At 43.4% G+C, this 144,179-nt stretch overlaps 2 protein-coding genes and 1 long non-coding RNA gene across 4 annotated transcripts; 2 read left to right on the plus strand and 1 right to left on the minus strand.

Moving 5' to 3' along the window:
- Positions 1–348: 348 nt before the first annotated feature.
- ubxn11 (UBX domain protein 11) lies at positions 349–83,664 on the minus strand. 2 transcript variants are annotated; one of them, XM_063033588.1, is made up of 14 exons: positions 83,428–83,664; positions 79,177–79,214; positions 67,315–67,416; positions 65,099–65,199; positions 64,902–64,956; positions 63,465–63,541; positions 60,190–60,316; positions 38,225–38,442; positions 36,895–36,972; positions 35,200–35,347; positions 16,098–16,201; positions 8,380–8,450; positions 5,670–5,816; positions 349–3,516 (listed from the first exon to the last, which is right to left on the minus strand). In XM_063033588.1, exons 1-14 carry the CDS (start codon positions 83,499–83,501, stop codon positions 3,339–3,341), a joined length of 1,518 nt encoding a protein of 505 aa, XP_062889658.1. In that variant the 5' UTR covers positions 83,502–83,664; the 3' UTR covers positions 349–3,338. The 2 variants fall into 2 exon arrangements, with proteins under 2 accessions (XP_062889658.1, XP_062889659.1); XM_063033589.1 differs by lacking the exon at positions 5,670–5,816.
- A 12,581-nt stretch (positions 83,665–96,245) lies between these two features.
- LOC134338171 (uncharacterized) lies at positions 96,246–110,228 on the plus strand. The gene is made up of 2 exons (XR_010016157.1): positions 96,246–96,471; positions 109,709–110,228. It is a non-coding gene; the product is annotated as an uncharacterized LOC134338171 (long non-coding RNA).
- Positions 110,229–126,281: 16,053 nt separating this feature from the next.
- Positions 126,282–131,313, plus strand: LOC134338157 (uncharacterized). Its single transcript, XM_063033751.1, has 2 exons — positions 126,282–126,417; positions 130,178–131,313. The coding sequence occupies exons 1-2, from the start codon at positions 126,361–126,363 to the stop codon at positions 130,508–130,510; spliced, it is 390 nt and encodes a 129-aa protein (XP_062889821.1). The 5' UTR covers positions 126,282–126,360; the 3' UTR covers positions 130,511–131,313.
- The last annotated feature ends 12,866 nt before the right edge of the window (positions 131,314–144,179 follow it).

Below are 144,179 nucleotides of genomic sequence, written 5' to 3' on the forward strand. Positions count from 1 at the left end.
AACTCAAAGAAATCTTTATGGGATAATATATAGCGGGTAATGGACTATATGTTACTGGCATTCAGAGGTGGTAAGTATGAGATAATATATTTTTGTTAAAATGTGGAAAAGAGTGATTTTACCATGAAGGGAAGCAGACTTGGTGCTATAGCATGTAGAGGTTTGAGAAGTGGATTCCCAGGCTGACCAGGCAGAAAAAAAATGTCCCTGAAAATTAGATTTTATTACATTAAATCCCAAATATAGAGGGCCCATAAAAAGTATTCACCCCTCCCTCCCTCCCTAGGAAGTTTTCATGTTTTATTGTTTTACAGCATTGATTCCTCCTACAAGACAGACTATCCTCTCCACATCCAGATTGTCTGTATTCCAGATGTTATGTTGCAATCAAAGGCTCTTTTGCTCTTCTAAATTCAAACAGATACATGCCCTGCTTGTCCAGAATCATCACAAATGCTGGCTCTATATACAAATCCATTGAGTAAAAATACACCGTAAAAAATGTAAGCAGGTTTACTAGACTATATCACTTCAAGCCCAACTGCAACATTGCGCCTCATTCTCCACGTCACAGTTTAGGGGGAGAAAGACATGGGAGGTGAGAATGGTTCACTCAGATAGTTCAGGGGACAGAACACAGAATGTTGTACAGGAACAGGTGAGAATGGTTCACTCAGATAGTTCAGGGGACAGAACACAGAATGTTGTACAGGAACAGGTGAGAATGGTTCACTCAGATAGTTCAGGGGACAGAACACAGAATGTTGTACAGGAACAGGTGAGAATGGTTCACTCAGATAGTTCAGGGGACAGAACACAGAATGTTGCAGGGGAACAGGTGAGAATGGTTCATTCAGATAGTTCAGGGGACAGAACACAGAATGTTGTACAGGAACAGGTGAGAATGGTTCACTCAGATAGTTCAGGGGACAGAACACAGAATGTTGTACAGGAACAGGTGAGAATGGTTCATTCAGATAGTTCAGGGGACAGAACACAGAATGTTGTACAGGATCAGGCCCTTCGGTCCACAATGTCCGAACCAGCTAAAAACTCCCCAAAACTAATCCCTCCTACCAACACAATGTCCATATCGCTCCATCTTCCTCATATTCATGTGCCTATCTAAATGCCTCATAAAAGACTCTAATGTGTTTGCCTCTACCACCATCCCAGGCAACGCATTCTCTCTGAATAAAAGACTTTCCCCTCACATCCCCTTTGAACCTACCCCCCTCACCTTCAATGCATGCCCTCTGGTATCAGACATTTCTACCTGGGAAGAATACTCCCTATCTACTCTATCGATGCCTCTCATAAGTCATATAAACCTGTATCGGATCTCCCCTCAGCCTCCAGTTCTCCAGAGAAAACAACCCCGGTTTGTCCAGCCTCTCAAGGGCTGAAGGATATCCCTGGATATACTGAAATTGTTTCTGAAATTTGCTGTTTTTACATCGATACCGCTTCCAATTCTCCTTCAGAAAGAGTTACAAACGCACCCAGCTCTCAAAGAAAAATATCTTTCCTGTTTCCTAACTTATCAAATAGATAGATCCATCAACTATTTATTGCCATGGCAATTGTGGCCCATCCTTCACAACTATTCCCTTCATCATATCACTCCTTCCTTCATCCTCTCTGCAACTTAAAACTAACTTGTTTTCCTCAACCAGAAATCTTAACTGTTTTCTTCTTGTTGACGCTACTCGACTTGCTGAGCATTTTGTTGACATTTTGATTGCCAGCACCTGCAGATTATTTTATTTCAATGCAAAATCTCAATGTAATCGGTGGTTGGGATTTCGAATGCATTGCCTAGTAGGTTGGTGAGTACAGGTCAAAAAATAGCTTTAGAGACCTGGATTAACAACTTTAAAATATCGTAGAGATGAGGAGTTTAAAAAAAAGCTGAATGAGACTAATTGGATTGCTCTCCAAAGGAAGAAGCTATGATTCAATGGATGGAGCATGCAGCTTTCAGCTGAGTTGTGTTGTGAGCCTAGTATCTGAGATGAGTGCCTACCACCGAGATCTCATCACTAGGACAGCGAGCTGCTTACTGTTTACCTGCACTTTGAAACATATTCTATTAACTTACTTATAGTACAATATTTTGGTTTATGTGCTGTATGTGATATATGTTGTATGATCTGGAGGAACTTTGTTTTGTTTAGTTGTATACACGTACAGTCAGGTGACATGAAACTTAAAGTTGAATATGCAGATGCTGCAAAGCTGAGTTAAAAACAGAAGATCCAGGCAATGCTCAACAAGTCAGGCAGCAAAAAAGAAAAATCTTTCAAGTCAAAGATCCTTCATTAAAATTTGGTTCTGCAGAATCCTGGCATCTCCTATTCTTATTCAAACATGTGTATTTTTCCTCTGGATTTGTCCCTTTAAGTGGGATCTCTGACCTGCCATATTGGATTGAACTCTGTTATTTCTTTATTGAGATGTAGTGTGGAATAGGCACTCTGACCCTTCGAGCCACGGCACCAGCAAATCCAGATTTAACCCTCGCCTAATCACAGGACAATTTACAAATGACTGATTAACCTACCAATCGGTACGTCTTTGGACTGCGAGAGGAAACCAGAGCACCTGGAGGAAACCAACACAGTCACGGAGAGAATGTACAAACTCCTTACAGAAAGCACCGGGATAAAATGAGAAGTTTTTCGAGAACTCAATGAGTGAACTTTCCCAGCTGTTACTAAACATTTCCTCAATCATCATTTCCTTTTTGGTTATTTATCGCTTTTACAAAATAGGACAGTATCCATTGTATGTGTTTTAGTCACAGTTAAATGCCATACAAAATTTATTTCAGCATTTGCTGTCTGACAACTCCTGAATTTAAAGAGGAACTGCAGGTAGTCAGTGAGGGATGAGTCCATTGCTGGGTTTAAAGTGAGGATCAGAGCATTCAAACTGCCTGGAGGTGGACTGCTTCCCACCAGGCTAGGCAGGTTGAGGATTTTGGTAAGTTAGAGATCTGTATTCTGTACATTTTTGATGGGGAAATAGGGGATCTTCACATGGGCCAATGCCCGGTAGTATCATCAGGGAACTACCAATGCAGATAATCAAGTGATTGGCTAGTTTGGATATCTAACATTGCTCCTGATGGCTGGTAAATCTCTGCACTGGGAAATAATAATGTATCTATCATTTACAGCTGACTTCTGATAACATACTTTGGAGATTCTCCTTAGCCACACACACTGGATTTAGTTGCTATGATCTCCACTCAGTATTTGTGGGTAGAGTGCTGGCTTCTTCTACCAGCTTGTTAAATCATCCTTGTCTGGACAAGAGGACTTCATTCCAGAAAGTTATTCCTTGCAAGGAGTGACTGCTTCTTGCTGTTGGATGAGGATCTGGAACCTTTGTGGTCGCAGGATGAGTGTGGCATTTGGTACCAGTCCGTACTCCATCAGCGTCTTGCTCTGGTCACTGTAGACTTTCTGGGGGAAGGTACTGATGATGTCATAAGCAGACTGCTGCTCTCCCCTGCAAAATATCAATCGCCAGGTAGAATCTTCAAACTCTAGCACACAGAATAGAAACTTCTCAGCATTCAAACCCATTGAGCACGCAAAAGCACCAGCGAGGAGCAGGGAAGATTCATCGAGTGTTTTTGGGATGGAACTTTTCAATTCTAAGGAGAGACTAGATGGGATGGTTTGTTCTCCTTGGAGCAGTGGAGATTGCCTAGACCTGACTGAAGTAGACAAAATAACACAGTCAGGCTATATAACAGGAATCTTTATCTCATGTCAGAGATGTCAAATATTAGAAGGCAAGGGGGTAAAAGGTGAAAGGAAGATCTGGGGAACCATCGTTTCTTCGAGAGGATGGTTGTAGTCTGGAATACACAATCTGATGGGTAGTGGAGGCACCACATTTAGGACGGTTATGGGTAAGTACTTGAATAACCAGGACACAGAAGGCTATGGACTAGAAGTTACTACATGGGATTAGAGTAGATGGTTGGTTTTCACGAGATGGGCTGAATGGCCTATTTCTGTGCTCTATATCTCTATAGCTATAAAAATAGTCAAGTAGCTCTACCCATCCAATTGATTCTAGGTTTAAAAGTCTCGAGCACCTGCACTCCATCCGCCAAAAGTAAAACTTCCCCAGCAGCCAAATATTTTAATTCCAATTCACCATGTCAGTTCATAGCCTCCTCTTGTGCCACGATAAAGCCCCCCTCAAGTTGAAGGAGCAACACCTTATGTTCCGTCTCGGTAGCCTGCAACCTGATGGCATGAATATCAATTTCTCCTTTGGGTAGAAAAAAATCCCTCCCCTTCCCCTCCTCTTCTATTCCCTACTCTGACCTCTTACTTCTTTTCAACTGCCTACCACCTCCCCCTGGGTCCCCTCCTCCTTCTTTTTCCCCTAATGTTCACTCTCCTGTCCTATCAGCTTCCTTCCTCTCCAATCCTTTACCTTTCCTACTCACCTGACTTCACCTATCACCTTCTAACTATCCTCCTTCCTCTCCCTCCCCCACCTTCTTATTCTGGCATCTTCCCCCTTCCTTTCCAGTCTCGAAGAAGGGTCTCGGCCTGAAACATCAAATGTTTATTCATTTCCATAGATACTGTCTGAATTGCAGAATTCCTCCAGTATTTTTTGTGTGTGTTGCTTTAAAAGTCTCTCGATTGTCAGGAAAGTGAGAGATGGACTGATGGAGGGAAAGGAGAAGTTCCACTAGTTCCACTGGAAACGAATGGGACATGGTGCATGGATTTGTGGTTTCATCAGTTGGATGCACTCTCAGGAACTTGGAGTGGGGAGGGGGATCCTGTGGTCATGTTTCAAGTAAGTACCAACAACGTAGGAAAGGTTCTGCTGAGAAACTTTGGTCAGTCAGGGTCTAAACTGGTTGCGTGGATTATCATTTCCTACAGACGGAAAGGCAGTAAATGTAACCCCATGGTTTCGAAAAGAAGGGAGTGAGAAATCAGGCAAGTACAGACCAGTTAGCTTTACATTGTTAAGGGAAAATACTAAGAGGTATTACAAAATAATGAGAAAAGGGACACTGAGAAAATATCAGCAGGATTAGACAATGGCAAAATGGATTCCTGAAACTGAGATAGTGGAGGATTTTTGAAGAAGCAGCTGGTAAAATGAACCAGTAGATGTGTACTTGGATTTTCAGAGAAACTTTTGATAAAGTCTTACAGAAAAGGATGATGTGCAAAATTATTGGGAGTAATGTATTAGCAATAGATTGACTGACACAAAATAAAGGGTGCTTTTCCGGGTGCAGGCACTAGCTAGTGGGGAGATGAGAGCATGGGCCCCAGCAACTCACAGTACATATCATCAGTTTGGATGGGGGAACTGAATGTAATATTTTGAAATTTGTGGATGCAGCATGGATTGCCAAAGAGATGTAGGGAGGCTCCAGGGTGAGATTGATTGAGAAAGTGGGCATGAGCTTCCCAGATGCTGCAAAGGGTAACCACATGTAAATTATCCACCTCAGTAGGGTAAGAAGAAGGGTGCACATGACTAAACTGATGTTTGACTGGGAACTGATGAACTACAAAGAGATTTGGGTGTTCTTATATAATAGTCACTAAAGGCAACCAGGTAGATGAGAAAGGAAGCAGAGACTCCAAGGTTCCACATTGCCGAACTGTTACCTGCTCTGGTCTAGGTGAGCACGAAGGTCTCCAATTGTCTCAGAGAAAAACATTTTAATGATGTATGTCTTCTCTCCATTCTCTGACTTGATCCTGAGGGTGGAGACATTCCTTGGCATTGGGAGAGTTCCCGCCCTGAACTCCAGCCTGTGACGACCAGAAAATTGCTTTGTGATTCTGACAGGATTAGGAAATAACACAAGGTTTTACCCAAAATGATAGGTGCATGGAATGTGCTGTCAGGGAGGTGTTAGAGGCAGTTACCTTAGGGGCATTTAAGAAACTCTTAGCTAGGCATGTGGATGGTAGAAAAATGGAGGGATATGTAGGAGTGAAGGGTTAGATTGGTCTTGAGAATAACATTGTGGGCTGAAGGGCCTGTACTATGCTCTAACGATATGTGTGTATGAAATGGATACTGGCCAAGGTGCAGGAATAGTTCTGATAGGATTAAGAGAAACAGCTTCCAGTGAAACATTTTTACTGGGCTGCTGGGAAAGGGAACGCAATGGCAAGGGCACTGGGATCTACAATAATATTTTGTTTCGGGCTAAGATCTATGTGAGTCGATCTACTTGAATATCTTTTGGACCATGAATGTAAAATGTAACTGATTACATTTGTAACCAGATACAATGTAAATTTTTCCGATTAAGCCTCACTATATTAGTTAAATACATAATATATTAACAAGCTGAGAAATTTAATTACAGTTTATGTGCAAATAGCACTCAAGACACAGTTTGAAACGTTTGTGCCCATTTCCTTTTGAAGGTTTGCCCTCCAGGTAATTTTAAAAAGCGCTTCCTGTCTTAGTTCCCCCTGATACGGAGTTAATTTACCTGCTGTACTTTATGCAGTTAAAGAGAACATTGGCATGGGTAGATCATGTTAATTAGTTAATAGCAATTTGGTCAAAATCTTGTGATACAGTATGCAGTACTGTGCGAAAGCCTTAGACACATATATATAGTTAGGGTGCCTAGGGTGCACAGTACTGTATCCCTCAACTGAATCTATTAAATATTTACCAATATTAACAAAAACTTAAAACTCACAGATATTGCTGTTTCACGGACAAATGGAGATGGTGGTCTTTTCACCATGTGCTTCAAATCAAATTAAAATTAACCCACACAGGGAATGATATAAAATACAGCTTACCGTACTGTGCAAAACTCTTAGCCTTAGCCTTGTATACATGCCTAAGACTTTTGCACAGTAATGTACAAACTCCAAAATTAACTGTTGATTCAACAAGGAGAACAGAACCATGTCCCATAATTTTAAAGTTTCCACAGGGCAGCAATGTCATTTGTTAAAAATGATCCTCTGCACAAAACTTGATTGTCAGCGCCGTCTGAACAGAAACTGCAGTCACAAGGGCTCCAGCCCATGGTGCCCATGCCTCTGCCAATAGGTGTGCCTGTGAGCACCCTTGCCACTCTGTGCATCACTCTGCTCCACACTAGAGGATCTCTCTCTGATTACCAGTACACCAGTCACCAGCTACAACCTCCCACCTCTGTTTCTGGCAGCTCCCTTCCCACCCCACCCCACCCAACATTCGCACCTCAGCAGTGCAAATCTAATTGCTATGGGTCAGCACATGAACACCATCGCTGCTACTGGCCTGGTAAGGAGCAGTCAATGAAGCCCACAGGGTGTGTTTAAACACTTCCTAAAGGGAACCAATGACAGTAAGGATGCCATTTTCTTTTGCGTGACTTCCAATTTGGCATTTGCACTACGCCCTGGGCATGTTTAACACACCATCCTAGTTAATTGGGCCATTGGTTAATTGGGGCAGCCACTTATTTGGGGCAACTCTTCAAGAACAAAAACTGATTGAGAAAATAGCTGGTATTCCCTTTGTTTATTTGGGGACACTATGCTGCATAATTGGGGCAGGAGACTGTAGCCAAACAGGTTCTAATTTGTGTCAGTCACACACACTTGTGTGGCCATTAGATGCTACACCGTGCTTAAGATTGAACAGTTTTTAAATAGCATCAGTTGTTTGTGTACAAAAAGCAGTAATTTTTGTCACTGATAATCGGCAAGGAATAAGCACTAAGATGATTCCGAGCAGTTTTGCTTGCTGCGGTTTCAAGCATTCAGGCTTGGAAATGCCAGAGTAAAAATGAAGTGATTTCACTACTTCAAATTAGGAACTATGAAGAATTTGAAGGTATCAACAACAATCATCTTGAATGTTGCAGTGAAGGTAAAGACTTGGAGGATGAATTTATCGAAAGCATTGTATGAAGGCGGTCCATTATCTGCACTAGGTGTCTATGATGATTTTGTTCATCGTGTACACTTGATAAATTCCTCTGTTGATAACTATTAGGAACTAATATACAGTTTCATAGTACTGTGGTATTACTGTTAGTGTTTTAATTTGTTGTATTTCATTTAAATATATAATTTGTTACTCAGCTTGTCTTTTTATACTTTTTAGATTATTTCCATGAAATTTTAGCTAATTAGGGCAGCTGCTTATCTGGGCCAAAATGTACTGGTTCTGATATGTCCCAATTAACCAGAATCCATTGTACATGCCAACTTATACTTGCTGCGTGGCAATGTTGGTCAGTCCATAAATTCCAAATCTTTGCAGTCCGTAACTCCCTGATACAACTTACTCTTTGCCACCTCATTGAAACAGACTAACCTTTCCCTGACCCTTTATTAATGAGCCCTGTACCTGTCCTTCAGTGCCTGGAGACAGGGAGTTTCGATTAGCGTCATGGACTCATCTGCTGCTTTGGGAGGAACCTTCAAAGAAAACAAAAAGGAAAAAAATAAATAATTTAGATAAGAAACTGTTGTTGCTCAGAGCCTTGTGAATGACCGGAGAGATATTCTGTAAACCTTGGTAAACTGGGAGAGCTGTTGGGAATAACGTGTTGTCCACAGCAGGGGTTCCCAACCATTTTTATGCCCGGACCCCTACCACTAACCAAGGGCTCTGTGGACTCTGTGTTGGGAACCCCTGGACTACAGGGTGTTTCACTTCCCTGCATGAGTGTCAGCTCGACAGTACAGTGGCTGAAACCTGTTAAGACAATGTCATTCACATTTGGCCAAAAAAAAACTAAATGCTAGAGGAAACTGGTGGGTCAGACAGCATCTGCAGAGGCAGTGGAATAGTCACTATTTTGGAGCAAAACCCTGCACAGTCAATGTTTATGTTGACTCTCAACCAGAGACATGCCCTCTTCTCATCGTTACCATCAAGAAGGAGGCACATACTCAATAATTTAGGAACAGCTTCTTCCTCTCTTCCATTCAATTTCTGAATGGATAATGAACCCATGAACTTCACCACTTTTTTAAATTTCTGTTTTTGCACTACTTATTTCATTTAATTTAACTATTTTGTTTCTATACTGCAATTCACAGGTTTTTTACCATATTATCATGTATCGCATTGTATTGCTGCAGCAAAGTTGACAAATTTCACGACACATGCCGGTGATATTAAACCTGATTCTGGCTCTGAACGGTGATCGTCAACCTGTTTCCATGGATACTGTTTGGCCTGCTCAGTTCCTCCAGCAGACTGCGCTTTACTCTTGATTCTAGTATCTGTAATCTCCAAGTCATTCACACTCTGCAGATAGTATGGCACACAAACTCTGGGGCATACTGAAATGATTTTCAGCAGTAAATTATCAAAACCCGACTGTTTCAGATTACTGTAAGACACGAAATGGCTTCCAGATCCTGTCTGTGTTTAACCTGGTTACACACAGGGTGACCAAGTGTCTGATGATGCTTAATACATGTCTGGATATCAGACTTGAACTTCCCTCCCCTTGAAGCAGATTTTCATAACATATACTTGGTGACCCTCAGTGTAAACTAGAGAGGAGTTGGTTTGCCCAAACCATTGCTGTGGCATTTAACATCTCTTATAGGTAACTATAAAATTTTAATATATTCTTCAGATCTCCCCCCCCCCCCACCGTAGTTTGCTAGAGAATCCCCAACATTTGAACAACATTTTAACTCCTCACTGGGCCACAGTGGCCCACGTAGAGTATATCCACTCCCATCCCATGCTGCTCAATTTCCTGATCTTCAACCCAACCCATGATCCATGTTCTACAACATGCAGGACTTGCAGACTATCCAAGTTCTTAGAGTCATAGAAAAGTACATTACTGAAACAGGCCCTTCAGCCCATCTAGACCATGCTGAATTATTTAAACTGACTACTCCCATCAATCTGCACCAGGACTATAGCCCTCTACCCCTGCCATCCATGTGCCTATCGAAACTTCTTTTAAATGTTGAAATCAAGCTCGCATGCACCAGCTCATTCATCTGCAATCTTGCTAATCTATGTAGCTAACCACTTTATCATTCAGATTATATGCCAAACAACAACAAACCTTGCACTGACCTTGTAATACTCCACTAGTCACAGGCCTCCAGTCAGAGGGCAACTATCCACTACCACTCTCTGGCTTCTTCCACAAAGCCAATGTTAAATCCAATTTACTACCTCATCTCAAATGCCAAACAACTGAACCTTCTTGACCATGCAGGACCTTGTCAAATGCCTTGCTAAAGTCCATGTAGACAACATCCACTGCCTTACCTTCATCAACTTTCCTGGTACCTTCCTGGAAAAGATTGGTTAGATATAACTTTCCACGCACTAAGCCACACTGCGTATCACTAATCAGCCAACATCTATCCAAATACTCACATATCAAGTCCCTCAGAATAACTTGCAGAAATTTTCCTACTGCTGAGGTCAGGCTCACTGGCCTGTAATTTCCTGCTTTATTTTTAGACGTCCAAGAAGACCACAACCTTGTCGTATTTTGGAGGCTTGCGTGCCTTAATGATCCAGTGAGCTATGCTGGCTGGGGTCAGGGCTTTATGCTCTGGCTATTGGTAGGGTCACACACAGATCAAAGGGTAGAGGACAGTCTAAGAGTGGTCCACCAGTCCTCCAGGTTCAGGGGTTCAGCTCAGGGCTAACAACCCTGACTGGTCAAACAAAATAGTTATGGAAACAGCAGTGAGTGTGCATTCTACATCTGAGTGTGATCGTACTCCCCAGTCTCCACCATGAATTGCGTGACTGACAGTAGTGAAAACGGAGAGGAAGCTACTGACATGATGAACACCACCAGAGATGGAGGATCTTCGTTGCCCTGATGATGAGAGGCATTGATCGTGTGGATAGTTAGAGGCTTTTGCCCAGGGCTGAAATGGATCGCACGAGAGGGCACAGTTTTAAGGTGCTTGGAAGTAGGTACAGAGGAGATGTCAGGGGAAAGTTTTCTTATGCAGAGAGTGGTGAATGCGTGGAATGGGCTGCCGGCAGTGGTGGTGGGGCCGGAAACAATAGGGTCTTTTAAGAGACTCCTGGATGGGTACATGGAGCTTAGAAAAATAGAGTACTATGGGTAAAGCCTTGGTAGTTCTAAGGTAGGGACGTGTTCGGCACAGCTTTGTGGGCTGAAGGGCCTGTATTGTGCTGTATGTTTTCTATGTTTCTATGTTTAAAGGCCAGCGACGTAGTGGGCAGTAAGTAAGCAGTTTTCAGAGCCTTTCTTAAAAAGCAGAACAACATTAGCTATCCTCTAATTTTCTGGTACTCCACCTGTCACTAAGGATGATTTAAATATCTCTGCACAAGAGGAAAGTGGCTCTGCTCTTCCAGAAGAATGAATGAATTAACCCACATAAAAACAAAGTGTATGAGCCACAGGTTACTGCAAAAGTGGACAGGACAATAGAATATTGCAGAGGTCTGCAAGCACAAAACATATATTGGACCGTACGAATCACTGGTTTAACGTATCTTTAGAGGTACCAATACTCCCAGTCCTGTGTTGAATTAAAAAAAAACCCTTTTAACTGATTCCTATACCATACTTTGTTCCTAGTTTTTTTCTCTGTGCAATGTCCACACAGGGCAGTATCTTTGACATTGTTCCAGATCCCTCCACAGTGAATCCCCTTGGGAAACCACCAGCTTCCAACTTGGGATTTCTCTTCGGCAAATTTAAGCCAATTCCATTTCCAATTCAAATTACATTCAGTACCTGATCATGAACACCAGGTGGCAGTAACCACCAGTAATCATGACAACAAGAAGTTTTCAGGAAAACTGGATAATCTATTGCACTTTACTGGAATCTGATTAAGGGTTCTATGGTGAGGGGGATGACAGGTGGGTGAATGGGATTACAATGGTAGAAGGGATATTTCTACATAAATCATATGTCCTGGACTCCAGTATTTGATTGAGAGGAATGGAGGATTTAAATACTGTATAGAATAAATGCATGAAATCCCCCACCAATAATGGGAACCATGGGTGATATCGTTGGCGCTATGGGAGTGCGACGCTGTTATAGCTCAGGGTGGTGGAGATCAGAGCTCAGTCCTGGGGTCCTCTGTAAGAAGTTTGGACATTCTTTCCGTGAGCACGTGGGTTTCCTCTGGGTGCTCCAGTTTCCTCCCACATTTCAAACATACACCAGTTGGTAGGTTAATTAGTCATTGTAAATTGACCTGTGATTTAGCTGAGGATACATAGGCAGGTTGCTGACTGGTGTGGCTTGTTGGGCTGGAAGGACTTACTTTGTGCTGTAATTTAAAATAATATAAATGGTTCGATATAAATACACAGACGACTGATCAAATGAAAATACATTTATATACATCTTCAGGATGTTCCAGCAGGCTTCATAGTGAAAAAGTTACTTTTGACATGTAGTCATAGTAGAAGGTAGCAGTCAGTCAGCTACACGTGGTAGATATGTCTGCCTCGGTTTAATTCTGGTTATTGGTGAACTCACAGTCCCCTGGGAAAACAACATTGATGAAGCCCATGAGCGCAAGTTAACCAAATATGCAGAATTAAGATCAGAGTGCAGAGACAGAGGGTGGAAGGTCTCATGCTATCCATTCGAAGTAGGCTGCTGTGGGTTTATTGCGTTCACTTTCCAGAAGTGGCTGCGTGACCTTGGCTTCACTAGAAGACAGATCAAGTCATCCAGCAGGGCTGTAGCTGAGGCAGCAGAGAAAGGATCAGCATGGGTGTGGACCAAGTACGTCCAGAGGGGCAGATAGTCAGTCAGTGTATACATATCTTGCAAACCCTTCAGTAGTTGCATAGACACCTGAAGAGCAGACTGTCTGTTGGATGGAAGTGACAAACAACTCTGATAGAGGCAGATGCCGAGTTTTTAAGCTCATCAGTGGGAGGTGGTGCTTTAGCACTGCTGGCCCACCACCTCGAGGGAGTCTTGATCATAAGTGGGCCGAAACTCCTGAAGACAGGTGGCAGATCAATTGATGATCCCACTGGTGATAGCACAGGACAGTTAACATCTTAGTCCACGTGTATTTTTTTAAACTCTTTTAACTCAAATGAAAGTTCATGCTTTCATTAGTATCTGACTTTCTCAGTACCACACTGGCAGTGCCTGCCTGGATTTAGTTCTCGAGTGTGGAGTGGTGTTATAAAGCTGTGAACATATGAATTGGGGATGAAGTAAAGTACGTTTATTTTCAAAGTATGTATGCAGTACACAACCTGAGATTTGTCTTTCCACAGACAGCCACGAAATAAAGAAACACCATGGAACTCATTCAAAGGAAACATCAAACACCCAACACACACAAAAATAAGAACAAATTGCACAAAAAGCAAAAAACAAGTGAATAACATACAGAATATTAAACGTATTAAACAGAGTCCCTGGAGCAGACTAGGAATACCCAGTTCAGTCCACTTCAATTTAGGGCTGTGCTGCAGAGCTAGTCCGAGCCAATCACACGAAGTAGCAATATAAAAGGAGTAACCAGAAACCAGAAACACATATAACGTGAACTGCAGAGTCCTCTAAATGAGTCCAGTCCACACCTTCCTCTGGCAGCAGTGAGGGAGAGGGAGACTGATCAAACACAGGCAGATGAAACAGAGAAAACCTACAGCACAATACAGGCCCTTCAGCCCACAAAGCTGTGACGAACATGTCCTTAACTTAGAAACTACCTAAGAGTGTAATGATGAGAGTGTAATGTTAAAAAAAAACTAATGTTAAAATGAGAATGGAAAATACTGGAAACACTCAGCAGATCACCAATGGGAAGGTAAACTGAATTAACATCTCAGGTTGAAAACCCCTTGCCAGAACTAAAACGGAGAGACGAACGTACCATTCACTCAATTGTTGTCTGACAAAGAATTAGCCTGAAATATTATTCTTCCATCACAGAACAATGGAAGGTAAATGCAGACTGCTTTGTGATTGGTATAAATATAATAGTCAGAATCTTTATCCTAGGGGGAAATGTCAAATACTGATGAACATAGTGTTAAGGTGTGTGGGGGACGGGTGGGGGAAGAGTTTATAGGAGATCCATGAGACAAGTTCTTCTGGGTTGATGCTTTTGCTGTTGCTAGTGCAAAGGGTGGGGGGAGGGGGGCTTCAGTGTTCCTATCATTCATTCTATGGGATTTCTTGTTTTGTGGATGTCTGTGAAGAGTAAGAATTTCAGGTTGTGTACTGTATATATTCTCTGATATTAAGTTAACCTTTGACAGTAAAACAACCGTTGCCTGGAATGCACTGACAGTGGAGGGGATTGAAACAGATACAATAACTATGTTTAAGACTCATGTAGACAGGCATGTTTGGATTGTAGCCAAGGTCAGTATAAACATGGTGGGTCAACGAACCTTTCCTTGTCTGTGCAGATACAATAACTGTGGTTAAGACTCATTTAGATAGACGCGGGAAGAGGCAGGAAATAGAGGGTTATAGATCACGCAGATCATGTGCAGGCAGGTGGGATTAGTTTGGGTTGCAGTCACAGTCAGTATAAACATGAAGAGCCTGTTCCTGCACTAGGCTATGATGGTCTTTCTTTGATTCTATTATGTTTCTTGGGTTTTCTGAGTATGCCCACAAGAAAATGAATCTCAGTGTTGTATATGGTGACATATACTGTATATATCTAGAATATGAATTTACTTTGAACTTTGATCTGGTAGATGTACACCGACTTCAAAAAAAACCAAATGGGGAACTAGTTTCTCCACTCCTGAGAAATGTGCATAGCGTGAGAGAGACAGGAACAGGTTGCATGTCACTAAAACCAAAACTGCATCTAAAGCCAAAAAAAAAATCACTTATTACATTATTTGTAAGAGCTATGTATGTGCAAGTAAAGTTCAAAGTTTAAAGTAAAATTATTATCAAAGTACATACAATGGCACCATATACAGCCCTGAGATTTATTTTCCTGTGGTCATACTCAGCAAATCTACAGAATAATAACTATAACAGGATCAATGAAAGATCAACCAGAGTGCAAAATATAATAAATTGTGCAAATGCAAATATAAATAAAGAGTAATAAATACCGAGAACAAGAGATAATCAGATAAAGCGTCCTTAAGACAAGAGAATTGGTTGTGGGAACATCTCAATGGATGGGCAAGTGAGTATAGTTATTTTCTTTGTTCAAGAGCCTGATGGTTGAGAGGTAGTAACTGTTCTTGAACCTGGTGGTGCGAGTCCTGGGGCTCTTGTACCTTCTACCTGAAGGCTGCAGCAAGAAAAGAGCATATTCTGGGTGATGAGGACCGCTGGTGATGGACGCTGCTTTCCCTCGACAGTTTTTCATGTCGATATGCTCAGTGGTTGGGAGGGCTTTACCCATGGTGCACCGGGCCAGATTCAGTACCCAATAGCAGGCCGTGATGCAGCCAGTCAATACACTCTCCACTACATATCTATATAACCTACATTAAAATGACTATGCTTCAAAAGCAAGAAATAATTGGCCATAAAGAACTTTGGAACGTCCAGAGCCTACGACGGGGTAGTGTAACACAAAACTGTTGTAGACATACTGCAGGTGCGAGCTAAGACAGTGACTCTGTACAGAATATCCAAACAAGAAGGCATCACAGACTATAACTATCTGCACCTCACTGTATGGGCTCACGATCTCCAGAAAGAGAACGTAGTTCACAGATCGGGCTCAGGAATCCTGGTCTGAGTCTCATAAACTCAATGTCACCGTGGATTATGGAATCCTCTCCTTCATTGCTGCTGAGGGAGGGAATCAACCAAAGAAATATAGGCCATGATTTACCAAACCGCACTACGCTTATCATCTATCTCCTGGCAGCTTGTAATCCTTCCTGTCTCACAACCTTCTTATTCTGGCTTCTGCCCCACTCCTTTCCAGTCCACATGAAGGATCTTGGTCTGGAATGCTGACTGTTTATTCACCGATGCTGCCTAACTTGCTGAGTTCCTCCAACGTTCTGTGTCTGTTAAGTCTGTTTTACGATACTGCACCAATGTCTGCCACCATATTTTACACAAGCTTCCACAGAGCAGCCAAAATAGATTGTCCCCGCCACCCAGTTACCTGCAGCAGAGCTCTGATCTCTCCCTGGATGTCAAACACCTTCCCAGCCCGGATGACGGTTTTGGGTAGTTTATTCAGAAACTGCTCCACTGATAGCTTCTGGCCTACAAAACAAGAGAGACATTTTTTTAATCTGTTTCATAAGCGTACCACTTCACACCACACCTCCCTTTGGGAATTGTTGCAGCCGATGCTGTGTGTGAAACCAGATGTTTATGTATATTACTGTCTCTGGAACACAAGATTTTCACACTGCACGTTCAGTCCTCTGACCATCTCAAACACAAGACCCTCACACTGCACGTTCAGTCCTCTGACCATCCTGAACACAAGACCCTCACACTGCACGTTCAGCACTCTGACCATCTCGAACACAAGACCCTCACACTGCACGATCAGTCCTCTGACCATCTCGAACACAAGACCCTCACACTGCACATTCAGTCCTCAGACCATCCTGAACACAAGACCCTCACACTGCACGTTCAGTCCTCAGACCATCTCAAACACAAGACCCTCACACTGCACGTTCAGTCCTCTGACCATCCTGAACACAAGACCCTCACACTGCACGTTCAGTCCTCTGACCATCTGGAACACAAGACCCTCACACTGCACGTTCAGTCCTCTGACCATCTCAAACACAAGACCCTCACACTGCACATTCAGTCCTCTGACCATCCTGAACACAAGACCCTCACACTGCACGATCAGTCCTCTGACCACCCTGAACACAAGACCCTCACACTGCACGTTCAGTCCTCTATCCATCTCGAACACAAGACCCTCACACTGCACGTTCAGTCCTCAGACCATCCTGAACACAAGACCCTCACACTGCACGATCAGTCCTCTGACCACCCTGAACACAAGACCCTCACACTGCACGTTCAGTCCTCAGACCATCCTGAACACAAGACCCTCACACTGCACATTCAGTCCTCAGACCATCTTGAACACAAGACCCTCACACTGCACGTTCAGTCCTCTGACCATCCTGAACACAAGACCCTCACACTGCACGTTCAGCACTCTGACCATCTCGAACACAAGACCCTCACACTGCACGATCAGTCCTCTGACCATCTCGAACACAAGACCCTCACACTGCACATTCAGTCCTCAGACCATCCTGAACACAAGACCCTCACACTGCACGTTCAGTCCTCTGACCACCCTGAACACAAGACCCTCACACTGCACGTTCAGTCCTCTGACCATCTCGAACACAAGACCCTCACACTGCACGTTCAGTCCTCTATCCATCTCGAACACAAGACCCTCACACTGCACATTCAGTCCTCAGACCATCCTGAACACAAGACCCTCACACTGCACGATCAGTCCTCTGACCACCCTGAACACAAGACCCTCACACTGCACGTTCAGCACTCTGACCATCCTGAACACAAGACCCTCACACTGCACGTTCAGTCCTCTGACCATCTCAAACACAAGACCCTCACACTGCACGTTCAGTCCTCTGACCATCTCAAACACAAGACCCTCACACTGCACATTTAGTCCTCTGACCATCCTGAACACAAGACCCTCACACTGCATGTTCAGTCCTCTGCCCATCTCGAACGCAAGACCCTCATTCTGCAACACACAGCAAATACTGGAGGAACTCAGCAGGCCTGGCAGCATCTATGGAAAAGCATACAGTCAACATTTTGGGCTGAGACCCTTCATCGAGACAGAAAAAAAAAGATGATGTGGTCACAGTAAGAAAGTGGAGGGAGGGGAGGAAGAACCACAAGGTGATAGGTGAAATGGTGGGTTGGGGGTGAAATAACGAGCTGGGAAATTGATTGGTGAAAGAGATACAGAGCTGGAGGAGGGAGAATCCAATAGGAGAGGACAGAAGGCCATGGAAGAAAGGAAAGGGAGAGGAACAGCAGAGGGAGGCGATGGGCAGGTAAGGAGATCAGGTGAGAGTGGGAAATGGGAATGGGGAATGGTGAAGGAGGGTGGGCATTACTGGAGGTTCGAGAAATCGATGTTCATCTCATCAGGTTGGAGGCTACCCAGATGGAATATAAGGTGTTGCTCCTCTAACCTGAGTGTGGCCTCATCGCGACAGTAGAGGAGGCCGTGGACTGACATGTCAGAATGGGAATGGGAAGTGGAATTAAAATGGGGAAGCAGTCTCCAAATCTGTGTTGGGTCTCACCGATATACAGGAGACCACACTGGGAGCACCGGATGCAGTAGATGACCCCAACAGACTCACAGGGGAAGTGTCACCTCGCCTGGAAGAACTGTTTGGGGCCCTGAATGGTAGTGAGGGAGGAGGTATAAGGGCAGGTGTAGCAATTGTTCCAATTGCAAGGATAAGTGCCAGGAGGACGAAGGGAGAAGGGAGTTGCACACGGAGCGTTCAGGGCGGAAAGATGAAAGTGGGGGAGGGGAGCGGAGGGAAAGATGTGCTTGGCGGTGGGATCCTGCTGGAGGCGGTGGAAGTTACGGAGAATTAGGTGCCAGACATGGAGGGTGGTGGGGTGGTAGGTGAGGAACCCTATCCTCAGTGGGGTGGTGGAAGGATGGGGTGAGAGCAGATGTGCATGAAATGGAAGAGATGCAGTTGAGGGCAGAGTTGATGATGGAGGAGGGGAAGCCACTCTCTTTCAAGAAGGAGGACACTTCCTTAGTTCTCGAATGAAACACCTCATCCTGAGAGCAGATGCGGCAGAGACAGAGGAATTGAGAGAAGGAATTGTCCTGTTTTTAGGCAAGGGTTAAATGGGGGGGTTGCTGGGCAGTGCGGCTGGAATCTATTCCATGATTATCTCTAAATAAAATACAATTGAATACTTCCCTTCAGCCATTCTGTTCCTGAACCAACCAGCACAAAAGCCTAATCACTACCTCAGTATAGCAACATCACTTCATTTTTTGTTCTAGTTGCGCTTTTTGTAAAAATGTTGTATAATTTTGTTTAGTTTATATTTGTCTAGTAAATGCTGCTATTTGATGTTATGAGCCTGTGAGGCAGCTGCAAATTTTTCACTGCATCTGTGCACACATGAATCTTCATGTACGGCAGTGAACTGGACTATGACTAAAAATTCATATACAGTCCAGCTGCCTCTGACGGAAGTGTCTAACTCGGGATAGGCAACCTGAAGCACAAATGATTTTCTAGCATGCGTTATTCATTAATTTGAGGCAAAACATAACTAGATGTATTTAAATGGATAATTCCCATATTTCAAGTTTTTTATTGCATTTATCTGGCCCACTGTCCACTCATTAATACACGATCTGGCCCACAGAGGCAAAAAGGTTGCCGACCGCCGGTCTAAGACATGTGAGTGCACCATTCCAAGCCACAAAACATACATGATTTTCTTCCCAATCCAGCAAGCACCACAGCAGACTCAGTGTCTTCAGTTCCAAGTCTAGGACCTTTAATAGTCCCACCCTAACATCCTGGGAAAGACTTTCAATCCCGTTAATTGAGTCCAATTCTAGTTCAGCTACACCATGTCTCCAATGCTCTGGCTGGCTATGGCTGTTATTAGATTATTTCCTTCAGGGAAACTAGATTGAAAGTGACAGGAATTAATCCCATAATTAAACATTATTATAACTCTAATTTAGAGCGAAGTATAGTGAAAGTGGAGGTGACAGCTGTGTGTGAATGAGAGCGGAGTTATGCACAAGGTCGGACTATGTACTGCAGAGGCAGGTAGAATTATTATTATGCCAAGAGAGCAGATTACAAACATGCAGGTTGTGAGTACAGGATATGTATAATTAATTTATTTTATTTAGAGATACAGTGTGGAATAGGCCCTTCCAGCTCTTCAAGCTGCACTGCCCAGCAATCCCCAACAACCCCTGATTTAATCCTAACCCAACTAGGGGACAATTTACAATATTCAATTAATCAGAATCAGGTTTAATATCACCAGTATATGTTGTGAAATGTGTTAACTTTGCGGCAGCGGTACAATGAAATACACAATAGAGAAAAAACTACCTATAGCGAGGTAGTGTTCATGGGTTCAATGTCCATTCAGAAATTGGGTGGCAGAGGGGAAGAAGATGTTCTTGAATCACTGAGTGTGTGCCTTCAGGCTCCTGTGCTTCCTTCCTGATGGTAGCAATGAGCAGGGGACAAGTCCTGGGTGATGGGGGTCCTTAATGATGGACGCCACCTTTTTGATGCATTACTCCTTGAAGGTGTCCTGGATACTACAGAGTCTAGAGCCCATGATGGAGCTGACTAACTTTTCCACTTTCTGCAGCTTATTTTGATCCTGTGCTGTAGTTACCCATTCCACCACCACCCCCCCCCCCCATATCAGATGGCGATGCAGCCAGTTAGAATGCTCTCCATGGTATATCTGTAGAAATCTGCAAGTGTTTTAGGTGATATACCAAATATCCTCAAACCCCTAAAGAAATATAGCCCATTGTCATGGCTTTTTTGTAGCTGCATCGATATCTTGGGCCCAGGTTAGTTACTCAGAAATATTGACACCCAGGAAATTGATATTGCTCACTCTTTCCACTTCTGATCCCTCTACGAGGACTGATAAGTGTTCCCTTGTCTTACCCTTTCTGAAGTCCATAATCAGTTCATTGATTTTACCGACGTTCATTCCAGGCTTTTGCTGTGGCACCAAATGTGCTGGTATATCTCGCTCCTGTACGTCCTCTCATCACCATCTGAGATCCTGCCAACAATGGTTCTATCATCAGCAATTATAGAGATGGCAGTTGAGCCTTGCCCAACCACACAGTCATGGTTTAGAGAGAGTAGAGCAGAGGGCTAAGCACACATCCCTGAGGTGCACCAGTGTTGATTGTCAACAAGGTGGAGATTTTATTTCTAATCCGCACTGATTGTGGTCTTCCAATTAGGAAGTCGAAGATGCAGTTGCAGAAGGAGGTACAGAGGCTCAGTTTTTGTAGATTTTCGATCAGATCCGTAGGAATGATGGTGTTAAATGCTGAGCTGCAGTCAAGTAAGAGTATCCTGACATAAGCCAATGAGATTGCATCCACCATAGATCTAATTTGGCATTAGGTAAATTGCAGTGGGTCTGCGTCCTTGCTGAGGAAGGAGTTGATTCTAGCCATAACCAACCTCTCAAAGCACTTCATTCCCTAAGGTGTGAGTGCTATTGGACGATAGTCGTTGAGGCAGCTCAACTTACTCTTCATGGGCACTGATATAATTGTTGCACTTTTGAAGCGCTAGGAACTTCTGACTGTAGCAATGAGAGATTGAAAATGTCTTTGAACACCCCAGTCAGTTAGTTGGCACAGGTTTTCAGAGCCTTGCCAGGTACACCATCAGGGCCTGTTGAGTTACGAGGACTCACCCTATCGAAAGACAGTCTAACAGTCTGAGGTGGGAGGATGGCTGAAATGTCCCGCAGCAGATAAGATGGATGACACTTGATTGTGAGGTGTTCTGGGTCTGGTGAAAAGGACTGGGACAGCACCACTACATTTGTACGCCACGAGGAGTTGACCTTGCAGCATGGTCCACCTCCTCTGTCTTTGAAAGACTCAGCAGACCTATCTTAGTGGTGTACTGTCAACCCATCCATCTGAATGTCTGCGTTTGGTCAGTGGGAGTAAGCTGGAGGACCTGGAGAAAGTCCACGCATTCCACGGGGAGATCGTACAAACTCCTTACAGAGGATGCCGGGATTGAACTCTGAGGACCGAGCTGTGAAGCTGTAAAGCATTTTGTTCGTTTCTTTGTGCCGGGAGGGGGGGATTTGGGGGTCGATGTGCCTGTTCTGTTTTGTTTTTTTTTGTGCGGGAGGAGTGATTTGGGGTTGACATGCCTGTTCTATTTTGTTATTTTTGTGCAGGGAAGGGAATTTGGCGATCGATGTGCCTGTTCCATTTTTTTTTGTGCAGGGACGGAGATTTCAGGGTTGATGTGCCTGTTCCGGTTTTTTTTTTGTGCAGGGAGGGGGATTTGGAGGTCAATGTGAAGGTTCCACGTTGTTCATCTTTTTGTTTTGGAAGGGGGGATTTGGGGGTTGAGGATCGTGCTGCCTTTCTTTTCTCTTTTAGTTTTATGGCCACCTGGAGAAGAAGAATTTCAGGTTGTATACTTTGATAATAAATGAATTTTGAACACGCAAGGTAATGGTGTGACTCCATCACCACCATACCTGTTCTCAGAATGAGATACTCTATTCCCGAATGTCTGAGATGTCCTTCTTCAAAGAAAGGTGTTCCCCTTGCTCTACCATTGATGCTGGCCTGACCTGCATTCCTCTACCTCTTGGTCATCCACCCTCACTGCACCTTCCCGCTGCCCTAACAGGGATAGAGTTCCCCTTGTCCTAACCTACCACCCATGAGCCTCTGCATCCAGCGTATCATGCTCCGAAACGTCCACCATCTTCAGTGGGATCCAAAAACTAAATGCATCTTCCTTCCCCACTCCCCCACTCTCCATTTTCTGTGGGGATCGTTTTCAGTATGTCCCCCTTCTCCATTCGTCCCTCCCCACTGATCTCACTCTTGGCAATCCCTGTACTACACCTGCCTCATCACCTCCTCCCTCACCACCATTCAGGGCGCCGACCAGTCCTTCCAGATGAGGCAACATTTCTTCAGCTGGTCTGTCGTGGTTATCTACTGTATCCGGTGCCTCTCTATGCTGGTGAGACCCGATGTACATTGGGAGATCACTTTGTCAAGCACCTTTGCTCCATCTGTCGCAGCAGGCAGAATTTTCTAGCGGCCACCCATTTTAATTCTGCTTCTCATTCCAATTCTGACACATTGGTCCATGGCCTCTTCTGCTGCCACAATGACACCACACTCAGGTTGGGGAGCAGCACCTCATTTTCCATCTGGGTAGCCTCCACCCCTACACCATGAACATTGATTTCCCTAACTTCTGATAGCTTCTTCCACCTCCCCTTTCTCCCTTCTTCCATTCCCCATTCCGGCTTCCCTCTCACCCCTTCTCTTCTCATCTGGCTATCACCTCCCTCCTTTTCTCCCATGATCCACTCTCCTCTCCTATCAGATCCCTTTTTCTTCTGCCCTTTACCTTTTCCACCTTCCATTTTATCGATTCTTCCCTCCTCTCCCACTTACTCACCCACATTCCCCCTCACCTGGCTTCACCTATCACCTGCCAGCTTGTACTTCATTGCCTCCCCCCTCCTTTGTGTTCTGGCTTCTTCCCCCATACCTTCTAATCCTGATAAAGGACCTTAGCCTGAAATGATGACTGTTTCACATTGACAGGTTCACAATACACCACCAAGATAGGACTGCTGAGTCTTTTAAAGCCAAAGGTGAGGGTGTTTGCTTCATGATCAGTTCCTTGTGGTGTACAAACACGGCAGTGCTGTCCCAGTTCTGTTCACCAGACCTGGAACACCTGCAATAAAGTGCCGTCCATTTTACCTGCTGCAGGAGACTTCAGAGATCATTTTGGTGGTGGTGTACATGCCAACTCAGGTCAATATCAAACAGGCTCTAGATGATCTGAGCAATGTGATCAACAGGCATGAAACAGCACACCCTGTTGCCCTCTCCATCGTCGTGGGGGATTTTAACGAGGCCAGCTCGAAGATATTTCTAAATAATTATTACTTGAATTATTACATGCCACAGCTGTAACTGACTTTATTAAAACCTGTGTGGGTGAGTATGTGCCTATGAGAACATATAATGTATACTCAAATCAAAAGCTGTGGATGATCCAGGAGGTTTGTAAGCCACTGACAGCTAGATCTGTGGCATTTAAGACTGGTGACCTAGGTCTGTACGAGAAAACCAGGTATGACCTGCGGAGAGCTATGTCACGAGCCAAGAAACAGTTCCGGGAGAGGTTGGAAACGACATCGATGCACACCAACCCTGGCAGAGTTTGCAGGCCATTACTTCCTACAAAGCAAAACCCAACATCATGAACGGCAGCGACGCTTCACTCCAAGATAGCTCAACACCTTTTTCGCTTGCTTTGAAAGGGAGAATAAAACTACATCTAGGAGCATCACTGTAGCACCAGTGACCCTACGATCTCTGTCTCTCAGGAGGGTGAACCTTCGCAAGATGGCAGACTCTAATGGAGTACCTGGTAAGGGTCTGAAAACTTGTGCCAACTAACCGATGGGAGTGTTCACAGACGTTTTCAATCTCACACTGCTACAGTTAGAATTTCCCATCTGCTTCAAAAGGACAGTTACATCAGTGCCCAAGAAGAGCCAGGTGAGCTGCCTTAATGACTATCGTCTAGTAGCACACACACCTACAGTGATGAAGTGCTTTGATAGCTTTATTATGGCTAGAATGAAATCCTGCCTCAGCAAGGACCTGGACCCACTGCAATTTGCCTATTACCACAATAGGTCTTACTGGCTCTCCATGTGGTCTTGGATTACCTGGACAATACAATTACCTATGGCAGGATGCTGTTTATTGACTACAGCTCAGCGTTTAACACCTTCATTCCCACAGCCCTGATCGAAAAGCTATAGAACCTGGGCCTCTGTATCTCCCTCTGCAGCTGAATCCTCAACTTCTTAACTGGAAGACCACTATCTGTGTGGATTGGAAATAGCATCTCCACCTTGCTGACAATCAACACTGGCACAACTCAGGGATGTGTGCTTAGCCTGCGGTTCTGCTCTCTCTACACCTATGACTATGTGGCTAACCAGAGCTCAAGTACCATTGATAAGTTTGCTGATGATGGAATCATTGTTGGTTGAATCTCAGATGGTGATGAGAGGGCGTACAGGAGTGAGATACACCAGATAGTGGAGTGGTTTTGCAGCAACAACCTGGCACTCAATGTCAGTCAGATCTAAGAGCTGATTGTGGACTTCAGGAAGGGTAAGATGAAGGAACATGAACCAATTCTCAAAGAAGGATCAGAGGTGGAAAGAGTGAGCAATTTCAAGTTCCTGGCTGTTAATAACTTTGAGGACCTAACCTGGTTCCAACATATCAATGCAGCGATAAAGAAGGCAAGACAGCAGCTATATCTCATTAAGAGTCTGAGGAGATTTGGAATGTCACCTAAAACTCTTGAAAATTTCTACAGTTGTACCATGGAGAACATTCTGACAGGCTGCATCACTGTCTGGTATGGAGGTAGTGGGGAGTGTTACTACAGCACAGGATTGTAGTAAGCTGCGGAAAGTTGTAAAATTAGTCAGCTCCATCATGGGTATCTTCAAGGAGGGATGCCTCAAAAAGGCAGCGTCCATCATTAAGGACCCCCATCACCCAGGACACGCCCTCTTCTCATTGTTACCATCAGGAAGGAGGTACAGAAGCCTGAAGTTGCATATTCAATGAGTCAGGAACAGCCTCTTCCCCTCTGCCATCCAATTTCTGAATGGACAGTGAATCCACTACCTCACTATGTTTTTATTTCTGTTTTTGCACTACTTATTTAACTATTTATTTTCCAACACGATTTAATGTTCCTGCAGCAATTTTGGACCAGTGTAAAAGGGGAATGAATACTCATGGACACCACATGGTGACGATGGGACATTCTGCAACCAATCATTTGACAGCTTCACATGCATGATGGCCAATGTTGTAGCAAAGTCATGTCCTGAACAGATGGCTTCCTGTGAAACAACTGTTTCCTGCATGTTCAGCATGTCTGGTATTTTGTGTTTTTACTTCAGAATTCTGTCCCTTTTGTTTGCTAGGCAAAACCACCTTTAGACAATCCTGCTCAGTTAAAAACGTGTGTGCTCATTGACTTAAACTAGATCTCGCACTCTCATTGGCTCTTCTCAACCTTGTTTTTGAGTAAGTCAAGTAAACAGGATAGATCTTACACAGAACATAACAGCACATTACAAGCCCTTTGACCCACAATCTACTAAAATCAAGCTAACCCCTCCCTCCTGCATTGCCCTCCATTTTTATCATCCATGTGTTTATCTAAGAATTTCATAAACGCCACAAATGTTCTTCTAGCCAAATATCCTTTATTGATGGTTAACTTCACCAGCTAACAACAGTGCTGTTATAACATTCTGCAATCTGTAGGCACAGCACTCTATTGTATATAAAACAAAAATCCAATAAATTGGGTCAATTTTAATCTACTACTTTTCTCATTCACTCAACCACAACAGCACAGTATAAACGAGACTCGGCAGTTCAACAAGATACTGATTAACCTGATGTGGCTGCTACTACATTCACATGTAACACATCTCAATCTTGTAATGAACAGTAACTTTAACTCCACACATTGACCATGAATATAGCTGGCATTTCTAAACATAACTCACAAATTTCAACAATGTCCAATACATTATTCAATCTTTGCAATTACATATAAATACCATGCATCATAAATTCCGTAGCTTGAATTTAGCTAGCCTTTCTTTGAGGTTTCCTATCTTCTTGTCATAGTTTTATATCATACCTCTTTCATTAGTTCCTGTACACTCATGACTGCGTAGCCGGATTCTGCTCGACCTCCTTCTACAAGTTTGAAGATGATACCATGTAGTCTCAGGACTCACAGCACCAGATTCAGGAACAGCTATTACCCCTCAACCTTCAGGCTCTTGAATCAAAGGCCATAACTTCACTTGCCCCATCATTGAACCTATGGACTCACTTTCAAGGACTCTTTTTCTCATGTTCTCAATATTTATTGCTTATTTATTATTCTTTCTTTCTTTTTTGTATTTGTGCAGTTTGTTGTCTTTTGCACCCTGGATGAGCACCCAAGTTAGTGCGGTCTTCCACTGATTCTATAATGGATTTAGTGAGTATGCCTGCAAGAAAATGAATGGTGACATACATGTATATTGATAATAAATTTACTTTGAGCTTTGTTATGGGCCATGTCTCAAATAACGATGACTCAGAGTGCAAGGAGGAGCTAGAGATCTCAATGACACAGTGTCATGACAACAGCATTTCCCTCAATATCAACAAAAGTGTTAGTCAGTGTCTCTAGAAAGGGGTGGAGGGGGCACTTAATGTGTCCCTCTCTATATCAATGATGATGAGATTGATATGGTTGAGAGCTTCAAATTCCTAGGTGTGAACAGAACCAGAAGCCCATCCTAATCCATCCACGTAGACATCATGGCCAAGAAAGCTCACTAATGCCTCTACTTCCTCAGGAGATAAAGAAATTCAGCATGTCCCCTTTGAATCTTGCCAGTATTTTATTGATTGATAGTACAGAAGGCATTCTGTCCAAATGCATAATGGTTTGGTATGGGAAATGATTTGCACATGACCACAAGAAACTTTGGAGAGTTGTGGACACAGCTCAGCACATCAGTGGAACCAGGCTCCTCTCTGTGGACTGTGTCAATACTTCTTGCAGCCTCTACAAAGCAACCAGCATAATCAAAGACTCCACCCACCCAGGCATTCTCTCTTCTCCCCTCTCCTGCTGGGCAGAAGATAGGAAAACTGAAAGTACGTACCACCAGACTCAAGGACAGCTTCTATCCCACTGTTGTCAGACTCTAGAAAGGACTTCATACAATAAGATGGACTCTTAGCCTCACAATCTACTTCATGATGATTTTGCACTTTATCATTCTCCTGCATTGCACTTTTTCAGTAGCTTTTACCCTCTATTGCATTGTGGTTTTATCTTATTCGGGCTTGATGCACTGTGTAATAATCTGATCTGTAGAAACAGTATGGTTCCTTATAGCTGGGGCTGGTAATGGGGACAAGCTCCCACTACCTATTAAATGCTTCCAATGGCGTGCGTCTCAAACAGCCACTAACATCCAAGTCCCGTTCCTAGTCCTCACATGTGGCTTAGCTACTGTTTCTACTGACAGGAGGAGGGGCAAAGGCGAGGTACTGGTCCCTTAAAACCAGTCGCTTTGGGTAGATGCGGCTTGTTGGCTGTGGCTGGCGGCTCGTCTAGGAGAACGAAAACAGTCATCCAATTTCTAAGCTTTCTTTTTCTGAGAAAATGTGGGATTTGTTTCTCATGCCTGAGAGCCCAAGAAGTGCACGTGCCTTCAAGTAGTCTCTCTTCAAACTCGATTCCATAACAGTGCTGGTACGTCACTGCTCGTACTAACACTTCTGTTAGAATGCTCCCATTTGATCGTCTGTACACCAAGTGCCCGTACACCATCTGATTGTAAAACAAAATCTGAACATCGTATATTTCACTCAGTACATATTCGGCCAGAATTTCATTCTGGTCCACATTTGCACACATCAAATGCATATGTGAGAATTAGATGCTTGATTTTCTCAATATCTTTGAAGATGGCTAGCATTTTGTGCATATCCAGTTCTCCTATTATTTATAATATTTCCAATTCTTTTCACATTGGACTTTTGGTCTGTTTTATTCTTTTCTGGGACCTGGTAATATAATTTGCTCTCAGGAAAACCTCCACCCAAAAGTACAAACCTCTTACACTTTTTGAGTTCATTGCCTGGTGACATTGCTGCACTTTGTACAGAACACTCCTCCACTGGTGCTCATGTTTATTATTGTTTTACTACTTCCTCTGTGCAGTGTCTCCACTAATACAATATCACTAGTTTCACTTCCTCCCACATTTTACAAATCATGGACACCTGCATAGGGCCCAGCTACATCTGTCTTTTTGTTGGTTACATGGAACAGTCCTTGTTCAAAACTTACTCTATCACTCCGTAAGGAAAAAGTTAAAAGTGAATCGTCCTTGGCATATACTAAAATAGAATGAAAGTCTGTAAGACAAAATGGTGTTAGCTTGGAGCAGGATTATTTTGAGAACCAGTCCACAGCAATGTTTTGAGAAAGTTAAGGGAGTACAAATCTCCAGCCATAACAGAGGAAACTGGTGAAAAACATGTTTTTCTGGGAAAGTCGAGGTCATTGTGCAGGTGCAGATACCAAATGCATGGAAAAGTACCAGTGTAAGTGGTCTTGGAGGGTATAAGAGGAACATCTTCTTGATGCAAGGAGAGAGTTTTGTCCCAGGCTAAGGCACAGCGGGTGACTTGTGCCGAGACAGGGAACAGTACATTGAGAGAGCCAGAGTATGTCGAGTCAGAGTTAGACTTAGAGAGGGAGAGAGGGGGCTGCTGCATGAAAATCTGTAGGCATTCGGCTGATCAGCTCATTCAGAGGGTGATAAGTTTTATTTTGATTTCTCTACTGCTACTACGGTAGAGATTTGTTTTTTCTTTCTGTATTGCATTTGTACTAGTTCTAATAAAGAGTTTTCTTGTGGCCTTGAACATGTGTTTTGGAATACATACGAGAATACCCTGAGCATAACATATACTGAATTTTAAAATAATTTTCTTTACCACACTCGTCCCCAGGGCCAGATTTAGTGGGGCCAGGGCCCCTGGGCTGGAGGCCCTGTTGGGCCCCTGCCAATGCCGTAAAATGCTGCTGTACCAAGCAAAAAAAGGCAAGAACAAGAGCAAAGGTCGTACTGGTCTAGATATCAAAGCTGTGGACCAAGACATTGGTTTAGTACAATACGTAGGCTATAAACTTACAGGCCTTAAGAGGCAGGACAGAAAGTAATGCAGATTCTTAGTTTGAAGGACAGCATCTAAAGCACTCAAAAATTGACCTAGGCTTAGTTGGCTTAGTAAAGTTATGAGGGAGACGAAGCATGATGTACCCAATCTTAAATCTTTATTTAGCTATTGCTGCATTATTTCTCAAACAAATAAAGCATTTTTATCTAGGTATTTTTCTCAACCGTGTGTTCTGAGAAAGTGAAATGGAAATGAGAGACAAAAAGGCCAAGAAAGATGGCACTATGGCAAACTAGGAAACTTGACGATACTCCAACAATCTTTCTGAAAAATGAGATCTAGCACATACTAACCTACTGCTGTGCTGTGTGGCTTGCAGAGTAATGACCACTTATTACTTACTAGGTTTGTAAACAGTCAACTATTAGCCTATTACCATGAAAACAGGAACAGCACTGACACACAAGCCTAGATATTTACAAAGTCAGATGCTTGTTTTTCAAAATTAAAGCCTAGTTCTTCTGGATTTCTTCACAGCAAAGTCCTTGATCAGATCACTAAAATCCAGTTTCCGAACAAGATCACTTTCAAGTGACATCAGAGTAAGATGACTCAGCCTGTCCTGTCCCATTGTGGATCTGAGCCTATGTAGTTGCCGTTATCAGGCCTGCCAAATATGGCACTGGAGCCTCGGATAGCCAGTCCCCTCTCGACCAAAAACCTCACAACCACCAACACTCTTCTCAATACGTCGGTCCAGTAGACACCCTCTGACTTGAACTGGTTTTGCAGTTCTGTCTATTCTTCCACTGTCAGACGCTAGCGTAGTGTAGGTCAGTATCGTTTTCCTGTGGTGTTCGCTATTTTCACGCTCTCCTATGTGCTCAGTGGCATGTTTCCAGTTGCTAAAGCCAGTTTCAAAGATGGACTAACAGCTACCATCACTGAAAATGCGGTATGCAAAACAAAACACACAGCCGGTGGAAGAGGAATATAAGAGCCATTGCCTTGATATGTACTCACCATTTACGAGCCTGCGTTTGAAGTGAAATTTGGAGAAAAAACATCTCTGCTGTTTGTATACTCATTCCAAAGCTTTGATATCCACATCCTTATTCCAACAGGAATCAGGTACTTTCTTAGCCCAGTATGCTCGGACTGAATCATCTAACGTTTCCTTTCCCCAGCGAGCAGGATCAGTGCTGTAAGGATTCTCAGTAGCGGTAACGTTAACATTAATGGTGGCCTCTATGGTCGGGAATCCAAAGTCATGCTGTTTGCTTCTCAACGTTAGCTGCTGACTGTGGCAAGGACGGTGATCCTGTGCTAACGCTGGTGCTAGCGCTAGCTGTTGAACAAGTCTCCATTTGTCCACCGGTCCCAGACTGTGACAAGAGTGATGGTACTGCCGCACCATCGAGAACAGGTTTAAAAAAATTCTGTCGATTTCATTGTCTTTTTTAATGCTTCTTTCTCACGGTCCTCTTTTCCTTGTTTCTTTTTTCTTTTCTGTGCTCCACTCCCGTATTTTTTTTTTGTCTGCCATGATGATAGCAACCTATTTTGGGCCCCTCTGCAGCTCTGGCCCCCAGGCTGCAGCCCAGCCTAGCCCTGCCTAAAGTCCGGCCCTGCTCGTCCCCAACTATTTCTCTTACTGCATTAGTGCTCCTGCCTGCAGTCATGTAAAAATGCTTCTTTCCCAGAACTCACCAACAAGCACCAGTTTGTCAGGAGACAAACTGTTCATTATCTACCATACATCTGATTGGCAGTGACAGGGAGCATCCATAAGACCCTTTCTGCGTGGCTGGAGACTCAGTGCCATCGCACACTGCCCTCCAAGACTGCTGTAATGAAGATGAGATTATTGTCCATCTTTCTGTGGACTGTGCACTTGCAAAGAAAAGGATGAAAAGACCCTTGTCAAGGGTTATCCCAAGCAGCTGTGCAAGAGGACACTGATCCATAGGCTATTCCTAGTGATGCATGTGGAGAGGAATACTGCTGGAAGATCATTATCTTGGTGAAAGTCAGACTGTGGTCTACCCAAAACCTGTTTCTCAATGAGAAGTTCTGTACCCTAGGCTGCGAGAATTGACACAAAGGATTCAGTGAAGATTGGTGCAGACAACACAAATAAGAAAGGACTGCATCGTAAGGTCCAGCTACACAGGACACTGTGAGGTGGGCCTTGTGTAACAGAGCTGTAAACGCTTGAAGAAATATTGTTCAAAGAAGCCACATGAGTGACATTGATGCTTTATAAATGGAAAGTGTGAACTCAATGACACTGCAAATATGTTAGACCACACTCCAAAAGATACAGGAGCAGAATTAGCCCACTTGACCCATCAAGTCTGCCATCATGGCTGCTCCATTTCCCTCTCAAATCCATTTTCCTGCCTTCTCCCTGTATCCTTTCACACCCTGACTAATCAAGAACCTATCAACCTCCACCTTAAGTGCACACAGTGACCTGGCTTTCATTTCCGCCCGTGGCAACAAATTCCACAGATTCACCACTCTCTGGCTAAAGAAATTTCTCCTCATCTCTGTTCTAAATGGATGTCCTTCTATTTGGATGCGGTGCCCTCGACATCCTTTCCATAACCACTCTATTGAGGCCTTTCAACATTCGATAAGTTTCAATGAGATTCCCCCCCTCCTTATTTTTCTAAATTCCAGTGAGTACAGGCTTAGAGCTATCAATCACTCCTCATATGGTAATGCTTTCATTCTCGGAATTATTCTTGTGAACTTCCTCTGAACCCTCTCCAATGTCAGCACATCCTTTCTCAAATAAGGGGCCCAAAACAGCTCGCAGTACTCCAAGTGAGACCTCACCAGTGCCTTATGAAGCCTCAGCATTACATTCTTGTTTTTATATGTATAGACTGGACGACACTATGAATGTAAAGAAAGCCTTGAACTGTTTTGTACTTCATATAGATTCTTTTATACAGAAGGAGTACACCACCGCACAAACTCAGCCCCCACACATCTGTGGAAGAGTGCATAGTTTCTACATTGACCTCATTAGCCACCTGTGAACGTACACGACTAGAGTGGAAGCAAGTCACGATTAAGCCCAAGGGACTTCCTAAAAGTAATAGCAGGCGAATAGAATGCAACGCTAAGCCAAAGATACTGTACTGATGTTGCCCAACACAAAACCAACAACAGTTAGAGGTACAATCTGTTTCCGTGTCCATCCAAATCTTCTCAAATTCCTTCAAGCCTTCACCCTCCCTATCTCCATAAATTCCCCAAGTCTTAAAATTCTCTCTCATCTTAGTGATCCTTCTGGCTTCTTATACAACTTCATTTCAACCACTCCAGTGATGTTTGCTTGCCTATGGATGAACTCCTAGGTCATTAGTCCATTACCCCTCATTCTCTATGGCTCTCCAGTCCTTTTTCAGTATTCTGTCAAACCTACCTTTGTGAACCAACCTTATGTGGGTATCAAGTTTGATTCGGTTAGGTGCCTGTGAATCCTTTAGGAATTTTCTTTTACTATAAAAGGCATTATTTAAATTAAAATCATTACTATTACTGGAGCTCTTTGGAGAGTCTGACGTAGCAAGTAAGAGCTTTAAATGATCAAAAAATGGGTGAGAAAATAGGAATATGGATTGCACTGTTAGTGAAGTAAATTAAGACAAGAATACTTCTTCCTCATTTCACACCAGGGGCCATTTGTGTGTTAGGGTGAACACAATAAATCCAACACTATAGAAATTATGTGAGTGGGTTTATATTTCTGGAACTAGTTTCTAATTCTATGATGGCTGACATTTGATTTTCTGCCCTATTAATCTAAACCCATGTGCATCAGTCAGAAGTTTGCAAATTTAGATGTTTTTTTCCAGAATTGGCTGATTTAATGGAACTTCTGCCTTTTGTGCTGCAGCTGAAATATTGGATTCATCTAGCTAGAAATGGTACCACAACCCTTAGAGTGACTGTATAAACAAGAACCAATTTAATAAAAATGAAAGTCCCGCACTTTGAAAGACCTCTGACAAATTGGAATGATCTACATTTTATTCATTTAAAAATATTGACTTTACCAGACAAGAAAATTAATGCAGTGTTTATGATGAGGAAATGTGATAAACAGGAATGATAACACTGATCAGGTGGTGTGAGTCACTCAGGGAGAGTGATCAGCCCTGTATAATTGGTAATCAGTAAATAACCAGTCTGCTATTGTTCATTTGTTCCCCAGCTAAAGTTGAATTTCGCCCCAATTTGGTGCATGTTTGGACACTTTGGGAGTTAAGGTGAGAAGTTAGATGGCTAAGGAAAATATACAATAAATATTAGGTATTTTCTAGCTACTTTATGAACAATTGCCTCATGTTTATGTGTCAAAATAGTTAACTGCATAGTTAACCTGCAAGTGTCCATTAAAGATGCAAATGATTGGCACATAAAGCATTGGCTGATTGGCAGAAAACAGAGAGTGGGAATAAAGGGATCCAATTCTGGCTGGCTGCCAGTTACCAGTGGAGTTCCACAGGGGCCAGTGTTGGGACCACTACTTTTTACGATAAATGTCATTGATTTGGACTACGATATTAATGGATTTGTGGCTAAATTTGCCGATGATACAAAGATAGGTGGAGGAGCGGGTAGTGTTGAGGAACCAGAGAGCCTGCAGAGAGACTTAAATAGTTGAGGGGAATGGGCAAAGAGGTGGCAAATGAAATACAATTTTGGAAAGTGTATGGTCATACACTTTGATGGAAGAAATAAACAGGCAGACTATTATTTAGATGGGGAGAGAATTCAAAATGCAGAGATGCAAAGGGACTTGGGAGTCCTTGTGCAAGATATCCTAAAGGTTAACCTCCAGGTTGAGTCAGTTGTGAAGAAGGCGAATGCAATGTTGGCATTCATTTCTAGAGGTATAGAATATAAGAGCAGGGATGTGATGTTGAGGCTCTATAAGGCACTCATGAGACCACACTTGGAGTATTGTGTGCAGTTTTGGGCTCCTTATTTTAGAAAGGATATACTGACATTGGAGATGGTTCAGAGAAGATTCACGAGAATGATTCCAGGAATGAAAAGGTTACCATATGAGAAACGTCTGGCAGCTCTTGGGCTGTATTCCCTGGAGTTCAGGAGAATGAGGGGGGATCTCAGAGAAACATTCTGAATGTTAAAAGGCTTTGACAGATTAGATATGGCAAAGTTACTTCCCATGGTATGGGATTCTAGGACAAGAGGGCACAACTTCGGGATTGAAGGACGTCCATTTAGAACTGAGATGCGGAGAAATTACTTCAGTCAGAGAGTGGTAAATCAGTGGAATTTTTTTGCCACAAGTGACTGTGGAGGCCAAGTCATTGGGTGTATTTAAGGCACAGATATATAAGCTATTGATTAGCTAGGGCATCAAAGGGTTTGGGGTGAAGGCAGGGGAGTGGGGATGACTGGAAGAATTGGATCAGCCCATGATTGAATGGTGGAGCAGACTTAATGGGCTGAATGGTCTACTTCCGCTCCTATATCTTATGATCTATGGTCTTATGATGAACGAAATGCCTGCTAGGGACAAGGTCTGCTGTCTTCCCATGGATAGCATCCAGTGATTAACTGGCTACTGATTTCACAACTGCAATCAACCACTTACCTGAAACTTCACTTGTCTCTGTTACAAATTCAAAATCCTGCTGTTCGGAGCTTTTGTGATCATGATGTCCATCTACTTTCTGTCCTACACCAGGAAACTCCACATATCTTCGCCTGTCCCTGTAGATCTCATCCCGTCTATCAGTCACCTAAAGCCAAGGGCAACTGCAAGTTAACTATGGCTTCAATATAGTTATGACATTAATGACTAGGAGTCTTAGTATCATAAATTACACACTTCAGCAAATACCTACGGCTGCCAATCTTACCTTCTACAGACCCCAAAATTTAATATCTTCCTGATCCCATCATCCCACAACCCCAAAACTATCTTGGATCATTGGTAACTTTCAAAGCTGTTTCTGCCCCTTCAATGGCTATTACTAAGTCAGAATCTGGAGCAGGGGTTCCCAATCTTTCTTTGTGCCATGGATTAACTGAGAGTTCAGGGGACCCCAGGTTGGGAATTCCTGATCTAGGATATCAGCTTATTGAGTCTGCTTCAGAGAATCTCTGAAGTTATTTTCTCACGTCAGTGATCTCAACACCATATTAACATTTGAGAAGAAAATCCTTCTTTTCCTATTCACCTACACAAGAAAGTTAATTTTCTACCCTCCTCAAAAACACGCCACATCCAACCCTACAACCCAATGATGAACACTGATTTTCCAATTTCATGTAACCCACACCCCTATCCAGGGTTCATTTTCCACTCCCACAAGTCTACCAAGGTCCTTTTTTCCTCCTTGTTACCTAGGTTTATTTTCCTCATCCACCCTGTTCCATTAGTCCATCACCAACTTACCTATCCAACTAGGTCTCTTCTCCCTTGGTTCACTTTTCTTATCTCCTCTCCGACCTGGTTTCATCTGCCCATCATCCCTCCCTTATCTCGTTCCACCTATCACTTATTGCACTCCGTCTCTACCTTCCCCCACCAGGTTTCATCTGCCTAATATATTCCCTTATCTGTTTCCACTTATCATCCACCTGCCTCTGTCTCAACACTCACCACTAACTGTCCAGTTTCCAACTGTCCATCTTCTCCCACCCTCATCTATTTCCACCCATCTGCTCCTGTCCCTGCCTCACTCCTCCCTTTCACTTCTATATACTAGCCACTGACTCTCTACATTCTCAGTTCTGATACGAGGTCTTGACCTGAAACGTCAACCTCCACAGAAGCTGTCTGGCCTGCTTTTCCAGGAGCTTTTTTTTTGTTCCAGGTTCAAGCACCTGCAGTCTCTTGTTTTTCCAGTATCCAACCGCGATTAGACATCAGAAATACGTCAAACATTATGACTCAGAATTTCTCCCATTCAAGAGCACAATGGATATAATCTTCACTGTGTATCAGCTCCAAGATATATGCACTGAGTAGCTTCAACTATTTTTGACCTCCCTTAAGGCTTTCAGTTTGTTAATTAAAAAGGAATATATAGCATCCTTCTCTGCAAAAAATGTGTCTGTCTTGCATCTGCTTCAAAACAGCATGCAAACTGTGACCGTAACCAGTGGTTCCACGACAAACTAAATCCCAGAGCAGATTGACATCAAGAAAGGTCAAAGTCGAATTTATTGTCATAAGTACAAATGCAGTTGAAAACATACTTGCAGCAGCACCTCTGGCATATAGCATCAGAATTCAATATTCATCAAGTACACTGGTATCATTGTTTATTTGGGTGTTTACCTTAATTGGAACTCCATTTGGATATCTGCTCTGCAGTTCAGAAGGGAAATACCCATCCATGATGTCCTGCATACATTGCTAAAACCAGGTAGTTGAGAAAATAAGAGACTTGTTAACGTTAAGTTGTCTTGGGAAATTGAGATTAGAAACACAAGACATTCTGTAGATGTTGGAAATCTAGAGTAACACACACAAAATGCAGGAGGAACTCAGCAGGTTAGGCAGCATCGATGGAAACATATGGAACAGTCGAGCACCTCTGCTCCATCCACCAAAAGCAGAATTTCCCGGTGGTCAACCATTTTAATTCCTATCCCCACTCCCATTCCAACATGTTGGTGCATGGCCTCCTCTTCTACTGCAATGAGGGTACACTCAGGGTGGAGAAGCAACACATCTGGTAACTTCCAGCCTGATGGCATGAACATTGACTCTTTTTCTCCCCTCCCCCCTTCCTATTCTTTTATTCCCCACTCTGACTTCCTAACTCTTCATCACTTATCACTCCCCCTGGTGCCCCTCCTTCTGCTCTGTCTCCCATGACCCACTCTCCTCCCCTAGCAGCTTCCTTCTTCTCCAGCCCCTTTACCTTTCCCACCCTCCCACCTTCCAGCCAGCCTCCTTCCCCTCCCTTCCCCCCCCCCACCTTTTTATCCTGTCATCTTCCCCCATCCTTTCCAATCCTGATGAAGGGTCTCGGCCTGAAATGTCATCTGTTTATTCATTTTCATAGATGCTGCCTGACCTGCCGAGTTCCTCCAGCATTTTGTGTGTGTGTTGTTGATTCAGATTAGATACAGTATCTAAAATAGATAGATAGATATACTTTATTGATCCCGAGGGAAATTGGGTTTCGTTACAGACGCACCAACTAGGAGTTACCTTAAGTATAGCAATACAAAAACCACAAACAATCAAACAACAAAATGCAAACTATGCCAGATGGAAATAAGTCCAGGACCAGCCTATTGGCTCAGGGTGTCTGACCCTCCACAGGAGGAGCTGCAAAGTTCGATGACCACAGGCAGGAACGACCTCCCGTGACGCCCAATGTTGTATCGCGGTGGAATATGGCCGGGATCCAACAGCAAAAAGTTCAATATCTGGTCTACAAACACGTTCCTCGATCGTAATATGACCCGGATTGCACCATCTGTTGTTAAACTTTTTATAAGGTCCTCAATACAAGGGACCATCAAAATAATCTCAGAAGCTCCCATCATGTAGTCAATAAAGGTATACTTTGTTTATAGATTACACAGGGCAAGAAGCCATTCATCCCATACACCATCATTAATATATTCGGCTCACACTGTGGAGTCTGCCATACCTGTGTCGAAGGCTGACTGAATGGCCTGAATGGACCATCAAACAATACAATCCCATTTTTGAAGAGAGTGAGGGGGACAGGGTCTGGTCTCTTTAGCCGAGCTCCTCCTGTGACATGCTCGACAGCAGCTTCCCCTTCACCAGCCAGAATATTCAGATCTCTGAGATTTTGTAGAACCAAACTGAAGTCTATTCGAAAAGAGCCTGTGGGGGCATCACCTATAAACAGAGGCAAGAAACAGCGCAAGAGAGCGTATGAGCACCAACTCCTGTTTCATAGAGTTACAAAAAGGTATTGATAATATCCTGCAGTTAGGGGGAAGCATGTGTGAAAATAGGTTGCAGGCTTTTATGCCGTTCAATACAATGCATTTCTATTTCCACTGTCATTCGAAGATAGGCTTCAGCATCACATACAGCACTGTGAGTAGGGGAAAGAAATTCAAGAGGATCAAACGAAGTGTTTCAGAGTCCCAATAAAAGAAAGACAGAGACAGATACTAGTGCAGAGTAAAACAGTAGAGAGGAAAGGTGAGAGTGTATCACTGGAGGGAATCCTAGAGGAAAGGTTGTAGAAGGCCATCGAGTAATTTTAAAGTGAATACGACTGAACTACAGAGATAACAAAGTCAATGGAAATTGATCCAGCTCTTGGCTCCATCCCTCCCCCGCCTGTCTTCTCCCATCATTTTGGATCTCCCCCTCCCCCTCCTACTTTCAAATCTCTTACTAGCTCTTCCTTCAGTTAGTCCTGACGAAGGGTCTCAGCCCGAAACGTCGACTGTACCTCTTCCTTGAGATGCTGCCTGGCTTGCTGCATTCACCAGCAACTTTGACGTGTGTTGCAATGGAAATTGACTTGGATGAGAGCAGTAGTCTTGTAGGAATGATTTATATTCAGAGGTAGGGAAATTTTGGGGAAAGATTCTGAGGGACAGGATTTATGTTCACATGGAAAGGCAGGGACTGATTGGGGTGAGTCAGTGCAGTTCTGTACAGACGAGACCATGCATCACAAATCCGACTGAATATCTTGAGGATGTAACCAAGGAGGCCGATGAAGGCAGGGTGGGCCGTGCTGTCCACGTGAGCTTTAGTAAGGCCTATGAAAAGATCCTGCGTGGTAGGTGGGATCCGAGGTGTGTGGGTGAAGTGAAACCAAAGTGTGATGCAAGGCAGAGGGAATGGCAGATGGGTGTTTCCCTGACTGGAAATCCATAACAACTGTGTACAGCAGGGATCAGTGCTGAGAACAGAATGTTGTTGTAATAGTATGATGCTATTACTGCGTGGGGTGCTGTCTGTAAGGAGTCTGTACATTCTCCCCATGGCCTCGTGGGTTTCCTCCCAGGGTCTAAAGACACAGCAGTTAGTAGGTTAATTGGTCATTGTAAATTGTCCTGTCAGTAGGCGAGGGTTAAGTGTGTGAGTTGCTGTGTGGTGTGGCTCACTGGGCTGGAAAGGCCATTCCATGCTGTATTTCTAAATTAATAGAATGCAGGGGTTACAATTAATAAAGTTGCCAGAGTTATAGATAATAAAGAAGGCTGTTTGAGGGTACAACAACCACAGATGGAAAATTGGCTGGAGGGGGGCAGGTGGAATTTAATCCAGAACGGTGTGAGGTAATCCACTTTGGAGGTCAAATTCTGCCAGGATATTTAGAGTAATTGACAGGAACCTCTGGCGTATTGATATACAGAGAGATCTTGGGGTGCATGCCCCTAACTTCCTGGAAAGGGTTTGCGAAAATGGCAATTGGTATGCTTGCCATTATTGGCTGAGGCATTGCATTAAGTTTGTATGTCATGCCATAGGCGTATGGATAAGGCGGCATGGTAATGTAGTGATTAGCACAGCATTTTACAGTACCAGAGACCCGGGTTCAATTCCCGCCACTGCCTGTAAAGAGTTTGTTCATTCTCCCCAAGACCACATAGGCTTCCTCCAGGTGCTCCAGTTTCCTCCCACAGTCCAAAGGTTGGTACGTTAGTTGGTCTTTGTAAATTATCCTGTGATTCGGCTAGGGTTAAATCAAGGGATTGCTGAGTGGCACGGCTTGAAGTGCCAGCACCGTATCGCAATAATTAAGTAAATATTAGATAGGCCACACTTAACATGCTACACAGATGTGAACATCATACTACAATAAGGATGTGGTTGTAATAAAGAAAGTAGAGATTCGTCAGGATGTTGCTTGAATGGAGTTGCTGTCATGAAAAGGAGAGATTGGATAGGTTACGTTTATTCTCATTGGAATGTAGGAATCAGAATCAGAATCAGGTTTAATATCACTGGCAAACCAAGATATGGTCTCATAGAGGTTTACAAAATTAGGAGGGTCAGAATCTTTCTCCCAGGGCAGGGGAGTCCAGAACTGGGGGTCACAGGTCTGAGGTGAGAATGAATAAATTGATAGGAGATCTGAGAGGTGGGTTTTTTAACTAAGGGTGGTGAAAATTTGGAGGAAGCAGAGAAGTCACTTGACCAGGTAGATGTACAGGAATGGAGTGGGGGGATAGGGAATGAAGCAACATTAAAGTGCGAAAATGCCTCCTCTCAAACGTGTTCAAACACCATCAAGAAAAAAATAGATGCAGCATAAATCAGGAACATGTTCATAACTGATGTTGATGAAAATAGAAAATTGAAATGCATTGTTTAATGCTCATGGGACTTTCTGGAAAACAGAAGGAAATACCCATCACTTCATTGCTCAAAATACCTCAAAATGTTTTAGAATAAAGTATACCCAAGTCATAGTGCATGAAGTATAAAGGATAGACAAGGAAGTTAGCAAATAGTTGGGGAAACTAATGTAGGTATTGCCTTGATTGCAAAGTGAAGGAGTATCGATGGACATTTAAAGACAATAAGTGAGTTCACACTTGAAGTGCTGCAAAGAGATCTGGTTCCATATTGAAGGGAATATATTGGAGGTAGTGCAAGAAGATAAACGAGATTCATTCCTACGATGAATGCTTGTCATATGAAGAGAGGTTGAGCAAGCTGGGTTTATAATCATTGGAATTTAATGGAATAAGATGTTTTGATGTGCATGTGACAAATAAAATCTATCTTTTAAGAGGTGATGCTATTGAAAAGTGAATGACTGAATGACAGCTCATGGAGGATCGACAATTTTCAAGATTAATTAACTGGCTTCTGAAAGCAAACATAGGAGGCAGAGGCTAGTAGCACTTACTAGTTATAATCCACCAACCCGCAAATTTTTGTGAAGAGGTTGAAAACTGGAGCATTTGATGGAAACAGGAAGGACATGCCTGTTCTTCACACAGCACTTAGGTCAGCATTGAACTCAGACCTCTGGTGCTGTGAGACAATGGCTCACGTCACTGCGCCAGGATGTAGCATGTCTATTATAATCAGCAAAGTCAGTCACTCAAATAACACAAAGCTCCGCCTTCCTGTTGTGGCTATAATCAGAATTAAGGTTCATTATGGTTTTACTATTTCATTGTACTTTGAACTTAACAAATGTAATATTTGCTTTTTTTTGAATATTCATTTTTTTTACTTATAAAAAATTCTATTTGAAAGTGAAAGGTCAAGGTGGTAAAACATGTTGCCAAAGTTAATCATTTCTTTACAGTGGAAACCCAAGGAAGTTATGACTCAAACTTGAATATATGGGAGCATTTGTAGATTGGTTTAAGAGTATTCTAAAAGGAGGCCTGATTGGAACATCGTTCTAACTGAATCAGGTGGGTACTTCTGGAAAGAGACCTACTGGAGAAGTTGGACCAATGGGTCCTTGGATGCTCATCCAACAAGTTTAAGACAACTTAGGCAAAGAGGATCATGGACACATACAACAAGGAAACAAGCCCTTCGATCCACTGATTCCACACTGCCATCGATCACTAATGGTGGTGACTTACACTAATGCTGCATCCTCTTCAACCTTCTGCAGATTCTACCACTCGCCAACACACTAAGGGCAATTTATAATGGCCAATTAACCTATCAACCCGTACGTTCTTTGGGATGTAGGAGAGAACTGGAGCACTCTGAGGAGTCCTACACAGACACGGGGAGAACACTCAAATTCCACACTAACACACAATTAAGGTAAGGGTTGAGCCCTGGTCTCTGGCACTGCAAGCCACCCTTTTCACAGCAGGATGTAGCTTCTCCATTTCTTTAGGTGAGTGTGAGTATACCTCAAATATAAGACTTTTTACTCAATGTGAGAATACCTCAAATGTAAATATTTTAATAGTGACAACCTACAGAAACTCCCAGTACAGTATCCCCTTTTTCTTCCCTTTATTTGCTTGTACTTATTTCACTGTGAGTGACAATAGACAATAGGTGCAGGATTAGGCCATTCAGCCCTTCGAGCCAGCACCACCATTCACTGTGATCATGGCTGATCATCCACAATCAGTACCCTTTTCCTGCCTTCTCCCCATAGCCCTTCACTCCGTTATCTTTAAGAGCTCTATATAACTCTTTTTTGAAAGAATCCAGAGAATTGGCCTCCACTGCCTTCTGAGGCAGAGCATTCCACAGAACCACAACCCTCTGTGTGAAAAAGTTTTTCCTCAACTCCATTCTAAATTGTCTACCCTTATTCTTAAACTGTGGCCTCTGGTTCTGGACTCCCCCAACATCAGGAACATGTTTCCTGCCTCTAGCGTGTGCAATCCCTTAATAATCTTATATGTTTCAATCAGATCCCCTCTCATCCTTCTAAATTCCAGTGTATACAACCCCAGTCGTTCCAATCTTTCAACATATGACAGTCCCGCCATCCCGGGAATTAACCTCGTGAACCTACGCTGCACTCCCTCAATAGCTAGAATGTCCTTCCTCAAATTTGGAGACCAAAACTGTACACAATATTCCAGGTGTGGTCTCACCAGGGCCCTGTACAACTGCAGAAGGACCTCTTTGCTCCTATACTCAATTCCCCTTGTTATGAAGGCCAACAAGCCATTAGCTTTCTTCACTGCCTGCTGTACCTGCATGCTTACTTTCAGTGACTGACGAACAAGGACACCTAGATCTCGTTGTACTTCCCCTATTGCTAACTTGACACCATTCAGATAGTAATCTGCCTTCCTGTTCTTGCTACCAAAGTGGATAACTTCACATTTATCAACATTAAACTGCATCTGCCAGAAAGGGAGGAACATGCCTACGTAGAAATCCACATAAGATACAGCAATAAAACCTGAGTTTATTTTTCTTGGAAGTTCTGTAGAAAGAAAATGCAGGAAGTAAAAATCCCAGAACTTGAGAGAGTTACTTGTTGGGTGAATATGAATCAAAAAGTTGTAGGTGGGGGGGGGAGGAGGTAGGGTAGCATTACTGTCAAGTTATGCTGTCTGTGGCTTTATTAAATGTTGAGGGAGTTGGGTAATTCCTGTTCTGAGAATCTAGAACTACCCTCAAGATGCTGCTACTTTCATTCTTGTCCATTGGCCCCTGCAGTAGACTGTAGAATCTGCCCCAGAGTGTAATTGAGGGCAGCTAGGGTACTTGAGACCTCCTGGATGACATTGTTCATGTTGTGCTCTAGTTTTTGGATGCTTTTCATAACCGGCTCCTCCAGGCTAGAAGCCAAGGTAGAAGTCTGAGCATCCTGCTGCACGATTGCATTCTCCTGCGGTTTGCAAGGCAGGGCTTCAGTCTGTGGCGAAGCCTGTCTCGGTGGAGAAGCTATGGGCTGTGACTCACTTCCACCCAGTTCAGTCATATACAACTGCCGTGGTTGATGCTCGCTGGACTCCCTGGCTGCAGGACTATGGCCATTGATGCCTGCAGAAAAGAAAGACAAGTTCATCACCAGCTGTAACACAGAAGGGTAACCAGCAATTGCACTGAGCTGAACTGGTGACTATTTTTTTCTAAAATTACTTGCTTCTCACAAGAATCATGGTATGAGAGAACAGTTTAGCAGATGAGACCATTCTATTCGTCCAGTTCCGAAATAAGAGTTGTCAAGCCAGACTCACTCACTCGTCCTGCAAATCCTTTCCTTTCAACGACTTGGGTCCCACGGTAGCATAGCAGCTAGCAAAAACACTATTACAGCTCGTGGCGTCGGAAATCGGAGTTCAATTCTGGCGCCATTCTGTAAGAAGTCCCTGTGGAATGCATGGGTTTTCTCCGGGTGCTGCAGTTTCCTCCCACAGTCCAAAGTCCTACCAGTAAATAGGTTAATTGGTCCTCGTAAATTGTCCCATGATTAGGTTGGGGTTAAATTGGGGATTATTGGGGGTTGTTTTGTGGCACGGCACGCTATTCCATGCTGTATCTCTAAATAAATAAATATTTGATTAGCTCCATTCAGAGTGTTACAATTGGATCTGTCTCCACTTGCAATGCATTCTAGACCCTAACAACTAGTTGTGGAAAACCTTAGCGTTCGCTTGGTTATGTTGTCAATCACCATCATTCTATGACCGCTTAATTTTGGCCCTTCCAGAAGTGAGACCTCTTTCTGCTCTGCCTGCATCCTCATGATTTTAAATAACTCTGATTCCCTTGCAACCTCTTCTTCCAACACCCTCTTTTTTAGTTCCACTGCCCTGCTCAATCTCTTGCACACGGGCTCCCTTGGTCCTAGATGGCCGATCCAGAAAGGGCAGAGGGAGTCAGTGTGTCAGAGAATGGGCAGGGTGGTGAAACTTAAAAGAAGTTGCTTTGAAGATAGTGAATGTTCCCAAAACTCTCTAGATTCTATAATTGTTCCTGCAGGCAGCATATGTGGAAGGGAGCACACAGAAGGGTTAGTACATGTAGGCTCAAAGGATTGTAAGTACAGTATGGATGCAGTATACAACCCTGAGAGTCGTCTTCCCCAGGAAACATCACACCCCCACGCACAACAAAACAAATTCAGCAAATGGCAAGAAAAAAAGAACAAGTGAAAACACAGAATAAAAAACACAAAAACAGGAAAGTCCATATTCAGTTCTAATCAGGGATCGGTGAGAGTCAGGGAAATAGCAGACTATTCTCAGAGCTTTAGCCTAACCAGCGGACTTTGTTCAGGACTGGACTGATCCAGATGTTGCTGCTGTGGAGACTACAGCCTCCATGTGAGAGGCAGCAAAGAAGAGCCACCCTCCGGACCACAACACTGCAGCCTTGTTCACGAATGATGCCATATGGTAGAGAAAGAGCAGAGGCAAGTTTACTTGATAAACTTTAAAACTTGGACAGGTACATGGATGAGAGGTATATGGAGGGATATGGTCCGGGTGCAGGTCAGTGGGACTAGGCAGAAAAATGGTTCGGCACCGCCAAGAAGGGCCAAACGGCCTGTTTCTGTGCTGTAGTGTTGCTACGGTTCTATGGTATAGGAAATATTTATATAGTTTAAGATGGTCTTCCCTCCCCCAAAACAAATACGACTTCTACAAATGACTGCTATTAACCAAATGGCCTCCATTACTAGATAATATTGCTAGATGCTTCCATTATTTTTCTGCAACGTTGTCTGTCATGCCTGTAATTTTTTGAAGTACATTTAGTAGGGCCTTAACATCTAGCAATTTAACTTATTCTGCATTGAGATGACAAAGTTTTCATTTTAGACGTGAATATTATCTAGTCATCTTTAGACCTTAATCACTTGTATGGAATATCTGTATTCAGCTATCCCAATCTGGCCAAGTCCAGTTCTTACTAAGAATGCTAGTTCTTAATTCTAAATAACAGGATTAAGAAGAGCAATGCCACTTGTAATTCTGAAAACTCACATTGAAAAAGCAAACTGCTGGAGGAACCTGGTCTCAACCCTAAAACACTATCTCCCTTTCTCCATAGATGCTGCTATTCCTGCTGATTTCCTCAAGCATTGTTTATTTTTCCCCTCTAAAGTCTTAGGCACATGTATACAGCTAAGATGCCCAAGACTTTTGCACAGTACTGTAAGCTGTTTTTTATATAAGTTTCTGTGTGGGTTAATTTTGATTTGATTTGAAGCACACGGTGGAAAGACATCCATCCTCTCTTTATTTGTCCATGAAACAACAATATCTGTGAGTTTTAAGTTTTTGTTGGTAAACATTTAGAAGATACAATACTATGCAAAAGTCTTAGTCACCCTAGTTATATATATGTGCCTAAGACTTTTGCATAGTAGTGTATATACAGTGACATGCAGAAGTTTGGGCACCGTGCTCAAAATTTCTGTTACTGTGAATAGCTAAGTGAGTAAAAGATGAACTGATTTACATAAGGCATAGAGTCAAAGATGACACATTTCTTTAATATTTTAAACAAGAAAACTTTTTTAATTTCCATCTTTTACAGTTTCAAAATAACAAAAAAGGAAAAGTGCCCGAAGCAAAAGTTTGGGCACCCTGCATGGCAGTACTTAGTAACACCCCCTCTGGCAAGTATCACAGCTTGTAAACGCTTTCTGCAGCCAGCTCAGAGCCTTTCAATTCTTGTTTGGGGGATTTTCACCCATTCTTCCTTGCAAAAGGCTTCTAGTTCTGTGAGATTCTTGGGCCGTCTTGCATGCACTGCTCTTTTGAGGTCTATCCACAGATTCTCGATGATGTTTAGGTCGGGGGACTGTGAGGGCCATAGCAAAACCTTCAGCTTGCGCCTCTTGAGGTAGTCCATTGTGGATTTTGAGGTGTGTTTAGGATCATTATCCTGTTGTAGAAGCCATCCTCTTTTCATCTTTGGCTTTTTTTACAGACGGTGTGATGTTTGCTTCCAGAATTTGCTGGTATTTAATTGAATTCATTCTTCCCTCTACCAGTAAATGTTTCCTGTACCACTGGCTGCAACACAACCCCAAAGCATGATCGATCCACCCCCGTGCTTAACAGTTGGAGAGGTGTTCTTTTCATGAAATTCTGCACCCTTTTTTCTCCAAACATACCTTTGCTTATTGCAGCTAAAAAGTTCTATTTTAACTTCATCAGTCCACAGGACTTGTTTCAAAAATGCATCAGGCTTGTTTAGATGTTCCTTTGAACCTTTTGAATAGAACTTTTTGGCCGCAATGTAAATCAGTTCATCTTTTACTCGCTTAGCTATTCACAGTAACAGAAGTTTTGACCGGGGTGCCCAAACTTTTGCATGCTACTGTATAACACCATCCATCTCTTGTGATAAAGTAACTACACAATAACACCCTGCAGGAGTGAAACCACAAAGATCATGCTCCCACAGAGCAACTAAAAATTAACTTCAGCTCAAGGCTCTTAAGATTATTTTAAAAAGTCACATCTGAGCAAGTTTAATAGCACAGTGCACAAACAAGCAAAGTGAGGGTTTAATTTAAGTGGATTAAGTATTCGAAAACATGACCATTTATAAGAAATCAAGGATATGATGTGTGAAAATGTTGCATCAGCACTAACAGCACAGAAATATGACAGACTGTGTATCTAATGCACAGACTGTTGTGTCAAACCACTAAAACACCTTCAAGTAACATCCTTCAGGTATATATTACAGTTATCTTTGCAAGTTAATTCAATAGTATCACCACGGAAATCCAACATCAGTGTTACATCTAAAGATAACATTTACAGAACACACCATGCAGCCTGGGTGGCAGTTAAGTTTAATCAGATGAATGAAATGAGACCATAAGATATAGCAATAGAATTAGGCCATTTGGCCCATGGAGCCTATTCCACCATTTCCTCATGGCTGATCCATTTTCCCTCCCAGCCTCAATCTCCTGCCTTCTCCCCATATCACCTCATTCCCTGACTTATCAAGAATCTATCAACCTCTGCCTTAAACATACCCAATAACCTGTGCTCCACAGCTATCTGTGGCAATGAATTCCACAGATTCACCACTCTCTGTCTAAAGAAATTCCTCTTCATCTCTGTTCCATAAGGACGTCCCTCTATTCTGTGGCTGTGTCCTCTGGTCTTAGACTCCTCCACCATATCATGGTTATAGACTTCAGGAGAGGGAAATCAGAGGTCCATGAGCCAGTAATCATCAAAGGATCAGAGGTGGAGAACTTTAAGTTCCTGGGTGTCACCATCTCAGAGGGCCCGTCCTGAACCCATCACATCACTATTACTGCGAAGAAAGCACAACAGCACCGTTACTTCCTCAGGAGTCTGTGGAGGTTTGGTGTGTAATTGAAAGCCTTGACAACCTTCTATAGATGTGTGGTGGAAAGTGTGCTGACTGGCTGCGTTATGGCCTGGTATGGGAACATCAATGCCTTTGAGCGGAAAATCTGACAAAAGGTAGTGGATTCGGCTCAGTTATTATATATAGGCATCCGTTAGTCTCATGAGACCATGGATTTGCACCTTAGAAGGTTTCCAGGGTGCAGGCCTGGGCAAGGTTGTATGGAATACCAGCAGTTGCCCATGCTGCAAGACTCCCCTCTCCACACCACCGATGTTGTCCAAGGGAAGGGCATTAGGACCCATACAGCTTGGCACTGGTGTCGTCGCAGAGCAATATGTGGTTAAGTGCCTTGCTCAAGGACACACACGCTGCCTCAGCCAAGGCTCGAACTAGCGACCTTCAAATCACTAGACGAATGCCTTAACCACTTGGCCACGTGCCCAACACGATTCGGCCCAGTACATCACAGGTAAAACCCTCTCAACCATTGAGAACTTCACATGAAATGTTGCCGTAGGAAAGCAGCATCTGTCATCAAAGATCCTTACCATCAAGGTCATGCTCTTTTTGCACTGATACCATCAGGCAGTGCCTCAGGACTCACACCACCAGGCTCAAGAACAGTTACTACCCCACAACCACCAGGCTCTTGAACAAAAGGGGACAGCTACACTCATTTAAGGACTCTGTTATATTGTTATTTATTGCTATTTATTTATATCTGCATTTGCATAGTTCGTTTACAGTTAATAGTTCCTGATGTTTACAGTTTACAGTTACTGTTCTATAGATTTGCTAAGTATGCCCACAGAAAAAAGAATCTCAGGGTTGTATGTGGTGGGTGACATGTATGTACTCTGATAATAAATTTTACTATGAATTTTGAACATAGGAAACATCCTCCCCACATCCACTCTATTGAGGCCTTTCAACATTCAATAAGTTTCTATGAGGTCACCCCTCATTCTTCTGAATTCCAGGGTGTAGAGGCCCAAAGCCAAACATACCTCATATGACAAACCGTTCAATACCAGAATCATTTTTGTAAACCTCCTTTGAACCCTCTCCAATGTCAGCACATCCTTTCGTAGATAAGGGGCCCAAAACTGCTCACAATACTCCAAGTGGGGCCTCACTAGTGCTTTATAAAACTTCAATATTACATCCTTGCTTTTACATTCTAGTCCTTTCCAAATGAATGCTAACATTGCATTTGCCTTCCTCGCCACTGACTCAACCTGCAAAAATGAGGTTTAGCATTTTACTATACAATGTATACAGTAGTAAGTTACCTTCAGTCAAGTTTACCCATCAGTTTAATTCTCAAAAGAAAACTTTAATGTAAATGTTCTCCAGTTCCTACTCAAAAAGAGCAACACAAATCCTAGAAAACTTAATCATCCCCAGGAATATATTATTTGTTCAACATTGCAGATGATGGAATTTGGAGCAACACACAAAGCCTTGGAGACACTCAGCAGGTCAGGCAACATCTATGGGCTCTGGATTCCAGATGCAGTATCTTGACTCAAAACATTGACTGTCCATTCCCCCCACCACAGATGCTGCCTAACCTCCTGTGTTCTTCCAGTGCTCTGTGTGTTGACTCAAATACAGTATGTCAATCTGTCCCTGACCTTATAGTATTCACATTTGTTCTTCAAAAGAAGAAAATTTATGTCATTGAATGGCCCAGTCAGAGTCCCGACCTTAACCCAATTGAACATCAGAATCAGAATCAGGTTTATTATCACTGGCATGTGACATGAAATTTGTTAACTTAGCAGCAGCAGTTCAATGCAATACATAATATAGAAGAAAAAAATAAGTAAATCAATTACGGTATGCATATATTGAATAGATTAAAAACATGCAAAAAACAGAAATACTGTATATTAAAAAAAAGTGAGGTAGTGTCCAAGGGTTCAAATTCCATTTAGGAATTGGATGGCAGAGGGGAAGAAGCTGTTCCTGAATCGCTGAGTGTGTGCCTTCAGGCTTCTGTATCTCCTACCTGATGGTAACAGTGAGAAAAGGGCATGCCCTGGGAGCTGGAGGTCCTAAATAATAGACGCTGCCTTTCTGAGACACTGCTTCCTGAAAATGTCCTGGGTACTTTGTAAGCAAGTACCCAAGATGGAGCTGACTAGATTTACAACCTTCTGCAGCTTCTTTCAGTCCTGTGCAGTAGCCCCTCCATACCAGACAGTGATGCAGCCTGTCAGAATGCTCTCCACGGTACATCTATACAAGTTTTTGAGTGACATGACCTCAGGATTGCTGTCCATTGCTGCTCCACAACTAACCTGGAATAACTTGAGCAATTTTGCAAGGAGAAATGGACATCATGGAAAGCTAATAGTGACTTATCCAAAAAGATTATTGGCAGTAATAGCTGCAAAAGGTGACTTAACTAAGTACAGAGCAAAGGGGGATGAATACCTTTGAACTGCTGACATTTCAGGTTTTGAATTTTTAGTTTTTCATGCTTTACAATTTTCCCTGTTTTTTGGTGTCTGCAGTGAAAAAAATGAAGATATGATTCACAAATAAAAATTCTCAGTTAAATTGAACAAAATTCCTAGTTCTAATACTCATTTATGTGAAGGGTTGGGAGCTGAATACTTTTTCAAGGCACTTTATTAATAATAAACAATGAATTCATGTAACAGAACTCATCTTTTTTCTTATAAAAGTTCAGAGTTATTGTAACTATTTCATTAATTAATGATAATCTATGCTCAAAATTACCATGGCACACAAAATAATGTTTTAGGTTATCATCAATTTGAGCACACAATCCTAGAAAGTTTTGCCTCCTGTGGCTTTAGGACCATGTACAGCTGACCTAAAACTAGAGCAAGACAAAAAAAACCCTGACTTGCTGAGCAACTACGGTCTCAAAACAGGCTATGAAGTCAGGTTACCAAGTCACCAGGCTGTGACAAAGCTTCATTTTTCAGGAAAATATTGCTTTCACTTGCTGAACTAACATATTCACGGTTTCTCTCCACATAGATATCAAGTCTTCATGTAGATTATTCCCCACTAAATTGGCTCCAGTAAGCTACCTCACTGTAACACTGGTAATGAGTGTGTGAGAGATAACACTGACAAGACTACAGTGAAATTGCACCCCTTACCGCTTGCTCTCTTTGTCAAGCACCTGGATCACTAAGGCACATTTTAACAGGATGCACCACGAGCCTCACCCAGGGGCGGTACACTTGGTGGCATAACCAAGTTCTCAGACAGCTGGCATCAATCTTGGAACAGAGGCGAATCACCACAAATGCTCTTCCACAAACATCGGCAGGAAATGTCCACATTACACGATTTGTACCAGCAGGCCAACCTCCAGAGCACCATATAACATCAAAAGATGTAAGCGTTCTGCAGGTTGCTCGGGATTGGAAAATGGACGTGGACTTGGAAAAAAAAAGCTTGTGTTTCCCCCAGACTTTGCAGCTACAACACTCCAGCCAGACATGGTCCTGTGGACAACAACAGCCAAGCTGGCATATGTTGTGGAATTGACAGTACCATGGGAAGATGGTGTCAAAGAAGCTTATGAGAGGAAAAAGACCAAGTACTCTGAACTGGCAACTGAAGCTGCCCAGAATGGCTGGAAGACCAAGATTTTCCCTGTAGAAGTGGGATGCAGGGGATTCGTTGCTACATCTACGACCAGTCTATTGAAGAAGATGGGGGTGAGGGGTCACTCCCTCCAACAAGCAGTCAAGTCCTTGTCAAATGCAGCAGAAGAAAGCAGCAATTGGATTTGGATTAAAAGGAAAGACAACAACTGGGCTGCAAGATGAAGACAGGAGGGTATGGAACTGAGGGGACGCCAGGTAGCACCGTTGAGCCGTCTGGAGACATCATGGGCTTATCAACGAAATGTCAAAGGAGGAGGGTGCCCACCTGATGACCCCGATGACAAACCTACCCTCCCTCCTTGTCACCACTCCAAGCCCACTGCCAACATCGAGAGTGCCAATTTACCATAGGGATTGAAACATCAAGTCCTAGTAGCTCTACCTCACCCTGAGTATTTGTCCCATTGTACAAATGTTTGTAATTGTGGAATCAATGCTTCATTGAGAGGACTTTAAATGTTTCATCCAGAAAGATTCAAAGTGCGTATATTTGTTATCAGAGTACGTCTGCAGTATACAACCCTGAGATTCATCTTCCTGCAGACAGTCACAAAACAAAGAAACACCATTCAAAGAAACATAAAACTTCCAACATGCAAAAACAAAAGACCAAATCGTGTATATGGCAAAAAACAAGCAAAAAATACAGAATATGAAATACCAAACCATTGAAACAGTCATAAATTTTCATAAAGTTTATTTCAATCCAGTCAATTTAGTACTGTGTCATTTGTTGTCAGATTACATACTGTATTTGACAGTGAAATTGTCTCTCTATATCAAGAGGATGTGCCACTACCACTTGAACAGGTCTTGAACCACAACTTTACGACTTGGAAGATCACCGTTCTGCCATGATCAGTGTCAAGAAACAGATTAAGATTTAACTTTAACCTACTAACTCTCAATTCCCCCTATCTGAAATGCACAATATGAATAAGGTGCTTTGGACTTGGCCAAAATCTAGAATGTAGAGATAAAATTGAATTTAATGTGATAAATGATCAGTCACCCACATCATACTCTATTCATTCTGTTGACATTAACAGCTTTGAAAAATGGGTGGGATTTATCATGATTAGCAAGTGCAGTCATATGTTTTGTATCCCCACTAGTTAAACAGCAGAAACCTAGAACCTAATACATTGGTCAGTATGAAAGATCTGAATGTTTACTGCAGCTTAGCTAGAGCACTTCAAGGCATATCACTGTGAAGGAAGATGCAGTTCAAAGCAACACTTACAACATGCTGGAGGAACTCAGCAGGTCGGGCAGCATCTGTGGAAACGATCAGTCAACGTTTTGGGCCGGAACCCTTCGTCAGGACTGTAGTGGGAAGGGGCAGAGGCCCTATAAAGAAGGTGGGAGGAGGGTGGGAATGGGAAGGCTGGTAGATTCGAGGTGAAAAACCAGTAAGGGGGAAGATAAAGGGGTGGGGGAGGGGAGGCAGGGAGGTGATGGGCAGGAAAGGTGAAGAAGGAATAGGGGAAAACACAATGGGTAGTCGAAGGGGGTGGAACCATGAGGGAGGTGATAGGCAGCTGGGGGAGGGGGCAGAGTGAAATAGAGATAGGGGAAGCGGGGGGGGGGGGAATTACTGGAAACCAGAGAATTCTATGTTCATACCAAGGGGCTGGAGACTACCTAGCCGGTATATGACGTGTTGCTCCTCCAACCTGAGCTTAGCCTCATCATGGCAGTAGAAAAGGCCATGTATGGACATATCCGAATGGGAATGGGAAGCAGAGTTGAAGTGGGTGACAACCGGGAGATCTTGTCTGTTGTGGTGGACGGAGCAGAGGTGCTCGACAAAGCGGTCCCCCAATCTGCGTCAGGTCTAGGTAGTCAACTCAGGTTGGAGGAGTAACACCTCATATACCGTCTAGGTAGTCTCCAGCCCCTTGGTATGAACATAGAATTCTCCAATTTCCTGTAATTCCCTCCCCCTCCCTTCCCCTATCCCTATGTCACTCTGCCCCCCTCCCCCAGCTGCCTATCACCTCCCTCATGGCTCCGCCTCCTTCTACTACCCATTGTGTTTTCCCCTATTCCTACTTCACCTTTCCTGCCTATCACCTCCCTGCTTCCCCATCCCCCACCCCTTTATCCTTCCCCTTACTGGTTTTTCACCTGGAACCCACCAGCCTTCTCCTTCCCACCTCCCCCCACCTTCTTTATAGGGCCTCTGCCCCTTCCCTCTTCAGTCCTGACGAAGGGTTCCAGCCCAAAATGTTGACTGATCGTTTCCACGGATGCTGCCTGACCTGCTGAGTTCCTCCAGCGTATTGACCCCAGCATCTGCAGAGTATTTTGTGTTTAGTTGCAGTTCAAAGATGTGCACATTTTCTGTGTTTCACTTTTATTATCACCTTAAAATGTGTTTCTTAAACAAATCCCAAGTTTAGCTCTCCTCATCATTCCTCAATGTCTCAGCCCCGCTTTCCTGATCTATTTCATTCCAAGGAATTCATTTTATGTGAGAGCTTAGCCATTCTGTTGAAGGGAACTTGCAAGCAAAGGCAGTCAAATAAAGTAAGAATTCACCAGCTAGATTCCTAACAATGACACTTAGCATCCAAATCATACTTCAGTTAAAAATAAGATAGTTCCACTTTAGAAGACACAGGAATAAAATGTTAACAATCTATTGGTTGGAGTTGATGAGTGAAGAAGCTCTCGTTCATTATGACAATTGGGCTAAACCACAGACAGTCCTCATGTGGTGTAATGGAAAACGAAATGCTTTTGCAGAATGTTCTAGCAAACCTGTGTTTTTTTGTGATAAAAGACCAAACAGCAAGTATACGCTCTTTGATCTGGAAATAACCACGTCCTTGGGAGTCTGCAAACCTCTGAAAATATCACACAGCTCTATTTTGTTTTAACTCTCTGTAGGCTCACTTTCTTTATATACAATTGAACAAATGAGTACTACAACAACAGTGGGAAAAACAGATCAAGTAGCATCTGTGAAGAAAGTAATAGGGTCAATGATATTTTGTCAGAACTGGTTGTACTTCTCCCTCTCTATGAATGATACCTGTCCCACTCCCATCAGAGTGGAGGCTACATAGCATCCACCCATGGCCACCAGACTCAAAAACAGCTACTGTACTTTCCCCAAGCAGTAAGCCTGAGCAACGTCTCTATCCACCAAGTCCACCATTGCTTCTTTATTTCCTTTCATTCACATTATGTTTGTCTATATCTCATTGTAGACATACGATCAATCTACATTTATAAGCTATCCTGTGTATTTATATTTATTGTGTGTGTGTTTAGTGTTATTATTATGTTCTTTATCTTTTCTCATTTTTTGTGCTGCATCAAGTCCAGAGTACAATTATTCATTCATTCAGGTGCCTTGCCGTTCGGCATGGGCAACCATGTCTCTCCATCCATCACGGTCCCTGACCCTCCGAATTGTAGTTGTTGCCTCCCCTGTTTCTAACCATGATGTTATTCCATCTGTCATTTTCATTCTCTGTCTGCCTCTGCTTCTTTTTCCTTCCAGCTTTCCAGTTGTAACTAAATGTTCTAATGTCTCTCTTCACATGATGTGTCCAAAGAATTTTGATTGCTGTTTTCTGATTTTTTTTAAGTAATGTATGTTTCGTTCTCTGTAGAACTTCGTTGGTTATCCTGTCCGTATATGATGTGCATAGCATTCTTCTGAGGAACCACAACCCTGCTGCATTGATTCTTTTTTCCATTGCATTTGTGATGGCCCATGACTTGCAGCCATACATCAACACAGGAAGAATGTAGCAGCTGAGAGTTCTAAGGTGGATGCCGATTGCTATTTTCACTTGTGTACAGGAAATGGCATTAAGCACCTTTAAACCTGAACCTTCTATGTAATAACAGCATTTTGTATTTTTAGTTTCACCTCCAGTATCTGGATTTTGTTTAACCTTTTGGTTTGTATTAAAATGGCTGCCATACCTTTTGTTTGGTACTAGCCTCACTCTAGCCCAAGAACATAAAATCTAGACCGACCACCACTGTTATGTCTTGTAACTACAAAACATTAGCCTAATTCAAAGGAAAACAAAAGCCAAGAGATGCAAGTCTTAAGTTTGCTCTTTACTTTACATGAGGTACTCTATCACCCGCTAACGTGATGACGTATGCAATTCATGTATTCATTCACGTAACCTGTAATTAATCATTTAAACAAACAAGAATACTTAATTTAAGGAACGGACGGAGCCTCACACAACAACATATTTACAATATTACTCAAACAATACTGAAATATTAAATCCACAACAACCACAACTGGAAGGCTGACATCCTGACATATGATAAATATCCCTTGCGCATTTCTGGAATAAGGAAACTTTTCCCAATGTCCTCATCAGCATTTCCTCTTCAACCAACCATCAGCAAAATCAATGAGGGGATCTCATAGATCATTCTCAATACTCAAACTCTGTGTAATGCATCTGAGCCAGTAATATAAATATCTTCTTTTTGTAAGCACAATATTCTATATAATAATTCACTGTTATATATATTTTTGTATCGTCAATAATCTAACCAGTACCACTGCAGCATTTCAGTCATGAAATGTTTCAGAGGCTGATCTCCAAAGTTCCATGTAATCATGAACAGGAGATTCAATTACTCCACAATAAACCATATGCACAATCAGGCTGAACTTATTTCTACAATTTATTCTTGCCCTACAATGAATCAGAAACAGAATCAGAATCAGATTTATTATCACCGGCATGAGTCGTGAAATTTGTTAACTTAGCAGCAGCAGTTCAATGCAATACATAATATAGAAGAAAAAAGGTAAAAATGAATAAGTATATCAATTACGGTATACGTATATTGCATAGATTAAAATTTGTGCAAAAACAGAAATAATACATACTAAAAAGTGAGGTAGTGTTCACAGGTTTAATGTCCATTTAGGAATAGGATGGCAGAGGGAAAGAAGCTGTTCCAGAATTGATGAGCATGTGCCTTCAGGTTTCTGTACCTCCTACCTGATGAGAAAAGGGCATGCCCTGGGTGCTGGAGGTCCTTAATAATGGATGCTGTCTTTCTGAGACACTGCTCCTTGAAGATGCCCTGGGTACTTTGTAGGCTAGTACCCAAGAAGGAGCCGACTAAATTTACGACCCTCTGCAGCTTCTTTCGGTCCTGTGCAGTAGCCCCCCTCCCCCCCACCGCCACCCGTTTCTGTAACCTTATGCACTCCTGGTCTTTGCAACCTCCGAGAATCCTCGGGGATCAATGTGCATTCCCAGTTTTGCCTTCTTGTGTATCCTCAGTTTCTGTTGCTATGTCAATGGCACACAAGGTCCGTCTTCTCCTCCAGAGAATTCTGCCACTTCATATTAATGAGGTTGTCTAAAACTCACTTACTTTAATAATCCTTTTGGAGCTTGGTGTCAAATTCTGAGTGATAAAGATTCTGCAACACACTTTGGGAAAGCTTATTTTGATAGTAGTGTTATGAGTGTAGAAACTGTTCAGCAACAAAGATCTAAAAGTTAGATTACTATATCTGATTCGCAAGAATTGCCTGGGTGAGCGATGGAGGCAGATAAGACCATAACGTTTAAGTAGTATCTATTCAGACACTAATCACCAAAACGTTATTGGCTATGGATCAAGTGTCGGTAAATGGAATTAGTACAGGCAGGTAGGGTTCCTTAAGGTTGTTGTAGCCAGGGGGTGGGGAGATAATGGGAATAAGCTCCCACTACCTATTAAATGCTCTCAATGGAGTGCATCTCAAATAGCCTCCGACAACCAAGTCCAGCTTCTGGACTTCAAGTGTGGCTTGGCTACTAAGCCCAACGGAACCACTTCTACTGACAGAAGAAGGGGCAAAGGCAGGTTATGCGCACCTTAAAACCAGTCACTCCAGACAGATGGGGCTTGACAGCCATGGCTGGCAACCGATAGAGGAGAAGTAAAACCCTGATCTCAAACGTCTGCTGCCTTGTGGCTGCACCCATTAATGGCGAAGGCTTTGTGAGTAAACACCAAGGAAAGAGTTTGGAGCTGGAGTCCGTACGGCAGTCCTACGTTGAGTTCAATGCTGACTGGCAACTCCAGTGTGATGGCTGATGCCAAACTGTATTGGATCCTGAATTCGCCAGCCGCATGGAGAAGGGAGCCAGCTACATGGGCAACAGCTTTCTCTCCAAATTGTACTGCCCTGGCTTATGTACTGGCTTGCATATCATGAGGGCAGCTAGGACTCAAGATCCATGATTGACCCTGACCAATGGAGTGCCTTAGATAGTAGGTTCATATCCATAGAGTATATGGTACAATGATTGGCGTGCATGTTGTGGAGCAAAGTTGCTCCTATGCAAAATTACTCTAAGAAATGGGTTTGTGTTTTCCAAAGACTATGAGTGGTGGGCTGGATCGCAGCCGAACCATGTGAGGGCTGCTGGCTTACAATCAGGAAAGGAAAAGCTAACTTTCACCAGCGTTGCTCCCATGTCCCTCTGCGACCAACCCTCAGGGAAATAAGTCCAACTGGAATATTCAAGCTGCGCTTCAACTGAGCTCCCCCAAGCCCACAGGTACAAGGGCTGGGTTACATACATAGTCAACCATGACCAAAGCTCAAAGTACTTTTATTATCCAAGTATGTATACTTTATACAACCTTGAGATTTGCCACAAAACAAAGAAACCCAATAGAACCCATTAAAACAAAAGAAGACTGTCAAACACCCAGTGTTAGAGAAAAAGAAACAAATCATGCAAACAATAAATATCCATTCACTACCTTTGCAACAGTACATTTAAGGGTATTGTTTTGGCTGTCAAATGAAACACTTGATTGATACACCAAACAACTGTGGGCATCTGTGAAACTTGACACTGGCTACGTTGCAGAATATTCCATTGAATTGGAAGCAATCTAATAGGAAAGATACACGGACAAGCTGAGGGTGGGGGTGGTGGGGGGAGAGATGCAGGCTAGGATCATAACTAAGATCCCCAAGAACGTGGGCTGTGCATGTTGAGAGATTTGTTAAATGATCCAGTTGACTGGGAAAGAGAAGGAGCTTATTTCCTCTCACCAGTGAAAAACCAAGTTTACGGTTCCAGTACTCCCAAAGGAATGGAGCACGGGTTAGGTACAAGGGAGCACACACATTAGAGGAAAGGAGACATAAGATGTTGGAAATCAGATCAACATCCACACACAGGAATGCTGGAGGAACTCAACAGGTCAAACAGCATCTATGGAGGAAAATAAATGGTTGACGTTTTGAGCCAAGACCCGTCATCAGGACCAATGAATGTGAGGAGGAATGACCGAGTAGTTCAAGCTCACTAAATTCCAGATGTGCAGTATCGTGGAATTTACTTGAAAGGATTCTCTATGTAAGTTGGCAGATACTTCATGAGTTTATCATCAGAATCAGAATCAGGTTTAATATCACTGGCACATAAGATGAAATGTGTTGTTTTGCAGCAGCAGTACATCGCAACACACAATAATAAAAACTGTACACTACAGTAATATAGATATAAATAAAAGTTAAATTAAATAAGCAGCGCAAAACAGAAAAAAAATGTAGTGAGGTAGTGTTCATGGGTTGAATGTCCATTCAGAAATCTGAAACATTGAGTTTGTGCCTTCAGGCTCCTGTACCTCCTTCCTGGTGAGGAGAGGGTGTGTCTTCAAACCACGTGGAAGCCGTACTCACTACCCCACAGTATGAAGTCTTTAAGGAGAAAGTAAAGGATAAGAAGGAGAAAGAAAAAGACAAGAGGATACACAGATAGGATTCAGATGTAGTAAGGTGGGAGATAAATTATATATAGCATAAAGACAGGCATTAAGCAGACACGCACAATGGCTTATTTTTGTGCTGTTAACTTCCAAATACAAATTCTATTGAATAAAATTGACCTTTTTAAACCTACTTTCTCATTTATATAGAGATTTAAAACATACAGTTCCTTACATTATTTTCCTCAGGCTTTGAAACCACTTGCTTGAACAGTTTACCCTGGACTATTCCCTCTCAGATTTTCAAAATTCGAAATGCTCTTTGACAACATATTACTTTACAAAAGGAAAGCTGCCAGCCTCCCTTGGGTCTGAGCCACATCCTTTCAGGTGCCACAGGTTCCTCTGATGCAGGGACCAGAGCATGACACTGTCTGCAGAGGTAGTCCAAACAAGATCTACCATTAACAGTGCAACTAACCTGGATACAGATCTTGCTCGCTGGCGTCAGGGCTCTCTGGTGGTTCCACTTTTTCTTTTATGTGCACATTTCCAGTCACTTCCTTCTTGGTACCGACCCAGATCATCCCGTAATCATTCAGAAACTTCTGCGGAAATCAGTCATATCAAAGAGTCATACACTCCTTCTCACACTGTTTTTGATTGATTTATTTAAAGCTTCACCTCCAGCTGATGAACTCCCCTCAGCATAATTCCTATACTAATTAACTTGCTTGGAAAATGTATTAATGAATGTTTCTATCATACTTTTCAGCAGAACATGCCAAATCACAAAAACAAATTAAGAGAAAAAAAACTTAACATGTTCTTTTCTGTTTTAACTTATTCATCATAACAGAACAATTCATGGTAAAATTTCCAAAACCTCTTCTGCTAAAGAGAGAGCGGTCCCTGCATTTCATGCACACCTTTTACGGTTTTGTTTCTTTGGTTGTTGAGGAATCCTTAGGAAGATGAACTATATGAACTTGGGATGAATTGGTTCAACTCAAGCACTCTAGTTATGAAATCAAAAGGCTATGAGTCTAAATACACCCCAAACACTTGGCTAGCACTGTAGAAATGGACTGAAGGAAAACAACACTATCAGAATGGCAGGCCTGTCAGAAGGATATCGCTGAGCGTGCACTGGAGCAAAGGGCGGCGAGTAGCATATATTAGCACAATGCTTCACAGTACCAGAGATCAGTACCGCTGTCTGCAAGAAGTGTGCACGTTCTCCCCGTGACCGCGTGGGCTTCCTCTGGGTGCTCTGGTTTCCTCCCATTGTCCAAAGATGTACTGGTTGGCAGGCTAATTGGTCATTGTAAATTGAACCGTGATCAGGCGAGGGTTAAACTGGGTGATGGCTAGGTGGCAGGGCTCGAAGGACCCAAAGGGCCTATTAGAAACATAGAAACATAGAAAATAGGTGCAGGAGTAGGCCATTCGGCCCTTCGAGCCTGCACCGCCATTTATTATGATCATGGCTGATCATCCAACTCAGAACCCAGCCTTCCCTCCATACCCCCTGACCCCTGTAGCCACAAGGGCCATATCTAACTTCCTTTTAAACATAGCTAATGAACTGGCCTCAACAGTTTGCTGTGGCAGAGAATTCCACAGATTCACCACTCTCTGTGTGAAGAAGTTTTTCCTAACCTCGGTCCTAAAAGGCTTCCCCTCTATCCTCAAACTGTGACCCCTCGTTCTAGACCTCCCCAACATCGGGAACAATCTTCCCGCATCTAGCCTGTCCAATCCCTTTAGGATCTTATACGTTTCAATCAGATCCCCCCTCAATCTTCTAAATTCCAACGAGTACAAGCCCAGTTCATCCAGTCTTTCTTCATATGAAAGACCTGCCATCCCAGGAATCAATCTGGTGAACCTTCTTTGTACTCCCTCTATGGCAAGGATGTCTTTCCTCAGATTAGGGGACCAAAACTGCACACAATACTCCAGGTGTGGTCTCACCAAGGCCTTGTACAACTGCAGTAGTACCTCCCTGCTCCTGTACTCGAATCCTCTCGCTATAAATGCCAGCATACCGTTCGCCTTTTTCACCGCCTGCTGTACCTGCATGCCCACTTTCAATGACTGGTGTATAATGACACCCAGGTCTCGTTGCACCTCCCCTTTTCCTAATCGGCCACCATTCAGATAATAATCTGTTTTCCTATTTTTGCCACCAAAGTGGATAACTTCACATTTATCCACATTAAATTGCATCTGCCATGAGTTTGCCCACTCACCCAACCTATCCAAGTCACCCTGCATCCTCTTAGCATCCTCCTCACTGCTAACACTGCCACCCAGCTTTGTGTCATCCGCAAACTTGGAGATGCTGCATTTAATTCCCTCATCCAAGTCATTAATATATATTGTAAACAACTGGGGTCCCAGCACTGAGCCTTGCGGTACCCCACTAGTCACCGCCTGCCATTCTGAAAAGGTCCCGTTTATTCCCACTCTTTGCTTCCTGTCTGCTAACCAATTCTCCACCCACACCAATACCTTACCCCCAATACCATGTGCTTTAAGGTTGCACACTAATCTCCTGTGTGGGACCTTGTCAAAAGCCTTTTGAAAATCCAAATATACCACATCCACTGGTTCTCCCCTATCCACTCTACTAGTTACATCCTCAAAAAATTCTATGAGATTCGTCAGACATGATTTTCCTTTCACAAATCTATGCTGACTTTGTCCGATCATTTCACCGCTTTCCAAATGTGCTGTTATCACATCCTTGATAACTGACTCCAGCAGTTTCCCCACCACCGACGTTAGGCTAACCGGCCTATAATTCCCCGGTTTCTCTCTCCCTCCTGCTCCCTATTCCGTGCTGTATCTCAATAAGGGGAAGAATTGAGGGAATGCTGCACTTCTGGACTCAGGGAGGAAAGTGTTGACAGAGGGCATGGTGAACTATGTACTCAAATTTCTTTCTGGGTCTTGAACTCAAACATTCTAGATCATAAATCAATAAGATATAAGAGCAGAATTAGGCAACTTGGCTCATTGAGTCTGCTCTGCTATTACATCATGGCTGATCTATTTCCCTTTCAGTCCCAATCTCCTGCCTTCTCCCCGGATCCCTTCATGCCCTGACTAATCAAGAATCTACCAATCTCTATACCCAATGACTTGGCCTCCACAGTTGCTTGTGGTAATGAATTCCAAAGAATTTTCTAATTTTGATAAAGGATAATATCTATTCAGCAAAAAAATGAAACTGTAATAATTGTTGTAGCATAGTTTACATCTGGCCTTAGAAATAATACATCACACGGGCATCTGGAGTGCCAAATGATATGTGGGAGCAAGTTTGTTGAAATGTACAAGATTTGTAAGCAAATTGGGAAATTATTAGCTCAACAGTAACCTCTTGGAAAATTACGAAAACTTTTTCAAAGAGTGATCCAGACCACTATTAACATGCAGCTTGCGTAAACCAAGAAGGGGAAAATGATTGAGGTTATTACAAATTAAGTTGTTGGAACTTCTCGCACTTTGGATTTTAAGAAAAACTTGGTAAACAGAAAGAAGAAAATTTTGGGATAAGAATTCAGAAGTGGGGAATATTACAGGGAACTCTAGGGATTTTTGTGCGGGGGAGGGGGTGAAAGAGTGCAGACTTTGCAATGGAACAAGGGCGGAGCAAGAGGTGGAGCAAGAGGCAAGGAAGTCATGTAAAAGATATAAACAGGAGATAGATGAATCTTGATTCTGAAGTACAGACTGATCTCTTACTTCCATTTCCCACACTTGATTCTGTAGCTGTAGGTATTTTTCTACCTCCAGTTGTCTTTTGGACTCAGCAGTTGTTTCTGTTCAGAAAATTAAGAGAAACATATTTGAAAACAAGGGAAAGAATCTCCTATTTCCACCAGGTCTCACCCCAATTCTAACATATTCATCTCCCAATTCAGTTAGTCCTACCTTTGCATAACAATTCTCTGTAAGAAGAAAAAAATCTTAATCTGTTCCCTTCACTTCTAACATTAATATCTACTCTTACAAATGAGTTTGGCGCAACATTTTGGACTGAAGAACCTGTTCCTGTGCTGAACAGTTCTATGTTCACATTTTCACATTTGGAATATCACTACCATATTCTTTCCTTAACCTTGGAAGGAAAACAACCACAAGTTCTCCAGACTTTGCACATGTCTGAGGTGCTTCATCTTTTAAAGAATCTCCCTTTTGGCACACTGGCTTTCATAAATTGAAGTACTGACTACAGGAGTTAGGGGGTTATGTTGAAGTTGTTTAAGATATTGGTGAGGGCTAACTTGGAGTGCATTTTCAGTTATCTACCTACAGGAAGGATATCAATAAGATTGAAAGATTGAAAGTACAGAGAAAATTTACAAGGGTGTTGCCAGGGGTTATAGGGAAAGGTTGAATAAGTTAGGATTTTTTTCCCCTGAGGTTTAGTAGAAGGAAGGGAGATTTGATAGAGGTATACAAAATTATGAGGATATATATATATATATATATATAGAGAGAGAGAGAGAGAGAGAGAGAGAGAGAGAGAGAGAGAGAGAGAGAGAGAGAGAGAGAGAGAGAGAGTAAATACAAGTAGGATTTTTCTACTGAGGTTGGGTGAGAGTAGAACCAGAGGTCATAGGTTAAGGATAAAAGGTGAAATACTTAGAAATACTTAGAGAGTGGTGAGAGTGTGGAATGAGTTGCCAGCACAAGTGGTGTATGTGGGTTTGATTTTAAAATTTAAGAGAAATTTGGGTAAGTGCATGGATGGGAGGGGTATATGGAAAATTTGGGTAAGTGCATGGCTGGGAGGGGTATATGGGAAATTTGGGTAAGTGCATGGGCTACGGTCCAGTTGTGGGTCATTGGGACTTGGCAGAATAATAGTTTGGTATAGACTAGATAGGTCAAGTGGCCTGCTTCTGTTCCATGTAGTGCTCTATGACTCTTAGACCTTGATATTCTTCCAAAGATATGGTGTATAGAATTTAATTCTTCTATATGTGAGGTCACCTGATTGCTGAAGGTCCAGTGACTAGTCTTGAAGCATGGTGACATTAGTAAATTTGACTAAACTACTGTGCATTGTAACAACTATAAATAAAAGTTCTGTACAGCTACGCACTACGTTGCAGCATTCTAGCACAGGATTAGAATTAGATACAACTCCACTTAAAGTAATGTAATGGCCCTTACTGTTGGATAATTGAAGCGCACTCAACTTTTCTTCCAACATAGCTATTTGCTGATTCTGTAAAAATAAAACAGAATACAGTTCAGTTCTATTTAGAGTTAGTAGAGTTAAAGTGTCATGTGATTTCCTCTGTGCTCTATGACTCTATAGTTCTATGATTCTAAACTCTTTCATGGCATTGGCTCAGAACTTCCCATACCTTCCTGTTGATCTCCTGTGCTTGGCTTCGGACCCGTTGTTCCATCTTGGTTAGCCGTTTCGTCATTACGGACATGAGCTCACTGTTACCAGGAGTCGAGTCTGGAGATGTATAAACAATGTTTCAAGAAAGGCAAACAATATACATTAAAGCAACATTAACACCACTTCCAACATCCAGTAGTCAACTATGGCTCAGACATTAGCACTCTTAATTTGGAGTCATCACAGAGTGGCCCAAATCCCGTTCCCAAGACTGCATCTATATACTGTCTTCTGGCAGCTCCATCTCTGAAACTGAGGAATTCATATTGGTTTAGAAATACTTCGCAAGTCGAGCAGCATCTATGGACAAAGAAGTAAGCATTAATCAGCCTTCAGTGCCCCCCTCAGATTGCACAACCACCATGTGTGATATTCTGTCTTTCTTGGTTTCTGTTTTATCACAGACATTCTCTTTGTCTTCTCCACCCCTCCCCTTTATTCTGCAATTTAAAAGATTAGATTATTAGATTAGAGTAGATTATGAGGACACTCAGTCCTCATTTATTGCCATTTAGAAATGCATGCATTAAAAAATGATACAATGTTCCTCCGGTATGATATCACAGAAACACAAGACAGACCAAGATGTTTGGTTATTCATTTGTATTAGTAAAATAACAGGTCAAATACCAAAAATATTAATTCTATTCATTCCTCCACACCCATCTCTCCGACTAAATACTTCCAGCATTTCCATTTTTCTCTTGTTTAAACTAGACTTCTGATGCACTCCCCCCCCCCAATCTTTGGTCCTCATTCCACCATTGGTAACTGTATATTAAATATTTCAGAGTTCATGCTATGAAATTTCTTCCATGACAGGTTTAAAGGAACCATGGTTAAGAGTATAGTTGTGACTTTTTGACTGGTGGTCAAAACTAAATGTATAAAAACATTGATGTTACACTGACACCAGTCTTCAATAATAAACTGTCATCATCGTTGTTTGCACAGGTTGTTGTCCATTGATCCTGTTTACAGTTACTGTTCCACAGATTTGCTAAGTCTGCCCACAGAAAAAGAATCTCAGGGTTGTATGTGGTGACATGTATGTACTCTGATAATAAATTTTACTTTGAACTTTGATGTGCTGTATCATGTGACATGATCATCTTGGTCTTCCGAATGTCTTTAAACTGAGAAGTTCTAATAAGCTCTAAAAAACTTTTCCCTGTCCATACTTTCATGTAACTCATGAACGTCATGCACTTTTGACCGTGACATTTTCTTCCATCAATTTTTCCCGTCACTGCAAGATGTTAAGGCTTCTCTTTCCTCAGTACATGTCCCAGAAATTCCAGCTGTCGTTTCCCTATTAGCTCTCTTCTTATTCTGGCCTTTCACAACACTTCGTTTGTTACTCTGTCGTTCCACAATAATTTCATCATTCATCTCAAAAACCACAGTTTTGCAGCTTTGAATCTTCCGTCATTTCCTTGATATTGTCCAACATTTGCTTCCATATGTTAGTGTGGAACTGCAAGACTATGAGTTTTGTACCTGTAGAAATTATGTTATTCTTCAGTATCCTGCTCAAAATAAACTATACAACAGCAAGGTAACAAGATATTGAAGATTCAGTGCCACTTGGGTCAGCATCAGGTTACAGCTGAATCTTCCAGTTTGCAATTTTACTTGATTTTGCATTAATGTAAATAGACTTTAACAAATTAGCATGAAGCTGGAAGGGCAAATGGCCTGTTTCAGTTATGTATTACTGTGTTTCTGTAAATCTCTCCGTTTTTCAATCTTCCAATCCAACCTTAATGGCCGTGCTCCTAACTGGCATTTCACTGCACGTCAACTGCAGCTTAAGATGTAGCCACCACTGGTGGGATGAATTTATTTTATTTAGAGATACAGTGAGGACCAGGCCCTTTTAGCCTTTCGAGCAATGCATCAATTTAATGCCAGTCTATTCATGGGCCAATTTACCTGCTAACTGCCCACATCCACACGGGAAGGAACATATAGACTTGCTTGCAGAGGACACTGGAATTGAACTCTTAACTCTGATGCCCTGAGCTGTAATAGTGTCGTAACTGCTACGCTACCCTGGTGCCCCACTGACAAATTTCACCCAGTTTGGTTCAGGATGATTTTCTCATTACACTAATGCAAATCCTAACAAACTTTAACCACTGCATTTTGCTGCCTTTTATCAACCCGTACCATTTGCCTTTGACCTTGCTGATGGCGAAGGAGCGGAAGAAGTTGGATTGTGTGCCCAGGATAAAGGAGGCAGGATTTCACTCAGTAACGCAGCCTCATCATCTGCAGAAAGAAATAAACCATTTTGATAATGATGTTTTACACAGTATTTCTGAGACTCTGTAAAATTTCACTGTCCCATGAAGTGCATAGGATATTTCTAGTAGTGTCTTTGTATATAAAGCTTCTTCTGTAAATACCATCTGAACAATGTAACTACACTCATGGTTCAAAACAATATCTTTTACAATATGCGTGACACATTTCTCCTAATAACTATGGTAGTCAAACCACAATGGCCAATATAATATTAATTTGTGCTAAGTCCCCACGGTTTCTGAAAGAACACTGCCCTGGCTGTGGGGTGCTCAGAGACCAAAGCTGGAGTGTGGGCATGAAACCATTGTTACATGCTCTCTGCCCCAACATCCTGCAAACACTGAGCTCTCAGCATGCAAGATCAAGTGAAGCATGTAAATACTATCTATAAATGTGCAATGTTTGCACTGAAAACTCTTAGCTCATGTTCAAGTCCTACTATACCCTTACCAAGCCCTGCTGATCAGCCAGTACACAAACACAGTCCTTTTTCTGAGGAGCTGTGAATGGAACTGAACACTGTAAATTAACGATTAAGTACATGTAATTATGCTATAATCAGAATCAGGTTTATTATTACTAGCATATGTCATGAAATTTGTTAATTTAGCAGCAGCTGTTCAATGCAATACATGATATAGAAGAAGAAAAATAAGCAAATAATAAATCAATCAATCAGTCACAGTATATGTATATTGAATAGATTAAAAATCATGCAAAGAGCAGAAATAATAAGTTTTTTAAAAGTGAAGTCGTGTTTACGGGTTCAGCGAAGGAGGGAGGAGAAGATGGTGGCGCGACTCAGCGCGAGCGGCCATTCCGAATGATATTGTATGTATTAACTAGGGGGCCGTGCACAATCCTGATTTGATGGAGGCAGCTGTGAGAAGCACGGAGGAACACCTGGAGAAACTTCTGAAATGGCCGCTTCACTGCCGCTGTTAATATGCGATTGAGAATCTCCGGAGGGGAAGGCCCCAAATCCTCGGCTTTGCCTATTGCCTGTTGCCGGGGCCGGGGTCAAAGAGCTCCGCAGAGGTGGTGCTCGGTGCTCGGTGTCGGCGAGCTGGTCGGAGGCTCGGAGTTTTCGGACGGACTCGGACTGCGGTCGGATGCTTCCAGTATGCCGCATCGGCAAGTTTGCGGCGCTGGAGGTTCACCATCTGCGTGAGATGATGGGACTTTCCAGAGACTTTGAGACTTTTTACCGTGCCATGGTCTGTTCTTTATCAAATTACGGTATTGCTTTGCACTGTTGTAACTCTATGTTATAATTCTGTGGTTTTTGTCAGTTTTTCAGTCGGTTTGTCATGTGTTTCTGTGATATCATTCTGGAAAAACGTTGTATCATTTCTTAATGCATGCATTACTAAATGACAATAAAAGAGGACCGCGTGTCCTCATAATCTAAAAAATGTCTATTTAGGAATCGGATGGTAATACGATAGTTACTATCCTAAGCAATGTGGTGTCATAGAAAGTCATGTTATAGCTGAAGAGACACAGACAAAATGCTGGAGGAATGCAGCAGGCCAGGCAGCATCGACTGAAGAAAGTTGACATTTTGGACCAAGACTGTTCTTCAGGACTGAGAAGACTGCAGTTGCCTTCAAACCACAGATTTCAGAATCACAGTCAGGTTTAATGAAACCAGCATATATTGTGAAATTCGTTATCTTTGCAGCAGCAGTACAATGCAATACATGATAAATGCAGAAAAATCTTAATGACAGTAATTATATATGTATATTAAATAGTTAAGTTAAAATAAGCAGTGAAAAAACAAAATAAAATTTTAAAAGTGGTGAGGTATTGTTTATGGATTCAATGCCCATTCAGAAATTGGATGGCCATTCCTGCGAGTGTCCTTTTAGACTTTCTTACCTCCTTCCTGACGGTAACAATGGAAAGGGGCACGTCCTGGGTGGTGGGGGTCCTTAATGTTGAACGCCACCTTCCAGAAGCACTGCTCCTTGAAGGTGTCTTGGATACTACGGAGGCTAGTACCCATGATGGAACTGACTGTTTTAAGTACTCCTCTAACTGAGTTCTAAGCTTAACCATTTTCAGCTGCTTCACTAATGATTTTCCCTCTGTCACAAATGTGCATATACAGTAGTTAGTTCTGCTATAAGTTCCATGATACAGATTGATTATATATCCATTTATGGATTAGGGACCACTATTGTATTATGCAGGTGCTATTGGTTGGTGAGCAATTGCAATTGCAATTAGAAAAATCCGTTTAAAACTCGAAAACTTCTGCAGATGTACCTTGGAGAGCATTCTGATTGATCGCATCACTGTCTGGTATGGGGTGCTACTGCACAGGATCAAAGTAAGTTGCTGAAGGTTGTAAAATTAGACAACATCCATGGAAATGAATAACGGTCGACTTTTCAGGCTGAGATCCTTCTTCAGGTGGGAGGGATATGTCAAGGGCTGGGGAAGAAAGAGAGGAAGTGGACAATAGGAGCAGATGGGGACCCAGGGAGAAGTAATAGGCAGGTGGGGAGAAATCAATATTCATGATATCAGGTTGTAGGGTACCCAATTTCTGCTTCCAATAAACAATATTCCTCCCCGGCCCCCATGTCTCCTCCTCTTTCTGTTTCTCCTACTGTCCTCATCTATCAATTTCCTTCCTTCTTATCCATCCCTGGACCTTTCCCACCCACCTGACTTCACCTATCACCTTCCAGCTAGCATCCTTCTACTTCCCCCACCACTTTATTCTGGCATCTTCCCCCTTCCTTTCCAGTCCTGAAGAAGGGTCTCAGCCCAAAACAGTGACTGTTTATTCTTTTCCAGAGATGCTGCCTGGCCTGCTCAGCTCCTCCTGCATTGTGTGTGTGTGTGTGTGTGTGTGTGTGTGTGTGTGTGTGTGTGTGTGTGTGTGTGTGTGTGTGTGGATTTCCAGTATCTGCAGAATGTTGTGTGTTTATCCTTATTGACAAACTATGTCTAATGCTGTTGCCAAAGGTAACTCTTACTATATTTCTAGAATTCAGCCCTTTAGTCTATGTTTCACCAAAGCCTGAGGTGAAGTTGGGAGGTAAGGGCCCAGTGCATGGATTATTGGCGCTCCATCGTTAGCTAGTAATTGAGAATAGAGTGGTAAGACATAATTATATTAGTGATTCTTCTGAATACGGATGAACCTGGGGAACTTGCCAGGAAGATATCCATGTCATGGCTATTCTGGAATAGCAGAGTGTATGGGGTGTTCAGGGAGGGGTAGCACCTCTGGTGAAGGGGCTTGTTGTGTCCATTCTGGAAAAGCTCACTCACTGTTGGTTCCCACCGGACACTCAGCTCTCAACTGCGGTTCCAAGTAGCTGTTTGCATCTGACAGCGGCCACACCCCTGGTGCGTCGCTTCAACAGGCGGGCTAAGCCAGGTGAGGGCAGCTGGCGGGCCTCATACCCCGGGGAGATTGGGACATTCCTGTCCCAGCATGCAATATCAGCTCTGGCAGATTGAGCGGATGAGCTCTACAATGGCCAGTAACGCGGTTCTGCAGCTCTTTGTGGAGGGCAAAGGGCAAGACAAGGCACAGAAGTCATAGTCATCCACTGTAAACAGTGAAGACCCCAGTGTGACGCTTGTTCGTACCACTGGACTGGACTGCGGAGATTGAATGAACAGAACTGCCCCAGTGCAAAAGCTTTCCCACTTTAAAAACACTCCCGCTCAGGTTTCTTGTCATTGTGGGATACGACGGGGAACCACTGGAATAGCCCAGCTAAAGACATAGATAAGGATGAGGAATGCCAATTGTAAAAAAAAAGTAGCTTGTAGCAGGTTTAGTGAATTGAAAATAGTGAGCCTTGCAAGACTATAGAATGTCGAGGAACTATTTTTTTAATTGGAGAAGAAAGAGGAATGTGAAATGGCAATGGTGGGCAAAACTAAGAAAAATCTCAAAGCACTTTGGAGGTATATTAGAAGCAGGAGGGGAACCATTTAAAGGGTAAGGTCCATTAAGGGCGAAAGTAGAAACTGTCCACACAGTAAGAGGGTATAAGTCATACATACTTTGTCCTGCTTTTACTATGCATTAGAACATAGAGGGTGGAGAATTTTAGGAGGGGGATGACAGAATTCTAGAACAAATTCTTATTGAAAAGGAGGTGGTATCAGTGGTTTAGAGGTGAATAAATTCCTAACCTGATAAGGCTATGGAGGGCAAGTGAGGAAATTTTCGGGGCTATAAAAGATATTTTCAAATCTCTGTTAGTGCCAGAAGACTGGTGAATGTATTAACTTTATTCAGGTTGGGCAGAAAGGGTAAGACAAGCAATTACAGACTTGTGCAGCTAATATTGGTGGGAAGGAAACTATTGGTAAAGGTTCTGAGACAGGATTAATTTTCACTTGGTGAGATAGGATTAAGGATGTTCAGCATTGCTTTGTTAACAGAAAGCTCTGTCTGACTAGAGTCATAGATGTAGAGGCATACAGTACAAATACAGGGCTTCATACAACCCACCCATGCTCACCCAAAATGTCTATCCAGGCTGGTCCCATTTACGTTTGGCCCAATGTACCTCTAAACCAGGATAAATTAACCTGGATAGATTCCAGGGGGTCAGTGAACTTGGATGAGAATAAATTTACATCTATTTCTATTTCATCAGTCCACAGGACTTGTTTCCAAAATGCATCAGGCTTGTTTAGGTGTTCCTTTGAACCTTTTGAATAGAACTTTTTGGCCACAATGAGCAAAATACCTTGGAGAAAAAAGAGTGCAGAGTTTCATGAAAAGAACCCCTCTCCAAATGTTAAGCACAGGGGTGGATTGATCATGCTTTGGGCTTGTGTTGCAGCCAGTGGCACGGGGAACATTTACTGGTAGAGGGAAGAATGAATTCAATTAAATACCAGAAAATTCTGGAAGCAAACATCACACCGTTTGTAAAAAAGCCGAAGATGAAAAGAGGATGGCTTCTACAACGGGATAATGATCCTAAATACACCTCAAAATCCACAATGGACTACCTCAAGAGCCACAAGCTGAAGGTTTTGCTATGGCCCTCACCGTCCCCTGACCTAAACATCATTGAGAATCTGTGGATAGACCTCAAAAGGCCAGTGCATGCAAGACGGCCCAAGGATCTCACAGATCTAGAAGCATTTTGCAAGGAAGAATGGGCAAAAATCCCCCAAACAAGAATTGAAAGACTCTTAGCTGGCTACAAAAAGCGTTTACAAGCTGTGATACCTGCCAAAGGGGGTGTTACTAAGTACTGACCATGCAGGGTGCCCAAACTTTTGCTTCGGGCCCTTTTCCTTTTTTGTTATTTTGAAACTGTAAAAGATGGAAATAAATAAGTTTTCTTGCTTAAAATATTAAAGAAATGTGTCATCTTTAACTTTATGCCTTTTGGAAATCAGTTCATCTTTTACTCACTTAGCTATTCACAGTAACAGAAATTTTGAACAGGGTGCCCAAACTTCTGCATGCCACTGTATATACTATATCACATTTTGTTTTTTTGATATTTTGATAACTGTACTTCAATATAGTTGGTTTCTTTTGTAATCCTAGTTTATATATTTAAATACATTATTCTGAGAAGGGTGCATAGGCTTCATCAGACTGCCAAAGGGATCTATGGAATAAAACATGTTGGGAGCCTCTGCTCTAAACCTTTTCTATCCATTTACCTATCCAAATATCTTTTAAACATTGTAATCATCCTCATCTCCACCAATTCCTCTGGCAGCTCATTCTATGTAACTAACATCTGTATGAAAATGTGCCCTTCAAGTCTGCTTTGAATCTTTCCCCTCTTAGCTTAAACCTATGCCTTCTAGTTTTAGACTCCCCTTTGCTATGAAGAAGACTGACCATCTATCTTATCTACAACCCTCATAATTTTACATAACTTTATAAGATTATCCCCTTTGTCTTCTGCAATCCAATAAAGAGAATCCCAGCCTTTTGGATAGGTAACATCCTTGTGAATTTTTTTGCACCTTTTCCAGTGTAATGGTATCTTTCTCATAGTACATAGTACATAACCAGAACTGTGCACAATAAAGTGTGATCTCATCAATGAATTGTACAGTTGCAACATGACATCAGAACTCCTGTACCCAATGCCCTGACCATTGAAGGCAAATGTGCCAAATGCCTTCTTTACCACCTTGTTTATCTGTTTTGCCACTTTCCCCCTAGATCCCTCTGCTCTGCACCACAGTCCAGGGCATACCATTTACTATGCAAGTCCTGCTGTGATTTAACTTCATTGACTCGAAAGGATAAAAGGGCCTGGTCCTCGCTGTATCTCTAAATAAAATAAAATAAAATTTGCATTGTCCATCTTTTACCTGCCACTTCTTGGCCCACTTCTTCAGTTTATCTAGGTCTTGTTATAATCTTATATAACATTTATCATTCTGCATTACACCATCAGCAAACTTACTCACTATGTTAACAGCATTGATTATCTTTTCTTCAGAGGTGGTAAAGTGTGCCAATGAGGGTAATCTGGTTCACAAGATCTACTTGAACTTCAGTAAAGCCTTTGACAATGTCTTACAATACATGAGAGACAGTACTTGTTGAAAAGTTAAGAGCCATGGAATCGAAGATTATTTGACAATTGGTTTAGTGACAGGAGGGAATAGGTTGTGGTTGAAGGTTATTTTTGAGGTTGGGAGCCTGTGTACAACAGGGAAGCATTGCTCTTTATTGTATACATTGATTACGAAGTTCACAGATGGCATGAGCATTGGTGATGTTGCAGGAGGTGAGAAGACTAGCCTTTGGTTACAAAATCAGGTTGAACAGCTGGTTGAATGGGCAAAGAGTAGTAGATGAATTTTGTCCAAAAAATGTGAAGCATTATACAGCAACACACACAAAATACTGGAGGAATTCAGCAGGTCAGGCAGCATCAAAGGAAATGAATAAACAGTTGAGGTTTCAGACCAAGACCCTTCTTTGGGGCAAGTATTACATGTAAGGACAAATAAAGCTAGGGCATAGACAATGAACGGTAAGAACTTAGGAAGTACTAAAGAACAAGATATATGTGTATATGTCAAAGGATTCCTAAATGCAGAATAAAATTCAGATTTATTATCACTGACATATAGCATGAACTTTGGTGTTTTAAGGCTGTAGTACTGTGAAAAGACATAAAAGTATTTATATTAGGAAAATAGATAAATAAATGTATATTCATGGGTTCATGGCCCATTCGGACATCTGATGGTGGAGGGGAAGAAGCTGTTACTAAATTTTTGCGAATGGGTCTTCAGACTTCTGTATCTCTTCCTTGATGGTAGTGACAAGGAGAGGGTGTGTCCCTGGAGAGTGATGGGTGTTGCCTTCTTGAGATACCACCCCTTGAAGATGTCCTCAATGGTGGGGTGTGGGCTGCACCCACGATAATGCTGGCTGAATCTACAAATCGCTGCAGCTTCCTGCAATCCTTGCATTGGAGGTTTCATAGAGGGCTGTGATGCACCCAGTCAGAATGCCCACCATTGTACATCTATATAAATTTGTAAGAGTCCTTGGTGACATACCAAGACACTTGGCATACTTGATTTTATTAGCTACAGATTAGGAAGGTCATTGTGCAACTGCAAGTTGTGCCACAACTAGACTTCCCTGCACAGGATTGATTGCCACACTATAGGAAGGATGTAATTGTGTTACAGGGGTTGCAGAAGAGATTCACAAAAATGCTGGCTGGGATGTAGCACTTGAATTATGAGGAAGACTATGTAGGTTTGGTTATATTCGTTTGGACGAGACAAAGTTGAGGAGTTGATCTGGTTGGAGTATGCAAAATTATGAGGGGCATTGAAAAGACAGGTTGTGATAAACATTTTCCCTTACCAGGTGGCCAAGACCAAGGGACATATGTAAAGTAGTAGAAGACATTGAGGAACATTTTCATCGACCAAAGAGTGGTTGAAATCTGGAGCTCATACCCTGAAGGGTGTGGTAGAGCAAGTGCTCAGACAGTATTCACACATATTCACTGTTTGATGCAGTTGAAATACTGTGATATAGAAAGCCACAATGCAACATGTGCTGGGAAATGAGATTCTGTAGGCAAGTGCTTGATGGCTAGCCCAGACACTATAGGTCAAGAGGCCTATTTCCTCACGGTTTTACTCGAAATAAGCTGTATAATCTCGTAAACATAGTCAGCTCCATCATGGGCACTAGCCTCCACAGTATCCAGGATATCTTCAAGGAGCGGTGCCTCATAAAGGCGGCGTCCATTATTAAGGACACCATCACCAAGGACATGCCCTCTTCTCATTGCTACCATCAGGAAGGAAGTACAGGAGCCTGAAGACACAGACTAAACAACTCAGGAATGGCTTCTTCCCCTCTGCCATCCAATTTCTGAATGGACATTGAACCCACGAATACTGCCTCACTACTTTTATATTTTATTTTTGCACCACTTGGTTAAATTAACTATGTATACAGTATACTGTAATTCACTGTTTTTCTGGATTTTTTCTTTATTATTGTGTACTGTTGCTGCAGAGACAACAAATTTCACGAGATATGCCATTGATATTAAACCTGAATCTGATTATTTTATTTATTGGGATTTACGAATTTGCTCATCTCAGTGAATTTGGCCATTTCTTAATATCATATTGAATGAATTTAACTGGCTGAAGACTGGCGAACTTTCCGTCATAATGTCACAAGCAAAGGAGTTTTCCTGATCATTGTGCAATATTAAGTTTCATTTCACCTGGTTAACAAGTGAAACAGGTCACACATATGTGCAGCAAGATCTGGACAACATTCAAGTCCGGATTGATAAATGGCAAATAACATTTGGCTACAAAAATATCAGGTAATGAACATGACCAACCTGGGACAGCCGTCAGCTAACCATTTAGAATTTGATGAAGGTTTGGTTTTACTCTAAGACCTTAAGACCATAAGATATGGGAGCAGAATTAGGCCATTTGGCCCATCAAGTCTGCTCCACCATTTCATCAGGGCTGATCCATTTCCCTTTCAGCCCCAATCTCACGCCTTCTCCCCATACCCCTCCATTCCCCTCATCCCCTTAATTTCAGTGAGTACAGGCCCAAAGACATCAAATGCTCCTCATATGACAAGCTCTTCAATCCTGGAATCATTCTCGTGAACCTCCTTTGAACCCTCTCTTTCTTCAATAACAGGCTCAAAACTACTCACAATACTCCAAGTGAGGCATCAATAGTGCCAGATAAAGCCTTAACATCACATGTTTGTTTTTATATTCTAATCCTCTCAAAATGAATGCTAATGTTACATTTGCCTTCCTCACTGAAAACTCAACCTGCAAATTAACCTTCAGGGAACCCTGTACAAGGACTCCCAAGTCTCTTTGCACCTCAGAGTTTTGAATTTTCTTTCCATTTAAAAAAGTCTATGCTTTTATTTCTTCTACCACAGTGTGACCATACACTTCCTGACACTATATTCCCATCTGGCAGTTCTTTGCCCATTCTCCTAATCTATTTGTCCTTTTGTAGTCTCACTGCTTCATCAACACTACTTGCCCGTCCACCTATAATTGAATTGTCTACAAGCTTGGCAGAAAGCCATCAATTCCATCATCCAAATCATTGACATATAACATAAAAGAAGTGGTCCCAATACCAGCCCCTGCGGAACACCACTAGTCACGGGTAGCCAACCAGAACAGCCCCCTTTATTCTGACACTCTGCCTCCTGCCAGTCAGCCAATCTTCTCTCCATGCTGCTACCTTTCCTGTTATACCATGGTCTTACATCTTGTTAAGCCACCTCAATTGCAGCACCTTGTCAAGGGTCTTCTGAAAACCCAAGTAAACAACATACAGATCAATTTGTTACATGGTGCATTCAAGTAGTACAAAGTAAAACGATAACAGAATGCCGTACAAAGTACACCAGCTACAGAGTTAATGCAGTGCTGGTAACAATAAGGTACATGATAAATTGTGAGGTCAGGAGTCAATCTTATCATAGTAGAGAACCATTCAATACTCTCAAACAGCATGGTAGAAGCTGCCTTGAGCCTGGTACCATGTCCTTTCAGGCTGTTATATCTTCTGCTTGATGGAAGAAGGGACAGGAGAGGATGTCCAGGGTGAGTCTCCCCTTCTCTTGGGCCTTTAGCTCCCAGTGGAGTATAGGCCATTAATGACCTCCTGTCTCCATCGTCCAATGCTTGGAGTTCAATGTTCCTGTAATCTGCTGTATCCACTGTACAGGGGGTTGGCCTATACAGCTTCACCAGAGCTCTGTTGGCCAGCCTTAACCATTTCTACTTCTCACGACACCAGGGTGAGTGGGGTCTTTGATTATGTTGGCTGCTTTATGAGGTAGTAAGAAGTATCGACAGAGTCCATGGAGGGGAAGCTTGTTTTCATGGTGTGCTGAGCGTTGTCCACAGCTCTCTGCAGATTCTTCTGGTCACAGGTAGAGCAGTTGCTATACTGAGCTTTAACACATCGAAATAGGATACTTTCTATGGTGCATTAATAAAGATTGGTAAGGGTCAATGGGACAAGCCAAATTTCTCTGCAGGACATTGTATTTAACCCCATAAGCATATCACTTAACAGATTTTTAAAAAGACTCTATTTATCACATGTCACAGACAGATTAAAAAGAAAAGTAAATTTCAATTGTCATCAGTGTTAAGTATTCTGGAACACCAACTGCTCCAAATGTGTGGTTTGTGGCAGATGTAGTGGGAGAAGTGGCTTTGGCCTGTCTGACATTTGGTGTTATTTACGTGCAGCTGAGCATACAAAGTTAAAGTAAGATGAAACTGTACATAAACCACACCAAGCTGGTGCATTTTAGTACTTAAGTATTTTCTTGTTGCATCTGTCTCCTGAAATGCCATACCAACCCTTTCCCCATCTCATTCCAATGAAATTGTTCACATGGTGATCTGAATAACAGTGTACAATACACTGAACTTCCAGTTTGTTGCATACAGAAGTCAGAGCTATACACACATGATGAAATTTCTCAGTGCAGTGTCTCAATGGTGTTGGGCAGCGGGGTGGAGATACATCCCTACTAAAGGAGTTATAAGCTGCTCCTTTCCTCAGCTAGCCTGCAGGTCACCCTTGGGCAAGGTGTAGCTCTTGCTTAGCCCCCTGATCAGGGTCACATGAAGCCATGGGAGCAGGTGGTGGATGGTCGTATGAGCAGCTGATCCTGGTTATGCGACCACTGACGCCAGGCAGACAATCTCTCAGAAGTTTTGATAATGGCTGGGCGGGGTGGGGGGGGGGGGCAGGGGTGGTCACCCATCTTGTAAAGACACTGTCCAGAAGAAGGCAATAGCAAACCGCTTCTGTAGAAAAGTTTGCCAAGAGCAATCATGGTCATGGGAAAACATGGTACATAACGAACCAATGAACAAGTATCTCAAACTAAAAGACCTTCATTTCTTTCATGAATGACGCATAGCCAGAGAGGATTTTTTTCTGTCAGAGTTACAGGAATGAATGCACTGCCTTAACTTTAAGTCAGCAGTCAGTTGCAGTTGTAAGGTTCATGGTTCATGATCATTGCCACACTGAAAGGTGCCGTGGCCATCAGACAGAACCCAATGAGGAATAACGTTATGTTGCAGAGACACAGGAGGTTTTGATGCTGGGAACTTTCAGCAGCTGTTGCTCTTTACTGAATTGATAGTTTAGTGTTAGGAATTATTTAAGAAAGTTGGTTTGTCTTACCTGTGTACGAATCCTCTTCAAAGTAAGCTACTCGTCTGCTGTGGAAAATACACCAAAATTGATCAAGACAATGACACATCAAAGCAAAAACAGAAATGATGAAAGCACTCAGCGTCAGTGGGGAATAAAGCAGAATTGGCAGTTCAGCTCAAGGACTCTTCATCAAAACTAGAAAAGTAAAATATGCAAGTGTCAAATGCAGAAAGGGAGAAGATTGGAGAAATTAGAGGAAATTCAGTACTTTATAAATGAGTCACTGGAGACAAGAGAAAAAAAGAGTAAAATGGCATGATTATCTGAAATGGTTCAATTTAATATCAAGTTTCAAGTGTTTTAATATACTGAGACAGAAGAAGTGCTGTGTTGAGCATTATAGGAGTAATGTAGGGTATCAAAAATGGTAAAAATGGGGAAGTCAGAGTGGGATTATAGTAGTCAATTAAATGGCAGGGAACTGGAAGGTAAGGATTTCCTTGCAACCCTACAGAGATATTCCACAAAAAGGTTGTCCAATCTGCATTTAGTATTTCAAGTATCGGCACAATCACATAGTGAGCACCAAGCGCAATACATTAAATTGGAGGAAGGGCAAGTGAATCACCTTTTCAGTTAAGGACTGTTTTAGACCTTGGATACTGGAAGGGAAGATGTAAAATTGCAAGTCCTGTATCTCTCTCTCAATTGCACGAGGAAGTGCCATGACGAAGAGAGTGACTGGCGGAAATGGAAAAGTGAATCTGGAAGTCACAAGGGAACGATTCCTTTGGAGTGTTAAGAGAAAGATGTTGGACGCCTGAGGGTGGAACCTATTGGAAGTGTAAGAAATTATGGAGTATGATCCAGTGAAAGTGGAAACACGTAAGGTGGAAGGTGATGTCTTGGAAAACCCAGTCGATGTTCAGGCTGGAAGGAGTGGCAGAACAGCAGATGTACTGGAAAGAAATGAGACACAGTTGAGAATCCTATCAACTGCAACCATGGAAGATGCAAAAACAGATATGGTTTCCCTTTCTCCTACTTCCTACCCCACCAACCTCCATGTTCAACATGTTACCTTACTAAATTTCTGTCACCTCCCAGAAACATCCTCTCCTAACTTTCCCTTTCAGCATTCCAAAGGGACTTTTTTCCTCCACGACTTCCTGGTCTACTCCACGTCCACCTTGCAACTCCCTTTTCACAGTAATTTCCCATACTCCTGCAGATGAATATTGGCCCTTTGACTTCTTCCTTTCATGATCCTGGCCAAGCATACAGCCTATCCAGTCCAAACAGCAGGTTTCTTGGACCCCTTCCAATGAATCCTGCATTTGGTGCCCAAGGTAAAATACTCTCCATGCTGGAGAAGTCAAAGACAAATGGTGGACCATTTTGCTGAGCATCTCCATTCAGTCTGCAGTGCAATGCTGAGCTTCCAGTTGTCAGGCTGCTTCATTCCCATTTTGACCTCTGTACTTGGCCTCCCACATTACTTCAACAATGATTACATTTCTGCCCTTCCTTCCTACTGCCTCGGTACGTCAGCCAGTATAATCAATAAACCCACCCACTCAGGAAATTCCCTCTTCTCCCCTCTTCCATCAGGCAAAAGATCCAAACATCAGAAAGCTCACATCGACATGCTCAAGGACAGCTTCTATCCCTCTGTTATAAGATTATTAAATAGTTCCCTAATACAATATAGGGGGGTGTATGGGGTTGTCCAGGGAGGAGGTAGCACCTCTGGTGAAGGGGCTTGTTGTGCCCGTTCCAGGGCAGCTCACTCACCTTTGGTCCCCACTGGACACTCCACTCTCACCTGTAGCTCCAAGTAGCCACTTGCATGTGACAGCATCCACACCTCTTTGACAGGTGGACTAAACCAGGTGAGGGTAGCCAGCAGCGGCAAACCCGGTGAGTTAGGGACATGCCTGTCCCAGCATGTGAACTCAGCTCTGGAGGACTGGGAGGATGAGATCTACAGTGAGATCCAACGGCCAGGAAGGTGGTTCTGCAACACTCCGTGGAGAGTGAAGGGCATGACAAGGTACAGAAGACATCATGGTCATCTGCTGTAACCAAGGAAGACCCCAGTTTGTGACGTCTGCTCGTACCACTGGGCCCGGACTTTGAGGGAAGAGAGTGGAAGTACCCCAGTGCAATGGCCTTTCCACTTTAAAAGCTCTCACACAAGGTTCCTGTCATCGTCGGACATGACCGGCAACCACCATCAGTATGATAAGATAGACTCTTGGCCTCACAATCTACATTGTTATGATTTGAACCTTACTGTTTACCTGTTACACTTTATTTTGCATTGTTATTGTTTTACCTCATTCTACCTCAATGCACTGTGTAATGATTTGATTTGTATGAACTGTATGTAAGACAAGCTTTTCACTGTATCCCAATACATGTAACAATAAAAATCCTATTCCATTTCCCATCTTCTTCCATCTAGGTATATTGAAGCTCTTAGGACTAAATATTGAATTTATCATTTTTAGGTAACCACACTTTTCTCTTTATCTTTCTGGTCCTTCAACACATTTCTTTTCCTTTTTGTTTCCTATTGATGATCTTTAAAGCAAACCATCACTATCTATGTTATCTCTACCCCCAGCCCCTCTGGAACCTAGTTACTTACATTTCCAGTTCTGATGAGGGATCCATGACCTGAAATACCTTCTCTGTTTCTCCCCCTAATGATGCTGCTTGATTTGCTGAACCTTCCAAGGTTTACTGTCCCTGCTTTGGATTTCCAGCTTTTTCTTTTGCTCCAAGCTTCAAGCACAAGTTCTATTTTTTTATGCACGTGACTTGAACAATTAGCAAATTGAAGGGTACTTTAGTATTTTAGTTACAAGTAGTTTAAAAGCCCAGTGGTTAGTAATCTCACTTGTAAGTCAAAAGGTTCCAATCCAAAGAATCAAAATCAGGTTTAATATCACCAGCATACGTCATGAATTTTGTTAACTTTGTGGCAGCAGTATAATACCAGTATGATAATAGAGAGAACAAAAGTGTGAATAACAGAAAGGATATACTGCATATATTAAATAGTTAAATTAAATAAGTAGCGCAAAAATATAGAAATAAAAATGTAGTGACGTAGTGTTCATTGTCTATTCAGAATTCAGGTGGCAGAGGGGAAGAAGCTGTTCCTGAATCATTGAGTGTGTGCCTTCAGGCTTCTGTACCTCTGTCCTGATGGTAGCAATGAGAAGAGGGCATGTCCTGGGTGATGGAGGATGCTTTCTGATGCATCCTCCTTGAAGATGAGCTGACTAAATAGATGGTGTTAGATGAACTAGGCTTTGTTACCCAGACTGACATGTCCACTGTGACATAGACATATCGAACTATCAGAGGTAGTGTCCTTTACAAGGGGTATTAAAACCAATGCTCCTGATTTGCAGCAAGGTGCAAAATTTTTAGAAATGTAGAAGTGTTCCTTTTGGTGTACTGCTGATACCTACCCATTTGTCAGTAAAACGGGTCCCAAAATTAGCTCGCAAACACGAGGAAATCTGCAGATGCTGGAAATCCAAACAACACACACAATAAATGCTGGTGAATGCAGCACGCCAGGCAGCATCTATAGGAAGAGGTACAGTCGACGTTTCGGGCCGAGACCCTTTGTCAGTCTCGGCCCAAACCATTGATTGTACCTCTTCCTATAGATGCTGCCTGGCCTGTTGTATTCACCAGCATTTTTTGTGTGTGTTCTCAAAGTTAGCTACCATGTTTCCTACAGTACATCAAAGACAATCTTTTAAAAATTGCTTTATTGTCTATAAAGTACTAAGGTTGTGAAAGGTTTGGAAATGGATTTTGAGTTTACAGAGTGCACCATAAAGTACTAAAGTTGTGGCCATGTTTCAAGTTACAGTCTTTGACCTTAAAAACAGAGAGCATCACTGCACATTTCCTGTACAGGCAAGATCATGTCGGCTTACATGTGACGCCAACGCACAGAGAGCTTCGCAGTTTCCTACTTTAAGTGAAAGAATGGGCCTATACAGGTCTGTCCCCGGTTTATGAAGTGTAACTAAATCTTACACACTGTGGCTGCACTGCTAACTGGAGTCACGAGAAAAATAAAACAGGGTTAATGGGGGCGAGTCGCAACCCAGAAACGTTGACTATCGTCTGTCGCCTCCATCCACAGTTGCTTCCTGAACTATTGAGATTTTCCAACATTTTCTGTTTTTAAGTCACGTTGTACAGTTACAGCACAAAAAAAGCTTAATGAAATAAAGCCTAACTTACCCGTGTCCCCGCAACTGCGGTAGATTCAGGGGAACTTTCCTCAACTTTCCTAAGGATGACAGCGGGGAGCTCATTGTGCTTTCAATGCCCTGCACCCCCTGACCAGTGCCCAGACCACCTCTCACTTCCTTCGAAGACAAGTGTCCATCTTTAGACCCCACACTGCCCGCCGACCGGCAAGTCTCCAAATCTTCCCCACTTCTCCCAGACCTTGTGGTGGTTTTAACCAGTAACCTGTCCCTGTCCCTGTCCGCTAACCACTCCCTGTCCCCAGAGTCACCCCCTCTCCCCCCTGATGACCACTAGCTCTTCCCCCCGCCCGCTCACCGCCTTTGCCCCGGCGCTCCGAGCCCGGCTTGGTTGCTATGCCGCCCGCCGTATATTGTTGTACCATGTTGCTAGGAAAATCAAAACGCAAGGAGATGATTGGCTGCGTTGAACTAGATTGAATATGCACGACGATTGGTGAAACCGCAGAGTTTTTTTTCTCTGGTCACATCCAATCAGGATTCGGGCATCCGCGTACAATCGGACCAGGTGATTGGTCCGCTGGCGCTACTGAATATACTGACAGATGACATTAAGGATTTAAACATCTTGCATTGTGCCTATGCTTTTATACGCATTTTTATTAAGAACAAAGTTTATTTTTGAAATAAAAATTTGCAGAATAGGAATGAAAGTGAAAAAAGCAGCAGACGATGAGAATGTGAAATAATTTTTATTTTATTTTAGAGATACAGCGCTTCCCGCCCTTGTCACAGGACAATTTACAAAGACCAATTAACCTAGCGGGTACATCATTGGACTGTGGTGGGAAGCCCCGCACATTCCACGGGGAGGACGTAGAGACTCTTCACAGAACTGAACTCCGAATTCCCGAACACGACCGCCCTGAGCTGCAAGAGCGTCACACTAACCGTTACTCAAAGCTGTACAGGAAACGTTGCAACATCTCAACGGTTAACATTTCAGGTCTGGGACCGTGCTTCAGTCTATTTGTTACATAACAGGTGTATCTATCCAATACCTGTCCAGGGTCTGCCCAGTCCACTCTCAGCGGCCACTTCAAGGATCGACGTGGTGTGCATTCAGAGATGCTCTTCTGCACACGGGTAGTAATGGCTGGCTATTTGAGTTACTGTCGCCTTCCTGTTAACTTGAACTAATCTGGCCACTCACCTCTGATCTCGTTTTTACCCACATAACTGCCACACACTGGATATTTTTTTTCTCTCTGTTTGCTTTGCACCATTGTCTGTAACTTCTCCGTGGATTGTCACCTTGTCGTAGTGGAGAAGCTTGTGTGGTCCTGTGATCCCGAGAGCAATGCCGTCTGGAGCTATGCTCCTGGTAGGGTAACCCATGGCGGTAAGGTTGAGGGTGAGGTCCCTGACAAAGAACAATCCAACCAGGACCTCAACGGTGGAACAGGCGGATGAAGTTACTTCGAACTCAACGGCTGTGAAGGCGGATGAAGGCTGCAACAAATCCATCAGCTCCAATCGTCGTGGTTTCCATGCCATTGGAATCAGTTGGTTGATTTGTGAAGTATCGTGTGCTTCTTGGAGTGCAACATCAAGTACACGTTAAACAAATATACGCACAGGCGTCTTCACTCTGTGGGCCACTTCTTCGGAACGAAGACCATCATCCTCGACCTCGAGGGATAGCCGCAACGAAGATTGTCTATAAACTCTAGAGACTGTTGTGCTTGAACATCCCCAGAGATCAGCAGCTTCTGAGATGCTCAAACCATCCTGTCTGGCACCAACAATCATTCCACAGTCGAAGTCACTTAGATCACATTTCTTCCCTATTCTGATTTTGGTCTGAACAACAGCTGAGCCTCTTGACTGTGTCCACATGTTTTTCTGCATTGAGTTGCAGCCACATGATTGGTTGATTAGTCATTTGAATTAATGAGCCCGTGGACAAGTGTACCGAATAAAGTAGCCACTGAGGGGATTCCCATGTTCCCCAAATATGTTTTCCTGTGAATGCTACTGATGATACCATGTGATGTAATGCTGCTGCAAGTAATATTTAAATTTTGCTTGTGCATACATGTACTTTTGCGAATGGTAATAAATGACTTAGACCTTTTGGTTTAAGGTGAGTGGTAAGAAATTTTTGGGTATCAAAAGAACTTATTTCTTCCTACCTTGATTCTATCCCTTTTTGCCTTGCTCACTCTCTTTCCACGTACATTCATTGTTCCCAGTCTGGATTGGATAATATCAAATGTCCAGCTCATTTTTGCCATGGACACCCTGCAACGACACTAAGATGGCCCGAGACCCTTTACTTCTTCCTTGAACAGAGGCCTAACCAGTCCCCCCTCACGCTACCATTCTCCTTTGTCTGGCTAAATTTAATCTCACTGTGAACAATTTCTCCTTTCATAACAAAATAGACAATCTTGGTGATTACTCAGGAGGTGAGGCAGCATCTGTGGAGGAAGAAACAAAGTTGACATTTTGGGCTGATGATCTCTAGCGTCTTTACTCCTTGATCCCTCTTTCACATCACTGACACTTCCGTTCTCTTCATGACCTCTATCTTTGCCTCAGGTGATAGGTTAGCAACCATTGTCAATATACGTGGGGTGATTGATAAGTTCGTGGCCTAAGGGAGAAGGAGTCAATTTCAGAAAACCTAGCACATTTAGTTTTCAACAGTCTCCTCCTACGTGTACACACTTAGTCCAGCAGTCGTGGAGCATACGGATCCCTTCTTTGTAGAAGTGGTCCACAGCAGGGGTGATTGATAAGTTCATGGCCTAAGGTAGAAGGAGATGAGTTATTAGCTTCAAACTTTCTGCATAATCACTCAGAGAGTTGAACTGCACGTGCATATAATGAGAGTGTCTTGGATCTCCAGGTGGTCCACAGCAGGGATGACTGATAAGTTCGCGGCCTAAGTGGAAGGAGATGAGTTATACAGCTCTTGTTACATGCATATGTAGTTCAACCCTTTGAGTGAAAATGCAGAAAGTTTGAAGTTAATAACTCGTCTCCTTCTACCTTAGGCCACAAACTTATCAATCACCCCTCGTAGTTGTCCAAGTCCATGGGTACTGGTTTCTGTGAGGACTCCATTCCATTCTCCCATTTTCTCCAGCTCTGTCTTATCCACACCATAGCTTCTGGGTTGTTCTTCTCTCTCCTTAACCAAGATGGTTGGTTGGCATCTGTCTGTCTTGGAGGACAATGGGTGATGATGATCATCATCACCACAAGCCTGGGTGGAAGGTATGGAGATCCTGAGATGCCCAGTTGTCAGGATCCCCCTCTCAGCCTCACCAGTGTAATCCAAAGGAAAGCTTATGAAGCGATATGTTTGGTTGCAGGAGCTGCTGGAAAGATGTTCGATGATGTCCAGCTGCCTGAGGGACTCCTCTCCAGATCTGCTGTCTGGGTTTATTCCCATAGCCTTCGTCTCTCCCAAGGCTGCCCACAAGGCAGTGGGGTCATTTGTCCATAGCTGGGGATCTGGTTCAGCACCAGCAGGGCATGTCCACACACCGGTGGGCCTGTGTGCTCCATGTGCAAGGGCCAGACCTCCTCCCCTCTCCTCTCCTCTGTAGTTCAGCCCAAGTCCGAAAGGAGTTCAGTTTCCGTGTGTCACCAGAGAGGAGGCACTACGTGAGGCTTGCTGTTGGAGAGGCTGTGTACTGGCAGGGAGAGACTTCCACATTCAGCTCTCCTTTAAGCAAGACTGCGAGCCGGCGGTGGAAGCTGAAAATGAGAACGACCAGCACTACCCACTACTCTACCAGACTAGACGCATCACAACAACCATCTTGACACCACAAGACAGTTGACCTCAGCCATTATCAATACTCTTTAGAGATTGCCTGGTGTCAGTGGTCGCATAACCAGGACTTGTGATACGCACCAGCCGCTCATACGACCATCCACCACCTGCTCCCATGGTTTCACGTGACCCTAATCGGCGGGGTGGGCTAAGCAGGTGCTACACCTTGCCCAAGGGTGACTTGCAGCCCAACAGAGAAGGAGTGCCATACATCTCCTTTGGTAGAGATGGATCTTCACCCCATCACCCATTGTAGAGTTTAGAAGAATGAAATTTATAAAGATTTAGCTAAATTCCTGACCTTGTTGTTTGAATTTTGATCTTGGAAGATTATATGTGTAAACATACCAAAGCCTTTGTTATTTTTACTACATTCTTACACAGACAAGTGACATTGCTTACAACACCTGCCAGAGCTGTTACTGCTACATCATGCGGAACAGACAAAAGCCTTCAAGATTTATGAACAATTTAACCCTTCTGCTTCCAAACTGTTTGAAAATTGCTGAATTTCTTCCTGCATAGGTATTTCTCTATTTATATTCTCTATGTCAAATTTAGGCGCTATGTTTCTAAATGCAAATTTTGAGTTACACTTAAAAGAATAAAAAGCTAATTTTTTTCATGGAAAAGGGCAACAGAAAATAGACAGTACACTGTAGAAAACATAGTAACATATTTATTTATTTAGCGATGGAGTGTTGAGTAGGCCCCTTATAGCCTTATGAGCCACCCTGCCCAGCAAACCCCCAGTTTAATCCTAGCCTATTCACAGGACAATTTACAATGGCCACTAAATCTACCAACTGATAGGCCTTTGGACTGAGGAAGGAAGTCCACGCGGTCGTGGGGAGAATGTACAAACTCCTTGCTGGCAGCGGCAGGAATTGAACCTGGATTGCTGGTACCATAAAGCGTTGTGTTAACCACTAAGCCACCTTAGTGGCTGGCAGAATATGCTATATTCCCATCACTGTAAATAAATTGAAACAAATTGTGCACCATCCTGACATCTTATTGTTCCTTCATTTTCACCAGAAACGCGGAACTCAAAGCACCATCAGTACAAGGATTGCAGGGATTCCATCTCAAGAGCCACGATGAATAGGCAATAAATAACAGCCAATCCAACAGCAATTGTCATGCCAGGAATGAATAAATAAGTTTAATACATTCAACCAGCAGTTCCAGATGTTTAGCAAAACCGCATGAATGGCAGTGATGCTTTACTACCAGATGAGCTCAATGTCTTCTATGCCCGCTTTGAAAGGGAGAACGAAACTACAGTTGTGAAGATCCCTTCTGAACCCAGTGACCCTGTCATCTCTGTCTCAGAGGCTGGTGTCATACTGTCATTAACCAGGGTGAACCCTCGCAAGGCGGCAGGCCCAATGGAGTACCTGGCAAGACTCTGGAAGCCTGTGCCAGCCAACTGGCGGGAGTATTCAATGACATTTTCAACCTCTCTCTGCTACAGCTGGAAGTTCCTATCTGCTTCAAAATTCCAACAACTATACCAGTGCCTAAGAAGACTGGTGTGAACTGCCTTAGTGACCATCAACCAGAGCACTCACAGCTATGGTGAAGAAATGCTTTGAAAGGTTGGTCAAAGCTAGAATGAACTCCTGCCTCAGCAAGGACCTGGACCCACTGCAGTCTGCCACAACTGCCGGCCCATCAACTGGAGAGTGTCGTGGTTAAAGGTCGAAACACTCTGTGAAGTTCAGGAACCACCTGATGACATCTGCTCCTGGCGAGACTGGATGGCAACCGAGGAAGGTTGATGATGCTGGAGAGACAGCTTACCTCCAGGAAACACTGGCACGGGCTCACAAGGCTAGCAACCTTGTGGGCAGCACTCGCAAGGGGGCACCACTCAAGCTACAATTGAACACGAAGCAATAGCCCCAGAGTCCTCCGGGGGGAGGAAGATGAGAGACTCACTGGGATGGTCATACCAGCAACGGCCAGGACAAGAACCGAGGAAGCTAAAGCAAACAACATTGACCGGAGAGGAATTCACGGTAAGGTGTCATTGCGGGAAAGTCTGCAAAAACATCAGAGGTCTCAAGATACACCAGAGCAGGTCTAGATGTGGATCAATGGTGACCCAAGTGCAGCGCACGGACTTAAGTGTCCGGTGAGACGCAGGAGAATTCCAGCCAGGAAGCACCTCACAGAGCTGAAGATCTCTCCGCACTTGAGTCTCCTCAGCACCAAACAACAGATCTAGTGAGTTCCTCTTCGGCTACCCCGATCCATTCATCAGGGAAATACAGGATCAATTGGCCTAGATCGTCAGACAACGTCCCCTGGATGCAGTTCGATGATGACCTAGACAGCATCCTGGAAGTTGCCTTAGCAGGTCCAGTACACAGAAAGATTGATTCACTCACAGCCATAGCGTACAATCTAGCTAAGGAACGATTTGGCCCAATGGAGCAGAGAAGCCAGCTAGAGTTACTGCGACAACCAAATAGGAGGGAAAGGAAGGTTCGTTGCTTGAGAGGCGAATTAAAGACGCTCAACAAGAGGTTTAAAACCAGCTCAGTGGCTGAAAAAGAAGGTATCAAGGACTTGACCAGTATGCTGCGGGAAAAGCTGTGTAAACTGTGCGGAACATCTACGACAGCAAAGAAGGAAGAAAGAGAAATGGCGAGTGCAGTTTGTGAGAGATCCTTTCAGCTTCACCAGGATTCTTCTTGGCCAACAAAAATCTGGTTTACTATCCAGCTCAAAACCAGAGGTAGAGGAGTTCCTGTGGGAGGCACATAGCGACCCATGGAGGGGTCAGGAACTAGGAACCAATCGGGCTGTGCATAGACGGGAAAAACCATCAATTGAGCTGAATGTGAAGGAGCCTACATGGCAGGAAATCCAGGACATCATCCGGAAAGCTAAAGCATCAGCTGCCCCAGGCCCAAGCAGCATACCTTATAAGGCGCATAAGAAATGCCCAAAACTTCTTCAGAGGCTGTGGATGGTCATGAGAAAGATCTGGGCCAAAGGTACTATTCCATCAAGTTGGAAATTGGCAGAGGGATGCTTTATTCCAACGGAAGAGGATTCTTCCACAATTGCCCAGTTTAGGACAATTTCTCTCCTGGATGTGGAATGTAAGATTTTCTTTTCTGTGCTCGCAAGAAGGCTGACTTCTTACATGATGCAGAAATGCTATATCAACACATCCATCCAGAAAGGCGGTATTCCAGGCTTTTCGGGGTGTCTGGAACACACCTCAATGATTAGCCATTTGATCCGTGAGGCCAAGCAGAAAAAAGGTGACCTAACAGTTGTCTGGTTAGACCTCGCAAACGCCTACGGGTCTATTCCAAATGACCTCATCCTAGAAGGACTCGACCACTACTACATCCCAGTGGCTATTCGAGACATGATCACCAGCTACCTAAGAGGATTCAAACTCAGATTTACATCAGCCCATTTCACAACTAGTTGGCAGGACCTCCAGAAGGGGATTCCAACAGGATGCACCATCTCCCCCATCCTATTTATTATGGGAATGAACCTTCTAATATCAGCAGCAGAACATGTAACCTGTGGTCCGACGCTGGAGTCAGGCATTGTTCAGCTGGCTCTACGAGGGTTCATGGACGACATCACTATAACGACTGTGTCACATGTCCAAGCAAGATGGGCTTTGGAAACCCTGGACAATGTAGCCACTTGGGCGAGGATGTCCTTCAAGGCCAAGAAGTCCAGGTGTATGATGATCAGAAACAGCAAAGTCACTAGCAAGTTTAGCCTCCAAGTTCAGGGTGAGATCATCTCTTCCATCAAAGATAACCGATAAAATGCTTTGGGGAAGTGGTTTAATGTGTTACTGGCAGATGGGGCCAATGTCACCAATGCTGTGAAGCAGACAGATGAATGGCTGAAGAAGATCAACAAATCCAGACTTCCCAGTGAATTCAAGACCTGGCTGTACCAATACGGCATTCTGCCCAGGCTTCTCTGGCTCTTCACACTTTCTGAGTTCCCCATGACTGTCGTAGAGGGCAGAGAGAGGAAAACCAACAAGCACCTGTGGAGGTGGTTGGGAGTTCCCCCAAGCTTCTCTTCAGTGGGCCTCTATACTCGATCTGGGCAACTGCAGCTTCCCCTGTCATCTGTTGCGGAGGAATTCAAGGTGGCAAAATGCAGAACCTTATTAAGCTTGAGAAATTCCAATGACGTCTTGGTAAAGCAAGCAGACATTACAACCAGATCCGGGCGCAAGTGGGCAGCCAATGCAGCTGTGGGGGAGGCAGTGTGTTCTCTGAAGCTGCGAGATATCATCAGCAACCCCTGCATCAGGCGGCAAGGCCCCAGCTCAGTTCACTTCCAGCAGTGGGGAAACGCAACCACAAGGAACAGGCGAGGCATGATACAGGCAGAAGTACGGATCTGTGAGGAAGAGAAGCGGATGTCAAAGGCAGTGGAAGAAGGGTCCCAGGGTGCCTGGACAAAATGGGATCTGCCCAAGCGCAAGATCTCATGGGCAGAGTTATGGAGACTGGAGCCCTTCCGTATTTCCTTCCTCTTGCGATCCGTGTGTGACACCCTTCCTTCACCATTACATCTGTACACATGGGGGATGAGAGAGGACCCGAACTGTAAGCTCTGTGGTCAAAAAGGGACACTGGCTCATATACTGTCCAGGTGTAAAACAGCTCTAACTCAAGGACGGTATGGGTGGCGCCATGATAAGGTGCTTCTGACTCTTGCTGACACACTAGAGCGGGAGAGATGCAAGAAGAGGACGGTTGGCACAGATTTGAGGAAGGCCATCACCCTCATCAAAGAGGGAGCTAGGCCTTTAGTAACCAAACAACCAAAGCCTAATCTGCTGCTAACGGCCAGGTCCTGGGAGATGAGGGTCGATGTGGGAAGGAGGCTGCAGTTCCCGGATGTGGTGCACAGAACCCTATGCCCGGATATTGTACTGTGGTCAACTGAAGACAGGAAAATAATTCTGGTTGAGCTGACTGTGCTGTGGGAGGAGGGATGGGAAGAGGCCCACGAGAGAAAGGCCTTGAAGTACCAGCCCTTAGTGCAGGAGTGTAAAGACAAGGGATGGCAGGCACGGTTGTTCCCTGTGGAGATCGGCTGCGGAGGTTTCCCAGCCAAATCAGCATGGCGGTTGTTGTCAGATCTGGGCCTGGACGAAAGGAGCAAAAAACAAGCAGCTCGTAGGATGGGGGAAAGAGGCAGAACGAGCCTCTTGTTGGATTTGGAGTAGGCGAGAGGAGGGAAGCTGGAAGCCAGGAGCAGATGGACAGTGATTTGGCCACCACTGCCGGCCCACCAACTGGAGAGTGTTGTGGTTAAGGGTCGAAACACTCGGTGAAGGTTGGGAACCACCTGTTGACATCTGCTCCTGGCTGAAGGCTAAGGTTACCTTATTAGGTATCTGGAGAATGCACCCTAACAGGTGTATGTAACAAGTATATATATAAACTTCTGTTTTTGCACTATCTTTAATCTATCTAATATGCATATAATATGCATATATATACTCACTGTGGGCCAGGCAGCATCTATGGAAAAAAAATACAGTGATGCTTCCGGCTGAAACCCATTGATGCTGCCTGGCCTGCTGAGTTCCTCCAGCATGTTGCATGTGTTGCTCGGATTTCCAGCACCTGCAGATCTACTCTTGCTTGTGATTTGATATACGCACTCACTGTAATTGATTTACTTAGTTTTTTGTTTCCTTCTATATTATCATCTATTGCATTGAACTACTGCTACTAGGTTAACAAATTTCATGACACATGCCAGTGATAATAAACCTGATTCTGATTCTGTTCAACTTTCAATCATTGCAGTTTCATTGTCAAGGTATTTTTATATCATGTTGTAGTTTCTGCTAAGTCACAGCTGGAAAATTACTCTTCTTGTTGCTCTTAAACATCAATAAGCAAGAAGCTGGAGGAACTCAGTGGGTCAGGCAGCACTTTTTAGAAAGAAATGGAAAGGTGATGTTTCAGGTTGAAATCCTCGATAGTATTGGAGAGGGTGCAGAGTAGGTTCTCAAGACTGATTCTGGGATTGAAAGGGTTAATGTAGGAGGAGTGCTTTTTGGATCTGACCTGCACTCACTGGAGTTTAGAAGAATGAGAGGAGAACATATTGAAACCCATCGAATATCGAAAGCCTGGATACACTGGGCATGGAGCAGATGTTTTCTATAGTGGGGGAGTTTACGACCAGGTGGAACAGCCTCAGGGTAGAGGGGCATTCATTTAGAGCAGAGATGAGGAGGAATTTCTTTAGCCAGAAGTTGGTGGATCTGTGGAATTCTTTGCCCCGGATGACTATAGAGGCCAGGTCACTGAGTATTTTTAAAGCAGAGGTCAATAAGTTCTGGATTAGTCAAGGAATCAAAGGTGATGGGGTGAAGGCAGGAGAATGGGGTTGAGAGGGATAATAAACTGGCCATTAAGAAATGGTAGAGCAGACTCAATGGGCCAAATGGCCTAATTCTGCTCCTATGTTTTATGGTCTGTCTGGTTAGTCCATCTGAAGGGTTTTGACCCCATGTGTTTCCTGTGCTTCTCCCACCACAGATGCTGCCTGATTTGCTGAGTTCGCCCAGCAGAACGCCCATTGCTCCAGATCCCGGCATACACAGTCTCTTGTAATTCCATCAACTGAGTCTCATACAACCTACAGCAATCAAATCGACTAGGTTTGGTTCATTAAATACAGATCATTTATACTAGCTGAGAAACACTGAATGAAACTGGAGTTATTATGAAATCCATCATTTTATCAAAATTAATGAATTGAAGTCCTGTGGCTTCTATAATTAATACCAGCTTCATTATGCAAGTTTTTGGTCAGATTGTAAAGCAGAAAATCTACCCAGCTCTGCTTATCACCACCCTGCTGTGACCTTTCCACGTGCTCTGATTAGCTGCGATGTTTGTGTAGCGTTCTGTTATAATCAAAGAAAATTTCCTCCATTATAACACGCAGAAGAATTAAACAGTCTTTGCCATGAACTCTTTCATTCCATCTATCTAACTATTTACTTATTTGTGTTAGCACTGTCTGTCTTCTTTTCCATATTCATTGTTTGTCAGTCTTTGTGTGTGTGTAGTTTATCAATGATTCTATTGCAGTTCTTTGTTTTACCATGAATGTATGCAAGAAAATGAATCTCAGGTGATATCTAATGTATGTACTTTGATAATAAATTTGCTTTGAACTTTTTGAAATTTGAATCACTGTTGTCATCTTTCTACCACATGTTTATGGCCCCTTCTTTAGATTCACCATTGGTCATTGAATATTTCAGCTACTTAAGAACTAAATTTTGTAATTTCTTCTGACCATAACCATAATCAGAAGAAATGCAAAAGGACAGGGTGTCTTACGGGGGTGTTGGTGACGGACCCAGATGCAAGACACTGACACTGAAGTTCTAGGAACAGGACCAGGTGTGTCAAGAAAGCAAGGGAAGAAACAACGCTGGACAAGACACAGGCCCGAGACTGGGATTCAGGGCCTGGGCTAGGACTAGACTAGGAAAGCGGGACCTGGACAAGGAACTAGGAACTTGGAACCTGGACAAGGACTCGAGCCAGAGACTGGACAGGGACCTGGCACCTGGGTCTTGACTCGGGCTCGGACCCCGGAACCAGGTTAGGACAAGACGTGGCTACAGGATGAGGAGTGGCAACAGGACTGTACGTGAGACTCCTGGACAGGACAAGGGAACCCCAGCACCGGGCTGGGCGAGGTACTCCTGGGCTGGGCGAGACACATGGACAGGATGAGAACATGAAGCCATGACTTGGTTGAGGGAGACAGGAACGCAGGGCCTTGGTCGAGGGAGAACAGGAACATGGAACATGGAACACAGAGCCGGGACCCCACCTAGGGAGCAGGACGTAGGGCAAGGACCCATACACAGAACACTGAGAGACAGATCTCCAGTCAAGGTAGCGGCAAACAGCCGGACCTACCCAGCGGAGGCATAGACACAGAGACAGTTCCTAACTCAAGGTAGCGGCAAACAGCCAGACCTACCTAGCGAAGGCAAGGACACAAAGAGACAGTTCCAAACAATGAAAGACAGTTCCTTATCTAGACACAGCAAGGCCCCAATCTTGCCCTGGCAGTTGAACCTGACAGCGTTACAGGTGAGGACACAGGCGAAGGTAGTAAGCGAGGCTTCAGGCAAAGGTAGCAGGTGAGGTTTCAGAAGGAAGGTGAAGGGGAGGGAACAGTCCAGCAACTGAAGCTGAACCCAGGAGCTGTTTATGTAGCCAGCCCAAAATGAGAATCATGTGCCTCAATTAAGGCACACAACAGGACAAGGGAAAACCAGAAAATCTGGAATACGGATTGATGGACTGGACCGTGAACCGGAATGCGGACTTCACAGACTGGACCATGACACAGGGGTTCCCAACCTTTTTTATGCCATGGACCCGTACCATTAACTGAGGGGTTGGAAATCCCTGCACTAGGAGCAGAATTAGGCCATTCAGTCCATCAAGTCTGTTCTGCCATTTGATCATGGTTGATTTATTTTCCCTTTCAATCCCTGATTCCCCCTCTACCTGTTAAATAACCGTTGAAGCTTTTTTTTTTAACCACGCTATTGGTCAACTGTCCTAATTCAGGCCACATTTTTAGAGAAATTACTCAGTGGCTGAAATATTTAATGTATTTGTCCTGTTGACAGTCTGATTAGGCTCCTATTAACCCCCCTATGTTATTTTAAAATATGAAATCGGTTTTAAAGTATTTTTAAAAGTCTTTATAAAGTTAAACGATAACTTCAACTCTGGATTTAGAGGCAATGCTGCGTGAAGCCGATTCATTCCGCTTTGGTTCACAGAAACGGAATCAAATCTACACCCGGTCAATATCAGTGTTTGCAATGCCACTAGAAAAGCTTTTAATTTGGAAAATGCATGAGATTATCAGGTTCTTTAATGGTTTACAAGTTTAAGCTTCCTTGGATTCACACCCTCAAACCCCTGCCCTCACCACTCCCTTCCTCCGCCAATAAAGTCGTTTTCATTGGCTGTCTGATTTCCTCCGAGCTCAGCTCTGAGATAAAGAACCGCATATCCTGGGTCTTTTGCTTTTCGGGTCAGCGAGTTGGAGCAGCAGGTCGCCACGATGAAGAAAAGCTTGATTGGTCTCCTCGTTTGCTGCCTGCTGGCTCATATGAGTGCGGGGGGAAAAGGTCAAGGAACCACGCAGGTACTGTTAATCTCTCCAACTGAACATAACAATGTTTTCATAGGATTGAGATGATGCCGATTCGATTTAATAGCTTGCAGTCAGGTTTTTACTAAGTCGGGACGGGATAGTAAAGGACGAAATACATTGAATCGTGAGATAAAACGTGGCCCTGAAAAAAAAAGACAGGTCGTAATATGATTGAAATTTACTTTAGATTTTAGCCCGTGGTGAGATTCCTGAGACAGTTCACCCAAGTACGTGATTCCAGGTTCACCCAAGTACGCAAGATAACTTAGTCTGAACAGACGGTTGACTTTTTTCCATAGATGCTGCCGTACTGCTGAGTTCTTTCAGCATTTTGAGTGCGTTGCTTTGGATTTCCAGCATCTGCAGACTTTTCACGTAATGGTCCATGCGAGTGCATAATTTTGTTTCATTATATGTATTCGCTTAATAAATAACGTTTAATATGCGTTTTTTCACTGCTCCTACCTCGCCGACAGGAGAGAAAGCTTTCTTTTTTTAAAAAAAGGATACAATCCCCCCGGATACCGCATCGATAGTTGCACCTCTCTGTCGACTGAAAACCTTTTTCCTGTTTCCGAATAGTTCGGTTCTCTGAAAATAATTCTGACACTATTTCTATTTTGCGCTTTAAGTGGATTTTTAAAAAAAAACTAGTCGGTCGGTCTGATGCACCTGTTTCCTGGACTACTTTTTTGAAAGTATTTCAAAAGAGATGGTCATTGCGTTGGATTTAGAAGTTTTCGAACTAATTCTTTGCCGTCAGTTCTAGCTCTTCTTCTGTCTTCTGCCCCGGGTCAGTCTTTCAAGTTGTCCCCAGGTGTAGACCATCTTCGACGAGGGTCTTTGGAGCTTCTGTTAGCTTTTCTGTAGCACTGGGTTTTTACGGGACGGGGTTTTTAATCCCATGCCCCAAACCTCTCCTTTCGCAGCCGGGTTTGCGAAGTTATTTCTCTCCAAAGACTCTGCCTAACCTACTGAGTTACTCCAGCATCTTGTGTCACTTTGGATTTCCAGCCGCTGCAGAATCTCTTGTGTTTAAAACTAACTTGGTTTGACTCTTTTTCAGGTTCTGATGTGGGTCTTCGAATTGAAATATCTTTATCTCTCAACAGATGCTGCCTAGTTTGCTCAGTGTTTCCTGCACTTTTGGTTTTTATGTCAGATTTTCAGCATTTTCAATTCCTTTTCTTTATTTTCATGTTTGATAGCTCGAAATTCCTGGATGTGATTGATTCCCCGCACAATGCAAGCTTAATAAACATTTCTTCTCGGGATAAAACCATCTGTTCAACGCTGACGTAAAAATATGGTCGTTCATTTCTCAAGTGTATGTACTTTGTCATCTGTGAATTTGGGGGCTTGTGTCAAGTTAATCTGACTGCAAGTGCACAGAAATAAGATTAAATAGTATTCTTACACGCCACACTCCACACCCTCACCATTGTTATCCACCTCTCTCTCCCTCTTTCGTTTCCCACAGGGAAACAAGAACGGAGGTTCAGCACGCATACATATACAGTGGCATGCAAAAGTTTGGGCACCCCTGGTCAAAATTTCTGTTACTGTGAATAGCTAAGCGAGTAAATGATGACCTGATTTCCAAAAGGCATAAAGTTAAAGATGACACATTTCTCTAATTTTTTAAGCAAGATTACTTTTATTTCCATCTTTTACAGTTTCAAAATAACAAAAAAGGAAAAGGGCCCGAAACAAAAGTTTAGGCACCCTGCACAGTTAGTACTTAGTAACACCCCCTCTGGCAAGTATCACAGCTTGTAAACACTTTCTATAGCCAGCCAAGAGTCTTTCAATTCTTGTTTGGGGGATTTTCACCCATTCTTCCTTGCAAAAGGCTTCTAGTTCTGTGAGATTGTTGGGCTGTCTTGCATGCACTGCTCTTTTGAGGTCTATCCACAGATTCTCGATGATGTTTAGGTCGGGGGACTGTGAGGGCCACGGCAAAACCTTCAGCTTTCACCTCTTGAGGTTGTCCATTGTGGATTTTGAGGTGTGTTTAGGATCATTATCTGGTTGTAGAAGCCATCCTCTTTTCACCTTCAGTTTTTTTACAGATGGTGTGATGTTTGCTTCCAGAATTTGCCGGTACTTATTGGAATTTATTCTTCCCTTTACCAGTAAATGTTCCCCGTGTCACTGGCTGCAACACAAGCCCAAAGCATGATCTATCCACCCCCCGTGCTTAACAGTTGGAGAGGTGTTCTTTTCATGAAATTCTGCACCCTTTTTTCTCCAAACATACATTTGCTCATTGCGGCCAAGAAGTTCTATTTTAACTTCATCAGTCCACAGGACTTGTTTCCAAAATGCATCAGGCTTGTTTAGATGTTCCTTTGCAAACTTCTGACGCTGAATTTTGAGGTGAGGACGCAGGAAAGGTTTTCTTCTGATGACTCTTCCATGAAGGTTATATTTATGTAGGTGTCGCTGCACAGTAGAACAGTGCACCACCACTCCAGTGTCTGCTAAATCTTCCTGAAGGTCTTTTGCAGTCAAACGGGGGTTTTGATTTGCCTTTCTAGCAATCCTACGAGCTGTTCTCTGGGAAAGTTTTCTTGGTCTTCCAGACCTCAACTTGCCCTCCACCATTCCTGTTAACTGCCATTTCTTAATTACATTATGAACTGAGGAAAGGGCTACCTGAAAATGCTTTGCTATCTTCTTATAGCCTTCTCCTGCTTTGTGGGCATCATTTTATTTTAATTTTCAGAGTGCTAGGCAGCTGCTTAGAGAAGCCCATGGCTGTTGATTGATGGAACAAGGTTTGAGGAGTCAAGATATTTATAAAGCTTTGAAATTTGCATCACTTGGCCTTTCCTAACGATGTCTGTGAACAAGCCATAGCCCTAACAAGCTATTTAAGGTCTGAGACCTTGGTAAAAGTTATCTGAGAGCTCAAATCTCTTGGGGTGCCCAAACTTTTGCATAGTGCTCCTTTCCTTTTTTTCACTCTAAAATTGTACAAAACAAAAATAATGCACTAATCTTGCTTAAAATGTTGAAAAGAATGTTTCATCTTTAACTTTATGACTTTTGGAGATCAGTTCATCTTCTACTCACTTAACTATTCACAGTAACAGAAATTTTGACCAGGGTGTCCAAACTTTTACATGCCACTGTATGCAAATCTGCACAATTTGAAATTCCAGGACTAACATCAACTTGAGACCAAAGACTGAGGGCTCGCTGTCTCAAAGTGCAGACGTTGCCACGGTTGGTGACGAGAGAAGGAAATTCCATAAGGAAGTTATTATCTCTCTCTCTCTATCTCTCTATCTATCTCTCTATCCATCCATCCATCCATTTGTTTAGATATACAGCTCGGAACAGGCCCTTTGAGCCACGCCAGCCTGGCAACCCTTGACAAACCCCAGTTTAACCCTAGCCTAATCACAGGACAATTTACAATGGCCACTTAACTTACCCCATACATCTTTGGATTGTGGGAGGAAACCAGAGCACCTGGGGAAAACCTACTCATTCCATGGGAAGGACGTACAGAGATCCCTTACAGAGGATGCTGAAGCTGAACTATGAACTCCAATGCCCCGACGTTGAAAGTAGGAGGGAAAGGAGGACTTGGAAGAGTTGCCAAGTGAACGATGGTATTTGTGATCTTTCTGCCTCACAGTGATTCCCCCTAAAGCATGGCAGTTCTGGAACATTCTAAATTCAGCTATTCATTCCACTTGTTGTTTGAGCGAAAGAGGTGAGATAGGGTCGGAAGGTGTTGAATCATTGTGGATAGAGCTAAGGAACTGCAAGGGTAAAAAGACCCTGATGGGAGTTGTATACAGACCCCAAAACAGTAGTAAGGGTGTGGCCTACAAATTGCAATGCCAAAAGGTTAGTGCTGTACGACAGGAGGGGCAATTTCTAGACTACCTACAAGATGGCTTTTTAAGAGTAGTTCATGTTTGAGCCCACTGGAAGATCTGCTATTCTGGATTGGATGTTGTGTAATGAACCAGAAATGACTAAAGTAAAAGAACCCTTACAGACAAGTGATCATCCTGAAATTTGAGAAGGAGAAGCTCAAGTCAGATGTATCACCATTACAGTGGAGTAAAGGGAATTACAGAGGCAGGAAAAGGGAGTTGGCCAGAATTGATTGGAAAAGAACACAGGGATGACGGCATAGCAGCAATGGCTGGAATTTCTGGAAGAATTCAGATATATACTTCCAAAAGAGGAAGAAGTATTCGAAAGGGAACATGACACAACCGTGGCTAACAAGGGAAGTCAAAGCCAACGTAAAAGCCAAAGAGAGGGCATATAATAGAGCAAAAATTTATGGGAAGTTAGAGGATGGGGAAGCTTTTAAAAACCAACAGAAAGTAAATTAAGAAGTCATTAAGGTAAAGATGGAATATGAAAGTAAGCTAGCAAATAATATTAAAGAGGATACCAAAAGTTTCTTCAGATAAATAGAGTGTAAAAGAGAGGCAAGAGTGGACATCAGAATGCTGGAAAGGTAGTAATGGGGGACAAGGAAATAGCGGACGAACTGAATAAGTGTTTTGCAACACACATAAAAGTTGCTGGTGAACGCAGCAGGCCAGGCAGCATCTATAGGAAGAGGTACAGTCAACGTTTCGGGCCAAGACAAAGGAGAATCAGTTAGCCAGAGAGAGGTGAATCTGTGGACTTCTTTGCCACAGGCAGCTGTGGAGGCCAACTTTTTATGTATATTTAAGGCAGAGGTTGATAGATTTTTGATTTTTCAGGGTATGAAGGAATATGGGGAGAAGGCAGGAGACTGTGGCTGGGAGGAAAATTGGATCAGCCATGATGAAATGGTGGAAGTCTCAATGGGCCAAATGGCCTAATTCTGCCCCTATTTCTTATGGCCTTATGATCTATGAGTATTATCAAGCTGCCACCTCATAACACCCAGAAACCCTGCTTCAAACTGGCCTCGGTTGGTGTCTCTGTGTGGGGGTTGCATATTCTCCTTGAGGATCTGATTTATAGAGAAGTGTTGAATAGGACAGGCAACACACAGAGAATGCTGGAGGAACTTAGCAGGCAAGGCAGCGTTCATAGAAAAAAAGTACAGGCGATGTTTTGGGCCGAAACCCTCCGGCAGGACGGGTTGACATTTTGGGCTGAGACCCTTCAGGCTAAATGCAAGCAGGCTTTTACCTCTGAGGTTGGGAGAGACTAGAACTCAAGGTCATAGGTTAAGGGTGAAAGATGAAATATTTGAGGGTAACTTCTTCACTCAGTAGGTGGTGTGAGTGCAGAACCATGGAAGTGGTGGATGCAGTTTTGATAGCAACATTGAGGAGAAGATTGGATCAGTACATAGATGGCAGGGGTATTGATGGTGATGGTACAGGTATGGGTCGATGGGACTAGGCAGAATAACAGTTTGGCACGGTTAGATGGACCAAAGAGTCTGCTTCTTTTCTGAGTGCTCTATGACTCTAAAATGATAGTCGACATCTTCTCAAGAAGATAACAAGGGAGTAGTCACCACCATTTAATACATAGTTATTACCTTAGCTTGGCCAAGGAGTAGCAAAGTGAGAGATATGGGTGGCAGGGTGGAGATACGTCTCTACCAAAGGAGGTATAAGGCACTCCTTCCCTCCACTGGCCTATAGGTCACCTTTGGGCAAGGAGTAGCACCTGCTTAACCACCCCTTCCCACCCTGATCAGGGTCACATGAAGTCATGGGAGCAGGTGGTAGGTGGTCACATGGGCAGCTGGTGCATATCACATCCTGGTTATGTGATCCCTGATGCCAGGCAGACAATCTCTGAATAGTATTGATATTGGCTGGGGTTGCCCATCTGGTAAGCCACTTCTGTTGAAAAATTTTGCCAAGAACAATCATAGAAACATAGAAACATAGAAAATAGGTGCAGGAGTAGGCCATTCGGCCCTTCGAGCCTGCACCACCATTTAGTACGATCATGGCTGATCATCCAACTCAGAACCCAGTACCTGCCTTCTCTCCATACCCCCGATCCCTTTAGCCACAAGGGCCATATCTAACTCCCTCTTAAATATAGCCAATGAACTGGCCTCAACTGTTTCCTGTGGCAGAGAATTCCACAGATTCACCACTCCCTGTGTGAAGAAGTTTTTCCTCATCTTGGTCCTAAAAGGCTTCCCCTTTATCCTCAACCTGTGACCCCTCGTTCTGGACTTCCCCAACATCGGGAACAATCTTCCTGCATCTAGCCTGTCCAATCCCTTTAGAATTTTATACGTTTCAATCAGATTCCCCCCCCCCAATCTTCTAAATTTCAGAGAGTATAAGCCTAGTCGATCTAGTCTTTCATCATATGAAAGTCCTGCCATCCCAGGAATCAATCTGGTGAACCTTCTTTGTACCCCCTCTATGGCAAGAATGTCTTTCCTCAGATTAGGGGACCAAAACTGCACACAATACTCTAGGTGTGGTCTCACCAAGGCCTTGTATAACTGCAGTAGTACCTCCCTGCTCCTGTACTCGAATCCTCTCGCTATAAATGCCAGCATACCATTCGCCTTTTTCACCGCCTGCTGTACCTGCATGCCCACTTTCAATGACTGGAGTATAATGACACCCAGGTCTCGTTGCACCTCCCCTTTTCCTAATCGGCCACCATTCAGATAATAATCTGTTTTCCTGTTCTTGCCACCAAAGTGGATAACCTCACATTTATCCACATTAAATTGCATCTGCCATGAATTTGCCCACTCACCTAACCTATTCAAGTCACCCTGCATCCTCTTAGCATCCTCCTCACAGCTAACACTGCCGCCCAGCTTCGTGTCATCCGCAAACTTGGAGATGCCCAAATCATGGCCATGAGACCATGATCACCTACATCATATGACATGGCACATAAAGATGATGATGATTGTGAGATAATGCTATCTCACTTTATGCTATTCCTTGGCCAAGTTAAGGTAATAAAAATAATAAGGTGCTTAGCGATAAAAGCAGATAATTCTGGAAGCACTCAGCACTTCAGGTGGAATTTGTAGCAACAGGAATCATTTCAGGACCGAACTGGACAATGTGAAAGAAAGTTAGTTTTAAGTTGCAGAGAGGGTGGGCAAGGAATGGTAGGACAAGGAAAGTATCTCTGTAAAGGCAAGGCCAGGATTGCCTTATTGGCTTGCTCATAGTCCTAGAAAAGTACAGCACAGAAGCAGGCCCTTTGGCCCATCTAGTCCATGCTGAGCCATTTAAACTGCCTGCTCCATCAGGACCATGCCCCCACCATCCATGTGCCTATCCAAACTTCTCCTAACTGTTGAAATCAAGCTCGCATCCACGATTTGTGCTGGCAGCTCATTCCACACTCTCACCACCCTCTGGCTGAAGAAGTTTCCCCTCACGCTGCCCTTAAACTTTTCACCTTTCACTATTAACCCTTGACCTCTAGTTGCAAAGCCATCCTGTTTGGATGGATAGATTAATGAAGGCCGTTAAGAGAGAGAGAGATGAAAAAAAAAGGAATGAAAAAGTAGTAAAATGCGGGTCAGAGCCATTGGAGAGAGCTGGAACCCAAAGAGGAACATTTTAAATGTTCTGCAGACCAGACGATGTCTATAAAAGACAGAGTAAAATCTTGAATTAGCATTACAGTCTGATAAACTTCCAGCAGAATTTTGATTTGTGTTAGAAGCAGAAAGTGAGTCACTTGAATTTTTCGAATTTGATGGCGTTTTGAAGCCAGCAATGTGGCCAGGTAGAAGATGAAATAACTCCCTTCCACCTTCAAGTTGGGTTTCATTGTTCTGATCTGGATTTCATAACTTCTGCATCTTTCTTGTTTCCTTTCTCTAATTGCCTTTATTAATCTATTGAAGTGGGCATCAATGAGTAATGATTGGTGAGTTAAAGTCCCACTTCATCCAGATATACAGATACCCCTTGATGCCAACAAAGGAGATCCAACTGGAATCTACAGCAAGGAAGGCAAACTGCTGGAGGAACTCAGTGGCTTCTGGAAGGTGAAGGGATATTTGAGGTTTTGAACTGGGACCCTGTATCAGGATTGAGACTATAGAGGGGAGGTAGCCAAGATTAAAAGGTGAGAGGGCGGGGTGAGGTAGAAGTTGGCGGGTGATAGGTGGAACTGGGTGAGGAAGGAGAAGATGGGCAGATGAAGCCAGGTGTGTATCACCCACTGGCCATTGTCTCCCAATACCACTCCCCCCTCCCCTCCCTGACTTGGTGAAACAGATACATGGTAATGTTTTCCAAAGCAGGGAGATGGCCAGCTTATATAGAGAGCTTTAACTCAAAAGTGAAATAATGGCATTTAATCCTGCAGCAAAATCAGAGTCAACAGTTTAGGACGGCGCGGTGACGTAGCAGTTAGCACGACCCTGTTACAGTTTGGGGTGTCAGCGTTCGGAGTTCAACCCTGGTGCAGTCTTTGCAGTTTCTACGTTCTCCCTGTGACCGCGTGGGTTTCCTCCAGGTGCTCTGCTTTCCTCCCACAGTCCAAAGACGTACTGGTTGGTAGGTTAAGTGCTCATTGTAAATTGTCCTGTGATTAGGTTAGGTTTAAATAGGTGGGTAGGTGGGTAGTGTGGCTCATTAGACTGGAGGGGACAATTCCGCACTGCATCTCCGAGTAACATAGATGAGTAACACAATTTTGCTACTGTTTAAATGGTGTTAATCATATGGTCTTCTCCTTACGGGGGGAAATATCATGACTGACAATGGGAATAACTTGTTGAACCCAGTGGTATAGGTGTGACCTGCCTTGGTTGTTGTGTAGCTCTTGCCTGTTATTTAGCCAGATTGCAGCCTCTACCATTTTATAGAAACTGGGAAGGGATCGGGCAGAACTTATTTCTTTTAGCTGATTCCGTCTGGGTAGCCTTCAACCTGATGGCATGAACATCAATTTTTCAAACCTCTGGCAATTTTTCCCCTTCCCTTCTTCTTCCATTCCCTATCCTGGTTCCCCTCTCACCCCTCCCCATCTCCTCACCTGCCTCTGGTGCCCCTCCTCCTCCTCTTTCTCCATTGGTCCATTCTCTTCTCCTATCTCCTTCATCTTCCGCTCTTTACCTTTTCCTCCTATCACCTACAGAGCTGCGCAAATTTCTCAAAACATTGACTGTTTATTTATTTCCACAGGTGATGGCTAACCTGCTGAGTTCCTCCAGCATTTTGTGTGTGTTGCTTATATATAGCCACGATGTCTAAGACTTTAGCACAATACTGTAAACTGCTTTTTTTATATCATTTTCTGCATGGGTTAATTTTAATTTGATTTGAAGCACACAATGAAAAGACATCTCATTCCTCCCTTTACTTGCCCGTGAAACACCAATATCCAGTATCTGTGGGTATTAAATTTTGTTAAGATTGGTGCTGTTGTGTACATACATCTATTGATGCTTCTGGACACATCTTCAGTGATGTTCCTGGAATCATCGGGTGTTTCGGGTCTTTCAACATCATACAACCTCCTCCAGGTGACCCAGCTGGAGCTGATCAGACCCCGGCTTGTGTCCAGATGGCTAGCTACTTATGACTCCATGGCTCCCCTCTTTTGAGCCACAGCCATCTTGAGGCCCTCTCTGCCGCATCGGTGGTACTGCGGATGGCTCTCCTCTTCCTCTCTCCCTCGATGCCCAAAATGCTGAAGGCTCTAACTAAAGAACGGGCTACGAATCCCCTACATCCAACCTCCACTGGGAGACACCTCGCTCTCCATCCAGCCTGCTGACAGTTGCTGACCAGTCCTGCGTACTTGGAGAGCTTCCTTTCAAAGGCCTCCTCCAAGTGATCTTCCCATGGGACTGTCAGCTCCAGCAGCACCACTTGCTTAGTAGCCTCAGACACTAGGACAATGTCTGGTCACATGGTGGTGGCTGCGATATGGTTGGGGAACTTCAGCTGCCGTTCGAGGTCCACCAACAGCTGCCAGTTCCTTGCAGAGGTCAGGATGCCTGCAGATGTTCTTTTGGCAGGTATTGGCTGCTCCCCAGCTCTGACAAAGGCAATGGTCTGCTGGAGGGTCAGGACCACTTCGCCCACTCAACTCCTGCGCTGATGGCTTCAGCGATGGTCTTCAGGACCTGATCATATAGCTATATATTTACAGCTGAGACTTTTGTACTGTACTGTAACAGCTTCTCATATCATCCACCCACCTACCTTCCTCCTGACCCCACTTCACCCGTCACCATCTCGATTGTTGTCCTTCCTCATCTACCACCGCCCTATTGTGGCGTCTTTCCTCCGTCCTTCCCAGTCCCGTGACGGGTCTCGGCTCGAAACATCGACTGTTGATTCACCTCCATAGAAGCTGCCTGACCTGCTGTGCTCCTCCAGCATTTTGTGTGTGTGTGTGTGTGTGTGTGTGTGTTTGTGTGTGTGTGTCTGTGTGTGTGTGTCTGTGTGTGTGTATGTGTGTGTGTGCGTGAGTGTGTGTGTGTGTGTCTCTGTGTGTGTGTGTGTGTGTGTGAGAGTGTCTGTGTCTCTGTGTGTATGTGTGTGTGAGTGTGTATGTGTGTGAATGTGTGTGTGTGCGTCTCTGTATGTGTGTGTGTGCGTGTTTGTGTGTATGTGTATGTGTGTGTGTGAGTGTGTCTGTGTGTGTCTGTCTGTGTGTCTGTGTATGTATGTGTGAGTGTCTGTGTGTGTGTGTGTGTGTGTGTGTGTGTGTGTGTGTCTGTGTGTCTCTGTGTGTGTCTGTGTGTCTCTGAGTGTTTCTGTGTGTCTGTGTCTGAGTGTTTCTGTGTGTCTGTGTCTGTGTTAACCGGACTTGCAGCATCTGCAGAATCTCTTGCTCACCTTTTACCTGGCGATTCTCTTGGCCGTAAACATCGCTCCCACCGGCGGCACCTCCCATTCAGACCGATACCTGACTGCAGGCTCTCACTTCCCACATTGTAAGGAAGGGAGAACTGCGGGGATGAGTCACTTTCTCGTGTGGGCTCCCGTATTTAGGTACGAGAGCCTTTACTAGGAAGCCAGAAATGAGCTTGTTACAGTCAGAGGTTAGACAGAGGAACTCAATGAGGTGATTAATACTTAAACCTGCCCTGCCTATGTCACGGTGTGCACTGGCCGTAGTGGAACCCAAATACAGGCTGCTCTGTAAAGACGGCAAGCAGAGTTTATATGGGGATTCGACCGAGCATCACTGCAAAATGAAACATTCTCCTAAGCCAGAACCCCGTGAGAAGCGCCAAGGAACATCCGTTTGAATAGTACAGGTGACTCGGAAGTTCCAATCCACTGCAATAAACTTAACAAGGTTAATCAATTAACAACTAACTGATTAAGAAGCTCTAGAAACCTAGGAGCAAATCGCTCTCCAGCTCCCCGCACAGGCCCAGAGAGCTCATTACAGAGTATCGTCCAAATGAGTCGCTTACACTTCATCCACTGCCTCAAATTCACATGCTGCAGGGTCACTGTTACGGGCTATTGATGACTTCCACCGGGAACAGACTCCCCTTGTCTCCCTGAAGTTCTCTCACTTGGATCTGCTTCCAGTCCGTCCGTCCTTCAGTCCCAACCTTCGCTCTCTGACGGTGGTGTCTGAAAAGAGGATGCTGTCCAAGTTGCATGCCATCTTGGACAATGTCTCCCATCCACTACATAATGTACTGGGTGGGCACAGGAGTACATTCAGCCAGAGACTCATTCCACCGAGATGCAACACAGAGCGTCATAGGAAGTCATTCCTGCCTGTGGCCATCAAACTTTACAACTCCTCCCCTGGAGGGTCAGACACCCTGAGCCAATAGGCTGGTCCTGGACTTATTTCCTGGCATAATTTACGTATCAATATTTAACTATTTATGGTTTTATTACTATTTAATTATTTATGGTGCAATTTCCCCCGGGATCAATAAAGTATGACTATGACTATGAGATCAAGAGAAGCTCTCACAATCAGAATCAGGTTAATTATCACTGAGATGTTGTGAAATGTGTTGTTTTATGGCTGCAGTACAATGCAATGCATAAAATATACTATAAACTATCAGAAATATATAATTAAAAAATAATAAATTAAATATGTAGTGTCAAAAGAGAGCAAAAATAGTGAGATAGTGTTCATGAGCTCATTGTCCATTCAGAAATCTGATGGTGGAGGGGAAGATCGTGGGTCTGTCTTCAGGCTCCTGTTCCTGCCTCTGATGGTAGCAATGAGATCCTGAGGTCCTGAGTTGTGGGTCCTCAGTGATGGGGCGGCTGAGTTTCCTTTCTGGCTACCTTGTCCACTGTCAGTCCCTGTCATATTTGTTACATAGTGCAGTTATGATGTAATGGATTCTGGTTAATTGGGACCGGTACGTTTTGGCCCAATTAAGCAGTTGTGCCACACACAGTAGCTGAAGTTTCATGGAAATAATTAAAAAGGTATAAAAAAAACAAACTACGGTTTAGCTAATTAACAGGTTATGTATTTAAACAAAATAAAGAACAAATCAGAACACTACCGATACTACTACAGTACTATAAAACTGTCGCTCCTAATTGTTATCGTTGGAGGAATTCGATCAGTGTACACTGCTGTGTTCTTTTGATTGACTGTAACAGAACAAAATCAACGCAGATAATGGACTGCCTTCATACAATTGTTTTGACATTTGCCACCCTACAAATCTTCATTTTCATTGTAACATTCAAGATGATTGTTAATACCTTCAAATTCCATGTAATTCCTAACTTGTGGAAGTAGTGAAACCTTCTCATTTTCACCCCCGGGCGTTTCTGCCATCTCCAAGCCTGAATGCTTGAAACCACAATGAACAAAGCAGTTCTGAATTGTCTTACTGCTTATTCCTCACTAATTTGCAGTGACAAAAATCCCAGCTTTTTAATACAGACATGTGCTTCTGATTATATTCAAAAAAAATTTGCTGTAAGCATGGTGTAGTGGCTAATGGCCACACAAGTGTTTGAGACTGACGCTAGTTAGAAACTGTTCGGCAACAGTCTCCTGCCCCAATTAAGCAGCATAGTGTCACAGGAAACAAAGGAAATCCTGCCTATTTTCTTGATTAGTTTTTGTTCTTTAAGAGTTGTCCCAAATAAGTGGCTGTCCTGATTAACCAATGGCCCAATTAACCGGAATCCTCTGTAATTAAAGTGTTTACATCATAGCTTTTAGACAAAACATTTAATTGGCAATTTTTTTCTATGGCCTCTGTTAAGCTTTTAAAAATTAGAGAGAAAAAGAATGTTTTTGTGTTGACTCATTTTCTATTTTCCTTTAGCAATCGAACGCTACAAAAACTAAGGAAGCCCCAAAAGGAAATGGAGCTGCCGTATTTATCCCAGCCACTGCCACGGTCCTGCTTCTGTCCCTGCTCCCAGTCGCCTTGCAGAAAGCTACGTGTTAACTCAGTGGCCCCTGGGCAGCCATCTTCAGCCGGCTCGCGCGACGCTGTGGAAACCGTCCCGTCCTGCTGACCTTCATTCTCCAATGTGTTCTCAAGTTCGGCCACTGAAACGAGTCCGTTAAATCTCTGATCACCGACTGATGCCCGCTCCTCATTCCTTGGCCCACTCTACCTTTTACAGCCTGCCCTCCGGCATAAATCCTGTAAATAATCTCACAAAACCACCATTGTCAAAAAGGAGAGAGAGATAATTGGCAGGTAACCACAAGATGTTGTAGAAGGTCATAGAACAGGAAGCAGAACACCTTCAAATTTCCCCATTCTCTGTGTAATATGTTGCCTTTTGGCTTCAAGCCATTTATAATTTCACGGCAATAAAAACATTTTAATATTGTGCCAATGTGTCCCTTTATTGACTGTGCCTGATGCAATAAGATTGTCTTGCAGCGCAAATGTTTTAGGCTTTGTTATCTAAATCCTCTCCTGACTTATTCCCAGGAGGTCTCTGGCGTAAACAGAAATGATATGACCTTCCTGTGATACAGAAATCCCTGCTTCCTCTTAATAAAGACATTTGGAGATTGCTCAGCAGATTTGATAGATTAGCCTGGTGATTCTACTCTTGCAGCAGTCAAAGAGCTGGGGAGAAGAGTGTCAGAGGACAGCAATTCAAACAAAATCACTTATCATTTCTTCAATGAAAATTAAGATACGTCTATTGAAGAAGGTGTTTCAAATGACTGGTGAGAGCCTGCTTAACTTTTACAGTCAAAGAGTACTGCAGAATTCAAACAGGCCCTTCAGCCCATCTGGTCCATGCTAAATGATAATCTTGCCCAATCCCATTGACCTGCACCTGAACCATAGCTCCCATACCCCTCTCATCCATGTACCTCTCCAAATTTCTCTTGTATTTTGAAATTGAGCCCTCATCTCCCACTTCCAATGGCAACTCGTTCCACACTCTCACCAGCCTCTGAATGAAGAGGCTCCCGCTCATATTCCCCTTAAACATTTCATCTTTCGTCCTCAACCCATGGCCTCTCGTAGTCTCACACTACCTCAGTGGGAAAAAAGCCTGCTTGCATTTACTCTATCTATCCCACTCATAATTTTGTACACCTTTACCAGATCTCCCTTCATTCTCCCATGCCGCAGTAATTGAAGTCCTAACTGCCCTTCTAACCGTCCTAACGTCACGCAGAATGTCATGCGCTACGGTTAGCACAATGCTATTACAACTTGGGGTGCTCTGGAGTTTGGAGGTTCCTTTCCGGTGTGTCTCTAAGGAGTTTGTATCCTCTCCCTGTGAACCACGTGGGTTTCCTCCAGGTGCTCCAGTTTCCTCCCACAGTCCAAAAACTTACCAAATGATCATTGTAAACAGGTGGGTTGCTGGGTGGGTGATGCAGCTGGTTGGGCCAAAAAAAAAACAACCTGTTTTGCACTTCATTTCTAAGTAACTAAATACGTGGCTGGTAACTTATGGCTCCACTTGCACGGGAGTCTCATGCAATGGAGATGAAAGTCTGGGGAGTCCCATACGCCTTGTGCTGGGAACACACGCTGTAGATGTCCCACACTGTGACGGACCTTGTGGCTTGAGCTATGGGGAGGCAGGGCAAGGCTGTCAGTGGGAATGGCTCAGGAAAGAATTGAAGATCAACGCTATTTAGTGTTACATGCACGTCCGGATGAGAAGCAGTTTTCATCTCTCCCCAGACAGTGCCAGGGAGACTCTGGCCTCTCACTATTTCCGGAAGAATGATTTTCAGTGTATCCCAAGGACATTTTAGCCAGTGCTATAGTCTTTTCTAAAACACATGATTAATAACTGTAAGGAAAGGTTTTCTATGCCTAACTAGATCCCAATGTTACAGAAGGTGCAGCTTTAGGGATATTGATTGAAAGGAAGTAAAATATTAACCAGAATGCTGAAGCGAATCTGGTGACAGAAACAATGGTTGATGTCTCCAGTCTTCATTTCACCATCTCCGTACCAGGCCTCCAACAGAGCAACATTTCACCAGTAATCATCGTCTCAGTTCCAGGCCTCCAACAGAACAACGTCCCACCAGTGTTCACGATGTCAGTACCAAAAACAATGCTCCACCGGTATTCACCATCCGACAATACAGAGGGTACTCTGTGCAATGCAGTGCTTTAGCATCACTGCATTCCAGTGTTCTTTCTAACAGTGCAATAATTTTCCTCATTATTCTGCTTCCAGTTGTGTAATACTCCTTCTGTACCTTCAACAATACACTGCCTCGTCAGTATTATCTCCCAGTGGCCTTTCAATACCACTCCACCCATTCTGCTACACTCCCTCAGTACCATGCCAACAACCATGCAAGACCCCTTAATTATTTATTGATGCTTCAGTTGTGCCATATTCCCATTTTACCGATTTGTCGAGAGTGAAGTGTTCCAATGGGAGGTGGCAGACATCCCACAACACACCACAATGGCACAGCGCTCCCTCAGTACTGCTCTGAGGTGCACCTTCCAGATTATTTACTGGGATAGGATTTCAAAAGGTCTTTGCCTCCTGCTGTCCATGAAGTGACACGTGTCCCAGTGGGGGGAGAAAAGCAAACAGGAAACATGGTTTACGAGCAGGATAGGATGACAAGTATAAGACATGTAAGATGACTGGAGGCGTGTGACCAGTGGTGTGTCACAGGGACCGTGGTGCTGGGTCCGTTGTTGTTTGTCATCTATATCAACGATCTGAATGATAACGTGGTTGACTGGATCAGCAAATTTGCGGATGGCACTGAGACTGGGGGTGTAGTTGACAGCGAGGAAGACTATCAGAGCTCGCAGCAGGATCTGGAACAGCTGGAAAAATGGGCTGAAAACCGGCAGGCGGAATTTAATGCGAGGTGTCGCACTTCGAAGGGGCCAACCACAGTAGGTCTTACACAGTGAGTGGTAGGGCACTGAGGAGTGTGGCTGAACAAAGGGGTCTGGGAATACAGGTCCATAATTCATTGAAAATGGTGGCACAGGTAGTTAGGGTCATAAAGCAAGCTTTTGGCACTTTGGCCTTCATAAATCAAAGTATTGAGTACAGGAGGTAGGACGTTATGTTGAAGTTGTACAAGACGTTGGTGAGACCTAATTTGGAGTACTGGGTACAGATTGAAACAGTACAGAGAAAATTTACAAGGATGTTTCCAGGCTTAGAGGACCTGAGTTATAACGAAAGATTGAATAGGTTAGGACTTTCCTAGGAACGCAGAAGACTGAGAGGAAGATTTGATACAGATATGCAAAATGATGAGGGTTATAGATTAAGTAAGCGCAAGCAGGTTTTTTTTTCCACTGAGGTTGTGTGGGACTACAACTAGAAGTCTTGAGTTAAGGATGAAAGGTGAATAGTTTGTATGGGGAAATTTCTTCACTCAGAGGGTTGTGAGAGCTGCCAGCTCAAGTTGTGTGTGTGAGAAGTTTGGATAGGTACATGGATGGTACGGGTATGCAGACATCCCACCCTGCAAAAACTCATTTCAGGGAGGTAGCACCCCCACCCCCCGCAACCCCATATCCTTCCCCCCACCCCGTCGAACTCCAAGGCTGTATGTAATACTTTGTTTAGTGATTTTGTCTAATCTGTAAACCAAGTTGGGTATATGCAGAAAATGTGACATTAAAATATGTACTTATATTATATTATCATGTTTATTCTATTACAACTTTAAGCAAGTCTACAGGGAGTTTGGCCTCATCACGTAGGACATCAATAGAGTAGCTCCTTAGCAGCTAGCCAGCTAGTTTAAATAACGTTAGCTATGCTAATGAATGAACGACACCTGTTAAACTCACCTCAACATGTCTTTTACATTTTAACCCACCATGGGCAATAGAAAAGTCACTGTTGCAAACAGTGCAGCGAGCAACACTGTCACTATTTTTGAGGTCGACTGTAAAGCCCGCCCACAGAGAAAACTGATAGGTCTACTTAGCAGGGGTCCCCAACATTTTTTGCACCGCAGACCGGTTTAATACTGACAACATTCTTGTTAATCATGACTGGAATATAGGTGATAAGTCAATAGCATCATAACATTTTAAGTAACATTTGGATATTAAACATACAGCGCATATTTTCCCTGTATGAACATATAAAATCATTACAACACACCAATATTGCTGAATCAGTGGGAGCCCTGGGCTTGTTTCCCTGCAACAAGACGGTCCCATTGAGGGGTGATGGGAGACAGCGATACTCGAAGGGGGTTCCTTATGTCCAGTCTATTCCGCAATTTAGTTTTCGTTGCTTTCATTGCAGAAAACTCCACTTCGCAGCGATATGATGTTGGAAACAGAAGCAACGTTTTCAGTGGTTTCGTGGCTATCTCAGGATATTTAGCCTTGACTTTGATCCAGAATGCCGGCAGAGTTGTTATGTCAAACATACTTTTCAGCCTGTCGTCATTTGCAAGCTCGAGGAGTCTGTCTCCTTCCCGCGCTGACATGGATGACGCGTGCGTAATGACCTCGTGTGAGTTCAAGCTCGACAGAGCGTGACAGGGAATGAGGAAAGGTGCAGCTGACTCATATCGCCCAATCATATCGTTCCCTCGCGGCCCGGTGGTTGGGGACCACTCTTAGCACGAAGAGAGACCAATCAGGATGCTCGCTCTCCCTCTCCCTCTCTTTCTCAAAAAAATCTATTTCCGGGATATGGTATATAATTTCCGGGCGTCAGGTAGCCACTATCGATATGCGGGAGACCGGGAGAGGTGGGATGTCTGGGTATGGTCCCGGTGCTGGTCGATGGGAGTAACCAGTTTAAATGGTTGGGCACAGACTGGGGCCTGTTTGCGTGCTGTACTTTTCCATCACTCAACAGATACCATGCAGGCTGTTGGGGAGTGTACATAGGAATGGCTGAAACAGGACATTGGTAAAGGCTGGAATCTTAACAATGAGTTTACAATTCACTGAGAACTGCCTCCGGATCCAGATTTAGGAATCCCACCGTGACCGCTCTTTCCCCGATAGCGCACGGAAAGAGTTGTTATTGCTCCTTGAAAACGCTAGGTGGCGGTGTAACACCATGTTAAGAACAGAACGGCGGCGACCGGTCGTTTTCAAGATTTCCTCTGGTTGAGACTGAGACTACTTTCTTATTAGAACTCACGCTGGATTTCTGATCTCATGCCTTCTTTTTCATTACAGTTCTGACTGCCCTAGGCCCAGATTACCCGGTATTTTGACCCTCATACTCTAACCACTAAACTCAGCCACTCCAAAACTCTCAAGGCCAGCCTTCCACCCTTATCCCGTAAATTCAATTAAAGTTCATCAGTTCATCACCCTTATGCTCACTGTGTGTGTTAACTTCAGACCAGTTTTCAAGAATCTCCATGGACTCGTACTTCGGTAATTCCTTAACATCTACCAGATAGAGTACTTTGCGAAAGTCTTGGGCACATACATGACTACTGCAGTAATCTTATGTATTGCACTGCCACAAAAAAAAGGAACACATTTCATGACCTGTGTGAGTGATGATAAACCTGCTTCTGATATGGGTCTCTATCGAGGACTGAGAGTGGGAAGGGGACAGGGAGAGGTTGGGAGCCGGAATCATCACAGAGACATTCTGTAATGTTCAGCAAACCAATAGTTTGGAATCAAATAACCTTGCCTGGTGTCTCAGGGCTGAGTGTGTCTGCACCCGTGCCAGCCCCTGCCCCTGGCACTCCTCCTCTGCCACCTGTCCCACACCCCTCACCCAGCTCTCCACCCTTGCCATTCCCAACATCCTTTGCTCGTGCCTGATTTTGCTCTCTGTTCCATGTTGACAAATACAGTACTGTGCTAAAGTCTTAGGCACCCTAGCTATATATCGGTACCTAAAACTTCTCCCAAAGTTCAAAGTAAATTTATTATCACAGTACACATATGTCACCACGTAGAACCCTGAGATTCATTGTCTTGTAGGCGTTCATAGTAAATAGGAACACGATGGAGTCAATGAAATACTGCACACACCAAAGACGGACCAACAACCAAAAGACAAGAAACCACAAAAAGAAAAGGAAAAAAATAGTAGTAAAAATAATATATAAATGGTTAAAGGATACCGACAGCATGAGATGAAGAGACCTTGAAAGTGAATCCGTAGGTTGTGGAATCAGTTCACTGTTGGGCTGAGTGAATTGCCCCTCAGGATCAAGAGCCTGATGGTTGAGGGGCAATAACTTCAAAATACATGCACCTCTCTAGTTCTGCCCCGCGGCAGACCGGTTTGGTGCCGTACCAAGTCCTCCATTGAATTGTTGGAGTTCCCTTTCTGAACCTCCTTTTGAAGCTGTCCTTGAAGCCTGTCTCATTGCCCGAGCCTTTGCTTGTGTCGAGAAAAGAACGACTTTAGGGACCAGACTTCGAGTTTTGACATAGAAACATAGAAACATAGAAAATAGGTGCAGGAGTAGGCCATTCGGCCCTTCGAGCCCGCACCGCCATTTATTATGATCATGGCTGATCATCCATCTCAGAACCCCGCCCCAGCCTTCCCTCCATACCCCCGACCCCCGTAGCCACAAGGGCCATATCTAACTCCCTCTTAAATATAGCTAATGAACTGGCCTCAACAGTTTCCTGTGGCAGAGAATTCCACAGATTCACCACTCCCTGTGTGAAGAAGTTTTTCCTAATCTCGGTCCTAAATGGCTTCCCCTCTATCCTCAAACTGTGACCCCTCGTTCTGGACTTCCGCAACATCGAGAACAATCTTCCTGCATCTAGCCTGTCCAATCCCTTTAGAATTTTATACATTTCAATCAGATTCCCCCCCTCCCTCAATCTTCTAAATTTCAGAGAGTATAAGCCTAGTCGATCTAGTCTTTCATCATATGAAAGTCCTGCCATCCCAGGAATCAATCTGGTGAACCTTCTTTGTACTCCCTCTATGGCAAAGATGTCTTTCCTCAGATTAGGGGACCAAAACTGCACACAATACTCCAGGTGTGGTCTCACCAAGGCCTTGTACAACTGCAGTAGTACCTCCCTGCTCCTGTACTCGAATCCTCTCGCTATAAATGCCAGCATACCATTCGCCTTTTTCACCGCCTGCTGTACCTGCATGCCCACTTTCAATGACTGGTGTATAATGACACCCAGGTCTCGTTGCACCTCCCCTTTTCCTAATCGGCCACCATTCAGATAATAATCTGTTTTCCTATTTTTGCCACCAAAGTGGATAACTTCACATTTATCCACATTAAATTGCATCTGCCATGAATTTGCCCACTCACCCAACCTATCCAAGTCACCCTGCATCCTCTTAGCATCCTCCTCGCTGCTAACACTGCCACCCAGTTTCGTGTCATCCGCAAACTTGGAGATGCTGCATTTAATTCCCTCATCCAAGTCATTAATATATATTGTAAACAACTGGGGTCCCAGCACTGAGCCTTGCGGTACCCCACTAGTCACCGCCTGCCATTCTGAAAAGGTCCCGTTTATTCCCACTCTTTGCTTCCTGTCTGCTAACCAATTCTCCACCCACACCAATACCTTACCCCCAATACCGTGTGCTTTAAGTTTGCACACTAATCTCCTGTGTGGGACCTTGTCAAAAGCCTTTTGAAAATCCAAATATACCACATCCACTGGTTCTCCCCTATCCACTCTACTAGTTACATCCTCAAAAAATTCTATGAGATTCGTCAGACATGATTTTCCTTTCACAAATCCATACTGACTTTGTCTGATCATTTCACCGCTTTCCAAATGTGCTGTTATCATATCCTTGATAACTGACTCCAGCAGTTTCCCCACCACCGACGTTAGGCTAACCGGTCTATAATTCCCCGGTTTCTCTCTCCCTCCTTTTTTAAAAAGTGGGGTTACATTAGCCACCCTCCAATCCTCAGGAACTAGTCCACAATCTAATGAGTTTTGAAAAATTATCACTAATGCATCCACTATTTCTTGGGCTACTTCCTTAAGCACTCTAGGATGCAGACAATCTGGCCCTGGGGATTTATCTGCCTTCAATCCCTTCAATTTACCTAACACCACTTCCCTACTAACATGTATTTCGCTCAGTTCCTCCATCTCACTGGACCCTCTGTCCCTTACTATTTCTGGAAGATTATTTATGTCCTCCTTAGTGAAGACAGAACCAAAGTAATTATTCAATTGGTCTGCCATGTCCTTGCTCCCCATAATCAATTCACCTGTTTCTGTCTGCAGGGGACCTACATTTGTCTTTACCAGTCTTTTCCTTTTTACATATCTATAAAAGCTTTTACAGTCCGTTTTTATGTTCCCTGCCAGTTTTCTCTCATAATCTTTTTTCCCCTTCCTAATTAAGCCCTTTGTCCTCCTCTGCTGAACTCTGAATTTCTCCCAGTCCTCAGGTGAGCCACTTTCTCTGGCTAATTTGTATGTTTCTTCTTTGGAATTGATACGATCCCTAATTTCTCTTGTCAGCCACGGGTGCACTACCTTCCTTGATTTATTCTTTTGCCAAACTGGGATGAACAATTGTTGTAGTTCATCCATGCAACCTTTAAATGCTTGCCATTGCATATCCACCGTCAATCCTTTAAGTGTCATTTGCCAGTCTATCTTAGCTAATTCACATCTCATACCTTTAAAGTTACTCCTCTTTAAGTTCAGAACCCTTGTTTCTGAATTAACTATGTCACTCTCCATCTTAATGAAGAATTCCACCATATTATGGTCACTTTTACCCAAGGGGCCTCTCACGACAAGATCGCTAATTAACCCTTCCTCATTGCTCAAAATCCAGTCCAGAATAGCCTGCTCTCTAGTTGGTTCCTCGACATGTTGGTTCAAAAAACCATCCCGCATACATTCCAAGAAATCCTCTTCCTCAGCACCTTTACCAATTTGGTTCACCCAGTCTACATGTAGATTGAAGTAACCCATTATAACTGCTGTTCCTTTATTGCACACATTTCTAATTTCCTGTTTAATACCATCCCCGACCTCACTACTACTGTTAGGTGGCCTGTACACAACTCCCACCAGCGTCTTCTGCCCCTTGGTGTTACGCAGCTCTACCTATATCGATTCCACATCTTCCCGGCTTATGTCCTTCCTTTCTATTGCGTTAATCTCTTCTTTAACCAGCAACGCCACCCCACCTCCCCTTCCTTCGTGTCTATCCCTCCTGAATATTGAATATCCCTGAACGTTGAGCTCCCATCCCTGGTCACCCTGGAGCCATGTCTCTGTGATCCCAACTATATCATAATCATTAATAACAATCTGCACTTTCAATTCATCCACCTTATTACGAATGCTCCTTGCATTGACACATAAAGCCTTCAGGCACTCTTTTACAACTCTCTTAGCCCTTGTACAATTATGTTGAAAAGTGGCCCTTTTTAATGCTTGCCCTGGATTTGTCGGCCTGCCACTTTTACTTTTCTCCTTTGTACTTTTTGCTTCTACCCTCACTTTACACCCCTCTGTCTCTGTGCACTGGTTCCCATCCCCTTGTTGTGAACTAACCTCCTCACGCCTAGCCTCTTTAATTTGATTCCCACCCCCCAACCATTCTAGTTTAAAGTCACCTCAGTAGCCCCCGCTAATCTCCCTGCCAGGATATTGGTCCCCCTAGGATTCAAGTGTAACCCGTCCTTTTTGTACAGGTCACGCCTGCGCCAAAAGAGGTCCCAATGATCCAAAAACTTGAATCCCTGCCCCCTGCTCCAATCCCTCAGCCACGCATTTATCCTCCACCTCATTGCATTCCTACTCTCACTGTCGCGTGGCACAGGCAGTAATCCCGAGATTACTACCTTTGTGACATCTTTATTCATCATGGAGAGCCCTGCAGCAGACTGCAAGGCTTTATCTTACAGAGTAATTTCAGCCTATATTATACTCCTAAACAGGCAAATATACGCGACTACTGGCATGGGGTGTAGGGGGCTCTGGATAGAGGTAGTATCTTTGATGTCTGGTAGCTGCGCTCTACCTTGTAGAATGGATGGTCCTCAGCCATCTCCCAAATCGCTCACGTCTGCCTCCAAGTATCACACCCCGGTAAACCGCTTCAGCCAGCGGGCTAAACGACGCGAGGGGGTGATGTTAACACGGCACCGCTGGGCGAAGGACCTTGTCAACGAAGTCACTGGCTAGGGTGCGTGAGTTCTCCAAGGAACTACAATGGCCAAGGTAACCCTCCAAGCTGGAGGACATTTGCCTGTGGTCTGGCCTGGAGAGGGATGGGCCACTGCCAGGCCTCACCATACCAAGTTGGAGGACGTTTGCCTGTGCTCTGGCCTGGAGAGGGATGGGCCACTGCCAGGCCTCACCATACCAAGCTGGAGGACGTTTGCCTGTGCTCTGGCCTGGAGAGGGATGGGCCACTGCCAGGCCTCACCATACCAAGCTGGAGGACGTTTGCCTGTGCTCTGGCCCGGAGAGGGATGGGCCACTGCCAGGCCTCACCATACCAAGTTGGAGGACGTTTGCCTGTGCTCTGGCCTGGAGAGGGATGGGCCACTGCCAGGCCTCACCATACCAAGTTGGACGACGTTTGCCTGTGCTCTGGCCTGGAGAGGGATGGGCCACTGCCAGGCCTCACCATACCAAGACACATGAAAGCACCCATAGGCAGATTGCGGAACCTGAACCAAACTGGCATGCAAGTAAATCTGTTACTCAAGCAGATACAGTATACGTAACCAGGAGCAAATAGGTACATTCGTAGCACAACGTACTTTAATTACGGAACAGACAGTGACTAGCTCAGTGCTGCATCCTGATTATGAAAGGCTGTCTGCTGTAAGTCTAAGCTTAGGACAGGAACACGAGGAAGTCTGCAGATGCTGGAATTTCAAGCAACACACATAAAAATTGCTGGTGAATGCAGCAGGCCAGGCAGCATCTTACTATCTCCTCTTTCAGTTAGTCCTGACGAAGGGTCTCGGCCTGAAACGTCGACTGTACCTCTTCCCAGAGATGCTGCCTGGCCTGCTGCGCTCACCAGCAATTTTTATGTGTGTTACTTAGGACAGAGGTTGGGTTACAGAACTTCATTAGGTTACATAGTTTAATTAGAAGAATGCAAGATTGTTATTTAGCTCATTAACCCTTTTACTGACCCTTCTTCTACGCCTGTCATTCTTACCATTCCTTGGTGTGGCACTCTGTTGAGTTGAGGCTGGTAATGTTCCTGTGCTATTACAGTGCCATTTGGGAGCATTGAACAAGCAATGTACAGTCAAATGACAGCTGTGTTGTACTGTTATTGATCTGCAAACAATAATGGAAATCAAACATTTTATTTGTAGTAGGTGAGTACATACAGTATTCCAATCGGGTGTGGAGAATTTTACTGGGAGATTGTAACAATCATTAACATGTTAAACACATTCTATTGTTCCCAATGGGTGCAGTCAACTCAGAAACATAGAGCGAGCCCAGTCCTGGCTGCGATTTCATCAAAGTCAGAGGGTCACAGTGGCAACACACACACAAAATGCTGCAGGAGCTCGGCAGACCGGGCAGCATCTAGGAAAAGAGTATAGTTGACAAGGGTTAAAAGAGTCAGTGTAAAATCTCCTGGGGTTCAATGGGAAGGTGCTATGAGAAATGAAATAGCTGGCATAGATGGAAAGCAGAGTTGTAATAGTAATAGTCCTCTCTGTATGCTGAAAGTTCCTCTGTCATATATCCATTCAGGCTTCTCTGAAACCTTTTCCATTATCCATGAGTCTGCCTTTCCATTACTGACCACGTCCCCTCTAATAACTACTCATAGAGTCATAGAAAAATACAGCACAGAAACAGGCCTTTTGGCCCATCTAGTCCATGCCAAACTATTTAAACTGCATAGTCCCATTGACCTGCAGCGGGACCATAGCCCTCCATACCCCGATATGCAGGAACCTATCCAAACTTCTCTTCAATGTTGAAATCGGGCACGCATGGACCGCTTGCGCCAGCAGCTCGTTCCACCCTCTCACAACCCTCTGAGTGAAGAAGTTTCCCCTCATGCCCCCTTTACTCCTTTGTTCTGACTCCTACCCCTCCCAGACAGGGCAAGGATGGAGTTCCCTGGTCTTTCCAAACCACCCCCATTACCATCTGCATTTAATTGCAGACATCCCACCTCTCCCGGAAGTTCCGGGAGTCTCCCACATATTGATAGTGGCTCCCTGATGTCCGCAAATTATGTACAATATCCCGGAAATCGATTTTTTTGAGAGCGAGCGAGAGAGAGCAAGAGAGAGAGGGAGCGCGAGAGTGAGCGAGAGAGAGAGGGAGAGATAGAGAGAACACCATGGCAGAGTGTTCCATAAAAAGAAAATATAAAACGTACGTCATCCCAGACTACACTAAAGTGTACCCCTGCCTAATAGGGGTCAAAAATAATGACAGTGTTGCTCACTGCACTGTTTGCAACAGTGACTTTTCTATTGCCCATGGTGGGTTAAGACTGTAAAAGACATGTTGAGGTGAGTTTGACAGGTGTCATTCATTCATTAGCATAGATAACGTTATTTAAACTAGCTGGCCAGCTGCTAAGGAGCTACACTATTGCAGACATTCCACCTCTCCCGGAAGTTCCGGGAGTCTCCCGCAAATTGATGGTGCTACCTCCCTGAAATGAGTTTTTGCAGGGTGGGATGTCTGTAATTGCATCTTTTGTCATTTCATTCATCAATACAGGCTTCACCCCTGATACATCTTCACCCTGCCTTTCAGCATTCTGAAGAGAAAGCTCCCTTCACAAGTTCCTAGTCGGCTCTTCCTTTGTCCATCAACCATCAACACATCGTGGCTGTTACTGTTGAATAAAAGACCAGCAAATGACAAACTGGAAATTATAGCCTATAGAATGTCACCAAATGCTATTTGTGTGTATATATATAGACATACAACAGCATTCCTCCCTGACCACCACCCTCCACATCCTACTTGGTAAATACTGATGCAAAGACCTCACCCACATCTTCTGCCTCCAGCCACATTTCTCCCATTGTCCTTGCGTAGTCCTGCTTGCTCCCAAGTTTTGAATTGAATTGACTTTATTACTTACATCCTTCATGTACACGAGGAGTAAAAATCTTTAAGTTATGTCTCCATCTAAATGTACAACTATAGTAATTTATAATAAATATTATGTACAACAGGACAGTCAATGTAACATAGAAATACAGTTGTGTCAGCATGAATTAATCAGTCTGATGGCCTGGTGGAAGAAGCTGTCCCGGAGCCTGTTGGTCCTGGTTTTTATGCTGCGGTACCGTTTCCCAGATGGCAGCAGCTGGAATAGATTGTGGCTGGGGTGACTTGACAAAGATCCTACGGGCCCTTTTTACACACCTGTCTTTGTAAATGTCCTGAATAGTGGGAAGTTCACATCTGCAGATGCACTGGGCTGTACACACCACTCTCTGCAGGGTCCTCCGTTTGAGGGAAGGGCAGTTCCCATACCAGGCAGTGATGCAGCCAGTCAGGATGTTCACAATCGTGCCCTTGTAGAAAGTTCTTAGAATCTGGGGACCGATACTAAACTTCTTTAACTGTCTGAGGTGCTCGCTTGCACATGATTATGTATAGAATACTTTAGGATTCTCTTTAATCCTGTTTGTCGACGGCCCCTCCCAGCTCCTTTAAATTCAAAGTTCAAAAATATGTTAATTATCAAATTATGTATACATTATACAACCTTCAGATTTACTTCCTTACAGGCAGACAAAGAAACCCAAAAGAACCCATTAAAAAAAGACCGCCAAACACCCCAACGTGCAGAGAGAAAAAAAAAATCAAATCATGCAAACAGTGAACACAAGCAAGTAGCGTTCTGAACTGAAGTCCACAGAGAGTCTGACCACTGACCCTTAGTTCAGTGCCAATGCCTTCTTGGGTTCTTTTCTGGATTCTTTATATTCCTCAAGACTCTGCCAAGACCTTACACATGCTTCTTTTTTTCTTTCTTGACTAAATTCATAAACTCTCTCATCATTTCCTTACAGGCAGCCATGAAAGGCTCCCTTACCTTGCCATCCTTGTCCTTCCCTCCTACTGCAACTCAACTGACCCGTACGCTATGCATCTGGACTTAAGCAACCTCCACATGTCGAATGTGGACTTGCCACAAAACACCTGTTCTCTCCCTAGCTCCTGCCTAAAACTGCTGTAGGTTGCCCTCCCTCAATTTAACACTTTCCTGCCAGGGGCCATACCTGCCTGTATTCATAGCTTTCTTAAGTTGTGATTACTGTTTCCTAAATGTTCCACCATTGAAATGTCAGTCACGTGGCCAGACTCATTTCCCAATAAAGGTCCAGTTGCAGTTGGTCTATCTACATTCTGTTTTAAGAAACATTCTTGGGTGCACGCTGAGAGAAACAACTTCAGGGTGTTTTAAACTCTCTCCATGACTGTTCTCTATGATCATAACAAATGAAAGGTCCTCAATGTTAATGTCTGATGCAAATTAGAACACATCTATATTCAGTGCCCACCTTTACTTGTTACACCTGTACATCTGCTTGTTTATGCAAATTTCTAATCAGCCAATCATGTGGCAGCAACTCAATGCAATAAAAGCATGCAGACATGGTCAAGAGATTCAGATGTTGTTCAGACCAAACATCAGATTGGGGGAACAAAAGTGACTTTGACTGTAGAATTATTGTTGGTGCCAGAGGGGGTGGTTTGAATATCTCAGAAACCGCTGATCCCCTGGGATTTTCATGCACAACAGTCTCCAGGGTTTACAGAGAATGGTGCGAGAGCCAAACAACAGCCAGTGAGTGGCAGTCCTATTGACAAAAATGCTTTGTTAATGAGAGGTTAGAGGAGAATGGCCAGACTGGTTCAAGCTAACAGGAGGGCGACAGTAACTCAAATAGCCGCACGTTACAACAGTGGTGTGAAGAAGAGCATCTCCAAACACACAACACATTGAACCTTGAAGTGGATGGCAGAAGACCATGAGCATGGGGAGCACGCCCTATGAGAATAGGTTGAGTGAACTTGGCCTTTGCTCCTTGGAGTGACGGAGGATGAGAGGTGACTTGATAGAAGTGTATAACATGATGAGAGGCATTGATCGTGTGGACAGTCAGAGGCTTTTTCCCAGGGCTGAAATGGCTAACACGAGAGGGCACAGTTTTAACGTGCTTGGAAGTAGGTAGAGAGGAGATGTCAGGGGTAAGTTTTTTATGCAGAGAGTGGTGAGTGAATGGAATGGGCTGCTGGTGGCACTGGTGGAGGCGGATAAAGAGACTCCTGGATAGATACATGGAACTCAGAAAAATAGAGGGCTATGGGTAACCCTAGGTAATTTCTAAAGTAAGTACATGTTTGTCCCAGCACTGTGCGCCGAAGGGCCTGTATTGTGCTGTAGGTTTTCTATGTCTCTATACACTGACTGGCCACTTTATTAGGTACAGGAGTGTCCTGTGGTGGGGGTGTGGGGGCATAGCATATTAGCTGGTTGAAAGCCACTTCTGTTGTGATTGGTCAGTTTAAAACTGCAGCTACTCTTTCCCTATTGGTTGTCCTGTGTGCCACGACACCTCAAGTTCAGTTTCAAACACCTCGATTAGAGAGAAAAATCACAGGAGAGATTTTCTCTCTCTCTCTCTCCCTTTTGTTGCTGGAACTATCAAGAAAGTATGCTTCATGCACACTTTTAACTAACTATCTGTAGTTTGTATTGGGGGGGAACCTAAATATCTGTTCAATTTTTTATGTTTGTAAATAAATGATTAATCGGTCGGGTGCTTCCAATGGTGCTGCATCGGCGAGTAGGAAGTGCTTGGAGGTTCATGGCAGGGAGAGTTCCTCCCTTCTGCTGCCTGTGTGAGGTGATGAGTCTATCGGGACTTTGAGACTTTTTTATACCGTGCCCATGGTCTGCTCTTTATCAAATTATGGTATTGTTTTGCACTGTTGTAACTATATATTATAATTATGTGGTTTTGTCAGTTTTAGTCTTGGTTTGTCCTGTGTTTTCTTGTGATATCATTCTGGAGGAACGTTGTATCATTTTTTAATGCATACATTTTTAAATGACAATAAACGAGGACTGAGTATCCTTATAATCTAAAAAAAATATACTTATTCGCAGTCGGTGTTTTCTGTCTCGCTCACCAAGCTTGCGAACCTGCTTCAACGCTACAATGAGTTAGCTATCAAAGCCTCCACTGTTAGCATGTTACTTTCAAAATAGCCGTACAGAGGAGAACAAATCCTTCCAGCTTGTTCCACATGGTTCACTAGCACAGAGTCAGGTGACCTCCATCAGGGCTGCTGCCTCAAAGACAAAAAAATACTGCAGCCTGTTCGGTATTTACACTGCAGATTGGAATTACCAGTCCTTCAATGTACAAGGCTTGTATCCAATCAGGAGTCAACATTCATAGTGACTTGTTCAACCCTATCAATCATTAACCTATGCATCTCCCTATAAAATAACCATATCCTGACTCGCTGCATTCTGCACGGAAGCACCAGAGACAAAGTCACCAAACAGCTGAGTGTGAAATAAAGGAACAAGAGAGATGAAGCTTTCAGTCAGCCACTTTGGGATCATCACCATTCTGGTGATGGCAATTATGGTAGGTAAAAATTACCCAGTTTGTCTTCTCGAATGTTAGGTTATTTCTGTTCTTCCTCTCTACGGAGAGCAAACCTTCTGCTCCAATTTGCTTCTTGGGTGTTGGATGCTCTCTGGCCCCTCACTCATAGCCAGTTATGCCATTCCGACTCTGTGCTATTCAAAGCTGGAGGCAAAGTGCCAGGCTGTTTTCTCTCTCTCCCTCTCTCCTTCCTCCAGCACAGCAGTGTTGAAGGTGAGGGAGTGGCCTACATTGGAGCAGTTAATTCCACACAAAGTGGGACTTAAACCCAAGAACTGTTGGTCTAGATCAGGGGTTCCCAACATTTTTTTAATGGATCAATACAAGGGGTCCGTGGACCCTGGGTTGGGAATCCCTGGTCTAGATGATATTTCCTTCCTCCTATCCCTCAGACTATTCTACTTGATAATTTAACACCCTCAGTGCAGCAAATGACAGAATTTACTATTTGAATAGCACTGTGTTGTATAAAAAGCTCTGTATCTGGTTAATACATAAGGGCTGGGTTATTGTCCTTGCATTCTCCACCAGTTATGCAAATGGAGCTTGATTCTTTATGTTTCTATTGATCGACAATTCACCTTTTATCTCAGATCATCAAGTTCTAAACCTGCCCTAGAGTCATTTAACAGCCTGGGTAACTGCAAACATATTCAAATATTCCTGTCTTAAGAGTCTTTTTAAAGATTCCACTTCTGGGACCATGCTTTGTGATAACCCTGCATTGTGGTATTTCTCTCCACCGCTTTAAGATGGTTATGATCAAATGCTTAAGGTTCATGGAAGAAAAAATTGTCATATGACTCCTCGTAAAGACTGAGAAACAGAAGCAAGCTTGTGTTATTTAACCCTTACAGCCTGGTCCTCCATTTAATAAGATCCTGCCTGACCCGATCCTGGTCTCAACACCACGTTGGACTGGATCTTTGTAACCTAGAGATCCTTCGGAAGTCAAGAATGAGGCATAAAACTCATTGCCAGCTATTTTATTCCGTGTTACATGAACAAAGAACGAACAAAAGAAAACAGAGAAAGGTAGTCGGGGTTGTTTCATACTCAGACTAGAGATAACCAGAAATACCAGTGATAAAAATTAACCTAAAAAATAGCCTTGGTCAAGTGACACCTGATACTGAAAACGAAAACTAAGAAGTTTCTAGAAAAATATAGAAGCAACTGTACCATAATTATGGGAAAATTCACTGAATTAGGTGATATAAAAATACAGCAGTCTGAGGAAAATTAAACTACAAGGAAGTAATAATTCTGCATGTCAGCCTAACAACTAGCCTCTTGTTTTGCCCAAACCCTTTGACTCTAACGTAATTTAAATGCCTTTCATTCTCTACCTTGGATTTATTTATCTACTTAGAGATGAACAGGATTGAATGACATTCCCTTCACACCAGAATTCCAAAGAGCGAGAACACTCTGGGAAAGAGAAATTTCTCGCCATCTACTTCTTAAATGGGAGGCTCCTTATTTTGCCATTCCTGAAACAGGATGATGTGCATCACAAAGGTTACTGCGCAAAAGAGCTCAGATTGTGTTTTTTTTAGGTTGGGGTACATTGTAAATTGTAAAGGGCACATGGAGTTTGAACAGGGATATGGAATAGAGTCATGCAAACCAACAGGAAATTGGCAAACATGAGGAAACGTCTGGAGAATGGATGAAAAAAATTAAGTCAGTTAAATAGAATGGGTCTGTGCTAAGATGAAATGTAGTGCCCCCCATTCCAAATACCCCAACAAGAAGAAATATCCCCCAGCATCCACTCACACTGTATATCTCCCACAAGATCTTCTATTTTAAGAAGATTATCTGTCATTCTTCTGATGTCTTGAGGATTGGGTCCCTCTGCTCAATTTTTACACCACAAAACCATAAGATATAGGAGCAGAAGTAGGCCATTTAGCCCAACGAGTCTGTTCTGCCATTTCATCATGGCTGGTCCATTTTTCCTCTTAGCCCCAATCTCCTGCTTTCTCCCCATATCCTTTCACGCCCTGACTAATCAAGAATCTATTAACTCTGCCTTAAATATACCCAATGACTTGGCCTCCACAGCTGCCTGTGGAGACAAATTTCACAGATTCATCACTCTCTGGCTAAAGAAATTCCTCCTCATCTCTATCCTAAGAGGACGTCACTCTATTCTGAGGCTGTGCCCTCTAAACTCCCCCACCATAGGAAACATCCTCTGCACATCCACTCTAGTGAGGCCTTTCAACGTTTGAGACCCCCTCCCTCATTTTTCTGAGTTCCAGTGAGTAGAGACCCAGAACCATCAAATGCTCCTCAGATGACAAGCCTTTCAACCTCAGAATCGTTTTTGTGAACTTCCTTTGAACCCTCTCCAATGTCAGCACATCCTTTTTCTCTCTTCAGACAGCAATCATTTCATCCCAGGAACCAACCACCCTGCAACAAAATGTCCCTCATTTTCTACCGTCCTGCTTACGATACATGTCAACACTCCACTATCTCTCCTCGTTACTTGCTGTGACTGTGGTCCATTCCCTGTTCCATACACCAGCACCCCAACTTCCCATTGTAGCACAGACTCATTCTATTTAATTGGATTCATATTTTTCATCCATTCTCCAGACATTTTCCCAAAGTTAACTTCCATTTTCCGATTTCCTGTTTATTTGCATAACTCTTCCATATTCCTGTTCAAACTCTCAGTGCCCTTTACAATTTACAAAGTACCCCAACTCCCCAAAAAAAAAGTCTGAGATCTTCTTCTGTGCAAACACGAGGAATTTTGCAGATGCTGGAAGTTCAAGCAACACACATCAAAGTTGCTGGTGAACGCAGCAGGCCAGGCAGCATCTCTAGGAAGAGGTACAGTCGACGTTTCAGGCCGAGACCCTTCGTCAGGACTAACTGAAAGAAGAGTTAGTAAAGTAATCTTAGTGATCCAGTTTCGAGAATGGCAAAGTTGGCAGCAACATTGTCATCTTGATTAGTCTGGTACAAGAGCCTCAGGACTCACAGCACCAGGTACAAGAACAGTACCTACCCCTCCAGCATCAGGCCCTTGAACAAAGATGGATAACTACACTCAGCTGCTCATCCTTTGCGACGTTCCCACACCCACCGATCTCACTTTACGGACTCCTTATCTCATTATCTCATGTTTTCGTTATTTGAAGAAGAAGAATAGCCCTCAACTCGACAGTGGAGTTATTGGGGCACCGTCATGACGGTGTTTCCATAGCAAGCGACTCTTGTTTTTACGAGGCCGAGTTGCTTGCTCGACGCTCAACCCAACTGGGATTCGAACTCGGGAACCTTCGCTCCGGAGTCCGGCGCTGATGTTGCGCCACCAAGCGGGATGTTCTCGTTACTTATTGCTATTTATATTCACATTTGCACAATTTGTTGTCTTTTGCACTCTATACATCAATTCTGTAGATTTACTGTGAATGCCCACGAGAAAATGAATCTCAAGGTTGTATGTGGTATCATATATGTACTTTGATAATAAAATTTACTTTGAACTTTTGAACTTTGAACTGTTTCCTGGGTAGATTTGAGGTGAGATGGAATGCCTGCTTCACACCCTTTTCAACTTGCCCCACACAGGCTGTTTTTAGGTTAAGTTGAAGCAGAGATATCACTGGAGAAAGTTTTACCCCATGTACTTCCAATCCCTGCTGTTTTCTGGAAGGTGAGCGCGGGTTTGGATATTCGAGTTTATTATAAACCGTTTCTATTATTTGATTTCCAGAATTGCTCTTCGGTGAAAGCGTCTGACAATATAACACTGAATTCAATAGCAGGACTTCCGGGCAATGGTTCAACAGAAATGCCTCCTACCAGCCAAAATGGGAAAACAACACAATCCTCTTCGAATATGACAGCACAAACATCTTCAAATATACCAGCACAAACTATGACCACGGTCAGCAATGTAACGTCAACAAAGAAAACTGCGCCTACAACTGAGTCAACTTCAAAAGCCTTAGAGCAAACTACTAAGGGCATTGGCACGATGCCCGCCTTGGCCACGAGTCTGCTGCTGGCATCGGTGCTGATTACGTGCCACAGCCAACTTCCGTGAATGTTCCCACCGCTGGTTGGAGCAGCGAGGGTGGCTTTGTCCCTCCAACGTTGTTGGGACCCAGTCGAGCAGCGGGCTGTTGGGGAACTGTCTATAGCAATGGATACCAATAATAAAATAAATCTCCGAATGAATTTACTGTAATTCTGATCCGTGACATGCTTCTAACTAGCATGTCGTTTTTCACACGCTGTTTGAATAAATAGTTAAAGCATAATTTGATTATTTTTCTAAGATAAATACATTCTTAACTGCTGAGCATAAACACAAGAGATTCTGCAGATGCTGGAAATCCAGAGCAGCACACACAAAATGCTGGAGAAACTCAACAGGTCAGGCAGTGGAAAGGAATAAGCAGCCAACATTTCATCAGGATAGACCTGCTGAGTTCCTCCAGCATTGTGTGCGTGTGTGTTCTTTACCGCTGAGTTAGTTCTGCCTTCCGTGCATGGCTTTATAGATAATATTAATCTCTCCTGATACAATACTGCACAATTATTATGGAATTGTTTCTGGGCTGCTTATCATCAACATGTATGGTTAAATAAGTTTACAAGCAGGAAACAGAAAATTTGCCTCAGTAAAAATTTATTGCCACAGATTAAGATGTTCAGAAGCTCTCAACGTTTCAATGAAAGTTTTAGGAATGCCCGAGAAATCTGAGAGCTGGTTTGGAACTCCTTTCTGTAACACTTGAATGAATTCCTATGTTTTGGAGGGAGGGAGAGCAAGAGGATAACTATCGTATTGTATGTTGACATGTACCTGAACTAAGACCTCTTGATTTTTTTTTAACAAATAAATTTTGATCACTTCAATCGTGTGGGTAATGATGATGTTGCCATGGAGGTGCAGTGAAATACAAGTTGTAACCTAGGTTACCATTGGGTTCTGTATTTACACACATCCGTGTGTTGATTCTATCCGTAAGCCAGAAAACACACAGAATAAGACAATAAGATCAAAAGATACAGGCGCAGAATTGGGTTACCGGGCCTATTGAGACTACTCTATACTTAAGCTCCTAAACTCCTCCCTACTTACTTACCTAGCCGCTGGCGTTTAGGGCAGCAGGACCCCCATCACTGGAAATATTCAGGGCTTCCTTCATCATGTCAGTAGCTTCCGCTTGGTTTTCACGGCTGTCAGTCATTCAAATCCCGGGTTGAGACTCAGGAATACCGTCGCACTCAGATGTAGAAGGATTCTTCATTGCTGTTCCCGTAACAATTTTGTTTTACCAGTCAGGGTTGTTAGCCCTGAGCTGAACCCCTGAACCTGGAGGTCCGGTGGACCACTCTTAGTCTGACCTCTACCCTTTGACCTGTTCGGTAGGGGTGACCCTACCAAGAGCCAAAGCATAAAGACCTGACTCCAGCCAACGTAGTTCTCTGGGTCATCGAGACACACAAGCATTCAAACCACCACAGGGTTGTGGTCCTCTTGAAGGAAGTTCCTCCCTAATTGCTCCTTCCCTGATTAAATCCTTTCCCAAACTGTCTGCTCCAATCTCTATCCAAGGTTACGGTAAAGGTCAAGGATTTGTGGTCGGTGTCCATGAAATACTGACCCACCCAGAGATCTGACACCTGACCAGCTTCATTGCCTAGTGGTAGATCCAGTATGGTCTCCCCTCTAGTTGGCCATAGCTTGGTATGGTAACTACATATCTACAGTTCTGCAATGAATAAACAAAAATACATAAAATCGATGCAAAAGAACAATTCCAAAAGTCCAGGGGGAGTGGACTTTTGAATTTAGTAATATTATGGGAGCTCCTTCCGATGAATAGGTGTCCATAACGTAGGTGCATGTAATCTGGGGACAGTCTGTATGCTAAATAAATTGGGAACCATCTTATCACATTTTATCTATTTATTCTATTAATAAAAGCAGAAAAGGATAAACTGATGAACTGCAAAAACCATTTAGTTTAACTTTCCTGAATTTCACTTCACTCTAATGCTCTCAGCTAACGTTTCTTCTGGGGTTGGTGGGGGGTGGGGTTTACTTCATTTAGTTTTGTTCTTTGCCTTTACAGTTTCCTCAGATCAAATTACAAATACTCTCTGTGCAAAAAGTCATTACTGCTGTTTATTTATTTTCTGAGATATAGCCCGCACCAGACCCTTCCGGCTCTTTGAGCTGCACTGCCCAGAGACCCCTGATTTAACCCTAGCTTAGTCAGGGGGCAATTTACAATGATTAATTAACATACTAACCGGTACAGCTTTGGACTGCCGGAAGTAACCTACCGTAAGTTACGGGGAGAACAGACAAACTCCTTGCAGGCAGCGCTGGGAATTGAACCCCATTCGCCTGTACTTTAAAGCGTTGTGCTAACCACCATGGTACCGTGCCACCCCATTAGATTAGATTATGAGGACACTCAGTCCGTTTTTATTGTCATTTAGTAATGCACGCATTAAGAAATGGTACAATGTTCCTCCAGAATGACATCACAGAAACACAGGACAAACCAAGACTAAAAAAAAACTGACAAAAACCACAGAAGTATAACATATAGTTAGAACAGTGCAAAGCATTACTGTAATTTGATGAAGAACAGACAATGGGCATGGTTAAGAAAAAGTCTCAAAGTCTCTCGAAAGTCCCATCATCTCACGCAGACGGAGAAGGAAGAAAAACTCTCCCTGCCATGAGCTTCCAGCGCCGCAAACTTGCCAATCCAGCATCCTGGAAGCACCCAACCACAGCCAACTCGAGTCCGTCTGAAAACTTCGAGCCTCCGACCAGCCCTCCGACACCGAGCACCGAGCACCATCTCTGTCAAGCGCTTCGACCCCGGCCCCAGCAACAGGCAATAGGCAAAGCCGAGGATTTGGGGCCTTCCCCTCAGGAAATTCTCGATCACACATAAGGCTTTTTTTTCCTTTTTTTTTGAAAAGGAATCAGAAGATGTTACAAGTAGTGAAGTTGGGCAACATTTGTACAGAGATGAGCAGTCAATATTTTAGGTCAATGATCTTCCTTCTGATGAAAGGTCATGAAGATTCTACAACTCAGAAATAAGGAAGAATGACAGAAGATCATATTGAGACTTATCAAATATTGAAAGACCTTGATAGAATGGATGCTTCCTGTAGTGGGGGAGTCTAGGACAAGAGGGAACAACTTCAGAATGAATGGCGCCCCTTGAGAACAGAAGTGAGGAGGAATTTATTTAGCCAGAGAGAGGTGAAGTTGTGGAATTCATTTGTCTTGACAGCTGTGGAGGACAAGTCATTAGGTCTGGTGTGGCGCGTGGCCAAGTGGTTAGGGCGTTGGGCTCACGACCTGACCACTTCGAGTCTCGGCGCAGGCAGCGTGTTGAGCAAGGCACTTAACCACACACTGCTCCAGTCCACCCAGCTGAAAATGGGCACTGGCAAATGCTGGGGGTTAACCTCGCGATAGACTGGCGTCCTATCCGGGGGAGAGTCTCGTACTCTCAGTCGCTTCACGCCACAGAAACCAGTATAAGCACTGGCCACAAAGGCTCGGGACAGACTTTGACTGACGATACCCGACCTACTGAGTCAGCATTTTCTGTTTTTTATTACACAGGGGTTCAATCATCTGCCATGCAGGAGCAATTTAGCAATTTTACTATGTTTGGGAAACATTCATTTGTTTGCTTAGAAATAGGGCATCGAATACGTCCTTCTGGCACCTGAGCTAGTAACCGATAGAAACCTAGCTTAATCGTGGGACAACTTTCAAAGAACAATTACCCTACCCCTACCAGTACATCTTCCGACCATGGGAGGAGGCCGGAGCAACTGGAGAAAACACACACGTTCCACGGGGAAGACGTACAGATGACATCAGATTTGAACTTTGAACTCCAATGTCCAGAGCTGTAACAGTGTCAAGCCAAGCGCTACTGTCCGTGGCAAACAATAAAGGTTCTCAATTAGTTGGAGAACCTTATAAAAACAAAAGACGTTAGCAATATTACCTGAGAAATATAATCTTAGCTGTGTGGAGCAATAACATGCTTGAAATGTCATCAGATGGGGCTTTAGGAGATGACCTAATGAACCAAAAAAGGCAAAAGCACTTTGGGAATGTTTTATAAGTCACCAGAAAACCTGACATAAGGGGAACAAATTTTGGGCAAAATTCTGAAAGGTACAAAAGTACCAGGACTTCAGTAGTGTGATCCTAATATCAATTTAGGTAGAGTCAGTAACAGGGTACAGAATTGATACTGAAATAAAGATAACATTTTAGCCAATATAATGCAAGGCGATTTAGAAGGAATGCAAGTGGGTGGATGAGGAAGAGTGGATGAGAGACGGTAGGGAGGAGGGGGTAGAGGGACGGGCCAGGAGGCAGGAAGAGGGCTCAGAGTCAGAAGGGAGGTAACTACAATTCAGGAGTTAGTTAAGGGAGTGAAGCTCGGTGTGTGGGATTATCAGTGGATGAGCAAATTTTCTTAATTCAGATGGATATAGGAAAATAAGACAAATGAAAAGTCATAAAATAGAAATACAAAATTCTAAATCAGAGTGACACAATAGACAATAGACAATAAGTGCAGGAGTAGGCCATTCGGCCCTTCAAGCCAGCACTGCCATTCACTGTGATCATGGCTGATCATCCACAATCAGTATCCAGTTCCTGCCTTATCCCCATAACCTTTGATTCCGCTATCTTTAAGAGCTCTATCCATCTCTTTCTTGAAAGCATCCAGAGACTTGGCCTCCACAGCCTTCTGGGGCAGAGCATTCCATACATTCACCACTCTCTGGGTGAAAAAGTTTTTCCTCAACTCCGTTCTAAATGGCCTACCCCTTATTCTTAAACTGTGGCCTCTGGTTCTGGACTCACCCATCAGCGGGAACATGCTTCCTGCCTTCAGCATGTCTAATCCCTTAATAATCTTATATGTTTCAATAAGATCTCCTTTCAGCCTTCTAAGTTCCAGAGTATACAAGCCCAGTTGCTCCAATCTTTCGACATATGACAGTCCCGCCATCCTGGGAATTAACCTTGTGAACCTACGCTGCACTCCCTCAATAACAAGAATGTCCTTCCTCAAATTTGGAGACCAAAACTACACACAGTACTCCAGGTGTGGTCTCACTAGGGCCCTGTACAGCTGCAGAAGGACCTCTTTGCTCTTATACTCAATTCCCCTTGTTATGAAGGCCAGCATGCCATTAGCTTTCTTCACTGCCTGCTGTACTTGCATGCTTGCTTTCAGTGACTGATGTACAAGAACACCTAGATCTCGTTGTACTTCCCCTTTTCCTAACTTGACTCCATTTAGATAATGATCTGCCTTTCCTGTTCTTACCACCAAAGTGGATAACCTCACATTTATCCACATTAAACTGCATCTGCCATGCATCTGCCCACTCACCCAGCCTGTCCAAGTCACCCTGCATTCTCATAACATCCTCCTCACATTTCACACTGCCTCCCAGCTTTGTGTCATCGGCAAATTTGCTAATGTTACTTTTAATTCCCTCATCTAAATCATTAATATATATTGTAAACAGCTGTGGTCCCAGCACTGAACCCTGCGGTACCCTGCCTGCCATTCCGAAAGGGGCCCGTTAATCGCTCTTCTTTGCTTTCTGTCAGCCAGCCAATTTTCAATCCATGTAGGTACTCTGCCCCCAATACCATGTGCCCTAATTTTGCCCACTAATCTCCTATGTGGGACTTTATCAAAGGCTTTCTGAAAGTCCAGGTACACTACATCCACTGGCTCTCCCTTGTCCATTTTCATAGTTACATCCTCAAAAAATTCCAGAAGATTAGTCAAGCACGATTTCCTCTTCGTAAATCCATGCTGACTCGGACCGATCCTGTTACTGCTACCCAGATGTGTCGTAATTTCATCTTTTATAATTGACTCCGGCATCTTTCCCACCACCGATGTCAGGCTAACCGGTCTATAATTCCCTGTTTTCTCTCTTTCTTCCCTCTTGAAGAGAGGGACAACATTAGTCATCCTCCGATCCACAGGAACTGATCCTGAATCTATAGAACATTGGAAAATGATTACCAATGCATCCACGATTTCTAAAGCCACCTCCTTAAGTACCCTGGGATGCAGACCATCAGGTCCTGGGGACTTATCAGCCTTCAGACCCAACAGTCTATCCAACACCATCTCCTGCCTAATATAAATTTCCTTCAGTTCATCCATTACCCTAGGTCCTTTGGCCACTATTATATCTGGGAGATTATTTATGTCTTCCCTAGTGAAGACAGATCCAAAGTACCTGTTCAACTCATCTGCCATTTCCTTGTTCCCCATAATAAATTCACCCGTTTCTGTCTTCATGGGCCCAATTTTGGTCTTAACTATTTTTTTCCTTTTCACATACCTAAAGAAGCTTTTACTATCCTCCTTATATTCTTGGCTAGTTTACCTTCGTACCTCATTTTTTTTTCCTGCGTATTGCCTTTTTAGTTACCTTCTGTTGCTCTTTAAAAGTTTCCCAATCCTCCGGCTTCCCACTCGTCTTTGCTATGTTATACTTCTCTTTTATTTTTATACTGTCCATTACTGCCCTTGTCAGCCACGGCCTCCCCTTACTCCCCTTGGGATCTTTCTTCCTCTTTGGAATGAACTGATCCTGCACCTTCCACATTATTCCCAGAAACACTTGCCATTGCTGTTCCACTGTCATCCCTGCTAGGGTATTGTTCCATTGAACTTTGGCCAGCTCCTCCCTCATAGCACCATAGTTCCCTTTGTTCAACTGTAATACTGACACCTCCGAGTTTCCCTTCTCCCTCTCAAATTGTAGATTAAAACTTATATTATGGTCACTACCTCCTAATGGCTCCTTTACCTCGAGGTCCCTGATCAAATCTGGTTCATTCCACAACGCTAAATCTAGAATTGCGTTCTCTCTGGTAGGCTCCAGTACAAACTGTTCTAAGAATCCATCTCAGAGGGACTCCACAAACTCCCTTTCTTGGGGTCCAGTACCAACCTGATTCCTCCAGTCTACCTGCATGTTGAAATCCCCCATAACAACTGTAGCATTATCTTTGCAACATGCCAATTTTAACTCTTGATTCAACTTATATCCTACATCCAGACTACTGTTTGGGGGCCTGTAGATAACTCCCATTAGGGTCTTTCTACCCTTAGAATTTCTCAGTTCTATCCATACTGACTCTATGTCTCCTGATTCTATGTCCCCCCTCGCAAGGGACTGAATATCATTCCTCACCAACAGAGCCACCCCACCCCGTCTGACCTTTCGATAGGACGTGTACCTTGAATATTCATTTCCCAGGCCCTGTCCACTTGAAGCTATGTCTCTGTTATTCCCACAACATCATACTTACCAATTTCCAACTGAGCCTCAAGCTCATCTACTTTATTTCTTATACTCCGTGTATTCATATACAATACTTTTAATTCATTACTCCCCTCACCTCCCATATCAGTTCCTATTTCACTTTGCCATACTGTACGATCCCTTCTTGAGCTTTCTGCTCTGTTGGTTCTGCTGTCTTTCTTAACTTTTCTTATTCTCACTTTCCCTTTATCTCCATCCTCATGTTTCCAGTTCGTCCCCTCCCCCCCACTACTAGTTAGGTCAGTTTCACTAAAAGTATTTCGTAAAATCTAACAGAAAAAAAACACAGCTACTTGAAGATAAAACTTTTCAATATAATGGGAGGCACTCAAGAAGGATATTCAAGAACCCCATGGGAAAGAAATTCTTGCAAAGAAAAGGAGAGGAGCTGCCAAATCTGGAGATAACTGATTGAAAAAACTGATAGTCATATTAGGGTGGGTGGTGGGGTGGAGGTACGTCTCGGTCAAAGGAGTTGTAAGGTGCTCCTTCCTTCTGCCAACCTGCAGGTCACCCTTGGGAAAATGTGGCACCTGTTTAGCACCCCACCCTCAATCAGGGTCACGTGAAGCCGTGGGAGCAGGTGGCGGATAGTTGTGTGAGCAGCCTGTGCACATCACAAGCCCTGGTTGTGTGACCACTGGTGCCAGGCAGACAATCTCTGAAGATTATTGATAATGGCTGGGGTCACCTGTCTTGTAAGGACACTGCCCAGAACAAGGTAAAGACAAACAACTTCTGTAGAAAAATTTGCCAAGAATAATCAGAGTGATGGAAAGACCATGATCACTCACATCACATAATGACAGAATGAATGAAGGTTACAGTATATACGACACCAGGAGCTTAACAGGAGAGAAAGACAAGAGGAGAACCTCAAGTTCATGAGTGAAGTAAAAGAAAGAAATTAAGGAAGCCATAAAAGAGTATAAAACACCGTTGGCAAATACAATCAAAGGAGAATAAGGAATGAGAATAAAGAAGAAGAGAATAGAATGGAACTGATAGGGATCATATTTCTGGAGAGATTGAGGCTTGGGTTAAAATTTTAATGAATACCTTGAGGTTGTCATCACAAAATATCAAAGTTCAAGTTCAAAATAAATTTATTATCGAAGTACATACATGTCACCATATACAACCTTGAGATTCATTTTCTTGTGGGCATACTCAACAAATCTATAGAATAGTTACAGTAACAGGATCAGTGAAAGATCAACCAGAGTGCAGAAGACAACAAACTGTGCAAATACAGATATAAAAAGTAGCAATAAATAACGAGAACATGAGATAAAGAGTCCTTGAAAGTGATAGGTTGTGGAAACATTTCAACAATGGGGCAAGTGAAGCTAAGTGTAGTTAGCCCCTTTTATTCAAAGGCCTGATGGTTGATGGGGCTGGTGTTACTGTTTAATTTAAAGAGGAAAGTATGTTAAAAAAAGGAAGATAGCAACAATAAAGGAAAGAGGTTCTTATGAGCTTAGCATCTTTGAAAGTGGGAAGGTTATCATGTATAAATCTGTGGAATTTGTTGTCACAGATGGCTGTGGAGGCCAGGTTATTTGGTATTTAAGGCAACATTTGATGATTCTTGATTAGTCAGGGCATGGAGGATTCTGGGGAGAAGGCAGGAGATTGGGACCGAGAGGGAAAATGGATCAGCCAGTGGAAAGGACTCAATGGGTCAAATAGCCTAATTCTTCTCTTATACCTTATGGTCTTATAAATATATTCAGGACTATTAAAAGAGACAATGGAAAAAATTGCAGAAATTCCACCTATTATTTTGTCAAACAAACAAAATGCTGGAGGAACTCATCTGCGGAAGGAAATGGACAGTCAACGTTTTTTTTAGATTGAGACCGTAAATCAGGGGTGGCCAACCTTTTACATTCCATGCGTCAATTTTTCCACGCACGCGTTCAGATGCGATTTTTTTCACGCACAAGCTCTATATTAACATTTTTACAAGAATTGAATGGGGGTACAAGAGCTGTATGGCGCATCTGAACTCGTGAGTGAAAAAATTGACACATGGAATGTAAAAGGTTGGCCACCCCTGCCGTAAATGCAAGGTTATTGTCCATGTCCCCGCACAAATGCTGCCTGTCCCAATTCCTCCAGCATTTCATTTGCTGCACCAATCAGGAGACTGGAAAAGTATGAATGTTACAATATTGTTTAAAATAGGAATAAACTGAACTATAGACCAGTTAGTTTAAATTTAGTCCTGAGAAAATTAGGAGAAAATTATCCTAAATCCAATATTAAGAGACAGAATAACCCTACACTTTGAAGGTATAAACTGATGGGAACGTCGTTCCTTTTCACACTTGGTGAGTCGGGCAGCATTTTTTGCCGTTTCCTTAGATTTGTCTGTTTTTACGAGCCAAGTTGCTAGACTCAGTGTGGATGGAAGGTGAGCAAGCAGCCAGCCAGATTCGAACTGGTGACCATCAGCATTGAAGTCAGGCGCTGATACCACTACACCACCAGCTGGCATAATCTGATCAGGGCCAGTTAAAACTGAATGAAAGTCCTGCGGACTAATTTGATTGGTTTTTTTTGAAGGGGTCACCAGGAGCAAACACTTGATATAATGTTCTTGTAATTTTGTAGGCTTTGCAAAGGTCCCACATGCCAAATTCCTCAGCAGTGTAAACATTCTTAGATCCATAGGAGAGAGGCAATTGGATTCATAATGATTTCAGTGGGAGGAAGCGAAAGATGCCAGTAGACGGGTGTATGTGTGACAGTGGGTTTAAAAGAATACCATTCTCAAATCCTTATCATAGTAATACATTTTAATGATTTTCACTTAATTATTGGGTTTTGTTCATTATGTTCCATGACCATGATTGATCTTGGCAAATTTTTCTGCAAAAGTGGTGTGCCATTGCCTTCTTCTGGGCAGTGACTTTACAAGACGGGTGACCGCAGCCATTATCAATACTCTTTAGAGATTGGCGTCAGTGGTCGCATCACCAGGACTTGCGATGTGCACAAGCTGCTCATACGACTATCCACCACCTGCTTCCATAGCTTCACGTAACCCTGATCGGGGGGGCTAAGCAGATGCTACACCTTGCCCAAGGGTGACCAGCAGGCTAGTGGAGGGAAGGAGCATCTTACACATCCTTTGTTAGAGACTTATCTACACCCACCACCCAATTTCTTGGGGACATGCCAAATATAGTACACAAATTGTTTACGTCATTGAGCAAGAAAGTTTTTGGCAAAATTCCACAAAGGATTCAATGGGAAGTAACAAAATTGAATGGTGCCTGGCCTGCTGACTTCCTCCAGTACTTTGCAGAATTTCCAGAATCTTCAGAATCTCTTGTGTTTAAAATTGGATCTAAAATCAGTTCAGTAGCGGATAATATTTGGCATCAAGGCTATTGCAGCATTTTAAGAGGAGTAAGCTGGGAGGAGGAGAAGATGACTGCGTGCGTGGCCTCTCCGGTGAATGAATGATATCTGTTATCTGTCAAGTAGGGGACTGTGCATAATTCTGATTTGATGGAGACGGATGTGAGAGTGTGGAGGAACATCTGGAAAACTTCTGAACTGCCCGCTTCACTGCCGCTGCTACTGTGTGGTAACCGGAAACTCCAGAGCAGAAGGCCCGAATCCTCGGCTTTGCTTGTTTCAGCGGCTGGGGCGAGGTCAAAGGTGCTCGGCAGGGGATGGCGCTCGGGATACTGTATCAGAGGGGCTGGTCGGAGGCTCGAAGTTTTCGGATGGACAGACTCAGAGTCGGCTGTGGTTGGCTGCTTCCAAGGCATCGGCAAGTTGATGGTGCCTGGAGGTTTATGGCAGGGAGTTTCTCCCTTTTGCCGCCTGCTATCGGGGACTTGGGAGTCGATCGACTCGAGGACTGTGAGACTTTTTTTTTTACCATGCCCATGGTTTGTTCTTCATCAAATTATGGTATTGCTTTGCACTGCTGTAACTATATGTTACAATTATGTGGTTCTGTCAGTGTTAGTCTTTGGTTTGTCCTGTTTTCTGTGATATCACTCCGGAGAAACATTGTATCATTTCTTAAGCAATGTATGCACTTCTAAATGACAATAAAAGAGGACTGAGTGTTCTCATAATCTAAATCTAATAGCTAACCATTATTCATGTTATATGCCTTGCATAAATCAGTCTGCTTCCTCATCATCATCATCTCAATAGGCCAATGCGAGAAATGATTCATCTTAAAACTTGACCAAACTTGGCAAAGACCAGTGGTTTCCGAAAGGCAATGAGGTAATTCAAGGAGTGGTGATTGCCAGAGTTACATTGAAGTCTAAGTTATTAGTTACGGCTTAACTCTTGAACTTTATTTTAACAAGTGAGGTTGAGTGGAGATTAGTATGGAATTAGGACGGTGGTGCATATTGGTAGCTCGGGTTGAGGCCTTTGATGTTGCGGTGTTCACCGAGCTTGGCGATTAGCTTGCAGACGATTCATCACCAGTGAAAGTGACATCCACAGTGCACAGTTGTTGGCGTTTCTCTCTGGAAGTGCTTGTGTTTAAATAGGGCTCCGTTTCCTTGCGTCAGTCCTGATTGGCTCCCCTTCAGTTGACCTTTGAATTCTGTTGGCTTGCGTTTCATTGGCACTTAGGGGTTCGTACCTGGCGTCTATTTTGATATGTTTGTTTATGGTGTTATCAGAAGAGAACTGTGCTTCTAAAAATTTTCATGCCTGCTTTGTGGAATGGAGCCCCATACCTTAAGGCCTAAGATGAATGTAGCTGGTTTCAGAAGCTGAGAAATTTCCCTGCATTTTCTCAGGATATGCCTGATTCCTTTGGAAAGCAGCATCTGAAGAGAAGCAGATAAAATCAGAAGTTCGCTGTGGTGAAGAAAAATGCAGCATTTTCTGTAAATCTTAATTAAAGCTAAAGAGTGCTGGAAATGGAGGGACAAGAGATTTCAGGTACTTCAGTATGGAGCCAAAAACAAACTGCAGGAAGAAGAATGTAGTGGGAGAAACAGCACCTGTGGAGAGAGTGGGATGGTCAACATTTCGGGTTGAAGTCCTGCCTCAGGACTGATCTTGGAAATAATCAGCAGGCTATGCAGCATCCATGGAGAAAGAAACAGAATTAAGGCCACTTAATGTCATTAACCTTTCATCAGAAGCCTGTCTTGAAGATTGTTATTGGTTCTTCAAAATGTTGATGAATTTCAATGAGGAGTCATTAACTGGTGACGTTAACTCTTTCTGATGGTGCCTGATCAGCTCGGTATTTCTGACATGGTCTTGTATTATTTCAGTTTTTCCTGTGGGTACTGGAGAAGGAACTATTCAACTTGGTTGGATTTGAGTGGAGAAGGAGGTCCTGGTTTGAAACCCTGGGTCCATACTTGTGGCCCATAGCATCCTTTATTGATTCAACTGAGCTGAAGATATTAAATTGAATTGCAGCAGATCCTTTGCCCAGCGAGTTGACTGCCTCTGGTTGAGCGATCCAGATAATTGCATGCAAGGAGAATGACAGGAAAGATGAAAAAAAAACTGCTGATGCAGGAAATCTGAAACAAAAACCCTAATGCTACACATCCACAGGGAGTCAGATATTCTTATTGGAGAGAGAAATGACCCTCCTTTATAGAAGGAAAGTTAATAGAGTTTAATGAACGAAAGTGCAGTCAATTCCAGAACTATAATCACCTGTCTATAAATGAAAAACAAAACCTAATATCCTTTTACATTTATTTATTGAGATACAGTACGGAACAGGTCCTTCTGGTCCTTTGAGCTGTGTCGCCCTGCAAGCCACTGATTTAACACTAGCCTAATAATGGGACAATTTACAATGACCAATTAACCTCCCAACTGGTACGTCTTTGGACTGTGGGAAGAAACTGGAGGAAACACAGTTTCACAGAGCAAGAACGTACAAACTCCTTACAGACAGCGGCAGGAAATGAACCCTGGAGGGAGCGGAATAAAAGTTCAAAGTAAATTTTATTAACAAAGTCTATAAATATCACCATATACAACCCCGAGATTCATTTTCCTGTGGGCATACTCAACAAAACTATAGAATAATAACTATAACAGAATCAGTGAAAGACTACCTAACTAGGGTGTTCTACCAGAGTGCAAAGCAACATCTGCACGCTGCCAAGAGACTGTACGATCAATTGCCAGACATTGTCATTCAGAGTCTTGTATGGTTTTTTCCTGAAGTGAACATGCTTCTTTGCTTGCTGTTTTGAATTATGTTACTCGCTATTTTGAATGTTACTTGCTATTTTGAATGTTTTGCACCTTGGCCCCAGAGGAATACTGTCTCAATCAGCTGTGTCTTTGTATTGTTTGAATGA

This window comes from Mobula hypostoma, chromosome 26 (genome assembly GCF_963921235.1).
Source record: "Mobula hypostoma chromosome 26, sMobHyp1.1, whole genome shotgun sequence".
Classification (NCBI taxonomy): domain Eukaryota; kingdom Metazoa; phylum Chordata; class Chondrichthyes; order Myliobatiformes; family Myliobatidae; genus Mobula; species Mobula hypostoma.

Coding starts and splice junctions, on each gene's coding strand:
- LOC134338157 (XM_063033751.1), top strand. CDS start 126,361: ATGAAGCTTTCAGTCAGCCACTTTGGGATCATCACCATTCTGGTGATG. Junction 126,418..130,177: donor TTCTGGTGATGGCAATTATG/GTAGGTAAAAAT, acceptor TTTGATTTCCAG/AATTGCTCTTCGGTGAAAGC.
- ubxn11 (XM_063033588.1), bottom strand. CDS start 83,501: ATGAGCTCCCCGCTGTCATCCTTAGGAAAGTTGAGGAAAGTTCCCCTG. Junction 35,348..36,894: donor CAAATGGAGTTCCAATTAAG/GTAAACACCCAA, acceptor CCTTGGCTTTAG/GTGACTGATAGACGGGATGA. Junction 3,517..5,669: donor GCTCACCTAGACCAGAGCAG/GTAACAGTTCGG, acceptor GATATTTTGCAG/GGGAGAGCAGCAGTCTGCTT.